At 53.9% G+C, this 139,884-nt stretch overlaps 4 protein-coding genes across 6 annotated transcripts; 1 reads left to right on the top strand and 3 right to left on the bottom strand.

Moving 5' to 3' along the window:
* Positions 1-22,846: 22,846 nt before the first annotated feature.
* Positions 22,847-52,030, bottom strand: Micall2 (MICAL like 2). Of its 2 annotated transcripts, none has more exons than XM_052754247.1 (17): positions 51,732-52,030; positions 39,370-39,418; positions 35,941-36,082; positions 34,932-35,125; positions 34,138-34,253; positions 32,125-33,420; positions 29,453-29,715; positions 28,587-28,680; positions 27,844-28,004; positions 26,837-26,986; positions 26,608-26,672; positions 26,410-26,533; positions 25,827-25,917; positions 25,654-25,727; positions 24,995-25,109; positions 23,173-23,219; positions 22,847-23,054 (listed from the first exon to the last, which is right to left on the bottom strand). In XM_052754247.1, the coding sequence occupies exons 1-17, from the start codon at positions 51,872-51,874 to the stop codon at positions 22,981-22,983; spliced, it is 3,198 nt and encodes a 1,065-aa protein (XP_052610207.1). In that variant the 5' UTR covers positions 51,875-52,030; the 3' UTR covers positions 22,847-22,980. The 2 variants fall into 2 exon arrangements, with proteins under 2 accessions (XP_052610207.1, XP_052610208.1); XM_052754248.1 differs by having other exon boundaries at positions 34,935-35,125.
* A 14,264-nt stretch (positions 52,031-66,294) lies between these two features.
* Positions 66,295-90,797, bottom strand: Ints1 (integrator complex subunit 1). The gene is made up of 47 exons (XM_052754246.1): positions 90,448-90,797; positions 89,643-89,933; positions 88,198-88,394; positions 87,959-88,096; positions 87,605-87,764; positions 87,407-87,512; positions 87,127-87,313; positions 86,886-87,031; positions 86,646-86,787; positions 85,642-85,818; positions 84,872-84,980; positions 84,442-84,562; positions 84,015-84,092; positions 83,153-83,310; positions 82,599-82,695; positions 82,090-82,181; positions 81,910-81,970; positions 80,707-80,904; positions 80,332-80,461; positions 79,892-80,071; positions 79,669-79,818; positions 78,388-78,567; positions 78,194-78,298; positions 77,892-78,059; positions 77,540-77,651; positions 76,448-76,609; positions 75,758-75,904; positions 75,178-75,276; positions 74,839-74,963; positions 74,233-74,487; positions 73,505-73,664; positions 73,222-73,362; positions 72,910-73,096; positions 72,707-72,830; positions 72,090-72,220; positions 71,509-71,596; positions 71,206-71,429; positions 70,975-71,098; positions 70,311-70,444; positions 70,027-70,219; positions 69,092-69,219; positions 68,542-68,654; positions 67,729-67,842; positions 67,257-67,327; positions 66,967-67,058; positions 66,706-66,815; positions 66,295-66,625 (listed from the first exon to the last, which is right to left on the bottom strand). The coding sequence occupies exons 1-47, from the start codon at positions 90,584-90,586 to the stop codon at positions 66,510-66,512; spliced, it is 6,660 nt and encodes a 2,219-aa protein (XP_052610206.1). The 5' UTR covers positions 90,587-90,797; the 3' UTR covers positions 66,295-66,509.
* Positions 90,798-108,711: 17,914 nt separating this feature from the next.
* Positions 108,712-121,126, top strand: Mafk (MAF bZIP transcription factor K). Of its 2 annotated transcripts, none has more exons than XM_052754244.1 (3): positions 108,712-108,902; positions 117,731-117,810; positions 118,682-121,126. In XM_052754244.1, exons 2-3 carry the CDS (start codon positions 117,775-117,777, stop codon positions 119,114-119,116), a joined length of 471 nt encoding a protein of 156 aa, XP_052610204.1. In that variant the 5' UTR covers positions 108,712-108,902; positions 117,731-117,774; the 3' UTR covers positions 119,117-121,126. The 2 variants fall into 2 exon arrangements, with proteins under 2 accessions (XP_052610204.1, XP_052610205.1); XM_052754245.1 differs by lacking the exon at positions 108,712-108,902 and adding an exon at positions 112,101-116,723.
* Positions 121,127-124,163: 3,037 nt separating this feature from the next.
* Positions 124,164-136,617, bottom strand: Tmem184a (transmembrane protein 184A). Its single transcript, XM_052754809.1, has 9 exons — positions 136,546-136,617; positions 135,507-135,734; positions 127,436-127,601; positions 127,079-127,169; positions 126,898-126,973; positions 126,726-126,817; positions 126,031-126,200; positions 125,328-125,522; positions 124,164-124,837 (listed from the first exon to the last, which is right to left on the bottom strand). The coding sequence occupies exons 1-9, from the start codon at positions 136,615-136,617 to the stop codon at positions 124,578-124,580; spliced, it is 1,350 nt and encodes a 449-aa protein (XP_052610769.1). The 3' UTR covers positions 124,164-124,577.
* Positions 136,618-139,884: the final 3,267 nt, after the last annotated feature.

Below are 139,884 nucleotides of genomic sequence, written 5' to 3'. Positions count from 1 at the left end.
CACCCCCTCCCCTGGACCTTTCCTTGTCTTTCCTTCCGCAGTTTCTGCTCACGTGAGCGTTCCCACATCTTCTGTTGAACTTACGACTCAGTGAACACGGACTGTCTGTTCCTTATTCCAAGCTAGAAGCAACATGAGGCCCCTCAAGATCCCACCAGCCAAAGTCTGCTGCTGGTGGACAGTCTGCTCCCACCCCTGGGCCCCAAAATGACTGGCTGCTTTTCCTGCCTTGCAGACAGGGCTCCTGGATGCTGGGAGAGCCCCGTGACACTGTACTGGTGGTGGGGGACCCGCAACACTCAAGCAATGTAAGAGACTCTGATGAGAGTCCGTGGGGAAGCAGCCTTGCCATGCCCAGCTAGGCAGGTGGAGGTGGGGTACGGGGACATCACGAGGTGGGAGGCCCGGGGATGACCAAGAAACTGTCATGGACTGGAGTGCTCTGAGTCTTCCCGCATTGCAGTCCAGGTCAGATACCCTTTACTCTTGTGAGTACTGGGGGGTTGGGTGAGGTCACAGGATCCTGTATGGAAGGGCTTGAGACTCAAGGCCCACCCTACCCTACCCCACATGCCAGGGCCAGCTGTGAGCTCCATGGGACCTCCAGGGTCATACCCACCAAATGGGGAAGTCATCAGCCCTCATGCCACCCAAGGCTATCCAGATCACTTGGACAGAGCCTCATGCAGCATCAATCATGAGTTAGCAGGGCCAGCCTCTCTCTGGGTCTGAATGACTCCATTTCACAGAGGCAAAGAGTGAGGCTGAGACTCCAGACTGGCATGACTCAGAATGCCCGGCCCAGTATAGGCCTTTCTCATGCTCTCTTGAATGCCAGGCTGGGGTGCCCTGAATGTGTCACATGGTTTTAGTCTCTGAGAATGGAAGGATTGTTTTGCTCAGAAAGCGCTCCGGGGAGCTGGGCCCTGGGGACAAGCCCCGGACTCCTAAGCTGGGAGTGGGCTCAGAGCCTTTGTCTGTCAGAACCGGACACAGGGTCCTTGGCTCATGGAAAGAGCCCAGGTCCATCACTTATGGGCAGGATGTGTGAAGCTCATGGGCAGGTCCATGTGTAGGGTCACGGGACCCAGAAAATGGAGGGCCATGCCACAGGGAGCCCTGTCAGGCTCACACCTGGAGATCCCCAGGCTCTCATGGCCCACGCCAATTACAAACTCACTTTACAGTACTTTAATTTGTCTCTGGGGCTTTGGAAGGAAAATCATACGATTATCATTATTATTATTATTTTGGCTGGAAACTCCGGCGGCTATTATATAAATTACATGTAATTGAATACGTCGGAGGCAGTTTTCTTTAAACAGTCATGTCTTCCCCCCCCCCCCCCCCCCGCCGCCAACATGGGGGCCAACCGCACCTAACAACTCCATCAGCGCTTCCTCTAAGAACATCCTGGCACTGAGAAGAAGAGAGAGGCATCGGGGCTGCCCAGTCCACTCCACCCAAGGGAGGAACCAAGAGGCTTTGAGAGCAATTCATCATGGGTGCCACTGTTGTGCTGTGTGACATTCAGTGGGCGGCATAACCTCTCTGAGTTTCAGTTTTTTTCATCTATTATAGCCCCTCTCTCAGATAACCTGATACGACCTCTCGGCCTTAAGGATTTCAAACTGTCCTGTGCCTGCTAGGGACCGTGTGCAAGGTGCTAGCTGCATCAGATCCCTCTCACATCAAAAAGACACTCCAAGGGAGTCCTCGGCTCCAGGATCCAGCCAGGCCAACTTTTAGTGTCAGCTGATGTGACTTGAACCCAGCGGGTACCAGCAACTGGCCCTGTGGGCAACGAGGCCTCTCAGGCAGTACCAAGATTGACACCCACCATCACCCCAAGATGAGCGTTCACACCTGGGAAGTGAGTGTAGAAGAGAAAACCTAGGTCCAGAGGGGGAGACAACATGCCTGAGGTCACACAGGAAACGGAACGGGAGGAGTAGGCAGCCCACCTACCACAGGACCTGGGTCAGAGGCTGCAAGTATCGGGGGACAAGGGCTAGTTGTGGAGGTGAACGCGGAGGACACCTGGGTTAAACAAGGTTGCATGTGGGGAGCACATCCCCCTACATGGTATCAGAAAGTGTCACATTCAGTGTGAGCTTGGACAAGCTCCGGGGCCTCTCCTGGCCTCAGTTTCCCTGTCTGTACTTGGAGAGGTGTCCTGGCAACTTTGTTTGGGGGTACTTTCCCCACCCATACCCTCAAGTTCATGTCCAAAGCCTTCTGCCAACACTAGGGGACAGCCAATGCCTAGAGACCTTCCCTAGTCTGGGGTGGTAGCTTGCAGTGCGGGTGTGGGGGTCCCCCTAAGGCTGGTCATAACAAGAGTCCTTCCATTGCAGGATGGCAGGCTAATGTCGCTGGGTGCTCTGCGGTCACTGTGGAGGGGTGCTGAGATGGGACTCCCCAGGCCTCCTGTCATATGCCCCACCCCCAGCAGCCGCATCCCCCAGACTGATGGATGCTGACATCCAATGGGAAGGAAACACACTTTTCAATTTAAGCCCCGCCCTCATTTGAGACAGGGTCTCACTATGTAGTCTTGACTGGGCTGGAACTGCCTATGTAGACCAGGCCAGTCTTGAACTCACAGAGATCCTCCTGCCTCTACCTCCAGGGCGCTGGGATTAAAGACATGTGCCATCACACCCCGCAATCAACCTCTTTTGTACTGTCTTAAAGTAACTTTTTTTTTTTTTTTTTTTGCTATGTACCTATATTGCTTTCTTTCTAAAAACTGAAGGCAGATGTAGTGCCACAGCCCTGTCATCCCAGCATTTAGGAGGCGGAGGCAGAGGGATCGGGAGTTCTGTGCCAGCCTGGACTACAGACCAAGACCCTGTCTCAAAAAGACAAAAATGAGGCTGTGTTTGTGGCTCAGATGGTAGAGTTCTTGCCTCATATACCTGGAGCCCTGGATTCCATGCCCAGCATGGTATAAACCAGGCATGGTGGTGCACACCACAACCTCAGCATTCAAGAGAAGGCAGGAGGATCAGGAGTTCAAGGTTGTCCTTGGCTTCATAGCCACTTTGAGGCCAGCCTAGGCTGTATGAGGTTTTATCTCAAAAAGAAAAAAAAAGAAAAACAAATAAATAAATTGAAAATAAGGTCACACTCACTGGTTATTAGGGTTCAGACTTTACTGCAGTTACTGTGAATTGCTTAGACTTACAACCCCTCCCCGAGTCGCACAGGCCTCTGTGGCAGCCAGGCCCTGCCTGTCACAGCCTTGCATGCCGCCCTCCTCCCCAGTCTCAGCTCCAGCCCTCGAATCCTTCTCAGAGTAGCTGCAGCCGGGCCTGCCACGCGTCCTCCACCCCCAACTTGTAAAGTAACAACCTGTCACGCTACAACCTCTTTGCGCCCAAACCACTCTCTGATCTGTGTAAACTGCGATTGATGCGGCGCCGCTTGATATTAATATCTTTTGTTTGTGTGTCTGGTTCCCAGAATCTAATTAAGGAGCGTCGCTGCGGAGCCGGGTGCTCCAACAGTCCCCTGCACACACCCAGCTGCTGTGCGCACACGCGGCTCTTTTTCCGGCCTGCGTCCCCTCTGTGCACTTGGGGTGCGCTCCGGGGTCACATTCTGCAAGTCTAGGTGGGCCTTGCAAGTCCAGGCGTCCTCAGAGTACTGGGCGGGGCTGTCCTGCGCGGTGGGCGGCTCCTCTCTTTGGTGGGGTTGTGTGGAGCCTGCCTGGGAGGTAAGGAGGTCTAGGTTAGGCTCAGTCCAGTCAGATAACAACACAGGGACAGAGCCTGCCATCTGTCCTCTGGGAAAGCCAAGGTAATCTGCCACTCCAGTGGACAGGTAAAGACAATGAGACCAGGGGACGGAATAGTTCTGGGCTCTTCCCTGGCTCTCCAGGCCCCACCCTACACCCCTTAGGAGGAAATCACTTATCCCCAGAGGGGCTAAGGAGGACCAAGATCCAGTCCTTCTGTCTGAGGCCACCAACAGTCCAGTACCTAGGTGAGCACCCACCCCTCTAACCTAGTTACTGGACATAATGTCACCGTGTACCTTCTAAAGTCACCGCTTGAGCCAGCCAGAGATCTCATTGCCCTGTTGGCCTCATCTGTGGACAAGCTAGCCAGTGCCCTCCTGCCAGGCCTCAGGGCAAGCATGCAGCTCTCTCCTGATGCCTTTGGTGCCCAGGACAGCAGCTCGCTAGCTTGCCCCGGGACGAGGCATGCCAAGCCTGGGGCACAACAGCCTGAAGCAGGTCCTCAGGATGGCTCAGCCAGGTGCCCCTGGACCGTCGTGCAGACATCCGCGGGTGTGTGGCTTAGGGGAGCGTGCATCTTGTACCGCCCCTGGGACACCGGCAGGGCCACCACCCCCGCAGAGGCCTGCGCTCTTAGAAACGCCGCAGCGCCACCTGCCGGCCGTGCTCGGCGGTGCTCAGCGGGCTGGACTTGGGGGCTGCTCAGTTAACCTTTCATTCTTTGGACTCCATTTTGCTGATGAAGAAACCGAGGCGAGAAAAAGGTAGCTTAAGATGACCTCAGTTGAAAGCAACCAAATTCGTTCACCCTGCCACCCAGCTGCAGAGTCTAACTTGCCACCCACCAGGTAATTAATACTTATTTGCAATGTTACACCCATGCCAACCTCATACCCTGGCAGGATCAGTATCCAGGAAGTGGCACAGACAGGTCTCAGTACCCAAGATCCGGAGCTGTACCAAGAACCTTCCAAGTCTGGGTATTTAGGGGAGGGTTGTAAGAACCTCAGCGTCAGGATACTGAAGGACTAAAGCAAGTGGACGGTCCCAGGCACCACATTATGGTAGCGACCTTGCTGAGTGGCATTCTAAAAGTTCTAAGCATGTGTGCCTCAGTTTCCCCACCTCCACTATGTATAGGATAGAGACTACCATGTCTATTTTCCCATATTCTTCCCACACCTTGGATGTGTTAGCAGGAACCTCTACAGTGCCATGCTGGGGCAGGGCTGGGTTCGAGGGGACCCTTTCCCTCACAGGGTCCCCCAGAGCTTACGGCTGTCACTGGAGGAAGTCTAGTGCGCCCATCTAATGCTGCCCACAGCCCTCCTATGCCCCTTTAGCCTCACTTGAGGGGGGGATCTCAGATGGAGGGTAAGGGACAGATGGTGCTGGTCCGGGTGCCAACCCAGCTGGATCCGGGCAGAGCCTGCTGTTGAGAGCAAGTGCCAAGGACTGTGGCAGGACTGAACTCTGGCTGCACCTGGTGGGGGGGGGTCGTGTGGGGACCTGGCTTGGTGCTGTGTCTGACAAGCATGACCTTGGACAGGCCTCCCTCTCCTCATCTGGCCCCCCAGATCTCGGCGGTCACAACCCTCCCATTTACCTTGCACCCCATCATCCCAGAGCCCTATTACACATGGCTCCCGTCACACCCAGACAATGCCACCAACAGACTCTGTGAGCTTAGGCAAGTTGCTGAACTTCTCTGAGCCTTGTGATCTAGGTTTTCGTCTGGAAAACCCAGGCCTGGGGCAGGGCAATGGAAGGGGTAGCCTCTGGACCTGTTCTAGCAAAGCCTCAGAGGTCCACAGTATGCTGACATTGTGTTTATCTTGTGCCATTCCCTCCTCACAGCCAGCCTTCACATACCCATTTTAAAGACAGGAAAATGGAGGCTTCTGTGAAGACAGTTGGGAAGTGGCTTCCAATCCATGAGTCAGCATAGGCAGGGATTTAAACATGGATCAGCCACACCTCATCCTCAGGTCCAGGACCTGGTCATACACTGGGGGGAGGGGGGCAGAGCACACACCCCACAGAGGCTTAACACTTGGCTGTGCTACCCCTGAGGGGAGTGGTTCGGCTGGACCCCTCAGTGCATTTGTAGGTCAGCAGTTGAGGCTGAAATAAATCTGGGAGAGCCCTGTGCACCCCAAAGAACCCAAGAGGCTGCACACATCATGGTAGATGAGCCACAACATATCAACACCAGCCACACCCCAATACGACGTAAGGGCACAGGTCATAGAAAGATCAGGGGTCGGGCCTGCTCTTCTCCAGCTCTAGGTGAGTGTGGTCAGCTCTGTTCACAACTGAGTGTGACGTCCCTGCAGGCTGTGACCATTTACCTGACACTGTCCATACACACACAGAGATGTGCAGGCTCACACTTGCCCACCTGGCCTGCTGGGTGCAGGTGTGTTTGCTGGCTGAGCTCAACTTGTGTGTTCAGATGCCAGATGACCTATACACAGCTGCTGATGAGTGGATAGGAAGATGGAGGAGGAAGGAGGGAGGGAGGATGGAAGACCAGTGGATAACTAGGTGGATGGATGAGTATTGATGGATAGACTGGTGGGCAGATGTGCAGGTAGATGGGTGATTGGATGGATAGTCGGAAGATGAGCAAGTAGGTGGATGGATGGGTGGATGAATGAATGATGGGTGGGCAGATGGAAGGAAGGATGGATGAATGGATAATGGATAGGTGATGGATGAGTGGATGGTTGGATAGGTGAATGGATAGATAATAGATGATGCATGAATGGATAATAGATAGATGGATGGGTAGTTGGATGGGTAGGTGGGTGGGAAGAGGAGCAAGTGGATGGGTTGATGGTTGGATGGACGGACGGGTGTATGTATGTATGTATGTATGTATGGATGGATGGATGGATGGATGGATGGATGGACGGGTGGTTGACATCTGGGTGAGAGGATAATGAAATAGAATCCTTGAAGGATGTTGTGTGGCTGCACTCGTGACCATTGCTTGCTAGTGAAAATGGGTTCCTCTTGTTCTTACGGAGCCCCACCATGTAAATGAGAAAATTGAGGCAGAAGGCAGGAAGAGACTGTCGCTGAGCTTCTGGAGGGTCCCAGGACTCTGTCCTCAGAGAGGCACCCGCCTGGACCAGGTCAATGGACTGCAGTCATACAGACCTTGGACTTCACACCTTCAAGAAGGCTGTTGGGGCCCTCCCTCTCCCAAGGTCCATCCAGGGAGCCTCCCCCCAATCTCTTGCTTCCCTCTTGCCCTCCATCACTGTCCTCCAGCACCTTAGCGAGCCAGGTGTTCTACCCAATTCCCTTCAATCCCTCCCGACTCTGCGGGGCCAGAGAGTGCGCACTGTGGATGGCGCTGTGAAGAACTCTTTTTTTCTTTTCTTTTTGTTAAAAAACATGTTTATTTTACAGTATGTACAATCATTCTTTTTTTTTTTTTTTTTTTAATGATCAAACAGGGGCCTCCTTAGACGTTCCAGCAGGGTCCTTCTGACTTCATGGCCAAGCCCTGGGTGATGGCACAGGGGGTGGAGCTAGAGATACCAGTCCCCAGGATTGGCCTGTTTCTGGTGATGTCACAGAGGGTGGAGCCACAGGAACCAGCTTTGCCGATTGGCCAGGCTCCTCGTGATGTCAGAACAGGATGGCCTGTGAACTGAAGAAGAACTGAGGCTGAAAGGTACCACACAGAAGTGAAACACACGGTCCCGGCCAGCTTGCTTCTGAACAGGTGGAAACTTTCAAACCCAGAGAAGCGAGGAGACGCTACAGCAGATGCTTGTGCACCGCTAAGATGAAAAGCAAGACCTGTGCCACACTTGACGATTGACGTTGAAATGACGTCTTCCTATGTAGCCCAGGCTAACCTGGAAATCCTGATCCTCTTGCCTCCGCCTCCCAAGTGCTGGGCTCACAGGTGTTTGTGGCATAGTGCTGGAAACCAAGACTTGGCAAGCTCTCTACCAATTCCGCCAGTCACAGCCTGCCTGTGGCTTTCCTTGTCATGAGTCACCTTGGCAGTCTTTGGAGGGGGGATTGACACCAGCGCGCACAGTGCGTGCACGCATGCGCGAGTGAGTGCGTGGGTATATAGGCCAGAGGTCAAACCTAGGTGTCATTCCCCAGGAGCTGTCCACCTTGTGTTTTGAGACAGGGACTCTCACTGGCCAAACAGTCTCGGCTAACTGGGCATCTTCCTGTACCTGCCTCTTGCAAAGCTGGGATTATAGAAGTACATCACCAGACGCTACTCTTCACACGCGTCCTGGGGATTCGAACTCAGGTTGCTTGTGCAGCAAGCACTTCAGCCGCTGAGCCACTTTGGGCAGGTCCAGTGTTTTATGAGATGCCCTGACTTGGTTCTTCTAAGGCAGTGGTTCTCAACCTGGAGGTCGCATATCAGATATCGTGTATATCAGATATTTACATTACAACTCCTAACAGTAGCAAACCCACAGTTAGGAAGTCACAATGAAAATAATGTTTGGGGGGTCACCACCACATGAGGAACTGTACTAAAGGGCCGCAGCATGAGGCAGGTTGAGAACCGGTCTAAGGACTTTTGTCATGGTTAGACTGAGGGTCTGGATGGAGGGGACCCAAGAGAAAAACTTACCTTGTGGCCTCACTGGGGCTCTGAGATGAACCTGGAGGAGCAGGGGGTGGGAGATGGGACAGGAGTGACGGGCACATTCCAGCATTTTAAGGGGGGGAGGGAGGAAGGACCGGCTGAGGTGGGAGGTGATTCAAGGGCTGGAGAGGAGCAGACGTGAGGGGCGAGTGTGAGGTGCAGGTAACCCGTCTTAGACCTCCTGGGTTGTACTCCGCAGTTGTCGGGGTGTAGGACAGATATGAAGAGGACAGGGGGACCTCCACTTCTGGTTTGGGTTGGCGGAGCTGACCAGGAGAAAGGAGCAGACCCGGCTACAGACAGAGGAGGCTGGGGCGCTGTATCTGTTCCTTCTCCTGGTGTGGCTCCCCGAATTGGAGCTAGGTGAAGACACAGACCTGAAGGTCACTCCTGCATCCTGAACACTGTCCCCACCCTGGGCCAGGGCCCAGAGGCCTCTGTAGAGAGCTGAGGCTCAGTCCATTACCCAGCAGGGTCTAGGCTGAAGTCCCCTCCCCATGTGCCCACTTACCCCCACCCCCACCCCTTCCTGTAATCCCTACATCTGCCTGTGCACCCAGCCTGAGTGGAATACATTCTCACAGCTGTTTACACTCTAATCCCATCACTGACTGCCGGACCCCACTGTAGTACTTACCTGGAGAAGCCTTGGCTGGTAGTGAGCTTCCCATCCCCAGGAGGAACCAAATGAAGGCTGTGCTGGGCCTAGTGGTGGGCATGTTGGGAGCAGAGCTTCCTCTAGCCAATGTAGGGATCAGGTTCTAGGTCAAAGTGACTAGGTGCCCACTCTCTGTCCTACATCCCAGAACTCATCGACTGCTGTCCTGCCAACTCCACCAGGCCACAGAAGCCCCCATCCCTCCTCATCCTGCTCCATGTGACCCTGGAGGCCCCACATAACCCAAGTGTCAGCTTCCTCCTCTCACAGTGCTGACATCTTATCCCCAGCCCAGGCTTATGGTGGGGACAGGCCCAGGGACACCGCCGCCCCTGCTTGACAGTCCAGGACAGACGGTGACCCTGAGGCAGGGAAACTGAGGCCCGGCAAGAACAATGGACCTTGCCCAGGGCCTCAGGGACAAAATAGCTCTCGGCATCTCTTGAAAGCGCACTCTCATCCTTAAAGCCCACATACAAGAATGTGTAGCCTGTGTGCACACATACATACTCACGGGTTTGCATACACAAGGACTGGAGAGTTCCAGGCTCCTTCTGGGTCTCTTTTGCTTGTGACACACGGGTACACGTGGTGTGGCAAATGTGTGACATGCCCCATGGATGCCCTGTGTCTGCCACAGAAAATGCACTTTAATACACGTAGGTGACGTGCCCTTTGCCGCATGGTGCACGATGGCAGGCCATGTACGTGTGTGGCTGCTGAGACATGCCTTGTTGAGCCCAGGGACCAGGGGCTGTGGCAGATCTACCAGTCTGGGACACGGAAAACATCACGTCAGTCCATGAGTTTGCCGAGACCTACTGGGTACCAGGCACCAGAACGGAGCAGCAGATAGAAGGGGTGGACCCACTGTGTGGCTGGGACTCATGTTCTGGGGAAGGCCAAGGACAAGTAATAGCCAAAGGTCCAGGTGACTGAGGCGAGGCAAACAAGAGGAGAGGGGACCGGACTCTAGGGTAGAGCCGAGCAGGACCACGGGAAAATGGACAGCCAGGGTGGCAGGAGAACTGAATGGCAGCCCCAGGCAACACAACCAGCCAGTGCGAAGGCCCAGGGGCAGGAGGCCGCTGGCCTATTTGAAATCTGTGCTGCTGGATCAGGGGAGGGAGAGGAGAGAGAGCCTTTGGGCCCTTGTGGTTTCATACACCTGACTCAACCCGGGCCTCCAGGTAGCAAGTAACCCAGTTAGACACTCAAGGTCCCAGGTCATGGGAAGCTGGGCTTCTGTCGTGGTTTGAAATAGGAATGGCCCCCATAGACTCAGATGTTTGAATGTTTGGTCACCAGGGAGTGGCACTATTAAGAGGTGTGGGCTTCTTGGAGGAAGTGTGTCACTGGGGTTGGGTTTTGAGGTTTCAGATGCTCAAGCCAGGCCCAGCGTCACTCTCTCTTCCTGCTGACCTGGATGTAAAACTCTCAGCTACCTCTCCAGCTCCATGTCTGCCTGCACGCCACCATGCTTCCCAGCATGATGATAACGACGAAACCTTTGAACTGTAAGCCAGCCCCCAATTGCATGTTTACCTTTCGAAGAGTTGCCATGGTCGTGGTGTCTCTTCACAGCAATAGAACACTGACTAAGACAAGGGGCATTAGCTAGGACTTGGGAACCCACTGCAGGAGTCTGGCCCACCAATTTTGGAGGGGCCTAGGATTGAGAATGTCCCCATAGGACTGGCTGGCACCATGGAGAGGTGGGGGACGGGGCAGCCAACAATCTGCAAAGTCCGAGCAACCCAAGCTCACTGCACTTGAGGGCAACTGAGGCTCGGATTGGAGAAGCTCCAGCTTAGGTCCTTCAGGAATGAAGCACTGAAACTATTTTGTTTTGTTTTGTTTTGGTTTTTTTCAAGACAGGGTTTCTTTGTTGCTAAAGTTTTCCTGGTCCTGCCTGACCCACGGTCATGACAAATCTCTCTCACCTGCCAGTCCTGCAGCCGCTCAGACCCAACCAAGTAAACACACAGAGACTTGTATTATTTATAAACTGTATGGGGCGTGGCAGACTTCTTGCTATCTGTTCTTATATTTTAAATTAACCCATTTCTATTAATCTATAAGTTGTCATGTGGCTCGTGGCTTACCGGTATCTTAACATCTCATGGCAGCGGCTGGCAGTGTCTCTCTGCCTCAGCCTTCCACTTCCCAGACCTCTCCTCTCTCTTTGTCCCGCCTATACTTCCTGTCTGGCTACTGCCAATCAGCGTTTTATTTATCAATCAATCATCCACAGCATTTCTCTGTGTTGTTTTGGTGCCTGTGCTGGATCTCGCTCTGTAGACCAGGCTGGCCTCGAACTCACAGAGATCCGCCTGTCTCTGCCTCCCGAGTGCTGGGATTAAAGGCATGCAACACCGCCGCCTGGCACTTACTCAAACTATTTATTGGGAACCCTGCTGCTCCAACCAGGTATTCCAGGTCACAACAGGAACATTCACAGGGAGGGGCTGACCAAAGCCAGACCACCCCCGACAAAGGCGCTTGCACCTTTTGCAGGGGTTGGATGAGAGGTAGGACTTACTGAGTCTACTAGAAGCCAGAGCAGACAGTCTTATAATCATCTTAAATAGCCAAGACGGTCAAAGCTAAATGCATAGGGAAGGCCAGCCAGCCTTCAAAACAGGGAAGTAAAGCACAGAGCGGAGACATTCCTGTGAATCTTGCCCCACTGAGGTCCCATCTCTTCCCTCCAGCAACTCCGTGACAGCGGGAAAACGCATGTCCCAGCCTGGGCCAGATCGCCACCTGGCCTCACCTGCCCTGTCCCCATAGGAGTCATTTACCTTCCAAAGCCGGTCCAAGATATTAATTAAGATAAATTTCCTTCCATTCTGAGATTCCTTTATCATGTAATTTATCAAAATTATGTTAATTATTTCTTTAAGGCACCAAAATTATTACCTCTTTTGTGTCTGATTTGTGTTAATATTCATAATTTAATAATTCAATATCCTGGCCATCTGGCCAAGGAGCAGGGTACTCTCCCTCCCTCTTGCCCGAGCCAAGACTTTGCCTCAGTCCCATGAGCTCTCAGGGACCTGGCTGCCCTGTTCCCAGTGCCTGAGCCCCTCACCCGGGCCCCCAGGACACTGGCAGGGCCCCTGCTCGGCAGTCCCCAGTTGCAGCACACAGGTACGAGGCACCCGCCACTGCGCTTGGCAGGTGAGGCTAGCTGAGTTGACGTTTTCCACACTTTGTGAGTTTTACGCTGTAATTTGACATAATTAATGCCTACATTACTGCTGATAATTTAGCTAGTTAATTAAACTCGGAGGAGATAATTAAGGAAAGGCTACTGCTTGAGTTGCTAATTGTTTCTGTCATTATTTCTAGGGGGCCGACAGCTGCCGGCTGAGTCATCCTATTCCATCAGCTGACGGGGTCATGTGATGCGGGGGGCCTCCCCTGGGACCCCCACACACACACACTTCCAGGGGAGGGAGCGCACAGCCAGCTACCTGGCTGTTACCTGGAGCCTTGCCAAGTCCAACAAGGCCTCAGGGCAAAGCTGGCACTGTCCCCTCCCCCTCAGAGTACAGGGTCCCTCCCTGACAGCTCACCCACTGGGGGAGGGGGTTACATAAAGGTTACCAGAGAAAGCTGAGAGGCAGAGAACACCCGCACCCCCACACCCCTACATCCCCACTCACCCTCCAACAGAGGCCAGCATTCAAGTCTAAAAGGGATGGAGTGGCCCCTAGCAGCAACACCTCAGTCTTCTGTACTGGTCAGATAAGAGGTAGAACTTACCAGGCCCTCCTGATCCTTCCAGAAGCCAGAATGGATGAGAATGACAGAGAGGATCGTAGGAGTGAGGCTAGCCACTCTGTCTTGGCGAGCATGAGGAAGGCCAGTGTGTTCCCAAAGTGCAGCCTCCCTGCTTCACGGGACTGTGACCTGGATGACCCCTAGACAGTGTGGAGGCTGGACAGCCCCAAGTAGCCATGGGATTTGGGGGCTAGAGTCAGGGCTCCATCTCTGGGGAGCTCACAGTCCGAGGACAGAGGACGGCACAACATGGACGGACCCAGCAGGAGCCCAAGCAGGCCATTAGAATTCTCCTGCCAAGTACCTCAAAGAATTCTGGGTTCTTTCCCCCTCCAAACCAGAAGTCTGCATGGCAGAAAGTTCCAGATGACCTCATCCATGCCTCATCCGGGAACACGAACAGGGTATCCACTAAGAAGAGCATTCCCTGTTTCTGCCCCACCAGTCTCTGCTTGGCGGCCCGCTTATCCCTCATGGTACCAATCTGGCTGCTGAGGCTCCTTGAGTCCCACATCCCACCCAAGCATTCTCCATCCCAGGGGGGAGAGGGGTGCCTCCCCCTAAGATAACAGGAGGTTTTTAGAACTAGAACATCCAGGCTTCTTCCTTTTAAGCCTTTGAGTTCTAACCTCCACTGGCATCAGCCTCCGAACCAACTCACCGAGCCTTGGGCCGGCACAGGTGTCGTTTTAAGACAGTGTCCTCATCTGCCAGAGCCCTAACTCCTCTAGTGCTCAGAGTGGCTGCCACTGACCAGCTCTCATTCCTCTCTCCCTCTCTCTGGGCCTTTCCTAAAGCCACAGGAGGCAGCCAACGCAGACCAGCATGGGAATATTCTCTACCATTTCCCCAGCCTTGATGAAACACCAATGGAGGTTTAGACAGGGGTTACTGCAATCCCACGTGAAGCACAAGGCGTTGTACCCCAAAGCTCTTCCTTGGAAATGGTTTTTTGCAGGTGTAATTAAGTAAGGGTGTTAGTAACTTCATGCTGCTGTATCCTCATGACCAAAACACCATAGAGGAATAACGTCAGGAGGGAAAGGATGGATCTGGACTCACGGTTTCTGAGGTTCCCATCTATCGCGCGATGGAGGGAGTGAGGAGCAGAGACTGTTCACATCCTATTGGACCAGGAAGCAGAGAGCAAGGCAGGAAGCAGAGGTGAGCCTAACTTTCCAAGTCCCGCCCCCAGTGATCTGCTTCCTGTAGCCAGCCTCCAACTCCTAAAAGCTCCAGGGCCTTCAAAATAGTGCCACCTGCGGGGGACCAGGCTCCCAACCAGGAGCCTCAGGGGGACACCTCACATTCCACCCCTAAAAGCAAGGCTGGCTGGCAGAGGCTGTCTTGGGTGTCATGGGCCCCAGGCCCATGGCTGGCACCCACCCGAGAGGGAAACTTGGGTACACCGGCGCAGGGAAGGATGCCCAGTGGGATAAGTGGAAAGAAAACTGGGGAGAGACGTCCACAGCCAAGAATTCTGCCAGCCACCCCACACTGGCCGAAGCAGAATCTCCCGCCGCGCCTTTCCATCCCAGAGCACCTCACCTGGACTCCTACAGCTCAGACCTCTGGCTTCTAGAACTCTCCATTCTGAAAAACAAGTTTTTGCTATTTTAAACCCCTAAAGAATACTTTCATTTCTTCAGCCGTGGGGCACACGTCTACACCACGTCTTCTTTCAGAACCAGGCTATCCCTGGCCCGCAGTGAGGGTCACAAGGGGGCCACCCTCACCAAGTAGAGTAATGCAGAGCCATGTGACTAAACTCTGGCCAATGAGAAGAGAGCAGGTCACATAGGCGGGTACTGGGGTCATTTGATTGACACCATCAGGTTTTCGTTTTCTATGAGGGTTCTGTTCTCTCCACAGGGCAGCCGGGACCAGTGTGAGATGAGATGATAACTCAGACACGATCCGGACTGGGTTGGGGCCCTCCTATAGCTGCTCCCATGACCCCTATCCCATCAGTATTAACAAGCCGGCCTCTATGTGTCCTGGGTAGCAGCATCCCACTCCTCCTCAGAGCTCCACAGCCCCCATGAGCTCCTCACAGAGCCCCTGAAGCCCCAGACTACATGCACTTGCCTTCGTACTCATCCATCCTTGATGGCTGGACCTGAGGGCGTCTGCTCTTGTTCGCCATTGGACTTGTACTAGCCAGCAGTTAGAGATAAATTCTTTGGAGTCGAGCATGGCACAGACCTATTATCCTAGCACCTGGGAGACTGAGGCAGGAGAATCATGGCTTTGGGGCCAGCCTGTGTTCCATAGTGAAGCTCTGCCTTAGAAACAAAAACACAAAATAAAAAGACCTGTTGGAGGGGCAGCCGATGGGGGGCAGAAGGAAGAGAAGGGGGTTTGGGGGAAGCCACTGACTTTCACTGACTGGCAGATACAGGACACACTCCCCCGGTGACAAGCTCCCAGGTGGCACAATGGCCTGGAGGGGACAAGCAGCTATGAAGGTCCATGTAATCCCCTTAACACAAGTGAGGGTCAGGGGACACGAGAAGCCCAGCCCAGGTCAGGGGAGGCAGGGGAGGCACAGGAACGTTCAGCAAGCTGATGCCCCAAGTAGGGGATTGAGCCTATACCCTAAGGGTGTGTGGGGGACATCAGGCAGACACCACCCCCAGAGAAGATCTCCAGTGACCCAGTGGAGTCGCATAACTCACAGATATACAACGGGAGCCCCAAGGGAAGGGCATGTGCAGTATCTGAAGTTCTCTGAAAGCCACATTTAAAAAAAAGCGAGTAGAGTGGTTGACCAGATGGTTTGGCCAGTAAAGGTGCTTGATACCACGCCTGCAGATGTGACTGTGACCCTGGAGACCAACAGGGTGGCAGGGGAGAACTGACTCCCCACGTCGTCCTCTGACCTCACACACATGCTGAGGCACTTAAAATATTACCATTTGAATAATTATGATGCAAGGGAGGGGCTAGTGATATGGTGTCTGGTTTTCTCGTCCTCTCTTTTTGGTTTCTTTGAGACAGGGTCTCACTGTATAGTCCTGGCTATCCTGGAATTCACTTTGTAGACCAGGCTGGCCTCGAACTCATAGCAATCTACCTGCCTCTGCTTCCTAGTGCTGGGATTGAAGGTGTGCACCACTATGCCCAGATGCTGCATGCTTTCTATTGAGTGCTCTCAAAAATCCCACAAATAGGGCTGGGGTGTGGCTCAGTGGTAGAGCACCTGCCTAGAATCCCCCAGTGAGGAGCTGGGATGTGGCTCAGTGGTAGAGCACCTGCCTAGAATCCCTCAATGAGGGGCTGGAGTGTGGCTCAGTGGTAGAGCACCTGCCTAGAATCCCCCAGTGAGGGGCTGGGGGATGTCACTCAGTATTAGAACAGCTGCCCAGTGTACCAGAGGCTTTGGGTACAATCCCCAGCATCACCGAAAAGAAGGCAGTTCCTCATATTTAAAGCTCTGGCACACCTTTATTCCTCTGGCCACGATTCAGGTCTCAACAGCCACCTGTGGCCAGTGGCCATTGTAGCATGCTGCTGGGCATTGAGGATTCTGTTTCCCCATCAGCAGTGGTTAACCTGCATGTCCCTTGTCATCTGTCGCATGTCAAAAGACAGCCAAATGCCCTCAGCTGCCAGGACTGAGGTTTGGGGAAACTAGAAGCTAGAGCAATTTTTACTTTATGATGCTGTAGTTGAAATACAGGGCAGCATCCATGATAGACAGACAGGTGCTCCATCACCAAGCCACACCCAGCCCCTCACTGGGGGATTCTAGCCAGGGGCTCTACCACTGAGCCACACCCAGCCCCTCACTGGGGGATTCTAGGAAGGGGCTCTACCACTGAGCCACACTTCAGCCCCTCACTGGGGAATTCTAGGCAGGAGCTCTACCACTGAGCCACACCCCAGCCCCTCACTGGGGGATTCTAGGCAGGGGCTCTACCACTGAGCCACACTCCAGCTCCTCACTGGGGGATTCTGGACAAGTGCTTTATCATTGAGCTATATATACTCCCACCTTGTTTTTTACATTTTTACATGTTAGAGTTAATAACATTGATATAATTGTTTGTGAGAGAGTTTGTGTGTGTCCGTGAGCCCGTGGTACATGTGTAGAAGTCAGAGGAAACCAACCTGTAGGAGTTGGTTCTCTCCTTCAGTCACGTGAACGGGGATTGAACTCAGGTCTTCTGGCTTGCTAGCAAGCACCTCTACTCACGGAGCCATCTTACCAGCCCTTCTTTTTATTCTGAGACAAGATTTTACTTACTTGCCCAAGGAGGCTTTAAACCAGTGGTTCTCAACCTTCCTAATTTTGCAACCCTTTAATATAGTTTCTCATGCTGTGGTGACCCTCAACCATAAAATTATTTCCAGTGCTACTTCACAACTAATTTTGCTACTGTTATGAATCATAATGTAAATATCTGTGTTTTCTGACGGTCTTTAGCAACCCCTGTAAAAGGATCATTTGACCCCAATGGGGTCGTGACCCACAGGTTGAGAACCACTGCTTTAAACTCATGGTGTTTCTTCAGCCTCCCTAGTAGCTGGGATGAAAAGCCTGTACCACAAGCCCCTACTCACAGGAAAATTCTTAAAACATCAACGCACCAATCCCAAAGTGGTCCCACCGTCCCTCAGCTACCTGACCTCTAGTGACACAGACACATCCATCTCACCGGGCACCAGCCCAGCATTTGACATCTCCATCTACAAACCCACCTGCTCCTTACTGGAAATTTCTTCCCCATAAATAACAAGGCTAGAAATGGTCCACATTGGGTATCTAATGTTTGAAAACCATTGATTAAGTTTTACACGACCGTGTGAAAGCGAACACAAAGATCCTTGCTTTTTAATTTAAGGAGAGAATATGATGTAATTTCAATTTGAGATAAGATAAAGGTGTCCTCCAGGCTGTGCCTTCAATTGGATTACATCGGTGTGTTTTATAAAGTGCCAGCGGCCTCAGATGAAGGTATGGGGATTTTCTTTATTGGAAGTTTAATGGGCCGCACTCGGGCTATCCGTCTCCATCAGCAGCTCCAATCACCTGGGAGACTAGTTAATACAGAACCCCCGAACTCCAACCTGGGAACGGAGGGATAACTGTGTTTTTTTTGGTGATGCCCAGCCCAAGGAGAGAGGACACCTCAGTAGACCAGCAACAGGCTCCTGGCACCTGCCACAGGTACCTGGTCAGAGATCTCTGGTGAAGCATGGTGTGGATGGTAGGAGAGGGATATCCCAATACAGACCAGGTCAGCTGGGCAAGTGTGTGAGGCAAGTGGGAGCCAAAGCAGGCCCTTCGGGGAGGAGCGACTGCCAGATGCAGAACACAGAAGGATCTGGTTGGCAGGTGTCAGGACTGGGCTCCCTTGGCTGCCCCAGTCCTGAAAGGGTGAAATCTCCAGGAGGATGGGAGTGACCATGGAATTCATGTCCGCCTCTCACTGCACATGGAACATCTCAGGGCTCTGAACTCCTAAGCACACCTCAGTGACCCTTGTGTATCTCCCATGAGCCTCCCACACTGGGGTACCCACACCCAGCTGTGGCCGAGCATCCATGCAGGCAGGACTGAGGAGAAAGGGATACAGTTGAGCAAGCCCACAGCACCCTCCAGCCCTGGGCTCCAGGTACGGTCCCCACCTCTGAGATGATCTCAGGGAGTCCTCAGGGTTCTCTAAGTCTCTTCATCGTCTCCATTTGGCTCTAGAGTGCAACTCCAGGGCCCCACAGCAAGACGGGGCACAACTGAGCTCAGCCAGAGTCTGCCTCTGTGCCGGTGGACACTGACTGCCTTGATGTCCTCTGAGGCTGGAAAAGCAGCTGATGGTTCAAGACACAGGTCTTCCTCTTCATCCATCCGTTCGTTCGTTCATTCATTCATTCATTCAGAAAATACCAGAGAAAATACCCACTGTATGTGAGGTACTCTACTGGCACATGGGGTCCACAGTGGGAGAGAAATGAACCCCCCTGACCTCAAGGTCATCCACCTCAGATATCAGGAAACAGAGAAACATCTGAATCTGGTGTTCAGGACTCTCTGAGAGAACAGAATGGCAGAGTTACCCAGAGACCTGGAAGTAAGGAGCCAGTTGTGAGGCAGAGAGCGTGTGCAAAGGCCCCAGGCACAGCGCAAAGGCCCCAGGCACAGCGCAGAGGCCCCGGGCACAGCGCAGGGGCCCCGGGCACAGCGCAGGGGCCCCGGGCACAGCGCAGGGGCCCCGGGCACAGCGCAGGGGCCCCGGACACAGCGCAGAGGCCCCGGGCACAGCGCAGAGGCCCCGGGCACAGCGCAGAGGCCCCGGGCACAGCAGCCCAGCATTAGAAGAGGAAGTGAGAAGTACTTCAGGGAGGTAATGCCCTGTAACAACAAGGACATAACCATGTGCCCAGACATAGTGTGTGTCTTGGGGTTTCTAGTGCTGCGACAAAACACCATGACCAAAAAGCAAGTTGGGGAGGAAAAGGCTTATCCGGCTTACACTTCAGCATTGCTGTTCATCACTGAAGGAAGAAGTCAGGGCAGGAACTCAAACAGGGCAGGGACCTGGAGGTAGGAGCTGATGCAGAGGCCACGGAGGGTGCTGCTGTTTACTGGCTTGTTCCAAATGGCTTGCTCAGCCTGCTTTCTTATAGAACCCAGGACCACCAGTCCAGGGATGGCACCGCCCACAGTGGGCTAGGCCCTCTCCCGTTAATCACTAATTGAGAAAAATGCCTTACAGCTGGATCTCGTGGAGGCATTTTCTCAACTGAGGCTCCTTCCTCTCTGATGACTCTAGCTTGTGTCAAGTTGACCCCCAAAACCAGTCAGTACAGTGTCTTACTCTTAACCTCAGCCTCACCTCCCCCACTTCTCCCCACTACAGCCACCGGAGCCAGAGCCAGGCCCTAGTCCCACCTGTTTCCCAAAGCCCAGAACATCTTTCAGCATCCTCTGATCCTCAGGGCTGAAGACCAATGTGAACATGAGTGTAGGGGACACAGGCCCTCCCCTAAAAACTCCCATACCCTACTCCATACTCACACAGGAATATTACTGCTCTGGGTTAAGTGTTAACAGAAATGGCATGCATATTAAGCACTAACTGTATACACAGGCAACAAAGAACATCCAGCCACGACACCTTGGTGTCCTCGGGGCTCCGACTCCCATGGGGCATATGTAGGACCCCTCTCATCCTTGTGAGCTATCCCAGTGACCTGTGGCAGGTGGAGTCTGCAACACTGGGGGTGTCAGGTGAAGACAGGCCATTTGTCCCCAAAGGATACCACACCTTGGTGTCCTCAGGGCTCCGACTCCCATGGGGCATATGTAGGACCCCTCTCATCCTTGTGAGCTATCCCAGTGGCCTGCAGCTGATTCGATTCCACACTGGGGGTATCAGGTGAAGACAGGCCATCTGTCCCCAAAGGCCACCCCAATGTTCCACAGGCCCTTCATACTCTGCCTCCTGACTGATGTGCTTGGCATTCAGCTCCTGTGCTCTAAGGATGACTTCCTGGCCCCCTCTGCCATTATGCCCTGTGGGACAGCAGGCACCAAGCCCCTGGAAAAGAGCAAGGATGCTACACACAGGCCGGGGTCAGATCCTGGGCCATGCTGTAAGTTACCAAGCACTGCTGGCAGTCCCAAGACATCTGAGGTCTATGGAGAGCAGCCTGGATAAGAGGTGAGGGCTCAGGGTCCTGGCCCCTCTTCCACATACATACCCTGCCAGGTAAACATCCCATGGGAATGAAGGATGCCACCAGGACACAGTCCAAGAGCTCAAAGAGCCATCCAACCTCTGGGTTCCAGTCTCCAAGGCTGAGTTGCCTTGTGATTTCCAGGACCTGCAGAGCCATTCCGAGCCTCAGGTGGTCACCCTATCTGTAAAGCTGAGTGGCTCCTGGCACCTCTTGGCGGCCCCAGCCAGCCCTCCTGTGTGCCAGCCTGCCTCCCCTGGTGGTCAAGTGGCTGAACTGCAGTGGGTCCCTGGATGGTTTAAGAGGGGATGGGGAGCTGGAGAGATGGCTCAATGGTTAAGAGAACTTTGCTGACTCCTCATGGGAGGCCTTTACCTTTTTGGAGGAGGGGGTGGGTTGGAGAGGAAGGCGGTGGGGGGATGGGGGCTGGGAGGAGAGATGAGATGGGGAATCTGTGGTTGGTATGTAAAATGAATAAAAAATTTCTTAATAAAGGGAAAAAAAAGAACTGACTGCTCTTCCAGAGGACCCAGGTTCAATTCCCAGCAGACACAGGGCAGCTCACAACTGTCCGTAACTCCAGTTTCTGGGGAATCTGACTCCCTCACACAGGCACATATGTAAAACACCAATGAACATTTAAAAAAAGGGGGGGGATGAGGGAGATGGGGGCATGGCTAACTCAAGGGCCAGGGCCAGGTAGGTCTGCCTAGGTCCCTCCAAGCCTTGTGCCCTTAATACACAAGAGGTCCTAGAGGTCCAAGCTGCCAGCGGAGCCCAAGACTCCAGGAACAAGGCCACACTGCTTAGGGTTTCTGTTGCTGTGGTGAAACACCATGACCAAAGCCACCTGGGGAGGAAAGGGTTTATTTGGTTTACACTTCCACATCACAGTCCAACACTGAAGGAAGTCAGGACAGGAACTCAAGCAGGGCAGGAACCTGGAGGCAGGAGCTGATGCAGACAGAGGCCATGGAGGGATGCTGCTTACTGGCTTGATGATTATGGCTTGCTCCTCATGTCTTGGTCAGCCTGCCAGGACCACCTGCCCAGGAATGGTACCACCCACAATGGGCTGGGCTCTCCCACTCTACTATCAATCACTAATTAAGAAAATATCCTACAGGCTTGCCTACAGCCCGATCTTATAGAGACATGGTCCCTGTGTAGCCCTGGCTGTCCTGGAACTCACTCTGTAGACCAGGCTGTCCTGGAACTCAGAGATCTGCCTGCCTCTGTCTCCCAAATGCTGGGATCAGAGGTGTGCATCGCCACACAAGGCATGGAGGCATCTTCTTAATTGAGGTTCCCTCCTCTCAGATGACTTCAGCTTGTGTCAAGTTGACATAAAACAAGCCAGCACACTGCCACACTTCACCACATTGCTCCTGAGCCAGTCCTGCCCATGTGCGGCCTGATTCCCCCAAGCCTCTTACCCCACTGGTCTTTCTCAAGCCTGTAACGTACACCCCAGCCTTGAGAAGACACACCCTTGCAGCTACTCAAGGACCCTATCATAAACCATAGGCATCTTCTGCCCCATGCCCACAGGTCACCTGTGTCCAGGGCACAGATCCCAGGCCCATGGGGGCATACTATTATAGTGTCCCACTCTGTCCTCCTGCACAGACAGGGAGCAACTGACATGTCCAGAGAAGATGATGCTTAGCTTCGATTTTCAACTGGACACAGACTAGAGTGACCTGGGAAGAGTCTCAATGAGGGGCCATCTAGATCAGGCCGGTCTGTAGGCACGTCTGCAGGGGACTGTCTTGATTGCCTCAATAGAAGTGGAAAGACGCAGCCGGAAAGTGGACAGTACCATGCCCTGGGGTTGGGACCAGAATGATCTAAAAGAAGAAAAGCAAACTGAGCCAGGTGGTGGTGGCGCATGCCTTTAATCCCAGCACTCAGGAGGCAGAGCCAGGGGGATCTCTGTGAGTTCAAGGCCAACCTGGGCTACCAAGTGAGCTCCAGGACAGCCAAGGCTACACAGAGAAACCCTGTCTCAGAAAAAGGAAAAGAAAAAAAAAAAAGAAAACTAAGCCCTAAGTGTGCACACATTCATTTCTCTCTGCTTTTGACTGCGGATGTCATGTGATCAGCTTCTCCAAGCCCTGCCCGCTGTGACTTCCCCACAGCGACAGATTGAAACCTGGAACTGGGAGCTAAAGCAAACTCTTTCTCCCCTTAGTTGCCTTGTCTGGATTTTATCACAGCCACAGAGAAGAATTGGGACAGAGAATGAGAGGCCACCCAAAGCACCTGGTACATGCCCAGGGCTGGGACACAGGTGCCGGGCCCCTGGCACAGAGACATGCAGAGGTACATGTGGGAGGGTCGATGTCTTTATTGAGGATACAAGGCCCCAGAGTGGGAGGCATGGACCCCCGAGCATCTCGTCTGGGGTCACAGCACCAGTCTCTTGCTGAGAAGGGCCAGGCCCTGTTGCCAGCAATGGGCAGCTCACGTCTGCCCGCCTTTGCTCTTCGAGGACCAGATCTTGGACAAGCTGAACCTGGACTTCTTCCTCTGGAGGCCTGAGGGAAGGACAGAGCCATGAAGCTCCCACTGAGGCTCCCACTCCCACAGGAAGTCCCGCCCCTCCCAACCTGGGAAGGCCATCCTCCCTGCCCCATGCTGTGCACCCATAATTACCCAGGTTCTGGATCATGTTCTCCAGCATTTGGTCCTCTTCTTGTTCCCTGGAGTGGAGACAGGGTGACTGTGAGGGACATGGGCCCTGGAGAGCTACAGGTAACACGTGCGCGCCCACAATCTCTCTCATGACCTCTCTCTCTCTCTCTCTCTCTCTCTCTCTCTCTCTCTCTCTCTCTCTCTCTCTCTCTCTCTGTGTGTGTGTGTCTCTCTCTCTCATGCTCTCTCTCACTCTTTCTCTGTCTCTCTCTGTCTGTCTGTCTGTCTCTCTCTCCCTCTCCCCGCTCCACCCTAACCCCAGAGTCAGCCCCACCTGGCCCTAGTTATCTCCCTGCAACATGAGAGTCTCCACATGTCCCTCCATCCCCAGGCAACTGGCCACCTCCCCAGCCTGGCCACTCAACAGTGAGTTGGGGATAGCCGATGACCTGTTCTGACACTGGGTAAGCCCCTGTTGGGGTCACACAGAGTTTGGCTTAAGTTCAGCTTTGGGCTGACCCTGTGTGCCCTGGACATGGGGCCTCATTTGACACAAGAGAGCTGAGCAAGCTGAGCACAAGCGTGTTCACACTCATCTCCCTCTGCTCTTGACTGGATATGACATCACTAGCTGCCTCAAGTTCCTGCCACATTCAGGACCATGGAGAAGCTTGGCAGCCACCAGAAAACACACAGCTACACATACTGGTTAAAATTAAGTGCTAACCTGGGTTTGATGGTATAGGCCTATTATCCCAGCTACTTCTGGGATAATATCCCAGCTAAGTATGCGATGGGAGGACTGAGTTTCAAGTCTACCTGGGCCAAAGAGTGAGTTCAAGGCTAGCCTGGGCAACTTAGTTAGACCATGTCTCAAAATAAAGTAACAACAGTGCTCGGGCTATAGCACAACACTAGAGTCTCCAGTGAGGGGCTGGGGTGTGGCTCAGTGGTAGAGCACCTGCCTAGAATCCCCCAGTGAGGGGCTGGGGTGTGGCTCAGTGGTAGAGCACCTGCCTAGAATCCCCCAGTGAAGGGCTGGGGTGTGGCTCAGTGGTAGAGCACCTGCCTAGAATCCCCCAGTGAGGGGCTGGGGTGTGGCTCAGAGGTAGAGCACCTGCCTAGAATCCCCCAGTGAGGGGCTGGGTGTGGCTCAGTGGTAGAGCACCTGCCTAGACTCCCCCAGTGAGGGGCTAGGGTGTGGCTCAGTGGTAGAGCACCTGCCTAGAATCCCCCAGTGAGGGGCTGGGGGTACAGTGGCAGAGCACCTGCCTAGTATTCATGAGGCTAAGTTTAATTCCCAGCACCACACATACAAGATAAAGGTAAAAGAAGTTTTAGGGGCTGGAGAGATGGCTTAGCAGTTAAGAGTGGAGGACCCAGGTTCAGTCCCCAGAACCCACAGAGCAGCCCACAACCACCTGTAGCTATAATTCCAGAGGATCTGATGCCCTGTTCTGGCCTTGTACACATGGGGTGCACATAAATTCTTGTAGGAACACAGGCACACATGTAAAAATATTAAATAAACAAACCATTTTTTAAAAGCCATTTTAGACTCAACTGTTCAGTTTCACAGGCCAAAGGTCGTGGTGTATTAGCTGTTCATGGCTGCCACGCAGGACAGCATGGATGACAGGCTGTTTCCTTCATTAGCCATACTGGGCAGTGCTGTCCTTAAAGGCTAGGGTCCTGAGTGACAAAGACCCCCAAGGGAGGACTAGCCTCCCCAAAGCTGAGTCCTCTTGTGAAATACAACCTGGGTCCCACTGAGTAAGAGTAGCCTGCCAGCCGGGAGCAACTCTGACTCCAGCCTGCCCTCCCCAGGTCCCCTGTCCCTCACCGGAGCCGATCCTCATCCAGGAAGTCAACGATGTCACTACGGTCATTCACGGTGTTCACATATTGACTCAGCAGCTCCTGTTCCCGCTCGCGGTCCCTGGGGGACTTCAGACCCTCTGTGGGGACAGCCTGCCATCAGTAGGAGCCCTATTCTGCTCAGGGACAGGACAGTCACACGTCTGTGTGTTGGACTCCTCCGATAGAGAGCAATGCATGGTGGAGGAGCTTACAGCGTGGGCTGGATCAGGAACCGGGCCACTCAGCCTGAGTGTGGAGCCTCTGGTATCTGTGTCTGTATTATGCAAGGCTGAGGCAGGGGTCCTACAGCCAGGATGTGGTGTGAAGGCTGTCCTCACTGCTCAAAGTGCCCCTCTCATGTCATCCTTGGAATCCCTCACTAGCTGGATGGGGGGGCGGAAGTAGAGCAGGGATCACACTATGAGGTCCTTACTTTGAAGAGCATCACACTTAGGCACAGAACAGCTAAGGCATTTGTCTGAGGTCACACAGCCAGAAGCATAGGAACAAAAGCCAGAAGCCTCGTGGCTTAACCACAACCATATCACCATTAGACTCTCATGGGTCAAGGCAGGGCAAACGGGGAAGTTGGCACCCGGGTCTGTGGCTCTCAGGCCAGGCTTCCTGGGGACAGACGAGTACCTGGCTTGTCCATTAGCCTCCGCAGCTCGTCCTGGAGGTCCAGCTGCCTCTCCTCCAGGCACTGGTCCTTGGACCTGCAGGACACACATGACTGAGGCCCAGCCTGACCAGGCTGTCCCCACCACATCCATGGGCTGGTCCCAGCAGGGCACCGCAAGGCTCAGGGGTCTCACTTGTACATGAGTTCCGATTCAAGCCTCAGCAGCAGCTGCTTCTCATGAATAAGCCGGAACCAGTCCACCATGAGGCTATCCTCTGAAGCATCTGTGGAGAGACACAGCTCGGGCAGAGAAGCCACAGAGTGCCTGGTACCCACCCTGGTGCAGAAGGGCAGACCTGGGACAGGGTGAAAGCTAGCCAGAGGTACTCAGGAGGGCCTGCAGTCAGCCTGGGCATGGCCAATCTGCAATTAGTGTGGGATGGAGCCAGCCTGCACCAGTAAGGGGCATGGTCAATCCGCAACCAGTAAGGGATGGCCAACCAGTGTGGCCATGGCCATCCAGTGTAGGTATGCCAAGCCTATAGGAATATGACCTGGGCAATAGGAGCAAGGCCAGCTCAAGGGCATGGCCAGCTGTAGCATGTGGTCAGCTCATGCAGATGTGGCCAGCCATTGGGAGTGTGGACCGCCAGTAAAGGTGTGGACAGTCATTTAGGAGCATGAAAAGCTGATAGAGTGTGGCCACCAGCCACCAGTGGGTACACGGTCAGCTTTGGGGCATGGCCACGGGTATGGGCAGGCCCCAAGCTGCTTACCTCCCTCAGCTGCCCGCAGCCGCTTCTCCAGCTCTACACCCCGGAGCTCCAGGATGTCCAGCTGATTCTCAATGTTCTGCAGCTGCCTCTGCAGCTCCTCCTGGGGGATGTAGTTGGGGTGCAGCTGGGGGACCAATGGAGAGTGAGCACAAGCCCAGGACCAAAGCCCAGCTGTCCCCTGATACCCAGATGACTCACCCTGACTGGGGAGGTCACGGTCTCACCATGTGGAGCAAGGGCACTGTCCAGGACTGCAGGCCTCTCTAGAAAACAGATGGACGACTGAGGCCCAGTCTCAGGGCACCAAGCCTAACAGAACCCGGATGCGGCCTGGACAGGACCCGACCCATCTATTTTAGGCCATGAGCCCCAGCAGGCATTGCCCCCTTTACCACCTCTCCAGCAGAATGGCATCTCTAGGACCAACCTCGTGTCCCCCATGTGGGTGTCTTCTCCTCCTTCCGGTTCCTGGTCTGAGCTTCCTGCTTCCTGAGCTCTGGCTGGAGCCAATCAGCAGAAACATCCAGACTGGGAGGGACAGCTAGTTTCTTACGGTGTGATGGAGCAGGAGAGGGGGCTGCCAGCACAAAAGTAGTGGGCAGAGGCATGTGAGGCCTGCTGGCCAGAGCCCCGACACTGAGAGGAGCCGGGCTCTAAGCCCCTACTCTGTCCCAGGACAGACAATGTAGGTGCCACACACCTACCATGGTAGGGCGCCTGTCCTGCCCTGACTGGCCACATCCACCAGGGAGGCAGCATCCAACAGACCCACAAAGCCAGTGCCACTGACATCACAGAGTGTGACCTGGGGAGTGACCCACTAAGGGCACAGCTGTGCTAAGAGCAAACCTGGCCCAACACATATTCATTCACAGGCACACCTAAACATGCATGTGCATACATGCATACATGCCTGACACACACATACACAGACTATGCCTGAACATGCCTCACACACACACATCCCATGCATGAATACACATGTATACACATATAGGTCATGCCTATATTCCATGTATATTCCATGCCTGAACACACATGGGCATGCAGACTATACCTGAACATGCCTAGTACACATATATACCATGCATGAACATGTGTGCGCACATTTATGAACACAAATATTCACACATATCTCTTATATCTAAGCATGCATGTACATGTTGATACCCAAATATGCGTGCATACATAAATCCTATATCTGAACATGCACATACACACATCCCCCATATACATGTATCATGCATGACCATATGTATGCACACACATATCTTGTGCCTGAATACATGAGTGCACATTAAGCCCATCCAGGAACACACATGTACACACATCCATACCATATGTAAGCACCCACTCTAGCTGAGCAGGGCCTCTGCCTGGCCCCAGTCAGAGTACATAACTCACACAAGGACACACCTGAGTTCCTCTCGTTACCTTTGAGGTTGGGCCCGGAACCAGGCGGGCATGGTGTCCTCTTGTGCTGAATGGAAGTCACGATGATGTGGATGTTGGGCTCAGAGCTGCTGGAGGCTTTTTTGGGAGAGTCCCCTGCCCTCGGCTTCACCAGGACTGGAACTTCTTTTTGCTCCAGAGTCCTAGGTGGAAGATAAGGTGAGGCCCAGCCCAGATGGGGACAGCCAGGAGTCTGTCTCAAAGCCATACGCCTATGTCCAAGGTCCGCATGGTCTGAAGGAAGCTACCTGGCCAGGCCTGCATCATCCTGGCCTCTAATTCCAGAACCTGTCTGCTTCCATCCCCAGGGCACAGGGCTGTGGGCCCCCACATGCTCCGTGTGGGGCGCGGGGTGCCTCAGGCTTGCAGGGACCAGACGCACTGACACCCACCCCAAGCCAGGCTCGTGCGAGCTGCCTGGCACGGCACACCTGCTCTGCGGTCACCACATCCCTTAAGCCATCCCACTGGGATGAGGTGTCCCCATCACCTGGCAGGTGAAGGGTCCCAGGACACTCAAGCTGGTGTGAACCAACTTTTTCTATGGATACTGAAAGGTCCGAGTGTATGCATGCCTTCTGGCCAGAGCTGTGTCAATTCCTGGATGTATACTGCCATGCTTCCACACATACTTAATTAGGCACCTGCTGTGTGCTAGGCCAACTCATACAGCAGACCCACAGGCACGGGTGTGGCCCTGCCAGCAAGCAGCCGCCCCTGCTCACCTCCTTGCAGAGTTTTTCTTATCCACCGGCTTCAGGCGGGCCCTCCACCCTTCTGGCCCCTCCTCCTGGCCTTCCTGAGAGGTGGAGCCTGGACCTGAGTGTAAGAAACAGACCAAGTAGGTGAGACAGGTGGGGATGTCTCTTCACAGCCAACTGCACCTTTCAACACCCCCAGAGCCAGCCCGGCACACAGGACAGAGGTGGGGCTTGCAGCCTGGCTGCTGTGTACCCCCGGGTCACTACTCCTTTCCAGGCCTCAATTTCCAATCTGTCAAATGGGTGTTGACATGGAAGGGAAACTCTGTGGACTGAGTCTCTGTGATGGGCGACATGATGAGCAACGGCTGGGCATGGCTACCTATCCATAGTCATCCTTGGCTCATGCCTAACAGTGGTCTAAACAGTGAGCTCGGTCAAAGGGCAAGTTACAGAAAGACACCTTTGTGGTGCATCCTGAACCCCACTTCCCCAGACATTTACAGACAGGGCAGGGGTATGCAGACCCGGGGTGTCTGGAAAGAGTTGCCGGGGGACAGCAGGAGCCCAGTTCTAGGCAGAGCCATTGTGAAGGTGGACAAGGCCTCTTTCTGCACCCTGGGAACACAGCTAAGGACAGAAGGCAACATGACCTGGGATTACATATGAATCTAGGGCAATGGTCATGGTGTGACCCTGAGGACACTGGCCACAGCCACACAGCCAGCAGATGAAGACCCATAGAGGACTATGGGTTCTGAGAGCTGGGCCACAGGACAGCAGACAGGACAGAGAAAGGCAGCTGGGGCATATAGTAACACTTGGGGAGTGGCCGACCCCAGGGCCCCGTACCCCTCCACCCCTCCCCACCCCATAGCAGGGACTCTCACCCTTCATTACTGCCGCCTCTGCTTGGGGTCTGGAGCCAGCACTGGTCTTGCCAACCCCTGGAGATGTACCCAAGCTCTTGTTGCCAATCTGGAGTGATACAGATGCCCATGGAGTATTGCCCACACTCAGGGGGACTGTAGGCTCCATCTTCGAAGCGGGGGGCTGGGGAGTAGTTGAATGTGATAGCTTGGCTGAGGGAACCTTTTGTGGCACTTCATTCTGGGGAAGGGTGATTGAGACTGAGGAAGTGGCAGGGGAAGACCTATGGGGAAGAGAGTGGGCATCAGGTATGGGTGAATCCAGGAGTCACCCCCTCAAGAAGATAGTTTTTGGAGTGACCCCAACAAACTGAGGACAATCTACCCCAGGCCAGATGGCCCATGGCATCTGCTTGTGGTACTTCCGTGCATTGGAAGCTGCTTTATGCTATTAAATCTGGAGTGCACTGGATTAAAATGTCCCCCAACCAGAGCTGAAGCACTAAGGAGGGAGGGCCCTGGCTGGAGCCACGGGCTGGTCGATACTTGCCCAGCTCAGTATTAAGTTACTCATAGGCTGGACAGTCCAGCCAGGCACCAGCCCCACCTGGGCTGCGTGGCTTTGGGTTACTATATTCCCTTAGGCAACTCACATGCAGGTACACAGAGCCCAGACGACATGTGGCACCACTCCAAGCTCTGCTAAGCCTATTCTGCTGGGCTAAGACAGAGGCGCCTATCACAGCCCAAGAGCAGCGGCGTGTTCTCTTCCTCACCCTAGGACCAGCCCAAAAGCCTCTGGGCACCAAACAGGGGTGGGTTCAGGCAGTTACAAACCAGGAGTTTCCCACCCTGAAATCAAAGACCAACCCAGGATAGAACCTCTTGACTCACTACATAGCGGTACCCGACTGAACGGGTACCCTAAAACTCAGATCTACTGGAGAACCACTGGGGAGCTTGAGATGTGATCTGATTTTAAAAAGGGGGGAAGGTGCTGGGCGGTGGTGGTGCTTTATCCCAGCACTCAGGAGGCAGAGGCAGGCAAATATCTGAGTTCAAGGCTAGCCTGGTCTACAGAGGGAGTTCCAGAACAGCCAGGGCTACACAGAGAAACCTTGTCTCAAAAAAAAGTGTGTGTGCGGGGGGGGGGGGGGTGCGGGGGGAGCGTTCAGTAGATGTGACCACACTATAATGCAGTCACACTAGAGTACAGGGGCCCTCATTCAAAAACCACTAACCTTATAGGAGACAGACGACACAGGTGTGGTGGTGCACACCTGGGATCCCAGTACTGGGGACGCTAAGGCAAGAGGACTTGGAGTCGAAGGCCAGCTTGTGAATCAGACAGCTGGGATACGTGAGACCTTGTCTCAAAAACACCAGGACTGGATTGGCAAGAAGGCTCAGAGGATGACAGTGCTTGCCATGAAAGACTGGCAGCCTGAATTCAACCCCCAGATCCCACATGAAGGTGGAGGAAAAACTGACTCCGTAAAATCGGTCTCTGACCTCCACACAGACATCGTGACATATGCACCCCTCCCACACACACATCATACATAATTTTAAAAAAAGACCTGGGGCATGGCTCAGTGGTAGAGCACCTGCCTAGAATCCCCCAGTGAGGGGCTGGGGTGTGGCTCAGTGGTAGAGCACCTGCCTAGAATCCCCCAGTGAGGGGCTGGAGTGTGACTCAGTGGTAGAGCTCCTGCCTAGAATCCCCCAGTGAGGGGCTGGGGTGTGGCTCAGTGTAGAGCACCTGCCTAGAATCCCCCAGTGAGGGGCTGGAGTGTGACTCAGTGGTAGAGCACCTGCCTAGAATCCCCCAGTGAGGGGCTGGGGTGTGGCTCAGTGTAGAGCACCTGCCTAGAATCCCCCAGTGAGGGGCTGGAGTGTGACTCAGTGGTAGAGCACCTGCCTAGAATCCCCCAGTGAGGGGCGGGGGTGTGGCTCAGTGGTAGATCACTGCCTAGAATCCCCCAGTGAGGGGCTGGGGTGTGGCTCAGTGGTAGAGCACCTGCCTAGCATCCACCAGTGAGGAGCTGGGAGTGTGGCTCAGTGGTAGAGCACCTGCCTAGCATGTGGGATACCCTCAACTCCATCTCCAGCACTCTACAAAAGAAAAAAGGCAGAAGAGACAGGGAAAGTGGAGCCCAACAACAGTGGAATCAGAGATGGGAGGCTGCCACCAACCAAGGAATGCCAGGACCCTCCATACGCTGGAGTGAAAGGAGCCTCCCCTGGAGCCCTGGTGGAGTGTGTGGCCTGCCACAGGATATGCTTCTGCCACGGAAGCTGTCCTGCAAGGAGTGACTGCCCCCTCTATCTGCACCGTACGGTCAGCGTCTAGTGGGAGACACTATTGGTGCCGGGCACCAAGAGAGGCTCAGAACCCAGCTCCACTCACACAAGTTATCCAAGGCACGGAGCCAGGCAGTGTTGCTCCCAGCTCAATACCTGTTTTCCTGTCCACAAGACAGGCATAAGGGTCCTGGAGAACCAATCTAGTGTGGGCCACCTGCAGCCACTAAATCCTGTAAGACCAGCATGCCCTGCGTCCCTGCATCTATCCTGTCCCCCACCTCCACTTTCCAGATAGGGAAGCTAAGGCCACACAGTCATGGAGGAACAGAACTTCCCCATGTCCTGGTGGGCAGGTCATAGCCACACCCCACATCCCTCCCACCTACCTGCTTGGAGCCTGGATACCAGCTCCCGCCAGCCCTGGTAAGGCCTTCCTAAGGACACTTAGCGCTTGCTCTCGACTGCTCTCCTGGGCAGGGGTATCCACAGCAGCGGAGACCTTGCTGGCAGAGGCATTCAGTGCGGCTGGGACCCTACCAGTGGGGGCATTCACCACAGTGGTGACCTTGCTGGTGGAGGTAGTCACCACAGGGGGGACCCTGCCATTGGGGGCATTCACCACAGGGGGGACCTTGCCATCAGTGGCACTCACTATAGTGGAGACCTTGCTGGTGGGGGCATTCCCCACAGTGGGGACCTTGCTAGTGGAAGTATTCACCACAGTGGACACCCTTCCATTGGGGGCATTCACCACAGTGGGGACCTTGCTGGTGGAGGTATTCACCACAGTGGGGACCTTGCTGGTGGAGGTATTCACCACAGTGGGGACCTTGCTGGTGGAGGTATTCACCACAGTGGGGACCTTGCTGGTGGAGGTATTCACCACAGGGGGGACCCTGCCATTGGGGGCATTCACCACAGTGGGGACCTTGCTGGTGGAGGTATTCACCACAGTGGGGACCTTGCTGGTGGAGGTATTCACCACAGTGGGGACCTTGCTGGCAGTACTGTTGCTGGCTGGGGTTGGGGCAGGATTCTGAAAAAATTTCTCTCGGGCTTGCTGGGTCCTAGAGGCTGCGGGGGTCCAGGCTGGGGTGGCCGTTGAGTTTGGAGATGCTGTGCTCAAGCTGAGCTGAGTCTTGACGCCTTTTGAGGCTGCCTGGCCTTGGGGCACAGACGGGTGAGAGTCCAGGGCACTTGGGTACACCACAGGATGAGAGCCGATGGTCGCCGTGCTGCTCTGGGCAGGTGACGACCATCCTGTCGGGGAGCTATTAGTCACGTGGCTGATGGCTTTGCTATTCACAGAAGTAGTGACCACTGGGCTCGTGGGCCGCCGGGGCCCAGCGGGGCTCCCCACGTGGACACGGGAGGTGGCTGGCTGGTTAAGTTCAGTCTGGACAAAGCCCCTGGCAGTCACGTTGCCTTCAGCGGGCTCCCAGGCTGCTGCCCTGGCCCTCAACGGTGTCACCTCTCCGAGTCCATTTGCTTCCTGAACCTTCCGGGAGGCATTGCTTGGCCTGGTGTCTGCAGCAACAGCCCCTGGCTGTCTGGAGGCCAGTTTCGACAACTTGGGGCTCACAGAGGTGACTTCTGAGCTGTGATGAGTACAGACAAAGACGCCCGGCTCTCCCGTGGCACGGTAGGCCCCTGAATGCAGCGTGCTGGAACACTGTTTACACCTGTGGAAGGAAGGCACAGGGACTCAGAGCCTGCGCCCTGGCTCACTCACTCATTATTTCACTCTCCCAAAAGCACACATTCACTTAGTCCTCTGTCTACTCATGCGGCCGTTGATTTATTCAACAAATGCTCGTTGATGATTTCAATGAGTTACAGCTTACACTGGCACACTTGTCAGGGCTGTGGACACCACAGAAAGTGCTCAAACACGTCACCAGATGCGTACATAAAGGCTACATAGTGTGTCCCATTTTCAGGAGTCCAACTACCCCAAGCTCGAAGAAGACTTGAGATTCACTCTTTGTCCCCCAAATCTAGAAGCTTCAGGGAGACAAGAAGAGTCACAGAGTCAAAAAACTCAACACTTGGCCGGGCGGTGGTGGCGCACGCCTTTAATCCCAGCACTCGGGAGGCAGAGCCAGGCGGATCTCTGTGAGTTCGAGGCCAGCCTGGTCTATAGAGTGAGTTCCAAGACAGCCTGGGCTACACAGAGAAACCCTGCTTCAAGGCAAAACAAAACAAAACAAAAAACACAAAGGGCTGAGATAACAAGGGAAACTGAGTCAGTGTGTCCAGGACACCCTGAGGGGACATTAGAGGAGGACATTAGGGTTCAGCAGTGCTGTCCCCTATGGAGGACAGACGGAAGGACTGTGGGAGCCATGGAAGGTGTGTGAACAGGAAGTGTGCACCCAGACATGCAGCGGGGACCATACCTGAAGCAGCTTCGGTGGTAGAGCCGCCCATCAGCCAGGTGCCGCTGCACAAGGTGAACGTGTTTGCCACAGATCCCACAGATGCTGCTGACGGAGCTGCCCGCAGTTCCCAGAGCCTGCAGGGAAGTGTCGGGAGCTGCTGAGGGGCAGCTGACAGTTCCAGATTCCCACCTCAGCCCAGGGGTGGCCAACAGATCCCATTTTATAGGCTGGAGAACTGAGACCCTGGGGAGCCACTAGCCAGGGCATGGGCATGGCTACACACTCAGGACCTCCAGACCGGCCCTGTCGGGGAGCAGGAGACTGATTTCGGAGATCCTGGGGACCCAGTGTGGGGCTAGAGACAAAACCTAGTGCCTTCTGCTACCCTGCCAGGCTCTGGGATCAGGCCAGTTCCCCCAGCATCCAGGTCGGCCTTGCTCTGGCTTCATGGAACCTAGAGTAACCACTACAGAACAGCAGAGGGCACTCAAGCTCAGCACTGCAGGGCTGGCCAGGGATGGAAGGTCCTACCCAGTGTCCCTTCCCATCTAGGAAAGATGACAATCTAAACCAGCCCAGAAAGGTCTGCGGTTTCAGCTCCATCCCATCTGGATGACCTCAGTTTACCCATCTGTATTACGGGATTCACAATGCTTGCCACATTGAACTGGAGCCCAGCAGAGCCACCTCAGTGGGTGCGCTGGATACAAAGCATGGGGAAGGGTACTGTACCCTAAGAGAATACCCCACACAGCTCTGTGTTTGGGTATACAGCTGGCCCTACAATGCCCACTCAACCAAGGTATGCTTACGGCCTTTGGGGATGGCCTCTCTGAGCCTCCCTCACTCCTCTGAACCACGGGGTTTGTCCTAGCTGGAGACAGTGGTGACCTCTGGGCTGGAGCAGGTGAGGGCAACTTGGCGGCAGGCTGGGACACGACCTTCTTTCCAGAATGTTCTTCAGTCGAGTCTGATGAGGATCTCTTCACACCAGCCATGCCTCCAACTGGCATGAGACACAGGAAACGGGTGAGGAGGGTCTCACCCAGAGCTCGTACCCTCTAAGAGGTCCCTGAGCCCACAGTGAAAGGCATGGGCCTCTTAGGACAGCTGGCGGGGTGCAGAGCTGGGTAAGGACAGCCCCGGGGCACATTCTTTCCAGCAAACCCTGGCCTGGCCCTCACCCCGTCTCCCAGCCGACAACCCCATCTGGGGTCACGGAAAGGGACTTTTCTGTTTCCAAACCACCATTCCAGGCTGGCCCTCGGCCCAGGGGGATTCCGGAGATTTCTAAAGCTAAAAGAGGAATGTGGTGCAGGAAGCCAAACAGCTCCCCACTCATGGGCTGGGTGAAGACCCGGTCTGTCCGCACTGCCTGGGCCACACAGCTTCCATCGCCACAGTTAACCATGAGTCACCCAGGGTCTGCCGAATGATTCTGACAGCTGTCTAAGACCTTGGGGGTTGAGGATAGAAAGACCAGGACAACAGTGCATCTAGGAGCACACAGTAGGCACTTCCTTAGTGTTCCCCGGCAGGCCAGGTGGGGAATAAGGGAGCCCAGGGGCCTCACTCTATACTCGCACAAAGGCCTCTGGTCGCCTTGGTAACAGACACAGCTATGAGGACCCACATGAGTAGTCTCCAAAAGGTACACTCCCTGCATCACTGCCCACCCTAGGGCTCAGTGCTGTGGCATGGGGACTGAGGGTGGGCATGGAGCCCAAGAGGAAGAACTGCAGCATGGGCTGGTGGTCCTGATGCGTCGGCAGTCTTGACCATGCACCCGGCATGGGAGGGCCCTCCTGGACAGGGACTCACTTGGGGACCGGCCGTGGAAGTAGTTGTAATACTGTGACACGTAGGTGAGGATGCTCAGCCGGTCTGGAACCTTCAAGGCCACCATGTCCTCGGCGTCTAGCAGGGCTGGGATGCCCAACTGCTCCTCTGCCACTTGGAAGGCCTGGAGAGGGGTTTAAAACAGCAGGACAGACAATGGAAAGAACTATTGCTGGGCCACCAGCCCAGCTGAAAGAGAAAATACAAAGAAGCCTGGGCTAAAAGTCCAAGGACTCCTGCCCGAGTGACCTCCCAGGCTCATCGTGTCCACTTGTATAAAGGTTCAATGTCCCAACAGATATTCCTCAGGAGACCAGACCCAGAGGGCTAGCTTTATGTTGAGGGCAGGTGCTGTGAACCCAGGGCCTCCAACTTGCTAGGCAGATGCTCTACCACTGAGCCACACCCCAGCCCCTCACTGGGAGATTCTAGGCAGGTGCTCTACCACTGAGCCACACTCCAGCCCCTCACTGGGGGATTCTAGGCAGGTGCTCTACCACTGAGCCATGCCCCCAGCCCCTCACTGGTGGACTCTAGGCAGGTGCTCTACCACTGAGTCACACCCCAGCCCCTCACTGGGGGATTCTAGGCAGGTGCTCTCCCACTGAGCCACACCCCCAGTGCTAGCACTGGCCCTGGACTCATGATCCTTCTGCCTCAGCCTCCCAAGTAGCTAGGACTAGGTGGTACAGGCTTGTCCTACCCAGCCTGACTCTAGGAGACTCTTAGGGTATGTGCTCACCCCACCCCTGGGGCTTACCACTCTAGAAAACAGCTCTGAGCCTCCACAGCCCTGCTGGGCCAAACATCAACCACTTGTCCATGATGTGGCTGATCCCTGTGATGGAGACAGGATGCACTGGGCTGGGGAGGCCAGGAACCCGCACATACAGAGCACTTACTGCATACCAGCCGGGTAGATTGACAGCTCAGCGCTCTCCCACCTTCACTGGATGCCGCACGCCTCCAGCACCAAAGCCCCAGGGAGGCTTCAATTACTGACCTATGTCTGTCCTGGAACTCACTCTGTAGCCCAGGCTGGCCTCAAACTCACAGAGATCCGCCTGCCTCTGCCCCCCCCCCCCCCCCCCCAGTGCTGGGATTAAAAGCGTGCGCCGCCACCGCCCGGCCCTGACTTATGTCTTTGCTTGGCCCTCCCCACTTGCTTTCCTCACTAAGTAACCCCTCAGGCTCCCTCTGTGTTCCCTGTCCCCATCTGACTCTTGGTCTCACTGAGAGACCCGCCTCAGGCTGCTGATGGCCTCCACCAACTCAAGCCCTTCTCAAATTGCCAACCGTGGCTGCAGGCCTATCTCAGCTACTCAGGAGGCTGAGGCAGGATGATTATGAGCTCAAGAGTATGCTGGGCTACAGAGTGAGTTCAAGGCCAGCCAGGCCTAGTTACGAATACTATCTCAAAATAAAAAGTAAAAAGGGGGCTGAGAATATGGGTCAGGATTAGAGCCCCTGCCTAGAATCCCCCAGTGAGGGGCTGGGGTGTGGCTCAGTGGTAGAGCACCTGCCTAGAATCTCCCAGTGAGGGGCTGGGGTGTGGCTCAGTGGTAGAGCACCTGCCTAGTGTGTATGCCCTGGGTTTAAGTCTCAATACTGAAAAACAAAATACATAAAAATCTAAAAGTTGTAAAACTCCACCAGCTCCATTTAGCTCAGGGCAGAGGTCACTGGCGTCCTGGCCCTGGTCCCCGGTGACTCACAGGGCTCTCTTGTAGCTTCCTTCACTGAGGCTCTTCTTCCAGATGCCTGTGTGGCCTCCACGTGGATGCCAAGTTGGGGTCCCTACACTGTTCCCACGTGGGCAGCCCCTTAGGGTCTCCATGCCACACTCTCCATGCCACACTCATACCAAGCCTCAGGTCTCCTCTGACCCACAGAACAGGCTCAGGATCAGGCCATTCCCACTGAAGGCCATGTGTACCCTCTGTGTGACCTCCTCCCCGGACATTCCTTTCTCCTGCAGTCTGGAGAAGGAGAGCCTCCAGTCCACGCTTCCCAGGGGTCCAGTTTCACTGGCTCGGAGGGAAAGCCCAAAGTCCTTTCTCCACCAGGCCCTGCACCTGCCTCAGGACCCCACCCCTCCCTGGCTCCTCAACTGCGTGTCCTGCCCAGCACTCTGTCGTCCACACAGTCACTCCACCCAAGATGGCTTCCTGAGAGCATCCACAGATCTGCCGAGGCATCCGTGCATCCCAGCCTCATCTCCCACCTCTCACCCAGTGCTATTAGAGCAGTGTACTGCAATGCAGCCAACACCCGATGAACTGACTCTAGTGTGTGTGTGTGTGACTGGGTATGTTCATGTGTGCATGCGTACATGCATATGGCACCCAGAGGTCAAGGTCAGACGCTCCCTGAAAGTGTTCTCTATCTTATGTTTATTTTTTATATGCATGGTGGGGGGAGTATGTGCACAAATGTTCAAATGTGTGTGGGTGTACATGTCATGCAGTGTGTGTGTACTATGTGCCTGTGTATTAGAGGCTGGAGGTTGACACTGATGTCTTCCTGGATCACTCTCCACCTTATGTATTGATTCAGGGTCTCTCGCTTGAATCCCAAGTTAGCCAACTGGGCGTGTCTGGCTAGACAGCTTGCTCTTGGGGTCCCCGGTCTCCACCTCCCATGCACCGGCATTCCAGGCCAGCTGCCACATTCATCTGGCAGTTCTGGAGATCTGGACTTAGGTCTTCCACATTTGCCCCACAAGCAGTTTTACTCAGTGAGCCATATCCCAGCCCCCAGGGCTGGGACTAAAGGCATGTGCTACCAGACTCGGCCCAGAACTGAGTCTTTAACTGTATTTCATGCTAATTAAGTTACAGAGGCTGCCCTACCTGGGCAGGTAAAGCATCTCATGTCTTCTGTCTCAGTCCTCCCTAGAGATGCCAGTATCAGGGGCCCATGCGGACCCTGCTTGGCTCAGAGTAAGAACAGATTGCGTTAGTCCAAGGGACCATGCGTGGGGCATATTTTGTAGCGGGGTGACTTAGGCTGGCACATGGAAGTACAGAGTAGGTCTTGAATCAAGGGGCCAGGGAAGGTGATCCTGCCTACCCCCAGGATCCCCAGGACCCACCCTCTCACAGCTTCCAGGGGCCTTGCTCTGAAAGAAAGGAGGTTGGCTGCTACTCCCTGGGACCTCACTGTCCCAGTGAGGAAGAGAGGAGTCCATGGGGCCTAGGATCCAAGATCAAACGTTGATCTCAGAACACAGATTGCCCAGCTTGGGACTAGCTGAGGAGCTGTGTGGAGGCCAAATCCCCAGAATGGGGTCCCTGGATAGCCCAGCAGAAGGCTCACTCCACTGAGGTGCAGTGGCCCTTCAGATAAGAGTTGGGAGTTTGAGGCAGAGGGCTTAAAGGACAGACAGCGGGCATCAGCTAGCCAACTCACCAGCTTGTTGTTCTCGTAAATGTTTTCCTTCCGGAGGGCATTGAAGTTTCTAGAAAATAAAAACACTTATGTCAAGCTGGGGATGATGGCGCACGCCTTTCATCCCAGCACTCAGAAGGCAGAGGCACATGGGTCTCTGTGAGTTCAAGGCTGGCCTGGTCTACATAGCAAGTTCCAGGACAGGCAGGTCTCAAAGCATTTATGTCCAAAGCCACTCAACTCTAAGAAAGAAGCAGGGCCTCGGGGGCCATCTTGGGGAAACTGAGGCCAGGAGTGTCACCGCGAATTCAACAGGTCTTGAGCAAAGGCACAATGGCCAGGCTGGTGCCAGGTCTGGCTTGTGACCTCCTCTGACCACAAAGATGCCACTACCTCCTATCCTGGGCAGTGGTGACTCACAGTGGGCCCCCAGATCGACCCCCACCTCCAGCCCTGGAGGAGACTGGGTCCTTGCTTTCCACTCCTGACCCCATCAGAAGCAGCAGGAAACAAATCCAGAGAGGCATAGCCACCAGCCCAGGGCAGTCCAGCTAAGACACAGCTCAGGGTAGGCCAACGGAGAAAGGACAACATGGGGCGAACACGAGAGGCCCTAAGGCGGGGAACAAAGCTGATCTGCAGAGAGCGGAATGTCACAGGGCTAGCCGGAGACTCTGCCCATATGTCAATCTGGTCACCACTTACAATTCTGCGGCACCTCCTGCAGGGGGCGCTGTTCTGACCAGCTCATAAATAATTCCTCACTGCTCACAGGTCCTGTGTGCTGAAACACTGTGAACACAGAGAGGCCTGGGGCACACGCAAACCTCTCAGCAGGAGGAAGGGTCAACCATTCCATCTTTCATTCATGGGAAGGTGTGACTTGGTGTTCCCCAGATGCCCCACCTGGTCCCTGGGAGGGCTTCAGAAATGAGTCCATGGGTGACCACGGGGTCCTAGGAAGTACCCCAGGTAGTGCCCCAAGCAGCCTGGATAGTAGAGTTTCCCTGGAGAAGCCAAGGGTGCCACCCACCCAGCTACCCAGTGGGCCCCAGACTCCATGCACATGCCACAACATGCCCTGACACACCCAACGTGACACACCCCGGCCCACCTGAAAGCTGCCATACCCGGCCCCATGTTGCCAAGACAGGTCAGCCAGAGCCTGCTTGGATCTCTGGGGAAGCTGGTGAAAAAGCAATTGTCCATCCATCCGCTTGCGGTCTGTGGGTCCCAGGAGGCAGCCGCTGCCACCTGAGTGACCTAAATTGTTCTAGAAGCTTCCTGGCACAGAGGAAGGGTCTCTGACCAAACACTGAGTCCTGTTTCTTAGTGTCTGCCTCTGGCAAGCCACTTCCCTTGGGACCCCAGTGTCCCTGCCTTTGAGAACAACACAGCTTCAGAGACTGGATTCTCCTTCTTTTCCTTAGACTTATTTTTCTGTTTAAATTATTGATTACATTTTATCTATTTAGTCAGTGTGCTTGTGCGTGGGCGTGGGTGTGCCGTGCGCGTGTGTGGAGGATAGAGTTGGTTCCCTTCTTCACCATGCGAATTCTAATTGAACTCAAGTCCTCAGGCTCGGCAGCAGGCTCCTTTACCCACTGACTCATTTTTGCCAGCCCAAGCCTCAAACTTTTCTTTTCTTTTCTTTCTGGTGCTGGGAATTGAACTTAGGGCCTCACACACGCTTGGTAAACATGATAGTACTGTGCTGTATTCTCGGTCCTCTGTGTATGTGTGTGTGTACGTTTATGTGTGAGCAGATGCTCGTAGAGGCCAGAGGTCAGTACCACCTGTCTTCCTCGATCACTCTCCACCTTAATTTTTGAGAGTTTCCCAGTGAACCCGGAGCTCAGTGATTCAGCTAGGAGGGCCGGAGACTCCAGGGATCCTCCTGTCTCCAACCACCATAGCCCCAGCCCTGAGATTATAGATGTGTGCCACCACACCTGCCTTTTTCCATGGGTTCTGAGCCTCGAACTCAGGGCCTCAGGCATGCACAGCAAATGCTTTACCAACTCAGCTATCTCCTCAGTCCATCCTCTCCCCTTCCCTCCCCTTTCCCTTCCCCCCTCCCTTCCTCCCTCCCTTCCCTTGAAGTTTTGGGGACAGAGTAGGGCCTCACCCATGCTAAAAACACTTCTTACTACCGGGCTCCATCCCAGCCCCAAATTTGAGTCCTGTTCAGGACACTGCTTGATCAGATGTGACAGTCATGTCCCCAGTACACAGGCAGGTCTCAACAATGAAGCAGGAAGGTTCTGGGTGCCTATAGCCACCTGACCTGGGTCGGCCTAGCTCTGAAGCCAGTCTGGCAGCAGAAGTCAGGCCTTGCCCAGTTCTACACTATGAGGTGGCCCCTCAGAAGCCGAGGCTTCGAGCCCATTTTATAGACCAAGTAAAAGGAGACTGTTCAGACCTGCCACACGGTGGGGTGGGGGGCTGCAGTGGGCCCCCCTCCCTCTTTACAAAACTTCCCCCTTCAGCTTTCAGCCCAGCCAGCCAGCTGCCAGCTGCCCGGCCCTTCAGGAAACTCTCAGCACTTCCGGCCAGGACCACCTCCGCCCGATAACGCGTCCCAGATGCCAAGACCACCCGCACAGTGAGAGGTAAGCCAACAAACGACAAGAGCTGGGAAGGGCGGGTGTCAGGCCCCAGAAGTCTGGGTGGCCTCCATGCACCTGTGTGGGCACCATCCACCTGAGCCTGTCCCCAGATGTCCCTGGTGTTCCTAGACCATCCAAGGACGGGCATGTGAGTGTCCAGCCTGCACCCGACAATCCAGAGTCCTCCAGCCACACGGGTCTCTCCCATCCCCCACCCCTTGGAAAGCACAAGCCCTTCTCCAGAGCCCAGGGTCACTGACCTAAATGGCTACTGCTAGGAGGCTGGACAACAAGCTGTGTTTTGTTTCCAAACAGAGCAGGAAGAGGCCGGCTACCAGCCTCCTACTTTCGCCTCTGAACACCCAGGGGGCCCAGCGCCTCCCTGCAGCTCCATTTTGTCATCTAGCCCACAGTTCCAGGTACTCCAGAGTCTTCCAGGCCCCATCAGTGCAGCCACACTTTGAGAAGGGGCATGGTACATAGATTGAGGTGGCACATTCATTTACCGCTAACTCCTGGGAGCAAGTGTGAACTGCTTTCCTGGGCCCAAACGGTCTCCATGACCAAATGGAAGCACCCTGGCCAGTCCCTCAGTCACCACAGCCTCCTGACACCAGGCCCAGCCTCTGTACCTCAAACCAAGTTGTTCCCTGGCTCTGCCTGACACACTGGCCAGGGTCCCCTGAGGACACTCAGGTCCCCAAGTGGACATGTATATATCTTTGCTTTCCCATTCCCTGAGCTCATGTCCCCCTTGGCACGGGGTACAGGAGGTAGCACGTCCGCCCCTCAATTTCTGAGGCCTGAGCTAGCCAACAGCGCAGTCCATCAGAACTACCTTAGAATTCTTTTTCATCATTAGTACTGTGTGTAAACATGATGTGGAGGGCGGAATGTCTGCCTTCTATGCGTAGACATCAGAGGACAGCTTTTTGGAATTGATCATCTCCTTCATTTGGACGTGGGTTCTGGGAATCAAACTCAGATCACCAGGTCTGTGTAGAAAGCACCTTTACCCACTAAGCCATCTCCCTGGCCCTGGAGTTTCTGGGTAGCTTTATTTATGCTTTAAAGATTTGTTTATCTATTGGTTTTGTGGTTTTTGTGTTTTTTGTTTTCTCTAGGTAGCAGCCCTGGGTGTTCTGGAACTCACTATATAGACCAGGCTGGCCTCCAGCTCACAGAGATCCACCTGCCTCTGCCTCCTGAGTGCTGGGATTAAAGGCGTGAGCCACCACCACCCAGCCTTATTTTTATTTAATATGTATGTCTCTCATGTCATGGGTGCTTTGCCCCTACATGTCTGTGTACGTGTGTGCAGTGTCCTCGGAGGCCAGAAGGCGGCCTTGGATCCTCTGGAACTGGAGTTCCAGACAGTTGTTAGCCGCCATGTGGGTGCTGGGAGTTGAACCTCTGGTTGAGCAGACGATGCTTTTTTAACTGATGAGCCAGCTCCTACTCAACTCATTTTTTTTTTTTTTTTTTTTTGTTGTTTTTTGTTTTTCGAGACAGGGTTTCTCTGTATACCTTTGCGCCTTTTCCTGGAACTCACTTGGTAGCCCAGGCTGGCCTCGAACTCACAGAGATCCGCCTGGCTCTGCGTCCCGAGTGCTGGGATTAAAGGCGTGCGCCACCACCGCCCGGCTTCAACTCATTTTTGAGATAGGATCTCACACAGCCCAGGAGAGTCTCAGATTCACTTTGTGGCCCAGGATAACCCTGAACTCCTGAACCTGCTACCTCTTCCTCCCAAGTGCTGGGATTACAGGTGTGAGCCACGCCTGGCGTTCTGACTGAGCCCATCAAGTAGGGCTGACCATCCTTGCAGGAAGCAAGCCCTTTATGGCCAGCTTCCCAGAAAGCATCAAGCACCCAGCATGGATCCAGCATCATATTCCAAACTGGTTCTTACAGCGGGTACATCAAAGCTATTGTTTGAGACAGGGTCGGATAGCCCAGGCTGGGCGGGCTCCCTCGGTCGCTGCGCTAGTTAGTTTTGATGTCAGCTTGACACAGGTGAGGGTCATCTGGGAAGAGGGAACTAAACTGAGAAAATGCCTCCATCAGATTACCCGGAGGCAAGCCTGTGGGACATCTTCCTGATTAATTATTGATGTGGTAGGGCATATCCCATGTGGGCTGTGCACAAACACCTTGAGCAGGTGGTCCTGGGTGCTATAAGAAAGTGGGCTGAGCCGGGCGGTGGTGGCACATGCCTTTAATCCCAGCACTCGGGACTCAGAGCCAGGCGGATCTCTGTGAGTTCGAGGCCAGCCTGGGCTACCAAGTGAGTTCCAGGAAAGGCGCAAAGCTACACAGAGAAACCCTGTCTTGAAAAACCAAAAAAAAAAAAAATGAAAGAAAGGAAGGAAGGAAGGAAGGAAGGAGAGAGAGAGAGAGAGAGAGAGAGAGAGAGAGAGAGAGAGAGAGAGAAAGAAAGAAAGAAAGAAAGAAAGAAAGAAAGAAAGAAAGAAAGAAAGAAAGAAAGAAAGAAAGAAAGAAAGAAAGAAAGAAAAAGAAAGTAGGCTGAGGAAGCCATGGGAGCAAGTCATGGCTGCATTCCTCCATGGTGTCTGCTTCAGTTCCTGCCTCTGGGTCCCCGCATTGACTTCCCTCAATAACACAGGGAAAGTACTGAAAGTATAAGCCAAATAAACTTTTGGTGGTTTGAATAGGAATGGCCCCCATAGGCTCATATCTCTGAATGCTTGGTGTGGCCTTGTTGGAGGAGGTGTGTTGGGGGGGAGGCAGGCAGCTTTGGGGTTTCAAATGCTCAAACCAGGTCCAATGTCTCTGCTGCCTGTGGATCTAGATGTAGAACTCTCAGCTCATCGAGTACCATATCTGCCTGTGTGCCTCCATGAGGACCTGAGTTCAATCCCCAGCACCCATGTAGAAAGGCAAGTGTGGTGGTGTGCACTCCAGTGCAGGGCAGGTGGAGACAGGAAGATTTCTGGGGCTTTCTGGTCCACCCTCCTAGCTTATTTAGTGAGCTCCAGGCCAGTGAGAGACTCTGTCTCCAAAAACAAGGTGGGGGCCGCAGAGCCGGCTCAGTGGTTGAAAACACTTATTGCTCTTGCAGAGGACCAGTTCAGTTCTCAACACCCACATGGTGGCTCACGATGATCTGTAGCTCCAGTCCCAGGGGATCCCAAGCCCTCTCCTGACCTCCACAGGCACCAGGTATACACATGGTACACAGACATACATGCATTCAGAATATTCCTGCACATAAAATAAAATTTAAAAACCTTTTTTAAAAGATGTGTGCTGGAGAGCTGGCTCAGTGGTTAGGAGCACTGGCTGTTCTGTCAGAGGACCCCAGTTCCATTCCCAGCACCCACATGGAGGCTCATAACTGTGGGTGCACAGACATACATGCAGGCAAACACCCACACACATAGAATAAAATAATGCATTTATTGCTGGGTGGTGGTGGTGGTGGTGGTGGTGGCGGCGGCGGCGGCGGCGGCGGCGGCGGCGGCGGCGGCGGCGGCGGCACACGCCTTTAATTCCAGCACTCAGGCGGATCTCTGTGAGTTCAAGGCCAGCCTAGGCTACAGAAGTGAGTTCCAGGAAAGGCTCCAAAGCTACACAGAGAAACCCTGTCTCAAAAAACCAAAATCAATTAATCAGTCAATCAATCAATCAATAAAAACAAGGTGGTTAGCGTCCAAGAACAATGCCCTGTACATGCACTCATGCACACACATATGATACACACACATGCATGCATGTGCAGGGGCACTCGTGGAGGCACACATGCATTCATAGTACCCTAGGACCTCCCAGTATGACTAAACTTAGAGACAGGGTCATCACAGAGGTGATCTAGTGAACAAGGGGTCACTGGGGCAGCCTGACCCCAGGTGCCTGTGTCCCTGTGCTGAGGGGAAACTTTGGACAGAGACACACAGGGAGGGTGGGAGGACATGAGGGACTGCAGCAGGCTGTACATGAGCCAACAGAGAGATAAGCGAAGCTTCCCTCCACAGCCTCCGGAGAACGGGCCCTGCCCATACGCCCATCTCAAACCTCCAATTTCCCTTATCTTTCCAGTACTGAGGATCAAACCTGGGGCCTCACACACACTGCCGGTCTCTACCACAAAGCTCCACCCCCGCTGTCAGCCTCGAGTTCACTGAGACTGAGTCTCCCTGAGCATGCAACAGCAGCTCAGGCTGGCTTGGAACTTACTTACTCCACCACCCAAACCAACCTGGAACTTGAGATCCTCCTGCCTCAGCGTCTTGGTGCTGGGACCAGCAGCGCACAGCACCGTATTTGTTAGATTCCTTCGTTGGAGACATCTTAAGGAAGATTTTGGCATTCTCTTACCCTTCCTTTTGGTTCCCTTCTTTCCTTTATTTCGTGTTTCTGTACGTGGGGGTGAAGGGTTCATGTGGGTGCACGAATGTGTGAACACATATGGAGGCCGGACATCAACCTTGGGTGTCATTCCTCAGGATCTGTCCATCCCATTTTTGAGACAGGACCTCTCACTGGGGCCTGGAGCTTGCCAGTTAGAACCGGCTGGCTAACCAGCAAGTCCTGGCAGTCTCCTGTCTCCACCTCCCCAGCACTGGGATTACAAGTGCACACCACTATCCCCGATTTCTGTACATGGGTGCTGGGGACTGAACTGGGCCCACACCTCCCCAGTCCCTAACGTATTTCATTTCATCACAAACTGAACAAATAAATTAAACTAGGGGGTAAAGAGCTACCCACCAGTGTGTGGATGGTCGAATAGCCTGAGGCATGAACAACCAGGCCACCATCTATTGAACACAATGACACAACTGGGTTCCCGGCCCCCCGGCCCCCCCCACCCTGTGAGCTTTAGCTGTGGAGGAAGCCAGCCTCCAGCCTTCCAGCACCTGGGGGGGGGGGGTCCTTAGGAATAGTCACCCCCCTTTCTAGTTCCCACATGGTTGACTTCTCTTTCTTGTATTTCCTGGAAGAACACTCAGATATGCAGGGGTGGGCACCAGGCTGGGAGGGGAATTCCCAGCTCAACGTTATCTCTAGGCAAATCCAGCACATCTGGAGTTAATCCCGCTGGCAAGAAGGCAAAGAGAAGAGACAGCTAGAGAGAGGCCCCCAGCTCCAAAGTGGAGAGGGGCTGAGGGTGAGTGTGAAACCAAGAGGAGTGAGCAGGATGAGGAGGAGACCAGCCTCCCTCCGAGGAGCCTGGGAACCAGGCATAGGGAACAAGGCCTCTGGAAGGCCAGCACCCGGCTGGGTTGTCCCCTGGGAGGGCAGCAGCCCCCTCCCACAGTCCTGGACAGTTTTACCCGGAAGGCAGTGGCAGGGGTCTGGGCAGCCAGCCTCGGGCTGGAGAACAGAAGGCCTCTATGCCCAAGCAGTTTCCTGCTGGCCGAAGTCTTTGTGGGAGGGAAGGAAGCTGGCCTTGCCTGGTCCACTCTTAGCTCTGGCCAGGGAAGCTTTGGGATAGGGCACACACCCTGTGAAAGCCCTGACCTTCAGCAGGGGAGTCTGTAGTCTAGACAGAGTCAAAGGCACCCCCCCAAGGGACCCCTGCCAAGGCTGCCTCAGCCACCTGCTGCTTCTAGCGGTGGCCTCAACACTAGTTTCCAGAGCTGTAGGGGCCTTGGGGCCTTGAGGACCTTCAGGTCACCCCACCCATGACCAAGAGCTGGAAATTTCCACAGAACTCTGGTTTTATAGCATGCATGGCAGTGAGTACCTATAATCCCAGCATTCACTGGCTAAGGCAGGAGGATTGGCCCAAGTTTGAGCTAGCCTGGGCTATGCAGTAGGCTCTAGACCAGCCTGGACTATTTATCAAGACCCTGTCTCCAAGACCCAGTCTCCAAATAAACAATAGAACGCTATCATTGGGGCTGGGGTGTGGCTAAGTTGGCAGGATACCTGCTTAGAATGCATGAAGCTCTGGGTTCCACTCCTCCCCAGCACTGCATACATTGTGCACAGCGGTGTACATCTGTAATCCCACCACTCAAGAGATGGAGGCAGGAGGATCAGGAGTTCAAGGTTAGCCTTAGCAACATATTGAGTTTAAGGCCAGCCTGGATTACATGAGACCCCCCATTTCGGCAAAAGAAAAAGATGGTCTCCTCATCATGGTAACACGCACCTTAATCCCAGCACTTGGGAGACAAAAGCAGGTGGATCTCTGCAAGTTTAAAACCAGCCTGGTCTACATAGTGAGTTCCCAGTCTTCAGGGCTATATAATAAGACTCTGTCTCAAAATAAAATAAAATAAAACAAAATAAAGAGAGAGAAAGACAGGTTGGCAAGACTACTCATCAGGTAAAGGCTCTTCCATACATGTCTGACAACCTGAGTTCAATTTCAGGCTCCCACAGGGCTCTCCCGCCAGAGGGGAGCTTCCCTGAAGCAACTTCCCCCACCTCTTGGCTCAGACCCACAGGATACTATGCCTCTGGCCCCATGGCCTAACTAGAGCACTGTGGCAGCTCCCGGTGAGGTTCAAAGGGAAGCCGGCCCCGCTGCGGCTCCCTACTTGGGGGCAGGGCAGCTGACCAGAGGTGGGCTGGGCTGCTGTGCAGGGTGGCTTCCCAGCCCTCACCTGGCAGCTGCAGGTTGGCTTCATTGCGGAAATGTCCTTGTGGGCAGGCTCCCTTAAATTCTGTGGAAAACCCAGGCTCTGGGGCGGAGCAGGGACACGTGGCATGAGGCAGGGAGCTGGCCCAGGTGGCCTCACTGGAAAGTCTATTTCCTCAGTCCCCTGGGCCTAGCGATGTGGGAGGGTCAGGGACGTCAGGGACACAACACACGTGAACTCCCTGCCTGCAGCCTGGCCCCACCTGGCTGGCTCCATGCCCAGGCTTGCTCCCTCACAGCTGCGCTCCACCAAGGGCCACAGGAAGCACACTCAGCAGGCAGGAGGAACCTCTGAGGTCAGACAAAGGGAAGGACTTCCTGGTGGCAACGCTGGAGACAAGGAGACAGGATATCCACCTTCCTGCTGCCAGAGGGTCTTCAGGGGAAGAAGTGAACTAGAGTGCTGGGGTGCTGGGACCTGCCCCCCACCCCTGCCAAGCCTGACCTCAGGGCTCCTCAGAGAGGACAGCCCCTCCGTACCTGGGGTCCATCACACTTTTCCTGCTCTCCTGGTAGTTACCCAGCTTTACAGTGAGACATCCCCCACCCCCACCCACCACCTGGGCCCGAGCATGGCAGGACACAGGCTGGGGGCCTTTTACATTTATTTATTTGGAGGAGGAGACACATAAAACACTTGTGCACACAATGACCGTCTTTGGTGAGTCCTGTAGCTCCAAGGCCCGTCATCAGGTTGGCGGCAAGCCCCTTACCCATCGAGTTGTCTCGCCAGCCCACGCTGGAGGATTTTAAGGCTTAGGTTCAGATGGCAGCCCCCCCTCCTGTACTCAGCCACACTTTAGAAGAGTGGTCCTCAACCTCCCTAGTGTTGCGACCCTTTAATACAGTTCCTCGTGTTGTGGTGACCCCCCCCCAACAATAAAATTATTTTTGATGCTACTTCATAACTGTAATTTTGCCACTGTTATGAATCGTAATGTAAGTATCTGATACGCAGGCTATCTGATATGTATGACCTGTGAAAGGGTCGTTTGACCCACAAAGGGGTCGAGACCCACAGGTTGAGAACCACATCAACCACTGTGGTTTCTGCCAGAGTCCCCATTCCTTTCCCAGCACTGCTATTACAGATGTCCACACCAAGGAATATGTGTCCTCCGATTCCCAAAGGCCAGGTATCCACTGTCAAGGTGGAACAGGGTCATACTTACTCCAGGGAAGGGGCCTTCTTATCTCTCCCAGCTTCTGGAAGATTCAGGGTGTCCCTTAGCTCATGTCTCCATCTCTGGACTCCCTGGTCCTGTCACTTCCAAACTCTTTCCATATTCACAGAGGTTCCTCCCAAGCTTCTACTACATCTACTGAGCTCCAGCAGCATGCCCTTAACTGTGGAGCTCTAGCCACCTCCAGCTTCCACACAGCATTAACTAAGAGCCCGTGTCCATCATCTGGAGCTCTGAGTCCAGCCGGGACAGCCAACAAGGAAGTCAGCCATGTGTGAGACAACCCACCCAGAGAGGAGCTCAGCAGGCGCCTCTTCCTCCAGCCTCCTTCCTGTCACAGACCCTTGGCTCCCTGTCATCACCTTGAACTTCTGTCTCTGAGACCAGGAAGTTGCTCCCTGCACACTGGGTACCAAGGTGATCTTACACAGTATACAGCAGGCACTCAGTAACTGTCAGTTAAACAAGCAAATATTTGACACTTGCTGGTGCCGGCACATGCACGCACACACAAGTACACAGAAAAGCACCTCTGCGTGTACACCTCTCCTCTTCTGTGGGCACTACTGTATCTGCAAAGGTCCTGCCCCTGTCGCGTTACCAACTGAGGCTGCTAGGCCAGCCAACACCAACACCATCACTCCTCCATCTGAAAATCTGTCATCTAGGCTCCCTGCTCTGGATCAGCATCCAGCCTCCCCCTGCACCACCCGGAGAGACCTGGCTAAGTCCATCTTCCAAGGTCCGCATCCCTGGTCCAACATTCATCAAAGCTTTCCACTTGCCATATAGCTGATGGCCCACTGAACTCACACCATCCACCTCCCTGAGAGTGACTGAATTGCCACGCCTCCCTGAGAGTGACTGAGGCCCCTGCCACAGGGCCTACCCAAGCAGCTCAGGGCAGAGGCAGGGGGGGCGATGTATTTCACAACCATAGGGCAGAATACTGCTTCTTGCTCAAGATTCTCACTTTCCGAGCAGAGCAAAGTTTGGCACAAGGGAGCCAGGGGGTACCTGGCCTGGCTCTGGTTGTCATGCTGTGTAACCTGAATGAGAGTTTTTGTTTTTTTCTTTTTCTGAGCCTCAGTTTCCCTGTCTGCACAGCAAGAAGCCTGAATAAGGCCAGCTCCACAAGTGCTGCCTAGAGCCTCACTTGGCCTCAAGCCCTCCCTGAGAAACATTCCCAGCCACTCTGACTCTAGCTACCATATCTCAGGACAAAGCTTTTCTCAGAGGAGCATGGGCTACAGGTGATCTTGTCCCATTCCAGGACTCTGGTCACCAGCCTAAGTCCCTGTAACAGAGTCTGCCAAAGTGTTTGCTAAGTGAATCACTCACAGACCAGATTCAGCTGTGGGCCAAGGTCCCTCAACAAGACTGAGCCCGCTTGCTTCCCAACTTCCTATGCCAAGGCTGTTCTCTGGTAGAAGGCTTTAGACCCCATCCCTGCCCACTCCTGCCACTTGCAGGGATGGTGGCCCAGGCTCCATGGTCCCCCGTAACCCTAAGGTGCTAAAAGGCTTGGACTTCCCTCTTTGACTGCCTTCTTAAAGATGCCCGGACAAGCAGGGGGAGAAGCAGTATTCCCGCTAGACACCTCAAGTGACCCTGACCTTGGGGCCAAACCTCGGGACAGTACAGGGTCTCAGAAGGCCCCCAGAAGCTGCTCCTTTGCCCTTTCTCAGGGAGCCAGGGAAAGGCGGACGCTACCCTGAGTCACCACTGACTAAGCCGGCTGGACAGCCCACGTCCTGGCCCCTGGCCCAGCTGCACTTGGTGGCCTGCACAGAGGCCACTTGACTTGGGGACTACCGAGTGGACTACGCCTGCAGTACCCAGTCCTGCCCCGGGTGGCCCATCTGAGAGGGGTGTGTCTGCAAACTCTGACCCGGATCCGAGGGCAGGCGTGGCCTCAGTTTCCCGTTTGCAGCGGCACCTCAGAGGTGCCGGACTGAGGGGTCAAAGAACACTCACATAAGGTCAGGCCGGTGTCGGTGCAAGATCGCGCAGAAGGCCAGGCCATCGCGGAACGAAGTGGTCATGTTGGTGATGCTCACATCCCGGTAGCCCTCGCACTGCTGCCGGCACCACTCTTGTAGGGCCTTGATGGCCGCCATGCGTGCGGCGGGCCGGGCTGGCGACTCGAGGAGCTGGCCACAGGCCCCGCTCGGGCCCGAGAAGCGGACGAGGCCCAGACCCGCCGACCACTAGCCCGGTTGGAAGAAGAGAGCACGACCGGCGCCCCACACTAAAGGCGCCTGCGAGGCCGCCGGCCCCCGCCCCCTAGAGGCCCCGCCCATTCGGGTCCGCCCCCGTATAGCCACGCCCCCTGGAGGCCGAGGCTCGCAAGCCCGAAGCTCCACTTGGGCTCCTCTGTTCCCGTAGCCCCGCCCCAGTTTGCTCAGGCCACACCCGCGCCCTAGGAAAAGCCACGCCCACAGAAGACCACGCCCCCTCCTTCCTGGGACTCAGGAGAATAGGGGCCGGGTGCTTTGGGCGGCGGCTCCCGCCTTGGCCTTCAGCCATGACTCCCAGCAGAGGCGTCGGGGTTTTCTTTTTTGTTTTCCTTGAGACGGGGACCTCTGTAGCTCAGGCTGGCCTCTAACTTATTATATAAGCAAGGCTGACCTTGCGCTTGTAATTCCCCTGCCTCCACCTCCTTCAGTGCTGAGATTACAGGCATGTGCACCACACCATGCCTGGTGTATGCAGTGTTGGGGATGGAACCCAGGGCTTCCTGCATGCCACCAGCCGAGCAGCATCCCCAGCCACAGTTTTCTTTCTTTTTCTTTTTGACTTTTAATTCTGTTTTATGTGTATGGACTTTCGTCTGCACGTGCATCCGTGCTGCTTGTGTGCCTTGTACCCCAAGAGGCCTGAAGAGGTCCCCTTCCCTGGAACTGGAGTTAGAGCTAGTCATGCTGCAGTGTGGGTGCTGAAAATTAAACCCCAGGTTCTCTGGAAGAGCAGCAAATGCTCTTGACCACTGACTGATCTCTCCAGCCCAAACCCACCACAGTTCTTTTATTTAAAAAAAAAAAAAAAAGATTAAGATAGAGTCCAAGCTGCCCAGGCTGGTCTCGAATTAACTGTTGAACTTGCCATCCTCCTGATTTTGCCTCTGGAGTTGCCGGGATGACAGGCCTGTACCACCAGGCACCACCCGGTGCAGAAGTGGAAGAAGGGGCCTCTTAACAAATGGGAAAGCAGAGGCTAGGGTACATGCAACCTCAGAGAAGGAGGCTCCCTATTTCGGGGTGTACAAAGCTGTCAGGTTTGAGGCTGGGGTGTAGCGTGGTGGGTAGAGTGCTTGCCTGTCATACATGGTCCTTGTCCCATGCTCAGCACTGCATAAACTGTGTGTGATGGCACACATCTGGAATCCCAGCACTCAGCGAGTAGGGGCTGGAAGATCAGAAAGTCAAGCTTGTCCTCGGATACATATGGAGTTCGAGGTTGACTTGGGCTACCTGAGACCCTGTCTGAAACATTAAAATGCTGCCTGGTTTCCCTTCACCCCCAGGGGTGCCAAGCCGGCCAGAATAACTTCTCTACATTCACAGAGGAGGAAACAGAGGCTGTGGGGGCCTCTCCAGAGGTCTCTGTGGAGCCAGGAGAGTCTTGGCCTCCTGCTTTCTTATTGGGTCTGTTTTCTGCTTCAAGCCTCTGTGGATGATAGCGTGATTAAGGAAAGCATCTCTTTCGGATCTCAATTAGCCAGGTGGCTGCCCTCTATGGTTTTTGGGTTTTGTTTTGTTTTAATTTTTGTTTGTTTGGTTGGCTGGTTGCTTTTTTGAGACAGGATTTCTCTGTGTAGCTCTGGCTGTCCTAGAACTCGCTCTGTAGACCATGCTGGCCTGGAACTTACAGATATCCACCTGCCTCTGCATCTAGAGTGCTGGGATTAAAGGCATGCGCCACCACCGCTATGTTTTTCCCCCTCAGGAATCTGTATGTCGTCAGATGGACCAGACCATCCAACAATGAGGTGACCCCTCCCAGCTGGGCCCCAAGGCTTGTCTAGGCAGGACCTTTAGGAAGGTAGGTGGTTTCCCAAAGTGGCATCTGATCTGCAGCCAGGTGGCTTCTGTACACCCTTAACAAGGGGTGAAAACAGGTTTTCCATGCCCAAGCCATGGCCTGGCATCATGGAGGCACCCGGGTACAGGCAGCAGATGTAGGACCTGTGAGTGGGCAGTGAGGTCCTCGTCCCAAAGAGTGCACAAGCCTGTGGCTTGGGATTATAGCCCCAACCCTTGCCCAGTCGAAGCAGCTGATCCGCCTGAGCATTCTCATCCAGGGAACAAAGTGCAGCTTGACGCCCGCCCGTTCAGCCAGAGCCTGGTCCCCGGAGCTGGGTTTTCCCAGCCCGCGGGGCAGCAGTTACGAGAACTGGAAAAGCTACTAAGAAAGGCAACTGCTAAGAAGTGGGAAGGAAGGGTGAGCAAAGGCAGAGAGGGCCATGCCAGGGTCTGAGCTCTAAACTCATCTCGAGGGGCATGCGTCCCACCCCCAGCTCCTGCTGCCACAATAGCTTGCAGATGGCATTCGTGACAGTCCCCTGGGGCCACCAATGAAGTCACCACCAGCACCTCACAGAACCTGCCTTTCCAGAGTCCCCCAAGCCAGAACACCCTAATCTGCCCACCATTGCCAGCCTTCCCACATCTCGCCCCAACATGACACCAGCACCTTCGTCCACCTTGCAGACCCCCTTGAATGTTCCAGAAGCCCCTACTGCTAGCTCTCTTCTGAGTAAAGTCCAGAAACCTTATCAGGTACTGGATAGAGCCTGCCAGTCCTGCTTACCATGCCTCTGCTGGCCACACCCTGCCGTGTTCCCTTTGGGCCTTGGTTCACCGGCTGACCACACAGAGCATTCTCCAAAGAACCCACTGTACAGCCCCAGAGAGCCACTGAAGTCTTTCGGGTGCCCCTCTCTGCTCCTTCATGCCTTCCCTTCAGCCCACATTCTCCTGTTTATAGCTAATGCTTGCCCATCCTACTGGAAACCTCTACCACCAGTGAGAACTCTGGCCCCAGTGGCTGTCCGAGAAAACTCCCCCCCCCCGCCCCCCGCAACCCTGTCACCTCTGCCCTAGTGGCACCTAGCCCCAGCTCTCACCAAGACAACTTTCATGGGTGATGACCATTGTCTGGGGTAACAGACCTACAGACCTATCCTGGGAGGCCAGGAAGGTGGGTGTCAAACCCACTGCCTTCCCAACCACCTTCAGCCTCAGTTTCTCCTACTGTAAAGGAAAGCATAGCTTTTTCCCCCATAAGGGAGCATGCACACGGTAGGCACTCAATAAATGCAGGGTCAGTAGAGATTTTCTGGCTCACATTGGTCCCCTGGGTGGTGGTGGGCTGTCTGGACCCTGTAAGGCATTTTGCTAATTTCAGTCTGCGAGTGACAGAGACACAGGGGCACACAGAGACAGAGGCAGAAACACACACAGAGAAAGAGAAAAAGGCCTCGCCGGGCGGTGGTGGCTCACGCCTTTAATCCCAACACTCAGGAGGCAGAGCCAAGTGGATCTCTGTGAGTTCGAGGCCAGCCTGGTCTCCAGAGCGAGTTCCAGGACAGGCACCAAAACTACACTGAGAAATCCTGTCTTGAAAAGAGAGAGAGAGAAAGAGAGAGAGAGAGAGAGAGAGAGAGAGAGAGAGAGAGAGAGAGAGAGAGAGAGAAACACATGGAGAGACTGAGAGACAGAGACACTAAGAGAGAGATGTTGAGAGAGAATCAGTACAGAGAGAAAGGCAAACTTGAGAGACAGCGCAGAAGACTGACCGATTCCCAGGAAAATGTTAGTAAGAACTTCTATGACTCAGCAGTTAGAGCTTAAAGCGCTTGCTCTTCCTGCAGAGGACCCAGATTATGTCTGCAGCATTCACATGGTGATTCACAGCCTTCTGTAACTCCAGTTCCAGGGGATTTGACTTTCTTTTTTTTTTTTTCCGAGACAGGGTTTCTCTGTGTAGTTTTGGTGCCAGTCCTGGATCTCGCTCTGTAGACCAGGCTGGCCTCGAACTCTCAGAGATCCACCTGGCTCTGCCTCCCCGAGTGCTGGGATTAAAGGCATGCGCCACTGCTGCCTGGCTGGATTTGACTTTTTTTTAAGTATGTAAAATAATAGGAGCTCAGTCGGGCAATGGTGGTGCATGCCTTTAATCTCAGCTCAGGAGGTAGAGGCAGGTGGATCTCTGTGAGTTCGAGGCCAGCTTGGTCTACAGAGTGAGTTCCAGGACAGCCAGGGCTACACACAGAGAAACCCTGTCAAAAAGAGAGAGAGAGAGAGAGAGAGAGAGAGAGAGAGAGAGAGAGAGAGAGAGAGAGAGAGAGAAGAGAGAGAGGAAGAGAGGGGGAGGGAACTGGAGAGATGGCTCAGTGATTAAGAGTACTGGCTACTCTTCCAAAGGACTTGGATTCGATTTCCAGCACCCACATGGTGGCTCACAATTATCTCTAACTCTAGTCGCAGGGGAGCTTGTTATGGGCACTTGTGTGGCATCAGTGGGCACTTGTTGTGTGGCAAGACTTCCTGGGGAGACACTACACACACATCTGCTCACCTTAGGGAGTCCACAACAAACAGACCAAAGTATGGATACCACCAAAGTCCAATTTGGTGAGCCAGTGAGCTTTATTGGGGTTAGTTACAGGAATGTGAGTGAGTAGTTACAGGAGCAGAAATGAATCAAAGGCAGGTGCATCAGCAAAACACACCTCAGTATGGGAAGATGGGACACCAAAGCTGAGGACCCGGAGCACACGGCACACACAGCCGGCAGGCAGCGCAACAGGCTGAAGAGAGTCCTTTTCAAGTGACTCAGTTGGTCTGCACCTCTTCTGGGCAGCTAGCTGGTATGAGAGTTTCCTTTGCAGCTTGGCTTTGCTCTCAGAGCAGTGGGAGGGAGGGGCCTAGTGAATCTACTCAGTTTCAGGGACTTCCGGAAACTACTTAGAGTTGTTTACCTTCTGTCTTAATGTACTTCCCTGTAGGATGGGATGTTTCAGTCTTGGAAGAAACCCTACAGAACAGCACTGAATGCACAAGGTGCACATACATACATGTAGGAAAGACACACAGACACATTTAAAAAGGAGACTTCTGTGGGATGTCCTGTATGCTGTGAATATATGTTGCTTTGATTGATTGATTGATTGATTGATTGATAAATAAAATGCTGATTGGCCAGTAGCTAGGCAGGAAGGATAGTATAGGTGGGACAAGGAGAGAGGAGAATGCTGGGCGGAAGAAGGCTGAGTCAGGAGTCGCCAGCCGCCAACATGTAAGATACCAGTAAGCCACAAGCCACCTGACAAGGTATAGATTTATAGAAATGGGTTAATTTAAGATATAAGAACTAGCCGGGCGGTGGTGGCGCACGCCTTTAATCCCAGCACTCGGGAGGCAGAGCCAGGCGGATCTCTGTGAGTTCGAGGCCAGCCTGGACTACCAAGTGAGTTCCAGGAAAGGCGCAAAGCTACACAGAGAAACCCTGTCTCGAAAAACCAAAAAAAAAAAAAAAAAAAAAAGATATAAGAACTAGATAGCAAGAAGCCTGCCACAGCCATACAGTTTATAAGTAATATAAGTCTCTGTGTGTTTGCTTGGGTCTGAGCGGCTGCGGGAATGACAGATGAGAGAGATTTGTCCTGACCGTGGGCCAGGCAGGACCAGGAGGACTTCAGCTACAGGAGACAGAAGTGTCATCACTGCAGCTGCAGCAATGTCCGAGGTGAGCCCCCCCCCACACCACCCCATCACACCCTCAGGGATTCTTGGCCCCTGCCCTCCCTGTACTATTTTTACAGGATTTACGTCTTGGGCAGCCTATTTCCAAGGGCTGGGAGAACAGAAAGGCACACCTGTGAATGAGGCAGGCTGATCCTGGACAGCCTTGGGGAGGCAGTCGGAGATGAGTCACAGGGACATGTGCTGAGGAGCACGAGATCAAACACATGGCTGCCCCTGGAGATGCGCAGTGTGCAACCTGTACCACTGTCTACTGCGCTACAGCAGCCAGACAAGAATCATGGGGGGGGGGGGGGAGCTGAACACAGGTTTTCATCCTACTACACTGTAGGTGTCACGGCACTCAGAAATTAGGAGTCTCTGGAGGAACCCTCAGGAGACTCCTACCTCGTCCCCCTTGTCCCAGCATGGCTCCATGGGCTCCGCTCATCTCCTGTGACCACCCTGGGCTGTGATGACTCCCCTGTAACCAGACCCTTCCAAGCAGCTCACTCCTTCCAGCCTCCCAGATCTGTGGCTTCTCCCATCTCCACACAGCAGATAAATTCCCTCTCCTCCCTCTCCCTCCATAGCGAGACAAAGCAGTGGACCACACTGTCCCTGTCCCATCTCCGTGCTGCCCGAAGTCCCGAATCACACCACTCCACAGTCACTCAGGTAAGGCCATCCTACTTCACTGCAGGCCACGGCCAGATCCCGAGGCCAGTGGTGCCTCTCTTGCGTCCTTCCTATCTCAACCTTGATTGCCTTCCCTGCCCTTAGTGTATTCATGACAGGTTCTTGTGCTGGTTTTTGTATGCTTGAGTCAAGGCCTTGCTGTGTAGCCCTGCTAGTCTTGAACTCCTTCTTGGCTCAGCCTTCTGAGTACTGGGATGACAGCTTTAGTTGAACATTCTGATTTTGTTGGTGGTTTTTAAGCTTTATTTATTTTTTTTTTTTTTGGTTTTCGAGACAGGGTTTCTCTGTGTAGCTTTGCGCCTGTCCTGGAACTCACTTGGTAGCCCAGGCTGGCCTCGAACTCACAGAGATCCGCCTGGCTCTGCCTCCCGAGTGCTGGGATTAAAGGCGTGCGCCACCACCGCCCGGCTAAGCTTTATTTTTAAAGCTGGGCATAGTAGCACACACCTCCAATCCCAGCACTCTAGAGGCAGAGGCAGGTGGATCTCTGTGAGTTCAAGGCCAGCCTGATCTACAGAGGGAGTTTCAGAACAGTCAGAGCTACATAGTTAGACCTTGTCTTGAAAAACAAACAAATGTATTTTTATTTGTTTTCTGTTTGTTTGTTTTTGAGACATAGTTTCTGTGTACACCTAGCTGTCCTGGAACTCCCTCTGTAGACAAGGCTAGCCTCTGACTCCTGAGTGCTGGGATTGAAGGCATACGCTGCCACCACATGACTATTTATTTTTAAATTACATGTATGTCTGAGAGTGAGTTAGTGTGTGTGCTGCAGGACCCACAGATGCTAGAGGCATTGGAACTACTGGAACGGGAGTCATGACGGTGGCTGTGAGCCACCTGACTTGGTGTTGGGGACCAAACTCCAGTTCTCTGTGAGAGTAGCAAGTGCTCTTAACTACCAAGTGATCTCCCCAGCTCCTAAACTCACATTCTTGCTGATGAATCCCAGGCATCTGCCTCTGGCCTGAGCTCAGCATCCTGGATGGCTTCAGTAGCCTCAAGTTCAGTGTTGCTCAAACTGAAGGCCTGACTCTCTGGCCCAGATCCACACATCCCAGCCCTACATAGCTGCGGCCATTTCTCCTGTCAGCTGCTCAGATGACAGACAGGATGACTCCTGGATATTTTTGAGTTTTGCCTTCAGCACCGATCTCTAATCTACCTGCTGTAGATCATCTCAATGGCTCCTTCTCACCTGGGATTCTATGGAACCTGCTAAGTGGGGCAGGGTGCCTGTCTGTTTGGACACACCATCCTGTTCCTAAGTCCCCACCACCTCACTCACAGCAGAGCACGGTGCTCTGGTCCAGGCCCTTCATCATCCCCACACCCCCTCTGCAGCTGTGCCTGGGATGCGGTTAGACATTCCTGCCTCAGGACCTTTGCCCCATGTCTGCCTGGTTTCCCCCTCAACTCCTGTTGGCTGTTTGCTCAATATCACCTACTTGCCAAGAGCCTACCACCACCCCTGCTTGACACTGAACCCCAAGTTCCTCTCACTGTTTTCCGTTCCACCTGTTGTAACGGCAGCCCCTTGTGGGCAGGACAGCTATCTGTGGGTTCCCTGTCGGATCTCCAAGTACCAGGCATGCTGGAGCTTTTCAGTCAGTGCTCGCTAGTGACTGAATCCTCACCACGAACAGGTGGGCATGGGCTTTGGTGAAACTATCCTTTTGTTTGGCTCCCTTAGGGCAAGTTAAGCCCTCACTACTAGCCAGTGGCACCTAGGAGGTGTGTGTGTGTGTGTGTGTGTGTGTGTGTGTGTGTGTGTGTGTGTGTGTGTGTGGTTGTGTGGTGTGTGTGTATGTGGTGAGTGATTCCACAGGGCCAGACAGCAAAATCCTTTGGGGACAAAGTGGCCGGGACTGAAGCTGGATCTGTGTCACAACAGGCACACTTGCACATGTGGAAGCCGGACAAGGATCCGGAAGACTGGAAGACTTCTCCAGGGAGAGGATGTCAGAACTGAGCCCTGAAGGATGTGTGCCTCAGCCTCACTTTGGGAGGAGGAAGGGCCAGAGGGCCAGGCTTACAAAGTCCCTGGGGCAGGAATGGGCAGAGGTGCAGCTGGTGGGGACCAGAGGGTGATTTGGGAGAGAGCTAGGGAGCACAGCCACCCTGCCCTGGCCTCTTCAGCCATCCTCACACCCAATTTTCTCACTTTGGCTGAAGAAAACAAGGTTCCAAGACCAGCCCTGCCCATCCCAATGTGGGGAGGGGTTTGGAGATCCAGCCAGTCCAGTGGTGTCTTTCTCTGCGTGGCCTCCCTGGTCTGGGGCAGAACTTCCTGGACAGCCTCAGTTTCCCTGCTTCCTGTTTCCGCCTGTGTTGCATCTTCTTAAGGCAGCAGAGGCAGAGCTAGGGACCCGGAAGGGATGGAGAAGGAAGTATCATTCACATCAATTCAAAAGCTAGCATGGAGGCTGGAGAGATGGCTCAACTGTAAAGTGCATGCTACTCTCACAGAGGACCCAGGTCTCATTCCCCAAACCCATGTGTAGTGACTTACAACCGCCTGTAACTTCAGCTCCAGGGGATCTGGCACGCGCACACACACACTCAGTCCTGTGGTCCCCTTCTCCCCTATAGCCTGTAGAGGCTTTTTTGCTTCACTCTGGGTGGGGTACCTCACATAGTAGAGCCTGTGGACCTGCAACTGGTGGATGTGCCCCTAAGGTGGTGGCTGGCTCAGGGCTGATGAGGGAGATGACAGTAGGGTAGGAGATGAGCAGGCACAGAAGAAACGGCGCAGCAAGGCCCAGAGCGAACGTTTCCTGCAGGACTTGTCAGAACCTTTACATCCTGATGTTGCCTAGAGGTCTCTCTCCAACGTGACTTTGCTCATGGAATTGTGTGGATGGCTGGGGAGGGAAGTATCACTTTGGATCTCACACATAGCAGAATGGCCACAGGAAGTCTCCTCCCCCAATCTCCAAGGCCACTGTCCCTGTGGCTCCAGGCAGGAGAGGGAGAACAGGGTGTGAATCCTGCTTTTAGGCTCACTAGCTAATTAATTAGGCCCCATGGAAGAGTACTGGTCACTTGAATACATTAATAGCTTTGAATGGCCTTATGGACATTCTCTCTTAGCTCTTTTTGGCCTCCAGGAGATGGGAGACACTGGCCACAGCTGGAGCTTGGGCCATGGTCTGTTTCCAACAGCCAAATTTTACATTTCATTACAAATGGCTTTGCCGGGCATGCCTGTAACTTTTACATTTCCATCCACTTTATTATTAATGGCTTTCCTGGACTGTTGCAGGCCAGCGTTGTGCACAATGCGTTATAAATATTTGATCCTGCATCTAGAGTCAGCCATTTATCATTTATAACGGGTTACAAAAACATTATAAAACATTTACCGCACATTTATAGATCATTCTCAGCTACCACAACGATGTGCTATAAATACATTATTAATCCTCTTCATATCATTGATAGGAACCCCTTGTAATAGGGCCCGACCCTCTACACTCACAGCAAACAGGACTTGGTACTGAGGGCAGCAGGACACACGGATGGAAGAAACTGGCCTGTACTGTTGGCTGTGTGGCCCTGTCAAATCACATCCCCTCTCTGTTTGTTCATATGGCACCAGAAGCTGTTCTGCACGCCATGCATATCACACTCTTTCCCACAGCCTCCCTGGGCTCAAAAATGTGCCTGAAGGCCCAGCCAGGGAGAAGAGAGCAGGCCCGAATCCTGGCCAACAACCTCCAAGGTGACCTAGACAACCTCTCAGCTCCCAGAGGGACATACTTTATCCAGCACATCCAGAGGTCTCCACAGGAGCCCTGCTATACTGCCACCATGGATGAGGAGATCAGGGATCCAACACAGTCCCCAGAACCTCCCAGGACCTATAGCCCCAACAGGAGCCAAGTCACCTGACTTTGGGTGAGGCCAAGCCTTGCTGAGTGACATCTTCCTATCTCAAGGAGGACATAGCTTCTAGCTGACCTTTCTCTCCTCAGGGTCCTTGTCTCCCTCCCTGAAGCTATAGGAACCAGACTGCTCCTTGGGCAAGTGAGACTCCCGAGTCCTCAGCAGAAATCAATGTGTTGATGAACTTTCCTGGAAAACACTTCTGCACCCCCTTTTTCCTTTTTGTTTTTTGTTTGTTTGCTTGTTTTTTGAGACAGGGTTTCTCTGAGCAACAGCCCTGGGGCTGTCCTGGAACTTTCTTTGTAGACTAGGCTGGCCTCGAACTCAGAGATCCACCTGCCTCTACCTCCCGAGTGCTGGGATCAAAGGTGTGCGCCACCACGCCCGGCTCCTCTTCCACCTCTTAAGATCCCTTCAACATGCTACTTTCTCATGCTTCCAAGCATGAGCCCAAGGGGCCCTAGAGCTGAAAAGCTGTCCTTTTGGATCTACAGCTGTACAGGGGTGAGGGGAGAAATCCAGGCCTCCTGAGCCCTCCTGTCCTGTGTGTCTAGCAGATCACCTTCCAGGAGGGAAGGGGCCACCGTCCCAGGAGGCTTCCAGGCATAGCCTCACTTGTAGATAATGGGCATGACCCCAGCTTACCTGGCCAGGCTAACTGGGTCGGAGTTCCTGGCTGCCCTCAGGAAGAAATGGGAAGGGGTATGAGTCCCGAGTCTCCCAGTTCTCAGGCGCCTACCCACAAACACAACCTTGAGTCCCCATGCATCTCCCTACTCTTGTCTACCTGGCAGAAGAGATGATTAAGTACCCTGGGCCTCCCGGGGTACGTGTGGGGTGACCTGAACTCTATTCCCATGTGAAGGTCAGAGCTGCCCAGAGCTGCAAATGAAACCGAAAGGCTTTTTTATGGCAAGGAGGAAACAGGTATGCTCATCACCATGACAACACCACACCCAAGTCTAGGCACCAGCCAGCAACCACAGGGAAACAGGTGGGCTTGGGACACTGTCCTTCCTCAGAATGAAAGGCTGAGGGGCTGGCAAGACCTTGGGCCTAGATTGGGGTTTCCTGGGGGGACTTTCTGATGGCCCACTGCAGGGTGCTGGCCCCAGACTCCCCACCCCAGAAAATGGCTGTCCTGTGGTCCATCAGGTGCCCAATAGCAGACCTCTGGGGTTTTGTCGGTGGGGAGGAAGCAAAGCCAGGAGCGGGACTTGGGCTGAGCTGGCGTCTCTGGCCCTGTGCTCTTCTGCATCCATGTGTGTTGGTCTTTGGCTGGCCTGATACTGTACAGACCCTAATTCCACCAGAGAGCCTCTCACTGACAGGGGCCCTGCAGCTACCTCACCACAGACCTGCCCATGCACATCTGCCTTTCCATCTCAGCTAGGCTACACTGTGCCCCACCCCCCCTGAACTGGGGACACACTAGGCTTTCTGTCCCCCAGGAACTATGGAAGCCATCAGCCTGGTGCAGGTAGAGCCAGGAGCCCTCCCCAGATCCTGCCCTCAACAGCCTGGCTATCTGGGGCACAGTTGGGTATTCTTATTCAGGCACCCTTCACATGGCTCCACCCTCCCCCAGAATATCATGGGTGCAGCTGCTCTGCTCAACCCCGTAACCTTGTGAGAAAGTGTGAACACTACCCTTCACAGTAAGAGGGAAAACTGAGGCCAGAGTGGCCTAGAAATGATCTCAGCTCCTGCCAATTTTCTCTGTATACCAGGAATACTGGACATGGAGCTGGGCACCAGCGGTCCCGCTCAACTCAGGTTCAAGGCCATGAGTGACTCTTATACCCCTTCCAGCAGCCAGGCTCACAACCCCAAGCTGGATCTCATTCCCTCTCTTTGGGTTGGGCCTTGCTTAAGGTACAGCTTCTGCCACACAGTTGGACACTGGCCATCTCCCAGCCCTGGGTAGAGCATGTGAGAATACAGGACCCAAGGCTGCCTGAGGAGGAGGTGGCATTGGAGTGTGGAATACAGATGACTTCCTTGGATTTTGAGGCTGGCGTGTGGTCTACTACAGGTTCCAGGCTGACATCAGGACCAACCTTCAGGCTTGAGATTAAACAAACCTGGAGACACCAGCCCCTCTACCACCCATATAGCCTTTATGAGTGACACTGCACACCTTGCACACCCACATCCAGGACCGGAAGTTGCCCACAACCCTGCCTTGTCTCATGAGCCCCAGCACTGGGTGTGGACAGACCCTTGCCCTCTGCACAAGCTACTAGGCTGGGAGCCCTGCTGCCTCTAGGCTCCATCTCCCTACGCCAGGGGCACCCTGCCCTCGCCACCTAGCCTCTTGTGTATGACAGATGGTAGATGGTAGTAGCTGAGAATGGGCACCCAGCTGTTGTTTGCTGCAGCAGAAAACACTTCCCAAGTACCTACTTCTGGCCCTTGGTGTTCATAAGCCCTGGGCCTCTGCTGAATTAAGAGTGTGCCATGTAGCCAGGTGGTCTGGTCTACAGAGTGAGTTCCAGGGCAGCCAGGGCTACACAGAGAAAGCCAGTCTTGGGGTGGGGGTGGGGGTGGCCCCAGGCTTTGACTGGATGCCCATGTGGGAAGTGCCCCGGACTCCTGCACCTGCCCTCAGAGCCAGCCGCTTGCTGTTCAGTACCCATTACCCCACACAACGTGGTACAATGAGGGGCAGATGTAGTCACAATCTCCAGTCTCAACTCTCCCATCATGGGGTTCCCAAGCCTTGGGGGCAAGAAGGTACCAACGGCCCTGCCAGGTAACTCAGGTCCAAACGAGGAGGCAGCACTTGGATTGGAAACAAGCACACGTGCCAAGGGCAGCGACCCAAGGCCAGGTTCAGGCACTAAGCAAGGAGATGGGATGGAAGTGGTGCTGCGGGCTGACTCCTGGACACCAGGCTTGGCCCCGCCTTGGCAGGGGAGGAAGTACACCGTACAGTGGCCTTCACTGGGGGCCAGTGGCCTCCATGCTGTGGACACCCTTCCATTCATTCTCTGGTCTCTCATGCATGGGTGGGACTGGCCCACCCCGAGGAGCAGTCACCCAGCTCCAGGGGTCCTTATTTGAGGGCCCCCAAGGGCAGAGCACAGGTGCCATGGACGGGCCTAGAGCTTCTCAGGAGATGTGTGTGGGACCGGGTTTGGGTGGGGCTGGCCTGGAAGAGAAGCCAGAAGGCTACAGAACAGTGATATAGGGGTTGGGGTGGGGGCAAGGCAAACAGGAACCTCCATGTGTCCAAGTGCCCTTAGCCAACCAGGAGGGCCATCACTGCCACCCCCACCTGTACATGGAGACCAGCTCCTACACATGGGCCTGCTGCTCTGAATGGGTGTATGAAGGCCTAGTGAGGACCAGACTACCTGAAGCTGGCTCCTATTCCTCATTCCTTGCCCAACCCGATCTTCCAAATCACCCCAGGAATCCTCCTGAGGACAAAGCCTGCCTTGGCCCAGTGGGGCCCCATCATCAAGGCCACATTCTGTGGAAGACTCAAGAGTGAGAGGCAGGCACAGTAGCAGCCAGCAAGTGCATTTGGGAAGGTGTGTGGGTAGGCAGACCTGGCTCAGCAGCTACCTTGGGACCAGGGATTGTGGGTCTGAGCCTGTGTAGCCCAGGTCATCAGCAGAAGCAGCTGGAGCCTGATTCCTAGGAAACAGTGCCCCCTGGTGGCCAAAGATAGACGAGCCAACCACAGGAGCCAACCCTGCTGGGGCAGTCTGGGGAGATGGCCTGCACCAGTAGGAAGGGCCCCTGGCCACCCTGAGAACGGCTCTGACCCTAACCTGGGGGGCAGGAGCCGTCATAGACAAATGCCACTGCAGAATGGTTTGCCCCACACCAGCTGCAATTTCCACTAGGGTACCTTGCTGTCCCCTGGTGGATGGGAACCGGTGGGTCATCTGGGGGCCACCCATAGAGACTGCCCAGAATCATAGGCTACTAGGGCCACTCCTGCCTGCACCACAGGGCTCGATCATCTGTTTGGGGTGAGACCACTCTGCATGGCTGATCTTGGGGTAAAAGACCCAGGGTCAAGCAGGCTGTACCACTGGAGACAGCCGGCCAGTGTGGATAGCCTGCAGGGTGGTCTATCAGGGATGCCTCAGGCTCTGCCTCCCAGGCCTCTGCTCAACCCCTGGGAATCTTACCCCAAGTACAGGAACCAGGCCACACTGGCCAGGGACAACACAGGACACCAGACAGCACACGAGGACTTGATGTTTCATTTAAAGTGGCCCTCAGCGTGCTTTGCTGGATCAACAGCCTCTCGGGGTATCTCTCTGGAAAGATGGTGACTACCAGAACTAGCTGATGGCTGGAGAGAGCTGTTCTCAGCCCTGCCCAGCCTCAAGGGCTCAGGGATGAGAAGAGCACAGAGCAGGCTTGCTGGTATAGCTTGGAATCACGACGACCACAGTGTTCACATGACAGCCTCCATGTGCAGGATCTTCAGGGCCTCCGAGATCTGGGTGCTGGTGTCAATCTGGCCGTACATGCCCACCAGGAAGGCTCGGTGCAGCAGCACAGCCGCATGCTCTACGGAAGAGTCCAAGTCAGACGGCTCTGGGCCAGCAGCGCCTCCCCGGGCAGCAGGTGGGCGCTGGGGGGTGGCTCACCTTGGCAGAGCAGGGTGTACTCAGGCAAGTTCCTGAGGGCCGTCTGTACCACCTCGAAGTCCCGGCTGCCCAGGCAGTACATGAAGGTGGGCAGGAAGTCAGCAGCAATGCTGCAAGAGATGTGCTCAAGTGGGTACTGCCCCACGGCCCAGGTGCCCAGGAGTCCAGGCCAGACCCCGGTCTCCCCAGTCTGCACTGGCCTCCCATGGTCTGGCTCAGCTAGCTGGGGGTGACAGAGCCCTAGATTGGGGCTTTACTCACCTGGGGTTGTTCTGGATGGAGCGCAGCGCGAGGCTGAAGGCCAGGTTGCGGCAAGACTCCTCCGCTGAGCTCATCAGCCGCTGCAAGTTGGTCTGTTCGGTGGGAGAGGGGTGTCACCAGGCAGCCAGGGAGACTCAGCCTAACGGCAACCGCAGGGCCCGTTCCCAAGGTGCCACCGGGGCCGTGGGACAGCCTGCTTGGCTTCCTGCTTCAGTCTGGGGCAGTGCAAACTGCCTGATTCGCACAGCAGCAGGATGAGTGCCACCCTCTAGATCCCGACTTGAGCTCACCGAGAAGAAGCCCAGGACCTCAGGCCTCCGCCGTGACATCTCATCTATGTCGCTCAGAGTCTCAAGCACATCTGAGGGCAAAGGACCAGGATGGGGAGTCTAGGAGGATCTAGGGGAACCTCCTTTCTACCCCAAGCAAACCAGAGACAGAGACAGTCCCCAGGCATCCCAGTCCTCCAGAGGCTCCCCAAGATCCACCAAGCACCATGCGCCATGCTCGTGGTTGTCCTGACCCTACACCCTCCTCCTCTGGTCTTCAGGGAGGACTTGGCAAGTGGTTCACCAGTGTGGCCAGGATATTTGGAGCAGCCCCTTCTATAAAACGCCTGGTTCTCCTCTGAAGACTGACAGTCCTACCAGCCACCCTGCTGGGTCTTCCTTAAGCAGTTCAATGCTTTCAGGGGTCCACTGTGCCATCTGAACAAACAGCACAGTGCACCCAGGGTGGTCGAGGAGCAGCTGGCTCACTCACCCTCAACAGCCTGGCCCCGGGAGAGCCTCTTCATGTGCGGAGCCACGTCAGCTACAGTCAGTGGGGTGGAGAGGGAGATGCTGACTAAGGGTAGGGAGCCGGCTGAACGCTCATCTGTGAAAGGTTAGTCCGGGTTAGGCAATGGCTGAACACCAATGGCTCAGCCAGACCCACAGTCTCCATGGAAAGACTACCCATCCCAGAGGTCCACTGGCCACTACCCAGGATGCAACAGTGCTTGGTACATGTGGTGGTCACAGGGTTGAGGGCTGTCATGTGGAAGGTGGCATTCAGGATGCTGGGCCACCCTGGGAGACACAGCAATGCTTTCCTTATACCTACAGCCAGCCTAGGAGAGCATTCTCTTGCTTCTGCCCTCAAGGTGCCACTGCGCTTGGGAGACTGGTGTGTGGACAGTGTGTTCTCTATGAAACACCTTCTGTGTGCTTTCAGACAGCCTGGCCAGTCCACGTGGCAGCACAGGCAGCAGAGCGTGGCCACGATCACCGATCCCCGAGCCTCCAGGCACCCTCAGCTGAGTCATTACTCATGTGCGAGTGACCATGTCAGCAGAGGGGAGAGCCCTCCCTGCCTGTGGGGCCTGTGCTACCACCAAGCAAGCAAGGAGAAAGACCTAAGGTCCAGCCTGCTCAGGAAGCACACAAGAAGCATCCAGAAGGTTAATGTCTGACACGGAAGCAGAATCTAACGTTCCCACAGGGCGGTTCTGTTCAGTCAGCTTGGTCACGGCACCAGGGCTCAGCTAGACCTACCAGAACCCTTCCTGCACTCCACCCCAGAGTGTCCCCTCACCTTCGCCTTCCTCATCCAGGCCTTGGTCTGTTCTCCCGTCCCGGCTGGGCAGGCTGAGCCCTGCCAGTAAAGACTTCAACATCACCAGGTCACTGTTGTCAAAGGACAGATCACTGCGGAGAGAGCATGGGTTCAGAGCAGTGGTTCTCAACCTGTGGGTCGCGACCCCTTTAGCAAACCTCTATCTCCAAAAATATTTACGATTCATAACAGTAGCAAAATCACAGCTGTGAAGTAGCAATGAAAATGATTGTGTGGTTGGGGTCACCACAGCATGAGGTATTAAAGGGTCACAGCGTAAGGAAGGTTGAGAACCACTGCTCTAGAGCGCAGGCCGGGAAGAATGGCAGGTAAGGAAAAGCAGCAGGGCAGGAAGGATTGCCTGGGGTGAGGTCTGTGGAAAATGGAGAGGTAGGGAGGAGGGGTGAGTGAGGAGGAGCAAGTGAGGATGAGGATGAGGGCTGCAGTTCACCAGGACACTCATGTCTGGACTCTCCCTCCTGGCTCAAATGTGGAGCCACCAGACAGCCAGGGCAAGTGTGGGACTCACTGGAGGGGCTCTGCATGCTTCTGCAGGAAGGCCACGGCTGCTGGTGCACTGCAGGACACATACTTGTGGATGAACTGCACGAACTTGCTGATGAAGGGGGCCAGGTGGCGGGAGGACTTCCGGTAGTTCTGTAGAGAAGCAGAGCCACCAGAGGCTCCTTAGACCCTCTACATGACATGTGACCCCCATGACAGCCTCAGCCCAAGCCAGGCTGACTGGGGCCTGGAGCTCTGGCTTATAGATTTTGTTGTATGAGTGTTTTGCCTGAATGTATGTCTGTGCACATGGGTGTCTGGTACCCAGAGTTCAGAAGAGGTGACAGATCCCCTGGAACTGGAGTTTCAAATGGTTGTGAGCCACCATGTGGGTGCTGGGGACCAAACCCAGGTCCTCTTCAAGAGCAGACAGTGCTCTCTAATCACTGAGCCCTAGCTCCAGCTCCTGGGCTTTTTTCCCTTTTTCTTTTCTTTTCTTTTTTCTTTTTCTTTTTTTTTTTGGAGATGGTCTAACCTATATATAGCCTCACAACATTATAGCTAAGGCTAGTCTAGAACTTGCAACCCTCCTGCCTCAGCCACCCAAATGCTATTTGCAGTTATGTGCTGCTGCTACACCTGGCTGGCTTGGCTTCTGTCTTTGTAATATCACAGCAAAGATGTATGCCTAGGGCATGTCATGCCAACCAACAGCACACAACAGGGCTTAGCACCAAGGGTCTAGAATAGGAGTTCCCCAAGCAGGGGATGCTAGGACTTAGGAGCCTCATTATAGAGCTGGTCTCCAGACAGTGGAGGCAGAAGCAAATACAGGGTGGCTTAGATTTGGCCCTCGCTCCAGGTTCTCCTATAGGAAAAGAGGGAAGTTAAGCAAAGACAAGAGGGGCATGGGAGGATGTCTGGGCTGAGGAATGTGAGGATGACCTGCCTGGCACCCACCAGGAGCAGACGGATAAAGGAGCGCAGGCAGTCCCACAGCGCCCCCTGGTGCTCGCTCTGGAAGACACGCGGCTGCAGCAGCTCCAAGATACCCAGCACATGCAGGAAGAAGGCCAGGTGGTTCTGCTGCCGGAACTCCTGGAAGTTCAGGTGTGTGCGGCCATGCAGGAGGGCTGCAATCATGGGCAGGTGCCTGGGGACCAAGAGAAGGGTACTCTTGGTCATGTCTTCCCACCAGATACCCCCCAACCCCACGGTGTGCCCACTGCTGTGGGAGTAAGCACCTCAGCAGCAGGATGGGGTGAGCCACAGCCAGCTTCCGACAGGCCATGTTGGCATCGGCCACTCTGCTCTCAGAAGACCGGGAGTCACTGGTGTCTGCCAGGAGCGTGATGAAGCGATGGATGAGCCCGTCCAGCTAGGGGGAGGGAAGACATGAGGGAGAATACTTGTCCATGCACTGTTTGAATTCTCCCATCCCACTCACAGCCCTGGACACCACGCAGCAGTAGCATGCTCAGCATGGACTTTTGGAGATCACACCACACAGGCAGGACCTCATGTGGCCTCTCACGCAGCAAAACTTCAGAGGATGCAAACTGATCACCCTGCTGAGGTACAGTGGAGCTGGCCAGGATGTGTAGGAGGCAGGCGGGTTCAGGGACACTCTGGAGGTGACAGGGCACTAGGGCACTCCCCTCCTGATGGAGGCCATGGTGTCCATATTACACAACATGTATGTGCCACCTCCTGTCTGTCCACCGTCTGAGCTCAAAGCGGGGAGGGGCAGTGGAAAGCATCCCTTTGTATCCAGGTGGCTCTTCAGGGAAGAGCCTACCTCAGCACACACAAGGCTCCAGTGAGGTCAGGTGAGGCTGATGGCCCAGCCCTCGCTCCTCCTGCTCAGGGTCTGTGGGCTACGCGACCACAGCAGGCTGTGTCCCTCACCTTGCAGATGCTGCTGCTGGCGGCACCTTCACTTTGCAGAAGGACCTCGGGCACTGGCACCCGGACCTCCGGCCGCTGCAAGTACAGCTGCAGTAGCAGGTCTCGGCAGCGCTGGCCTAGCACGCTGAAAGCAGAGGGCAGAGGGCCTGGGTGACTGGGGTGATGCGGCCAGGGGAGGGCCATGTGAGAGCACTCATCTACAGCAAGGGGACACAGCGGGGACTCAGGTACCTGTCCCCCCATTGCTGAATGCAGCTGGTCAGGTGCTCCGTCACTTTTCCGACGCTCTCATTGCCACGGAAGCAGCTAAGCAGCAGGGGCAGCCGGGTCTGGATGAGGGTGCGTGCAGCACTGTCCCCATCCTGGCTCCTGGTCTCTGCCTCGGAGAGGATCAGCTCCACCAGGCTGAGCAGCTCTGGGCCCTGGACATGAAGCACCAGCTCCCCCCGCCGCTTCTGTAATCAGGTGGCCACAGGTCAACCCCAGGACATGCAGCCACCACCCACAGGTTTGGACTAACTCCCTGAGACCTGCCTGGGGAGTGCGCTGGTCCCGGCCCTGCCAGATCCGGGGAACGTGGATGCAGGCCCAGAGGAAGTCCAGGGAGGCTGAGGGGTCGAGCCTGGAGGAAGCAAGCACAGCCAAGGCAAACTTCTTGAAAAGGGCCTCTGTAGCGGGCCACCGCTGTCCTTCTGAGGAGTCCCTGGTGCACAATGGCCAGACAACAGGGGTCTCCCTGACCCACACACTCCCAGGTCCTGTGTTTGTGATGGTTCCCACGAGAAAACTCAAGCACAGGTTGTGCCCACATTATGGGCCTGTCACAGCCAAGGGGCCACAAGGCTGGATGGGTAGCTTCTCACAGCCCCTCTGCCTCCCATATCACGGCATGGACTTAAACCAAATTCTCCACAGGTAAAAATGTGGTAAGAAGGTAGGAGAGGCTGGACTGTCTACCCCCTGGGGAGGGGCTGGGCACCAAAAGCAGGCTCTTGGCCCAGCAGTTGAGGGCATGCAGGTGTCCTAAGGCACTCAGCACCCAGGAGATGCTGACTGCCCTGAAGCAAGGTGCAGGGACATAATTCACGGCTCCCAGGGATTAGGGTTGGCCTCACCTCTGCTCTCGGCTCTTGCCTAGCAGGACACGGATGCAGCGGTGTAGTGTGGCCCAGCTGGCCTGGTGTGTGAGGAGGGCTAGTAGGTAGGGGCGGAAAGACAGCACCTGGGCACTTATGTGGCCTTTACCCTGGGAAGAAAGAGGTTGGGATGGTCTCAATGGGGTCCAGGGACAACCAGTTCTGATGAGTCATGTCAACTCACCATGTTCTGGTGGGGTCGCCCCAGAAACAGCAGCAAAGGGCCAGGCCTGGCACCATCTCATCTCCGCCATGCAGGGCAGGCCCCGGGTTCTGCCCATCTTGTCCGTCTTCCCCTGGGCAAGGGCCGGGCTTAAGTGACACTGTGCAGCCAATACCCTTCTACCTTCTCATCTTCCCCACACCTCTGACCGGCCTGGGCTCCTCAGATTTTAGGGTGTGGTGAAACTGTCCTACCCTCACCCCTACTCCAGCCCCAGTCCCAGACATGGCTGCCAACGTCAATCCAAAGAGACACACACCACCGGGGTCAGGAAGCCCAGAGGTAGCTAACCCCGCCCCTCCTCTGGGGGCTAAAAGACCCGAAGTCTGGAGTGGCAGCACTGTTGGAGGGCGCTGGGCCATGTCCCGGTCACCTTTCTTCGTGAGAAGAGCAGTTTCCTCTGAAGGTCAGGACAACTACTGACCACTTCCGGGTCCAGTGTCTCCAGCCAGTCCACAAGCAGCCCCGACGCTGGCCCCAGGCGCACAGTCTCTGTGCTGTAGGACAGAGAGATCAGAAGAGAGAGCAGGCTGCAGAGCCACCACCGTCCCACCCCCTGGCCACACCCCTACCTACCCGGTGCCCTCCGCGTCCTGCTTGCCAGGGCCGAGGAGCTCGTCTTTCTCCTGCAGCAGCAGGGAGCTCACCAGCACGATGGGCGTGGGGGCCGAGCTCGGGCAGGAGGCCTCTGCGGTGGCCGAGAAAAGGGCCGCCAGCAGCTCTTCCAAGTGAGGGGAGCGCACCGCGATGAGGCCACGGAGGACTGTGGGGCAGGAGGCTGGCTGAGCCGAGTAGGCCAACAACTGGGGTTCCCCAAGGCAGACACACACCTCAAGAGGTTCCACGTGGGGAACAGCGGGGAGGGGACAGGACTGGGCTTGGTGGTACCTTTGCTGATGAGCTCAGGCTCCACAGTGCACTTCTCCCCGGACCTTAAGGTAGCAATGACGGCCTGCACGGTGGAGTTGGCCATCTCCAGGTCATGTCGGAAGCTCAGGGCCTCAGCCAGGTGCTGCAGCCCACTGCCCACTGTGAGCAAAGGGGCAATCCATGTGACCAATACCATGGCTCTGGTTTGCCCACACACTCGCAGCCTGCCTCTCTGAAGGCTTGGCTCCACCACATTAACACCAGCCTGCCCCCGCCCGTCCGCTTCCCTCAGCATGCTCACCGTCACTGATTCTGCGTCTTGCTGAGTATCTGGTAGCAAACAACTTGAGCTGGGCCTGCAAGGGCCCATCCTCCACAGCGGGACTGTCCAGCCACTGCAGGATCTGCATAAGCACTTTAAGGAAGAGCGAGGAGAAGCCAGTGTCCTGAGGGACAGCACGCTGTGGGAACAGCCAGCCGTATGTTAGCACGTGGGCACAGGGCTGCAACAGCCCTGACTTGGGAGCAGCCTGTGACCTAGTACTGGAAGCCCAGTGCCAGAGCCAGGACCCAACATCATCCCACTTGCCACTCAATGCCAGGGCGACCTTGAAGGAGTTTAAAGACCTGTCCCTTGGAGAGGTGCCTCCACTAACAACTCATACAGTGGAGAAGAAACACAGGTGTGCACACATACACAACACACACACAGATGCACTCACATGCACATGCACACAGGGCACACCCAGATCAGTCTGTGGACAGGATGAGAGACCTCACTCATTCACCCTCCGCTACAGGACCCCCACCCCTGCCCCCGCCCCTGCCCCCAGGTAGCTGGCCTTTTTGTATTTAAGGACAGGGACTCTAGGCCTGCTGAGGAAAGCCTCAGGCCTGCTGGGGACAGCATCGGGCCCAAGTTTGGGTTGGGGAGATGCCCAAGGCTGTCTGCAGTAGGCAGAGTCCATACGTTTTGGGCCACCAGTCTCCTGCTGCCCTTCCCTCCCACCAGCTCATGTGCCAGAGTACCTGGTACTGATAGAGCTGGCGCATCAGTGGACAGGAAAGGAAGTGGCTGTGGTGCATAGCCAGAGCTAGAGTGCCACCATGTGGGGAGCTCAGCAGGGTGGCCATGGCCTGCAGGAGACGCACTGTGATGCCTGGCACCTCGGGGTTCCCCTGGCGAACACGAGCCAACTCTTGGCCCAGGGCTTGCTGCAGGGCCAGGGCGAGGGGGCGTGGGCTGGAGCTCTGCCATCGTGGGTCGGGGCTCAGTGGGAAGATCTGAAAGCAGAAGGTGTGGAGAGTGCAGAAGCCCTGTACCCCTGGGCTCCCATGTATACCACTTCTCAAGTCCAGCCGATTTGGGCTCATCTGCATGACTAAGGGACCTGGGGTCTGTGCTGGAAGAGTGGCAAGGGACCCTAACACCCCAGGAGTTGCTGTGAAGGTCAGAGGTATTTAGAGCCCACGGGGCCTAGGTGGGAACCCAGAGCCAGACTTACACTGAGAGCATGGTGAGTGAGCACAAGGTAAGTATGCAGCAGTGGTCAGACACACATGCCACGAGAGATGGGAAGGGCACACATGTGCAGGGGGTGCTGCTGGGGGACCCCCATATCACAGCCCTTTTACCTGTAGGAAGATGCCTGCCAAGTCGTCCTCAGGGCCGAGCACTGGGACCTGTGTGCCTGCCCGAGTCCTGCCCTGGCCTGGTGGGGGCTCAGGGCTGCTTTCTGGCTTAGGAGCCTCTGTGCTGTCTGCAGAGAAACAGGAAGCATGTGGCCTCAAAACTTTCTGACCAGCTCCTGGCCCCAGTCCTGCTGGGGCCCACGTGGAAGGTAGATCCAAAAGAAGAGCCCCACTAGCTGGAGGCTGGCACTAGCCAGGGAACAGCATGCTGGCCAAAAGAAGTTCAGCCAGGACAATAACATGGTGGTGGTGGGGCTGGGGGGCGGGGGAGGGAGGAGTTACCTCGGCGGGGTGGCAGGGAGGCGGTGAGTAGTGAGTGGAAGGTCTGGCCTCCGGAAGCACCTCTCTCATGCTGTACCTCAACCAGGTGGGCCATGTAATCTGCAAAACAGCAGCCAATGGACCACTGGGGGTGGGTGAAGCCGGCCTGCCTTCCCACAGAACACAGGACCAGGGGCTGCCACACCACATCCAGCAAGCTCTCCTAAAGCTGCAGGAGCTGGGTGGGTGGTGGTGGTACACACCTTTAATCCCAGCACTGGGAGGGAGAGGCAGGTGGATCTCTGTGAGTTCGAGGCCAGCCTGGTCTACAGAGTGAGCTCCAGGACAGCCAGGGCTACACAGAGAAACCCTGTCTTGGAAAAAAAAAAAACCAAAAAACCAAGACTGCAGGAACGGAGCTATGATTCCCAGCAAAGGACCTAGGCTGGTTCCCTCCAGCCTCAAAGTCAGTCATGATGGGGGCAGTAAAGTCTCAGAGTTCCAGTACCTGCCACAAGTGTAGATGCCCACCCGACCTGACAACCACACAGTCCAGCCCCACAGGGATGCTGCCAGCCTCATGGCCCCCAGGGCTTCTCACTCTTGTCCATGATGTTCTGCTCCAGGGTCTGGGGGTCCTGGGCCACTGCCTGGTCCAGGTACTGCAGCAGCTTGCTCATGCTGGACACGGGGATGCCAAAGGACTGGACAAAGAGCAGCAGCTGCTGGGGCTCCAGGTCCTGCAGGGCTGTGGGCAAGGCATGCTCAGCTGCCCACTGGGGCATCCAGATCCGTCCCCAGCCCCAGGCCAGCAAGGGTAGCCCTCAGACACCCCATCACAGGGCCCAGCACTGCCGATTTCTACCACATGCGGTCCACTGAGGCATCTATTAGGTAGGAGACACGATGTCGCCGAAGTCCCTATGGCTCACTGGAGTCCTGACTCTTTGATACATCTTTCACTGGGCTTTCCAAGTTCACCCGGTCACTTAAGGTTTCCCTCCGTGCATGGGGTCCGACTGGAAGACCCAAGCTGGGCCCATGTGCAGACCCTGCTGGGATTCTCCTCCGCCCACTGCAGCTTGCCCATAGCCCACATGCCCTCTAAGGACTAACCCAAGAGCCCTGACCCCATCTCGTGTGCCTCTAGAGGCCAGGTCTTTTATAGCCATTTCTTCCCCAGGCCTGGTCTCGGAGCCCTCAGAGTTCCCGGAAGGTGTGACAGGAGACGGTTCAGGCTCCCAGGCAGCAGGTGAGAGGCCACCTCTTCCCAAGCCCAGCCTTGCTATACCAGCATCCACTAGCCGGGGAACCTCAGAACGGATCATCCGCAGCTTCAGCCAGTCGGGCAGCAGCAGGGCCTCCTCAGAGGTGTCCACCAGGAAGGCTGTGGGCAGGGGCTTCTTCTCAGGAAACCAGATGTCCAGCAACTCATGGAACTCGCCATCACCAGCTTCAGAGAAGATACAGGGAACATCGGTATCACCTGAGAAGCCATGAACCCACGAAGGGCTGTACTTTTTACAGTGGGGAGCTGAGGTTTTAGGGAAACAGAGAAGGCTCAAACGCAGATGAGGACTGACGGCACACTGGGCACATGACTTCACGTCACCTGTCTGCTGTACAGTGGCCTACAGTATCCTGGGTTTGCGGGTGAAACGTGACTTCTTGCCTGAGGTCAACATACTTGCACTCATGTGACCACAGGACCTCAGCACAAGCTGCCTGTCCTCATAGTACCTTTAGCCTTGGGCTCTGTAGAGCCCCGGGGACCCAACAAGATCAGACATCATGGTCAGCCTTCCCTGCTATCCTTCCTCAGGGCAACATGATGGACACACCAGAGATGACCACCTCTCTTCCAGTATGGCAGTGGAGCCCACCCACATGTCCTGTAATTCCACCTGTGTGGAAGCTGCCACAGTGAGCAGAATAAGAGGGAAGGCCACTGGCCAGAGGTGTTTCAGCCAGCCTGGGTTTAGCAGGCTCTGGACTTGGCTACTGAGTTCCTAGGCCACTCTACAGGCCCCCGGGGATGATGGGAGCTCAACTGTACATGAGACACTCAGATGAGCAGGGAGGGCACACTCATACCACACTCAGCAGCTGCGGTGTAGTGGGCAAGGGCACACCCAAGCTAGTCCAGAGGGCTCTTCCCAGGCCATCCAAACTACAAGCTGAGTTAGAGAAGCCCAGGACAGCTGTGCAATGGTATCACACGCCTTTACTCCCAGAATTCAGGAGGCAGAGGCAGGTAGATTTCAAGAGGCAGGTAGAGTTCAAGGCCAGCTTGGTCTACAGAGCAAGTTCCAGGACAGCCAAGGCTACACAGAGAAACCTTGTCTTGAAAGACAAACAGAGAAGCCCAGGATAGATTGCTTACCACAGGGTGGGCCCAATGTTAGCAGGATGACCATGGCATGGACCACAAGGATGTGCATGGTGGCTGTCTCCCCACTGGTCCAGCGTAGGAACACTTGGTCCTGAGACTCTGACTATGAGAAGTGGCAGAGGGATGGGCATCAGGTGGCTTAGAGGGTAGGACTGACCATGGTGTGACAGTGTACCCACCCTGTGCCCGGCTGCAGCGCCATCCCCTACAGAGCTTATCCCTAAGTATAGACTGCCTCAGTCCACCTCATCCCCTCCGCACTCCCTGAAGACCACCCCCTCCCCTCACCCGGCTCTGAATGCCCTGTCCCACTGGCTGGGTTGCTGACCCACGTGGCCCTCACCCAACTGTAGACCTCCTCGCCCTCCTTGCTCTTGCGCATGCGCCGCACATAGCGGGAGAACACGGACAGCAGGGCACTGAGGACAGCATCGGAGGCAGTGCTGCAGGAGGGCTTCGAGAAGAGGTGTGCCATGATGGTGGAGCGCTCCACCACCAACCGGGCCACATCCTGAGTGGGGATAAGGGCTGTCAGAAACTCCAGAGATTCTGGTCATGAGTGGCCCAACCTTCTGTTCGTGAGCCCAACAGCCAGCCACAATGTTGGGGACACTGAGCCATCTGGCCCTGCCCGAGTTCCCTCACCAGAGCCAGGTCACTGTGTGGGCCCTGCTCCTCCACTGGTGTATGCTGGGACAGGTAGATCAGGTAGGCGCTGATGGTCTGGGGGTCAGTCTCCATGTGGATGGCCTGGGGAGGGTGGGCAGATGTCTGAGATGGATCCTGGGGTAGCGTGCAACCGCCTCTTCCTCCCAGGACTGGCCTTGCCCACTCCGCACCTGTTGTAGAGCCAGGGCAGTGGTGGTCCTCACGCTGTCAAACAGGGGCAGCCTGGGCAGGTCCCGCAGCAGCCACTGGTAGCCCTGCAGCGCGTCTGCCTCTCCTACATCTTCCTCCATGGGGGGCTCTTTCTCCTCCTTGTCACGAAGGCCACCCTCTGAGAGCACCAGTGACAAGCCCTGCAGGTACACACACATGCAGAGCTAAGAATGCCTACCCTGGTATGCAGCACACCCACCCTGCTCTTAGAAACATGCCTGTCTCCTCACGCCCCACATGGTGAGTAGATTCGCCAGCTCCCTGTTGTCACCATATTCGAGGAGAGTAGGAACATGAGCTGAGTTCTTCAAACTCCTTAATTGCTCTTGGAGACAGGCCTGACTCCTAGCCCAGGCTGGTCTCAAACTCACTATGTAGCCGACTGGCCTGGGAATCCCTGCCTCAGCGTCCTGAATGCTGAGATGACTGGGTTGTCCATCACACCCAGCGTAAAACATTTGCTCAAAGCTTTTTTCTGTGGTGCTAGTGATGGACTAGAGAGCCTGACCCTCAGCTCAGCGCCCCGCACAACTTTATTCTAGATATGACAAGCTTTGTTCAACCACTGTCATAGTATGTCACCATCCAGGGAAGGAGCCACAGACAAGAGACAAGGGCTTCAGCTCTTGCAGACTAGTGGCACTGTACCTTCTGCCCATGCAAATTAAGAAAGAAGTCCAGGAGAGCCAAGTGGCTATCCAATACAGACACAGAGAGCCAGGCTGTGGCTCAGTGGTAGGGCACCTGCCTAGAATCCCCCAGTGAGGGGCTGGAGTGTGGCTCAGTGGTAGAGCACCTGCCTAGAATCCCCCAGTGAGGGGCTGGAGTGTGGCTCAGTGGTAGAGCACCTGCCTAGAATCCCCCAGTGAGGGGCTGGGGTATGACTCAGTGGTAGGGCACCTGCCTAGAATCCCCCAGTGAGGGGCTGGAGTGTGGCTCAGTGGTAGAGCACCTGCCTAGAATCCCCCAGTGAGGGGTTGGGGTGTGGCTCAGTGGTAGAGCACCTGCCTAGAATCCCCCAGTGAGGGGCTGGGGTGTGACTCAGTGGTAGGGCACCTGCCTAGAATCCCCCAGTGAGGGGCTGGGGTGTGACTCAGTGGTAGGGCACCTGCCTAGAATCCCCCAGTGAGGGGCTGGGGTGTGGCTCAGTGGTAGAGCACTTAACCAGCACATGTGAGACTGTTAATCCCCAGAAGCCACCCCTGCCACAGCAAGTCTCTCACACACCCAGCCACACTCACCTTCATGGCCAACACCCTGGAGGCCACCTGTGAGGAGCCCAGACGCCGGAGGAAGTAGTCAAGCACCTCACATGTGGTCTGCTCATCTGCTTTAGGGCCCAGTAGCAGATCCTGCAGGCGGCCCAGCAGCTGCCGCTGTTTCTGCTGCCTCTGTGGACCGAGAAGAACTGTCAGGGCCACTGCTTGGGTAAGTCTGGTGGGGTAGAGAGCTGCTCACCCATACCTGTCGCTTCTTGGCCTTCTGCTCCCGGCTTTCGCCCTCCTCCTCCTCCTCCCCCGAGGCAGTGGCATCAGCGGCATCATGCAGCAGGAACTCGCATAGGCACTGCACAGGCAGCACGTCCAGCGAGCCTTCGCTGGACTGCACCAGATCCGCGAGCCATGGCATGGACTGCGAGGAGGCCTGTGTGGGCAGCAGGGAAACAGCTCATCAACAGAGGCCAGGCACTGTCCCCTGAGTCCTCTGGGATGCAGATGCTCACGTGTGCCCTCTGCAGGGCAAGTGGCAACCTGCAGCAGTCTGTGTGCATCTGAACCACCCTGGTGCCTGTGCACCAGCAGCATGCACGGACAAAGTGCATCCTGACACACTCTGCCCTTGGGAAGACCTCTGGAACCTTCTTGGCCTGTGGCCCCCTCCACCAGTCTCAAGGCAGGACTTACCTGGCGCTGGATGATGTGCAGGAGGAAGTCAGGGTTACGGCTGCGGCACAACAGGTGTCCAAGGCGCAGTGACTGGTTGAGGGCCTTCACCTGGTCCAGGATGTGAGGGGGTGGCCTCCGGGGAGGGCCTCTGTGTGTTATGGGGGACACAAGAGTCAGAAGGCCACACATAAAACACTGAGTGCAAGTGCAGGATAGCCACGCCTGTCCAGCTCTGCTTCCAAGGGGTGGACACCTCAGCTAACCCCAGCACCCTAAGGCCTAATCCCAGAGATCCACACCACGTGGGGCAGAGTGGACAACTCAAGGTCAGCTCTGCCTGCTCCTCATCTGCCTTCCCCCACACCTGGGACCAGGATAAGGAGGGTGGCATACTGGGGGTCCAGGCTGGTTAGCTGGGACAGGAGGAGGCTACTGCTCTCGGTGATGGTCTGCTTGGTGGAGGCGGCAGCCAGGTGGCCCTCGAAGGCCAGGATCTCCTGCTTCTCCCGCTGAGAGATCTGCAGCTCACGGTTGATCATCTCCGTCCGCGTCTCCTCGTCCGTCAGCGTGCACGGTGGGTACGAGTAGTTACTGCAGACCAAACATGCAGGCCTAGTACCCACCCCTTGCACATGGCACCCAGCATGCAATGCTCAGGGTCAGGCACACAAGGCTGCTGTTGCAGGAGCACAACCCAAGCACCATGCCCACAAGAACGCTGTCAGTTAAGCCCGTTAACTGCAGGCTCTGGGAACCCAGTACAGCCACTTCACACAGCACGACAGCCACCTTCAGCATGGAAGCTAGCTGGTGTCAGACTTCAGTGTCGAGGACACTTGCTCTGCCACACTATGTGACACCATACCACACCTCATGGGACCCTTGTTCATTATGGAAGCCCCACAGAGACACACAGGTTTCTGTGAGGCACAAACACTCCCCTTTCTTTTACTTGCTCAAAAATTTGTCTCCTTGAGGAGTCCCTTCCACAAGGTCCCATGCCCCATGTCTCCCATAAACCACACACCCAGTATCCTACACCATAGCCACACATTTTTTCCTCAGTGACACGGCTGTACACATACCGGTCCCCAATGTCACAGTCACACACCTGGTCCTCAATATCATGGCCACACACAAGCCTGACCCTACAATGTCACGTCCTTAGGCTGCGACCTAAGGCCACTGCTGTGTGTGGTGCCCACCTGGCTGGGCTGGACCTGTTACAGCAGCAGTCCTCACCTGACCCATACGGGCTTCAACTCAAGAACGAAGGGGCTCCATGGACTGTGCTAACCACTGTGCAGGTCACCATGGCTGCGGATCTGCTGCACTCCCCAAGCCCACATCCGCTCTACTCCCGTCTGCCTGGTCTGTCCCTTTCCCCATCTTGTGTGTGCAGGTCCTACCACCCTGCCATGGGCCCATGGTGATGGCTAGAACCACACTGCCAAGCCTCAGGAAAGGAGCTGAGACCAATGAACCACAGACTTGGCTTCAGAAACTGCACACAAGGAGGCAGACACCAGGGAGGCGACATAAATAATATTCCTCTGTGCAGCCCCGCCCTGGGATGAAGGATGCTCACCCACTTACTTGGTCATCACCATCTCCATGAGCATCTTCAGGGTGGGATACTCCTCCCACGCAGCCAGGCCTAGGGAAGGAAACAGGAGGTTGCCACCCACGGCATTTTCACCAGCCTCACCTGTACCCCAGCTGGCACCTTGCTAGGCTCTGGCCCATGCCCTCTCTCCCACAGCCAGGACAACTCACCGATGTTCTCTGGGTTGAAGGCAGCAACAACCAGTAGTAGGGGCCAGGCCTTCCAGTAGAGGGTGGAGATGGCAAGGTTCGGGGGCTGATACCTGGAAGGTAGGGACATTGACAGTGTGAGCTCAGCTCCCTGAGCTCAGGCCAGGCCAGTTCTGTGCCCTAGAACCCAAGCAAAAAGTCAGACATGCTGCGCGGTGGTGGCGCACACCTTTAATCCCAGCACTTGGGAGGCAGAGGCAGGTGGATCTCTGAGTTCGAAGCCAGCCTGGTCTACAGAATGAGTTCCAGGACAGCCAGGGCTACACAGAGAAACCCTGTTTTGAAAAATCAAAAAGAAAAAAAAAAAAAAAAAGACGAAAAAAGAAAGGAAAAGATAAAGCAAAAAGAAAGAAAAGGCCCCAAAGTCAGGAGACGGGACAGTGGTTAGCACCTGTGGGCCCTGGAAGCCTGCTCTGACTCAGCCTTGCTGACACAAGGCCAACCTGCGGGGAGCAGGGCTGCAGCCTTACCCCGGTGGTAGCTGGATATTCTCAGGGTGGTGGTAGGTGCACAGGTTCAGAACCGCATCTATCAGCTGAATCCGCTCCACCTTCAGAACTTCCACATCTGAAACCCAAAGGGCCTGGGTTCCAGAGTCTGGCCCAGTCCTCAGTGCGCAGTGGGGAGTAAGTGGGAAGAGAGACCGGGACTTTGCTCCAGGCGAGGCATGTGTGTGACTGGTACCACAGCAAGGTGGGCCAAACCAGGGAAACCCGACAGCAGTCACTCGCCCTCCCTGGGGGTTTGAGGAGCGGTGCTGTGAGAACCCAGAATCGGAAGCACCATGCTCAGGATCATTCCACTTCCCCCAGAGAGGAGAGGACAGCCAAGTCCCTGCCTGGTCCACCTTGTGGGAACGTGGGTGGACTGAGAGCCTGCCAGGGCACAGGGGGACCACTAGGTCCTCAATCCGGGTCCCCAACCTCCCAGACAGCAGGCACAGCTGCACAGGGGGTGTGGAATCCAGCTGGGATGCAGCACCTCAGGGCTTTGTGGCGTGACGGGCAAAGCACCAGGGTGTTACCGTCAGCTTGCACAGCCGCAGCTCGCTTCACAAGGTGGTCGGCCAGCTCCATGGCGTCTGCAGGGCCAAGAGGCAGCTCTCGGGACAGTCCGATGACCAGGATCCTCATCAGCGTGTCCTCCAGAATGGGAACCTCTGAGCAGAGGCGCAGGAAAAAACTGCAGGTGATGTTGGGAGACGGGTGGTGAGGGGCCACGAGGGCCTCCTATGGTCGGTGGCCAGACTCCAGGCCATCTTCCACAGATGTCATCTTCGTTAGTCTAGTGGCCCGTGCAGGGAATGCACCCTAGATCCTGGCCTTTAATGGCTAGGGAGAGAGTGGGAGACCACTGCCTCCTCCACCAGTGGTCACTCACTCATGAGTGCATGGACAGGCTGCATACAACCCCTGGAAAGCAGCTTGGAAATGTAGCAGTGAGGGTAGGAAGAGTGCTTGGGGTACGACCGGACAGCAGCATCTACTAGCTGGACTGGGTGGCAGGAGGGGAGAGGCAGAAAGGCAGGTGACCAGCGGGTCAGAGGGGACAGCAAATCAGCCAAGGAAGGGCAGACTGGGAGTGGGAGGGGCTGCCTGGGGGTGTGGCCAGGGAATGGAGAAGAGGCAGGAATTTGGGGCAGACTCCTCTGCAGGTGAAGAACAAGACAGGGTTTGCAGGGTGGACCTACCCGCCTAGCATCTGCTCAGCAGGTGCCCCAGGCTGCCCTGCCCACCCCAGGCTGCCCTCCCTGCCCACCCAGGCTGCCCTGCCCGCCCCAGGCTGCCCTCCCTGCCCGCCCCAGGCTGCCCTCCCTGCCTGCCCCAGGCTGCCCTCCCTGCCCACCCCAGGCTGCCCTCCCTGCCCGCCCCGGGCTGCGCTCTCACTTGCGGTCGCTCTCAGGTGGCCAGTTGTCCCACTTGTAGTAGGTCTCAGGCTGCTCGGTGAAGAGCACCTTGTGGAGGCTGCAGGGACAGGGCCGGGGTCAGTCAGGATACAGCTGGGAAGGGCATCTCCACCCCAACAGTGCCCACAGGGACAACACTGGCAAAAGCTGCTGATGGAAAAGTGCTCGGGGCTTCCTAACTCTGAGCCACCTGCCCACAGTGGCCACTAGTGACCAAGCGAGGCTGAAAGGGACTCTGTGAGGAGTGGAGACCCACACGTGGCTCTCATGCTCAGGATCCTTCTGTTGTCAAGTGTCGGGGCTCTAAGGGTCTGCAGTCAGTGGCTGCAGCAGAGGTCACAAGCTCCTACCCGAAGAGGAGCCTAAGTAGTTGGCACTGTGAAGCTGAAAGATGGCCTGATTCTTACCAATGCACATAGTCCTTGGGAGCAAGTTTGCTGATGGAGGGGACGACAGTGTGAAGCCACCATACTGCGTCACGCTGGATGGCTGCAATCTGGTTCTGGAACGTACGTAGCACCTCGAGGTCTAGGGAGGTGAGCAGGTTCATGGGTGCCCTGCAGCCATGGCCTCAAGCAGGCCAAGCCACTATGGAGACCACCCCTGCTCCCTGTTATGGAAATCCCACCCCGCTCTGGGGCTCAAAAATCAACAGGATGTCTGCAGTGAGCAGGTTCCAAGCACAGACCCAGCCAGATTTCCTCTAGAAATCATGCTGACTAACCGCCCGCCCCTCCGCTTCAGTCTCAGGAGTCATCTCAGCTTCAGGAATGCACAATTACTCAAGGCTTGGCTCTATGTCCTCGTCTGAAGAGCCCCAGCCCAGCAGGGTCTTACTTCTCTTCTCTCCTTTGTCCCAGGCGACGCCAGCCTCTTTCACCTGGGCTGTAATGCCCAGCATCATGGACACGGCCAGCACATCCGTGATGTGAACCACAAACCGCTCCTACAAGCATACAGAGCAGCAAGGCTGGCAAGACCAACAACAGCCCTCCCACAGGTCCCACACGGCACAGGGACACGTGTGTGCATGTGCACAGCAGACACGGACACACAGGCGACACAGCGAGGAAGCCAGCATGTCCCCACATCTAGAGACCACCGCGTTGGGAAAGAGCTAGCAGAAGCAGGTCCTGGGGTCCCGGAGTTGGCCAGGCTAAGCCAGGTCCTGATCAAGATACTAGGAAAGGACTCAACCCACAGAGCTAGACAAAATCCTCTCCCCAATGGCAGACTGCCACCACGGTGGACTGCCGTCCTGCCCAGGGCCTTGGAGATCCCCCAGACTCCCTGCTTTGTTCTGCTCAGGGCACCTCCTCCCATCTCTTGCTCTGCACCCCCAATCAAGCAGACCTCTTACTAGGGTGCCCTGTCTATCCTCCAGGTCACTCCACAGTCCTGCCAGCTGCAGCTCCCCAGCTTGGTCAGGCCCTCCCCATCCTTATGAGGGATGGAGCAACACTGCTGACCTCACACTTGATGTGTGGACCACTGAGCCCATGTCTGCACACAAGCCTGGCACGTGGCCATCCCTATATATCAAGGTAATCCTGCCAGGGCCAGGAAACTTGCAAAGTGGGAGGTGGTAAGCAGGGGCCCCATGGCACCTTAAATTCCATTTCCAGGTACTGGGGCTCCTTGCGCTCTTGCATGAGCCCCAGGCAGAAAGCTTGGAAGTTGATCTCATGCTTGGTCTGCTTGATGATCTCTCGCAGCAGAGCCCTTGAGGCACGGAGGTAATCATCCTTATTGGTCAGCAGATCCTGGAACACCATGGCTAGGAACTGGGGCAGAGAGAAGCCACAAGGAGCTGGGGTCAATGGCCATCCATCCAGGTACATGCCTCTGCCATACCCCCATCAACCTGGCAGAATCTCACTGGGACCAGTAGAAAGCCTTTGCCAGGAGAACAGAACCCCCCCCCAAAAAACTAAGCAGGTAATGTGGTAGGATTGTGTAAGGTCCCACAGCACATCTTGGGCTGCCTGTCCTGAGAGGAGGGGCCAGTCTTCCCTTTGTGGATGTGAACTACTCTCCTGGTAGCTGGCAAGAGGGGGGCCAGTCCTTTCTGACCAGGGAAAAGGTTAACTGGCAGATGGGGATGAGGATGCTGCACAGACCAGATACCTCAGCCCATCCCACCTGACCCACCTGGGCTCAAAGAATACCAAACACCTTCCCTGGTCCACAACTACCCAATTATCTTAAAAAACACTGAGCTAAGGAGGCAAGCATCAGGCATGGCCAGATGCTAGCACAGTACCTAACAGCTTGGCTCCTGCTAAGTGTAACAGTGCTTCTTGGGTCTAGTGAGACGCCAGACCTGACAACCACGAGCTAGGACTCCAGGCCAGGGCTGGAGATCTGTGGAGATACCTGCTTGGTTTGGAGAGACCCCCAACCAAGGAGGCTGCACCAGGCTGGAGCTGGGGCAGCTGGGAGGCTCACTCAACAGCCAATCTCCCTCCTCCACAGCGTTAGCTCACAGGATGGTTTAGAAACTAGGGGCCAATGGGTCTTCCCACCGGAAGCCAGGAGTTCATCCCTGTGCAGCTCTACGAGGCCCCAGCCTCATCTAGACAGAAGTCCAGGGCCTGGTAAGTGTCCCCACCTTGGGCGCCAGCTCAGAGCTGTGCTGCAGCACAGTGTACAGAATCTGCATGTTGTTGGGGTTGCGAGCATTGGAAAGCTCGTTGAAGATCACAAACTTGATGGTGGTACCCAGGTTGTCCTTGTGTGCATTCAGCAGCTCCCTGGACACAAGAGCCAAGCAGGTGAGAGGGCACAGGCCAGGCTGCCCCTGCTGTCTACTGGCATGTCTCACCACCCACTGCCCCAGCCGGCCACGTACCTAATGCAGAGCATATAGTGGTTGAGGAGCACCTTGGGCTTGAGGCGGATCTTGATCAGGTGAGAGATGGCATCCATGTCTTCTGGGCCATGGGAGTTGCAGTTCATGCACACAGACATCAACAGGTCCTGTGCTGGCCTGGTTAACTGCAGGGAGGCCAGGAAGGCCATTGAGCATGCAACCACAACTGCCTAGACCCCCAATAAGACCCCTCATGAACGGTTTTACCGACACAGCACACCTTGGGGTTCTGCAGCCACATCTCTAGCCGCTGCACGGCCAGCAGCCGCACCTCCTTGTAGCCACAGGTGGCTGTGAGCAGCCGCAGGAGGTTCCTGGACACGTTATCGATGGGCTGGCGCCGGTTCAGCTGGTCACGAAGCATGTCCAGAACATACTCTTCTACGCTCTCTGTGAGTTCATCGTACCTAGGCCAGAGGGGGGAAAGGGAGGCCAGGAAGGATGCCAGCTCCGGTGCCCCCACTTTCGTCTCCTGAGACTGGGGCTGTCAGCACACCTACCTTGGCATGAGCTGCCCCTCCTGCTCAGGACTCAGTTTCTCCTCAGCAATCAGCAGTTCCGTCTGACTGTCCTCCTCTTCTGTCAGTGAGGGATGGGGGCTGCTGCCTGCAAGCACCGTGGGAGCCAATAGGTGCCTTCTTCCGAGGATGTGGAGGGTGGTATCCTCAGCCCCCACCCAACACCCTGACATCTCTTACCTGCACCAAGGTCACCTCCACTACGCGCCCCCTCCCCCTGCAGCAGCACACTCTTTGGGGGCATCTTGGTGTTGAAAGCTGTCTGGATGTTATCCACGAAGGTGCGGCAGTGAGGGCTGTCCACCCAGATGCGCTCACCCAGCGAGTCCTCAATGTACACCTACAGTGAGTCATGTGTGGACCCTGCCTGATGCTGGCCCGGTACCCAGAGCAGGGGCATCCAAGAGGCCCTGGTCAACACCATGGAGGAGGGATAGCATATTGGGGACCTCCATTCACTTCCTCTTGTATTGGTCTCCAGCACCCTCCCTTCCACAGGGCTCTGCTCAATGAGTGCCTGGAGGGATGACTCACCTTCACGAAGATCTCAGGCCAGTTCTCATCCTCCTCATACGCAGCCATGAGAAGGTTGCAAGCCAGTACCGACACTAGGCTGTTCCCTTTGGCCTTGAAGTTGACAGAGGCATCCCTCCGCAAGAGGCTGCACAGGGCCTGCAAGGAAGGTAAAGTTACAGCTGTCATGAGACGCCTCACACCACACAGAGACAGCGGCAGGTCCAGGGAGGGTGGGGAGGGCAGGCTGCCAGTCTCACCTCAATGACACCCTCCGTGGCGAAGATGTTGGGCTTGATCTTGGCCAGGTACATGAGGCTCAGGTAGAGCGTGCTATCAGGTTTGGCCCGGGTCACCTTCAGCTGCTTCACTGCCCCACACAGCACTCCCTCTATCCTGTCATCATTGCCCTCCAGCTCAGCAGCTTCGATCTCATCCAGCAGCACGGTGGGAAGAACTGACCACACAGGAGGTTCACGTTAGAGCAGGGCTGGGAGCAGAGGTCACACCCAGAGCCACAGGGGTGAGCAGACAACTAGAGGCAACGCAGATGGACCTCACCAGCACATGGAGGCTCTGAGCTCCCAGGAACCACACACCTGGGGTTAGGGTTAGTGCCTTTCTTTCCAACCCACGGCCTCACAAATGCTAGGCAGGGGCTCTACCACTGAGCCATGTCCCAGCCCCTCACTGGGGGATCCTAGGCAGGTGTTCTACCACTTAGCTATACTCATAATCTTCAATTTACTTTTTACTGTGAGACAAGGTCTTGCTAAATGGCTGAGGCTTACCAGCTTCAGTCTCTCAAGCAGTTGAAGTGATGAACCTACACCACCACACCTGGCTACCCTCTGAGCCTTTCAAATGACGGCTCAATAGCAAGGGGTAATGTAGCTTTCTGAGCTACAGCTTCATTAAAGTCTGCAGGACAGGATGCTTGTCCTTCTGGCTCTCACACAGAAGCCTCCTAGAAAATGCTCTGAGCAGGCATGCAGACAGTGGTGTTTGCTATTGGAGTGCTAGGTGCTCAGAGGCTGACACAGAGCTAAGGTGACAGGTCTATGCTACAGGCATCATGGAGCTGTTATGAGTCACCGAGCGGGGCTGGGCTATAGTTCAGTGGTAACACACTTGCCTTGTGTGCATCAGGACCTCGGCTCAATCCTGGCACTGTCAAAGAAGTCACTGATGAGTGACAAAAAATAGGGGAAGGTTAAACAGCTACACAACCATGAGTACTAGTAGGAGCGACAGGCCAGTGGGCGTAGTTATCTCCCCACTAAGGTCTCTTCGGTGCTTTCGGGACCTGTTTTCCACCTGGAAAATGGCACCAAAATGCTCCCCATCCCTGAGGGAGAAACAGTGTGCAAAAGATCTCCTCCCACTGAGGACCAGGCTAGGACCACCTGGGTGCCACCACACCTGGTGCACCTCCCCCAGCAGGACAGGGCTGTTACAGAGGAGCATGCCACAGACATGCCAGAACAGTGATGGAAGGATGAGCCCTGAGCAGTGCGGGGCTGGGAGGTGCATCTGTGGGCAATGTCAGGAAGCAAACCCACAGGGAGCCAAGAGCTCATCACATCCATTCCTGCAGAAGACCCTGCTGTGCTAACAGAACCAGGCTGGAAGTGGCCCCAGTGGGCACTGGGGTGATGGACAGGACGAGAGAAGCTCTCTGGGGAAGTCATCAGTCTGACCTTACCTTCAATGGGTACCACAGACGGCTCTTTAATCGAGGGAGAAATGGCTCGTTTTTCTGCAACTGCAGCCTCTGCCAGACGTCCCAGGGCACTCAACGGGGGAGTGGAGGACAGCTTGGGGCGTTTAGTAAGGCCAGTCAGCGCGGAGGCACCAGTCAGAGAAGCTGAGGCATCTCTCTTGCGCTCTGAAGGCAGCCCAGAAGGGGCTGGCTTCAGCAGCGTGGAGGCTGTCTTTGATTCGTTGGCCTGACCCTTGGACCCCAGAGCGATGAAGTCCCCAGGGGGAGGATGTCCTGCAGAAGAAAGAACACCCACCTCTGTGATACCCACCCTCAGAGCAGATAAACGAGACCCAGAGGAGACAAAAGTTGAGCCTGAGATTGCTCTGCAAGACCCTGGCAGAGCCAGGGGTGGCTGACAGTGATCCAGTGCCGACTAGAAACTTAGTCATCTCGAACTCACAAGTACTGGTCTACTTAATTCTCAGTGGGTTTCTTCAAAAGGAGTGTGAACCTCACTTTACAAATAGACACGGAGGTTAGGTCATGTGTCCAGTGTCACAGCGTGACCAAGGAGAAACTCCAGGACCCCAGCCGACATCATCCGGCCTCAGAGTCTGTGATTCTGGCCCATGTCCCCGGGGCTTCAGCAGAGCATGAATGGCTATGTCCCTCAGGAGCCCCCAGGGTAGCTACGTCTGCAGGAACCCTGGATTGGGTGACCATGTCCTGCAGGGATGCTGTGTTGGATGACCATGCCCTACAGTACCCCTAGGTTAACTGTGTCCCGCCGCGCTCGGGGACGCACCTGAGGGCTTGGCGGCCGCGCTGGGCCTCCGTACGGTGGTGGGTTTGGCTCGGTTCATCCTGCCCGCGGCCCTGGCGCCCCTCGACGAAGCGCCGTCACCTGGGAGGAGGCGACGGGAGTCACTCGCTCGCTCAGTCATTCATCCCTCGCGCCGTGGCCACTGGGCCGAGTGCCCAGGGCCGCCCGCCGGGGTCACAGAACGGGGCCAAGTGCAGTGCACACGCGGCCGGGCGCGGAGACGGATGTCACCGCAGGGAGCGGAGCTCACTTGGGTCCCCTGACTTCTCCCCTCCGGTACACACAGCAGGACCGTAACACGGCCGCCCCGGAAGTGGAAACTGACCAGCGCTCGCTCCCAGCGCTTATTTTCCACATAACCGGAAGTAAAACAGACCCAAAAGAGAGGAAGAGAGAAGAGAGGACTGCAGAGCGTGCACAGTGTGTGCACCGCCCCCTAGTGGCAGGAGGCTGAATAGACAGTCCCCGCGGAAATCTCCGCTAGAGGGGCATAAACTATTTGCCGCCTCTTTTTGGAGAGGAGGCTGTCCTAGCTCAAGAAGTCAGAATCCTGCTTTCCTATTGGTGCATCAATGACACGCTCTGAAGTCAGGGATGCTGAAGGCCTCCTGCACTGGCCTCTAGATTTGACCTGCTTTGGGCACCTCTCTCTGCATAGAGACCAGAGCCCAAAGTCTCTTGCAGATAGTTGCCGTCAGCTTCCTACCTCCGTGGAAGTCCCAAGATCTGACCATGTTTTCTTCTCAGTGCTGAGTGCCTGGGCAGGCTGCCCAGATACTGGGACAAGGACATAATTCCAGATCTTTCTTTGGGACCAACACAGCCCTGAGACCATGTTTGTGTGTGTGTGTGTGTGTGTGTGTGTGTGTGTGTGTGCGTGTGTGTGTGTGTCTACATGTATATGTATGTATACACACACATTAGATAGATGGATGATGGATGGATGGATGGATGGATGAATGGATGGGTGGGTGGGTGGATGGATATTCCAAGGCAGTAGAATTAGAATTGGGAGCCCAAGACCAGGCACCCTTACTAAGCTGTCCCTGTGATGGCCAGCCTCCTTGATGCCAACAGGCTCAGAGATGTATAGTAAACGTTTGTGGGCAATGTGAAGGATGTGTGTGAACACCCTGGCACTGAGGGAGTTCCAGGCAGAGAGCAGGGCTTCGGCCCTAGGAACATGCCTCCTGACACCTGCCAATGGCCACAGTTTGGGGTCTTTCTTACTGTCACCCCAGGGCTGCAATAATAACCAAAGATCAGGACCAGCAAGATGGTTGAGTGGGTGAAGGAGCTCGCACAGCAAGCCTGGTGACCTGAGTTTCATCCCCAGACACACATAAAATGGAAGGAAAGAACTCTACAAAGTTACCCTCTGACCTCCACATGTGTGCCATGGCATGCATGCCCACACAAACACACCATGCACACACATACCCACAACAACAATAAATAAAGTTTAGATTAAAAAAAGATGAGCCAGTGCGCGCGCCTTTAATCCTAGCACTCAGGAAGCAGAGGCAGGTGAGTTCAAGGCCAGCCTGGTCTACACATTGAGTTCCAGGACAGCTGGGGCCACAGAGAGAGACCCTGACTCAAAACAAAAACAAACAAACAAACCACAAAAAAAGAAAAGTTTGTTTACTCTACTAGACTCTAGTAACAGCGTGGCCCAGCTCAGTCTCTGAGTCCTACTGAGGACTTGCTTGGGGAAGGTTGGACTTAGAGGCCCCAGAGCCTAGGTAAGGGCGCTGGGAACAACACGGAGAAGACCTGCAGCTGCTGCGGTCTAACTGTCCCAGTGGCAGGAAGCAGCTGTCCCCATCTGCCAGCCTGGGCCCCATACTGCTGGGTCTGGCAGTGGACAGTGTCCCCGGGGCTCCGGGGCTCAAAGCATAGGCCTAGTGTCTCCAGCTCAGCTCAGCCTGCTTTACTCACAATTACTTTCCCTCTTTGTGGTCCCAGCTCAACGCCTGCAAAGCCTTCCTTCCCTCCCATCCCTGCTGGAACTTCATACCATGTGCGGTTCCTTATGGCATGCCAAGATAGGCCCTGCCAGATGTCCTCCTAACAGGGCCACCTAGGAAGCTCTGGAATGTAAAGCACAGATGTCAGGCCTTCCCTAGCATCCATTCAGGGACATGGGAAGTGGGAACACCTGAGGATGAGGAAGGAATTCAGGAAGTTCAGACTTACCTTCTCAGCATCTCGCTGGGGGCCTGGGCTTCATCCTTTCCATTAAAAGGGAAGCTAACCTCCTCCATCAGGACCGCTGATGATCCCTAACCACTTCCTTGCTGGACAGCCAGCTTCCTCTCAAAAACCTTAGGCAAGTTGGCACATCTCTGCCAATGCAAACCCACCCCTTCCCCTGTGACCTGTAACCATCATCCAATCAGGGATGAAGGGTTTTTTTTGGAGGGGTGCTGTTGAGACTGGATTTCTCTGTGTAGTCCTGGCTGTCCTGAAACTCACTCTGTAGACTAGGCTGGCCTCAAACTCACAGAGATCTGCCTGCCCCTGCCTCTTGAGTGCTGGGATTAAAGGTGTGCGCCATTATGCCCAGCTAAAAGAAGACATTTTAAAGAGACTTGTGGCCCTCTTTTTAACTGAGTCCCAAGAAGTTGGATTTCTCCCAGGAATTTCATGCTAGGAGAAGGAAAAATCTGGGACCTAGTACCAGCCAGAGGAGGATCTTGTCTCCCAAGAAGTAGATTTCACACAGTTCTGACAATTTATCTGGCCACCTTGCAGAAGACACTGAACCTGAGAAAATGTTGGATCAGTGATGGGCAGTAACCATGCCTTGATTTGGACTGCTTAGCTACACATACCCCGGTCCTCTGTTTAAAGGTAAGCTTCGGGACTGAGGAGATGGCTCAGCCACTAAAATACCTACAGGGCAAGCCTAAGGGCCTGAATTCAGATCCCCAGCACCTGAGTAAAGGCTAGCCCAAGAGCTTTTATGGTGGAGCTGGGTATGGTGGAGCATGTCTTTAACCCCAGGTTTCAGAAGACAGAGACAGAGGCAGGCTGATCTCTGAGTCTGAAGCCAGCCTGGTTTACACAGAGAGTTCCAGGCAACCAATGAGACAAGATGGAGGGGCTAGAGAGATGACTCTGTGGATAAAGGTGCTGGTCACTAAGAGTTCAATCCCAGGACCCACCTAGTAGGACTGTCTTCTGGGGCTGGAGAGATGGCTCAGTGGTTAAGAGCACTGGCTACTATTGCAGAGGACCTGGGTTCAATTCCCAGCACTCACATGGCAGCTTACAATCACATGTAAAGCCAGCTCTAAGGGATCTGATGCCCTCTTCTGACTTCCGCAGGCACCAGGCACACATGTGACGCACATGCACACATCCAGGCAAACATTCATGCACATAACATAAAATAAATATGTCTCTCAAAAAAAGTAGGAAAGCAACTGGAGAAGGCATGGATCTCTGCCTGCCACCAACATGCATGTGTACCCACACCTATGTGCACCCGTGTTTTTAACCTCTGGGCCATTCCTATAGGCACTATGTATTTGTTTTTGAGATAGAATCTCACACCATAGCCTCAAACTTAGAGTTCTTCTGCCTCAGGTTCCAGTGGCTGGTGGGACACCAGCATGCCACCACAACCAGCTTGAAACAATCATTTTATTACTGTCCCCAAGCCACTGGGTCAGTGTGATGGCTATTCCTGGTTGTCAACTTGACTACATCTGAATAAACTAAAACCCAAGTGGCTTGGGTACACCAGTGAGGGATTTTTTTTTCTTAGATAAATCATTCAAAGTGGGAAGAGCCACTTTTAATCCAGATCTTTTTTCGAGACAGGGTTTCTAGAACTCACTCTGTAGACCATGCTAGAATGCAGAGATCTGCCTGCCTCTGCCTCCCAAGTGCTGGGATTAAAGGTGTGTGCCACCACCGCCTGGCTTATGAGATGGGAAACTCCACCTGTAATCTGGACCACAGCATCTGCTGGCAGCCTATATAAAGGAAGCAGAAGAAAGAATATTTTGCTCTTTGCCTGTTTGCTCTCTTGCTAGCAAGTCCATTCCTTTACTGGCATTAGAGCTGACTTCTCCTGGATTCCAGTATATACTGAAAACCAGCTGAGATACCCAGCCTTATGGACTGAACAACTACTGGATTCTTGGACCTTCCGTTGGTAGATAGTTATTGTTGGATGAGCTGGACTACGGCCTGTAAGCCACTCTAATAAATCACTTTATATCTATAAATACATATAGATATATAGATACATAGACTCATTTCTTTTTTTTTTTTTTTTTTTTCGAGACAGGGTTTCTCTGTGTAGTTTTGGTGCCTGTCCTGGATCTCCCTCTGTAGACCAGGCTGGCCTCGAACTCATAGAGATCCGCCTGGCTCTGCCTCCCAAGCGCTGGGGTTAAAGGCGTGCGCCACCACCACCTGGTGACTCATTCTCTCACTTGTTCCTCCACAGAACCCTGTGTCATTCAGTCAGGCATGCAGTCACTGGCAGCAAGTGACATCTGGGGCCAGGGTGGCAGTGGGAATAACCTGGAGGCTGCCTGGAGCTGCCTCCCCTCTGGTAGCTCCACATGGCTGTGCCCAATGCCATTAACCTATGCAGGAGAGGGCCGTCTAGTGCTGAGGTGGGGCTCATCAGTTACTGGCTGTGGAGTAGTATGTCATGTCTTAGTTAGGGCTGTTAGTGCTGCGACAAAACACCATGACCAAAAAGCAAGCTGGGGAGGAAAGGGTTTATTCAGTTCACACCTCTGCATTGCTGTTCATCGCCAAAGGAAGTCAGGACAAGAACTCAAGCAACCTACAGGCAGGAGCTGATACAGAGACCAGGGAGGGGGGCTGATACTGACTTTTTTTTTCTTTCTTTCTTTCTTTTTTTTTTTTTTTTTTTTGGTTTTTTGAGACAGGTTTTTTCTGTGTGGTTTTGGTGCCTGTCCTGGAGCTTGCTCTGTAGACCAGGCTGGCCTCAAATTCGCAGAGATCCGCCTGGCTCTGCCTCCCAAGCGCTGGGATTAAAGGCAAGCGCCACCACTGCCCGACTCAGCCTGCTTTCTTATAGAACCCAGGACCACCAGGTGCCCAGGGATGGCACCACCCACAGTGGACTGGGCCCTCCCCCATGGATCACTAGTTGAGAAAAATGCCTTACAGCTGGATCTCATGGAGGCATTTCCTCAACCGAGGCTCCTTCCTCTCTGATGATTCTAGCTTGTGTCAAGTTGACACACAAAACCAGTCAAAAACATAAAGTTTCATCTCTGGCCTGTTTACTGACCTGTCAAATGGCTACTCGGGGGTGTTGCTGAGAAGCCCTCAGAGAAGCCTTCATAGTGGTGAGGCCTGGAATAGTGAGGCCCAGGATGCCCTGGATGTGCTGTTCCCTTTCCAACCCCTCTGCCCACTACGTTTAGAATCGGCTTCTCTGTCTGGGAAGCCTCATGCTGACTGCGTCTCAGAGCCATAAACCAGCAACACGTCTGTGTTCCCGGGAGAGCAGTGTGGTGCCCATCTACAGTCCAGAGAAGTGTCCAGGGTTTCCTCTGCAGAAGAATGGTTTTAACAGAAGGAACAAGGTAGGCTAATTAAATTCCCTGCTGCAATGTTCCAGCAGCAGCAACCGTAGCAGCAGCAGCAGCAGCTTCAGGAAGCCCATGAGCCTGAGCCAGACGTGGTGGGGCATGCCTGTAATCTCAGCACTGAAGGGGCCAAGGAAGGAATATTTTGAGTTCTGAGCCAGCCTGGGCTACATAGCAGGACTTTGTCTCAAAAATCTAGGGCTGGGATAGGAGGTACTCAGTCAGTAAAGTGTTTGTCATGGCCTTAGGGTTCGTTCACATTCTTTCAATGTATTTATTTTGTTTTTGTTTTTCGATTTCTTTTTATAACAGCCCTGGCTATTCTGGAACTTGCTTTGTAGACCAGGCTGGCCTTGAACTTGCAGAGATCCACCTGCCTCTGCCTCCTGAGTGCTGGAATCAAAGGCATGTGCAACCACTGCCCAGCTCAACGTTATTTCTTTTCTTTTCTTTTCTTTTTTTTTCTTTTCTTTTTTTAAGATTTATTTATTTATTATGTATACAGTGTTCTGCCTGCATTCGTGCCAGAAGAGGGCACCAGATCTCATTATAGGTGGTTGTGAGCCATCATGTGGTTGCTGGGAATTGAACTCATGACCTCTGGAAGAACAGATGATGCTCTTAACCTCTGAGCCATCTCTCCAGCCCTCAACGTTATTTCTTAAATGATGAATATGTTCCCAATTCTTCATGACTTTAAAAGTAGAGGAGGCTAGGGGGTATGTCACAGTGGTAAAGCTCCTGCCTAGAATCCTCCAGTGAGGGGCTGGAGTGTATCTAAGTGGTGGAGCACCTGCCTAGAATCCCCCAGTGAGGGGCTGGGGTGTGGCTCAGTGGTAGAGCCCCTGCCTAGAATCCCCCAGTGAGGGGCTGGGGTGTGGCTTAGCAGTAGAGCACTTTCCTAGAATATGCAAAATCCTAGGTTCCATCCCTAGGACCAGAAATGGGGCCAGGCAGTCAGGGCCCAGCAGCCTCTGCACTTGACACCTGAGACCTGTTGGGCAGCTAGCCTCCAGCACTGGGCAAACCCTGGCTGGCAAGCGGAAGCCCAGAGAGGCAGCTCTGGCCAGGGACTGAAACCTGCTTTTCAACAATTGTCTGAAAATAGCACCGGCAGCTCACACGGAAATGAATCCTCCCTCGTCATGATCACGGGGAGGCAGGGGGGACAGGAAGAGTTATTGACGCCGGTAGCATGCAGGGGAGGTACCTCCTGACCTCAAAAGACTCCTGGGCACTGATTTGTCAACCCTGGGTCCCAAATGCCTGGGGGTGGTGATGGCCAGTGGTCTCCTGGGGAGCCTCCAGGAAAGTCAGACAATGGGAGGCAGGAACTTTCTGTCCAGGATGGAGGGAAGGACTGGCCAGATCTGGGAGACATTTGGTCCTACCTGCCAATGTATCTACCTTTTTTTAAATTTTTTAATTTTTATTTTGGGTTTTCAAGATGGGATTTCTCTGTAGTTCTGGCTGTCCTGGAACTCAGTTTGTAGATCAGGTTGGCCTGGAAATCACAGAGATCCGCCTGCCTCTGCCTCCCCAGTACTGGGATTAAAGGCGTGTGCCACCATCACCCGGCTCAATGTGTCTATCTTAACTCACCCCCTTTAGGCCTCAGGCTCCCTTTCTGTTCTTTTTTTTTAAGACCTATTATTATTTTCTGTATGAGTGTTTGATTGGTCTGTGCACCACATGTATGCCTGGTGTCCTCAAAGGCCAGAAGAAGGCATCAGACCTTCTGGAACTGGAGTACAGACAGTTGTACGGCCCCATGTAGGTGCTGAGCACCAAACCTGAGTCCTTTGCAAGAGCAGAAAGTGCTCTTAACTGCTGGGCCATTTCTTTACATCTCTCTTTGATTGTCATGTGTTTATGTGTGTACATGTTGGTGTGTGGAGGTGCATGCATGTGCATATGAATATAGAGGCCAGATTTCAGTGTTATTACTCAGGCTTCATCTACCTTTTCTTCTTTTTTTTTTTTTTTAAAGATTTATTTATTTATTTATTATGTATACAGTGTTCTGTCTGCACATATTCCTGCAAGCCAGAAGAGGGCACCAGATCTCATTACAGATGGTTGTGAGCTACCATGTGGTTCCTGGGAATTGAACTCAGGACCTTTGTAAGAACAAGCAGTGCTCTTAACCTCTGAGCCATCTCTCCAGCCCCCCCATCTACCTTTTCTTAAAAAAGATTTATTTATTCATGTATTATTTTATGTGTATGAGTGCTCTGTCTTCATGCACACCAGAAGAAGGAATCCGATCCCATTACAGATGGTTGTAAGCCACGATGTGGTTGCTAGGAATTGAACTCAGGACCTCTGGAAGAGCAGTCAAGTGTTCTTAACCATTGAGCCATCTCTCCAGCCCCACCTGCTCTTTAAAAAAAAGGCTTGTTTTGCCGTGTGGTGATGGTGCATACCTTTAATCCCAGCACTTGGGAGGCAGAGGTAGGTGGATCTCTGTGAGTTCGAGACCAGCCTGGTCTAGAGTGAGATCCAAGACAGTCAGGGCTACACAGAGAAACCCTGTCTTGAAAAATTAAAAAAAAAAAAAAAGGGTTATTTTTTATTATTATTATTATTTTTGTTTTTTGGGTTTTTTTTTGTTTTTTTGTTTTTCTGGAGCTGAGGACTGAACCCAGGGCCTTGCGCTTGCTAGGCAAGCACTCTACCACTGAGCTAAATCCCCAACCCTGAGTTTTTATTATTATTGTTATTATTTTTTTTAGTTATGTGTGTGTGTATGTGTGTGCAGGTGCCCTCAGAGGCCAGAGGCATCAGAATCTACTAGAGCTGTTAGAAAACAAAACTCAGGTCCTCTGCAAGTCCGTCCTTAACTGCTGAGCCGTCTCTCCAGCTCCCATCTTTTTTGTTGAACACAGGGTCTTTCACTGGCCAGGAACTCACTGATTGGGCTAGGTGGGCTGGCCAGTGAACCACAGCGGTCTGCCCGTCTCTGCCTCCCCAGCACTGGGATTACAAGCACAAGCCACCGTGCCTAGGTTTAAAACATGGAATTCAGGACCAATAGAATTATCTCTCCAGCCCTTTTTTTTTTCTTCTTAAAAAATTATTAGCGTGTGTGTGTGTGTGTGTGTGTGTGTGTGTGTGTGTGTGTGTGTGTGTGTGTATGCACATACAGGAATGCATGTGCCATGGGACATGTGTGGAGGTCAGAGGACAGCTCTCTGAAAGTCCGTTTCCATCCTGTTCAGTCCCGTTGTTTCTGTAGCGTTGCATACTCCAGGCTGTTCTGTCTGCAGCATTGCATACTCCAGGCTGTTGTCTGCAGCATTGCATACTCCAGGCCGTTGCTGTCTGCAGCATTGCATACTCCAGGCTGTTCTGTCTGCAGCATTGCATACTCCAGGCTGTTGTCTGCAGCATTGCATACTCCAGGCTGTTGTCTGCAGCATTGCATACTCCAGGCTGTTGTGTCTGCAGCGTTGCATGCTCCAGGCTACCTGGCCTGGAGCTTTTGGATAACCCTCCTGTCTACTGCTTCCCATTTTTCCATAGGGATGCTGAAACTAAAGATATGCACTACCACCTCCAACTGTTTACGTGGATTCCAGGGTTGTCGGGCTTGTGTGGTGAGTACTTTAACTGGCACAGCCATCTTGCCAGCCACCTTGTTTCTGTTGTTTTGAGACAGGGTCTCCTCGTGTAGCCCAGGCTATCTTCAAATTCAGGTCCTGTGATGACTATTCTTGGTTGTCAACTTGACTACATCTGGAGTCACCTAAAACCCAAATGAATGAGCACACCTGTAAGATTTTTTTTCTTAATTAAATCATTTGAAATGGGAAGACCCACTTTTTTTCCCCCTGGGGAGGGTTTCGAGGCAGGTTTTCTCTCTGCAGTCTTGGCTGTCCTGGAACTCACTCTGTACCAGGCTGGTCTTGAACTCAGAGATCTGCCTGCCTCTGCTTCCAGAGTGCTGGGATTAAAGGCATGTGCCACTACTGCCTGGCCTGAGAAGACCCACATCTAGTGGAGATCTTTGGGGTGGGAAGATCCACCTTTAATCTGGACTACACTTTCTGCTGGCAGCCTATATAAAGGACACATAAACATCCCTCCCCATCTCTTCCATATTGTATAAGCTCTGTTCCTCTAGGGAACCCTAACTAATTCAGGTCCCCTTGCTGGAGTGACAGGCCTGGCCCATCACACTGAGCACAGCCTCTTTCAATTCCTAATAACTCCAAGGCCACGCCACAAGGACAAACAGAAGTTCAGGTCTCGACATGTGGGCTCTGGAAGCTGGAAGGCACCAGCATTTAGACCGTAGAAGGCTGTGGGAGGGATTCCTGCCAAACTGGACCGTGCAGAGACCAGCGCAGCATGGCAGAAGTCAGAGCCAAACTGGAGAGTTCAGAGAGCTTGACTAGAGTCTGGTTAGGAATGGTGGGCATTGGAGGAACATGTCTGTCATCCCAGCATACAGGAAACCGAGGCAGAACTCTGTCTCAAGGAAAAGGACTGTGGCTGGGGACATAGCCCGTCAATAGAGTTCTTGCCCGGCATGCACAGGTCTCTGACTTCCATTCCCAGCACTGTGCAAACCTAGCGTGACACACACCTATAATCCCAGAGCTTGGGAGGTGGAGGCAAGGGGATCAGAAGCTCATGGCTATCCTAGGCTACATAGTATGTATGAGGCTAGTTATTTGATCTTCTGTGTGTGGAGAGAAGATCTGACGGGGAAAAAAATCACCCGCCCACAGGGGCCCAAATCACCCCTAGATGAAATCTACTACACTAGAACTCTCTAGATCTTTGACCCTTTGTGGAGTAATGAGCAGTGGTGGCTTCCTGTGTCACCTAGGTAATGGGAACTTACCTCACTGACAGGTACCCACTCCAGATACGCAGCTGCTGAGCTGCCCAGGGGGAGGGGTGTGGTCTCATAATTGAGACCACCTCCAGCCCACCTCCTCTGTGACTCACAGGGGTTGGGCCACAGGTCCTGGTAGGAGTGAATTTGGGCACTTTGACCTCAGCCACTGAGAAGGAGGTGGCCCTGAACAAGCGACTTACTTTGCCGCTAAGATCCGGGAACAGGGCTGGGAACGTAGCTCCATCAGTCAAGCGCTTGCTGAGCAAGCAGGAAGCTCTGGGATCCATCCCAGCAACACATAAGCCAAACATGATGGATGGCTCACACTCATACTTCCAGCTCTCAGAGGTAGAGGCAGGAGGATCAGGAGTTCAAGGTCATCCTTAGCTACACAGAAGTTCCAGGCTAGCCCTACCACAGACCAAAGTCCAACTTGCTAAGCTAATCAGTTTTTAGTGGCATTACTAACGGGAGTATGGGTGTGGGGGGGGGGCGTTACTCATGGAGCGGGGGTGGCTCAAAAGTGGCTGCATCATGGAAAAGTCCACCTCAACCAACAAAGGAGACAACTCAGTAAAGCTGCAACCCCGGAGCTCTCTGCAAGACGTGCGGGCAGCTCCACAGCCTGCAAATCTCAGTTGGTCACATTACCTCACCCAGCAATTAATTAATTGTTCCTTGTATAAAACTGGGGAGGGGTCTGCAAGAGTCTTCCAAGTTTTCACTTTCCTGGACGTGGTGGCCATTTGTTTATCTCCATGAGTCTCCTGGAGGGGTGTTTTAATGCCCAGGAAGCTGCCATACAATAGGTGCAGTGGTTGGCTCCCACACAGGAGGCTGAGACAGAAGGATTACCTGAAATCACAGTAAAATCCAAGTGATTGTCATCTTAAAGCAGAGGACATGGCACAGAGATGGTGACTATGTGCCCAAGGCCACACAGCTGGACAAAGGCCAAGGTGCTTTTTTTTTTTTTCAGAGCTGAGGACCGAACCCATGGCCTTGCACTTGCTAGGCAAGCGCTCTACCACTGAACTAAATCCCCAAGCCCCCAAGGTGCTTTTGAAAACTAAACTATGCCCGCCCTCTTCAGGCCTGCTGTGTTCCCTTCTCTCGCCTATACAGGACTAAGACCCCCCTCTTCTGGCAGCCATAGCCAGGCTACCCTTCTTAACCCAGAAGCCACCATGGATACCTGTAGCTCTCCTCCTAGCCCTCAGGGAATGCTGGAGATGGGAGCTCACTCCCCCTACCCTCCTGGGAGGGACCTGGACTCAGAGAAATATCCCTGAGGGCATAGCTGTGGCTGGACAAGAGAGCCAGATCTGCTCACAGTCTCCATTTGTCCGTTCATTGATTTCCCCCCTCATGAAAATGAAGGGGCCGGCAGTTCTGGCTAAATACTACATCCGTCATTAGAGCAGGAGGCAGCCATTGCACTGGCATGAACTTCCATCTGCCGTGACATCCGTCTCAAAGGCCTAGGCAGCAGACACTGACCTAGCAGCACTGGAGGGCCATGCTCCAATGTCTAAGGGGACACTGGAGTCTGGCCTCTCCAAGGATCTAGTTTTTCTTTTCAGGGGTCTGAGCTCCCGGGAAAGGGATGTTTAGGGGACCAATAAGGGTAGAACTGCCACCCTTTCCCATCAGGCTGGTGCTAGCCCACTCTTATTGCTTAATGATTGCTGTTGCTAGCCTCAGTTTACCTCCCTTTTTCCAGCTTTGCCAGGGCCATCTGAGTTCTTCCCATCTCCTGCCTCTCTGGAGGAGGGCATTTAGTCCTCCTAGGATGCCCAGCCTCCCTATGAGTGTGGATTTCTCTCCCCAGGATGCCCAGGCTCCCTATGAGTGTGGATTTCTCTCCCCAGGATGCCCAGCCTCCCTATGAGTGTGGATTTCTCTCCCCAGGATGCCCAGCCTCCCTATGAGTGTGGATTTCCCTCCCACAAGGACCAACCCAGGACAGCTGGGATGAAGGGCGTGTCCTGCTTTAGCTTCAGGCACTGGTGGTTACAAGACCCTTCCCAGGGCAACAAGGGACAGATTACTAGGGTGTAACCCACATCACCTCTGCCATAAAAGCCATCATAAAAGGGAGCATTTATCTGGGCAAGCCAAGCCATGGCCACAGGTCTCCACAGCCACTCAGCAACTGAACCCATGTGAAATGGGTCGGGTGGGGCATCCGATCATAATCCCAGCACTCAGGAGCTGGAGATGGGAATCCCGAGTTCCAAAGTCTTGATACATAGCTCAGGTTGTTAAACTCACGACCCTCCTGCCTCAGCCTCCCAGGTGCTGGTATTACAGGTGTGTACCACCGCAGCCAGCTGTGACTGTGTGTATGTGTGTGTGTGAGTGTGTACATCCATGCTTGAGCATGTTGAGGCCAGAGGGAAAGCTCAGGTATTGTGTCTTAGGTGCTACCTACCTTGTTTCTTCTGACAGGCTCTCACTGGCTTGTCAAGTGAGCCCCAGGGACTCGCCGATCTCACTTCTCCAGTACAGGAATAACATACAACTTGTTGTTTTCCTCCAATATTTATTTTTTAAATGTGTACAGTGTTTTGCCTTCATATCTATCTGTGTACCACATGTGTGCCTGGTGCCCTCGAAGGCCAGAAAAGGGTGTGTGGTTCCCTGGAACTGGAGTTACAGGCAGTTAAGAGCTGCCATGGTAAGTCCTGGAAACTGAAGTCAAGTCCTTTGCAAAAATAGCAAATGCCTTAACCATTGAGCCATCTCTCTAGCACCCCACCTTTTTATTCAAGTTTTGGGGTCAAGCTCAAGTCCTCATGTTTGCCCTGCCCGTTTTTTATTTTTTTATTTATTTTTATTTATTTATTTTTTTTTTGGTTTTTCGAGACAGGGTTTCTCTGTGTAGCTTTGCGCCTTTTCCTGGAACTCACTTGGTAGCCCAGGCTGGCCTCGAACTCACAGAGATCCGCCTGGCTCTGCCTCCCGAGTGCTGGGATTAAAGGCGTGCGCCACCACCGCCCGGCCCGTTTTTTATTTTTGAAACAGGGTCTCTATATGTTGCCCTGGCTGTCCTGGAGCTCGCTATATAGACCAGGTTTAGTCTTGAACCCACAGAGACTCACCTCTGCCTCTGCCTTCCCAGTGCTGGGATTAAAGATTCGAGTCACCACGCCTGGCTTTTCTGAATCTTTTGCTTTGAAAGAACTAAGGAGAATAAGGTATCCTAACAAAATCTCCATGACCTCTGGGAGAGAGTCCCACACAAACCATTTGACTTCTGGGAGAGAGTCCCTCAGAGAGGACCACCTGGGACAGGTCCAGCTGTGCATGGGGTCGCGGGAGCACTGGTGAGGATGAAGGGAACCATCCTCCAGATCTTGGGGGATGGCTCTGAAAATACCTTGGCGATATGGGTGTTGCTGTCACTGCTGTTGTAGGCAGGTCATAGCTGACACAGGCAGACCTGGATGGCTCCCCCTAGTGGTCAGTGCCGGAAGAACATTTAGGAGCTAGCATAGGCCATTGTAACAGGTCATGGTGTCTGCAAACATTCTGGGCTACAGTGTGGAACGGACTGCACAGAAAGCCAAGGGCTTCAGGATACTCGCTCCAGTTGTCCCCAACATGTGTCCAGAGTGCCTCATGACTCACTCCAAAAAGTTCTAGGAAGGCCTGGTGTGGGGGGTTGAGAGCCTTGGTCACTGTTGCTAGGGCTGGGGTGTGCCTCCTGTTCACTTGGTTCTTAGCCCTGGGCATCACTTAGGTCTGAATGGAGGACGTTGAAATGCATTCTGGGACTGGAGAGACACCTCAGAGGTTAAGAGCACTGACTGTTCTTCCAGAGACCCTGAGTTCAATTCCCAGTAACCATATGGTGGCTCACAACCATCTGTAATGAGATATGGCACCATTTCTGGCTTGCAGACATACATGCAGGCAGAATACTGTATACATAATAAATCTAAAAAAAAAATGCATTCTGGGCATTGCCTCCCATCCAAGGGTCGCAGGACCATCACCCTCCAACTGTGTCCTTCCTCTGGGACAAGATGGCTCCCATCCAAGGACATCTTGGTACTCCTAGGCAAGCGTCTAGGACTCAGACCACTGCATTGGGCTGGAGTAAAGGAGGCTCTGAGTTGAACTGTGCTCTTGTCTCCCACCAAGGCGTATTGAGGAGAGCCATACATCAGCACATTCCCACATTGGAGAGAAATGGCTTTCTATCCATTGCTTACTAAAAAAATGAGAAACCCATGCTCATGGATAGGCAGGACTAACATAGTAAAAATGGCAATCTTACCAAAAGCAATCTACAGATTCAATGCAATCCCCATCAAAATACCAACACAATTCTTCACAGACCTGGAAAGAATAATACTCAACTTCATATGGAAAAACAAAAAACCCAGGATAGCCAAAGGAATCCTGTACAATAACACAACCTCTGGAGGCATCACGATCCCTGACTTCAAGCTCTACTATAGAGCTACAGTAATAAAAACAGCTTGGTACTGGCATAAAAACCGACATGTGGACCAATGGAATCGAATTGAAGACCCTGACATTAATCCGCACACCTATGAACATATAATTTTTGACAAAGAAGCCAAAAGTGCACAATGGAAAAAAGAAAGCATCTTCAACAAATGGTGCTGGCAAAACTGGATATCAACATGTAGAAGGTTGCAAATAGATCCATATCTATCACCGTGCACAAAACTTAAGTCCAAGTGGATCAAGGACCTCAACATAAATCCAGCTACTCTGAACCTGCTAGAAGAGAAAGTAGGAAGTAGTCTTGAACGCATTGGCATAGGAGACCACTTCCTAAATAGAACACCAGTAGCACAGACTCTGAGAGAAACAATCAATCAATGGGACCTCTTGAAACTGAGAAGCTTTTGTAGAGCAAAGGATACCGTCAACAAGGCAAAGCGACAGCCTACAGAATGGGAAAAGATCTTCACCAACCCCACATCTGACAGAGGACTGATATCCAGAATATATAAGGAACTCAAGAAATTAGACATCAAAATGCCCAACAGTCCAATTAAGAAATGGGCTATAAAGCCGGGCGGTGGTGGCGCACGCCTTTAATCCCAGCACTCGGGAGGCAGAGCCAGGTGGATCTCTGTGAGTTCGAGGCCAGCCTGGTCTCCAAAGCGAGTTCCAGGAAAGGCGCAAAGCTACACAGAGAAACCCTGTCTCGAAAAACAAAACAAAAACAAAAACAAAAACAAAAAAAAAAAAAAAAAGAAATGGGCTATAGAACTAAACAGAGAATTCTCAACAGAGGAAACTTAAATGGCCGAAAAACATTTAAGGAATTGCTCAACATCCCTAATCATCAGGGAAATGCAAATCAAAACAACTCTGAGCCGGGCGGTGGTGGCGCACGCCTTTAATCCCAGCACTCGGGAGGCAGAGCCAGGCGGATCTCTGTGAGTTCGAGGCCAGCCTGGTCTCCAAAGCAAGTTCCAGGAAAGGCGCAAAGCTACACAGAGAAACCCTGTCTCGAAAAACCAAAAAAAAAAAAAAAAAAAAAAAAAAAAAACAACAACTCTGAGATACCACCTTACGCCTGTCAGAATGGCTAAGATCAAAAACACTGAAGAGACCTTATGCTGGAGAGGATGTGGAGCTAGGGGAACTCTCCTCCACTGCTGGTGGGAATGCAAGCTTGTACAACCACTTTGGAAATCAATATGGCGCTTTCTTAGAAAATTGGGAATCCATCTCCCCCAAGACCCAGCTATACCACTCTTGGGCATATACCCAAGGAATGCTCAACCACACCATAAGAGCACTTGTTCAGCTATGTTCATATCAGCATTGTTTGTAATAGCCAGAACATGGAAACAACCTAGATGCCCTTCAACTGAAGAATGGATAAACAAAATGTGGTACATATACACAATGGAATACTACTCAGCAGAGAAAAACAATGACATCATGAGGTTTGCAGACAAATGGATGGATCTAGAAAAAATCATCCTGAGTGAGGTAACCCAGACTCAGAAAGACAAACATGGTATGTACTCACTCATAGCAGGATACTAGATGTGGAACAAGGATGACTTGTCTGCTACTCACATCACCAGGGAGGCTCCCTGGAAAACAGGACCCCAAGAAAGACACGGGGATCGCCCAATGACAGAGAAATGGAATGAGATCTACATGAACAATCTGGACATGAGTGGGGGTAGTGAAAGGCGAGGGTCGAGGGAAAGAGAGCTTGGGGGAGCGGGAGATCCCAGCTGGATCAAGAACAGAGAGGGAGAACAAGGAATAGGAGACCATGGTAAATAAAGACCACATGAGAATAGGAAGAAGCAAAGTGCTAGAGAGGCCCACAGAAATCCACAAAGATACCCACACAACAGACTGCTGGCAATGGTCGAGAGACAGCCCGAACTGACCTACTCTGGTGATGGGATGGCCAAACACCCTAATTGTCATGCTAGAAACCTCACCCAACTACTGAGGGATCTGGATGCAGAGATCCATGACTAGGCCCCGGGTGGATCTCTGGGAGTCCAATTAGCGAGAATGAGGAGGGTTTATATGAGGGAGAATTGTTGAGACCAAGGTCGGATAAAGCACAGGGACAAATAGCCAAATGAATGGAAACACATGAACTATGAACCAATGGCTGAGGGGTCCCCAACTGGATCAGGCCCGCCCTCTGAATGGGTGAGACAGTTGATTAGCTTGATCTGTTTGGGAGGCATCCAGGCAGTGGGACCGGGTCCTGTGCTCATTGCATGAGTTGGCTGTTTGAAACCTGGGGCCTATGCAGGATTGCTTGGCTCGGCCTGGGAGGAGGGGACTGGACCTACCTGGACTGAGTCTACCAGGTTGATCTCAGTCTGTGGGGAAGGCTTTGCCCTGGAGGAGATGGGAATGGGGGCGGGGGCGAGAGTTGGGGGGAAGGTGAGGGGGACGGGAGGGGGGAGAACAAGGGAATCCGTGGCTGATATGTAGAACTGAATTGTATTGCAAAATAAAAATAAAAAAAAAATAAAAAATAAAATTAAAAAAAAATGAGAGATGAAGGCGGGCATGGTGATGCATGCTTGGGATCCCAGCACTCAGGAGGTGGAGGCAGGAGGATCAGGAGCTCCAAGCCAATGCCAGTGAGATAGCTCAGCGGGTAAGGGTACCTGCTGCCATGCCTGACGACCTGAGTTCGATCCCTAGAACCCATATGGGACAAATAAAGAACCGACTCCCTAAAGTTGCCTCTGACTTCCACAGATGCGAGGTAGCATGTGCACACCAGTCTACATACATACATACACACATATGTGGTGTAACTGACCCACTTCCCAGCGCCCAGCTCACTTCGCCTCCGTGACCTGGACTTGGTGTTATGTCCAGAACATGGTCAACACCCAGTTGGCTTCCATTCCCTCTGCCAAGGGCCTGGGAGGATCCAGCAGCTGCGGCCTCAGGATCACAGTGTGTAGCACATGGCATAGAGACACAGTGCCCAGACTGAAAGGCCCGGGAAACGTGGGGCACAGACACCCCGGGTGTGCCTCACGCTCGCCTATTATCCCCCACCTTGGGAAGGGCGCACTGACCCCGCCCCGGGTGTGCTGGAGATGGACAAGGCCACGGGTTCAGAATGGAGACAACAGCACGTGGAAGGATCTAGGTGGAGTCGGTGACTAGGCAAGCAAGGGGCGTGGTCAACAGGGGGCGTGGCACCGACGCTCGGCCTGAGGGGGCGTGGCTTTGGTGTGCGAAGAGGCGTGATCGGATAGGGGCGTGGCCATCGCGGGGGCGGGGCGGTGACGCGCTTCGACGCGCGATCCCGGAAGCGGTGTCAGTACTGGGGAGCCGGCGGCGGGCGGCGGGCGGCGGGGACTTGTTGTTCTTCGCCGAGTCGGAGCGTGGAGTCCGGAGCGCGCAGGCGGAGGCGGCGACTACGGGGAGAGCGAGAGCAGAGGCGCGCGTGGAGAGTGCGTGTCCACGAGGAGCCGCCGCGCCCGGCCCCGCGCGCGACCCGGGTGAGTGAGAGGCTTCGGGGACTGGGTAGGGGGGCCCCGAGTTCGCGCACCTGAAGGCGGCGCGCCCCGAAGGCCGCGGGGCCCAGCCTGGGCCTCGAGCACGTGCCAAGCGGGACCTGGCTTAGGGCCCATGCGGGACCCGCCACGTGCGGGAGAGCGGCTCCCGGGAGCCGTGCGCACCTGGCCACTTCCGTCGGCGTAAGACCACTCCCCCGGCCCCCCCCCCCCCCGCCCCCGCCACAGCCGCGACCCCGCAAGGGCCTGGATAAGTGGTGTCCCTTTTTAATCAGCTGACCGGCCAGCGGTGCCGGATGTGGAAGCTGTGGGTGGGGAGCGAGGCAGGTGACCCGTCTTGGCCAGCCTATCGCTTCCGCCACTTTTCTTCAGGTGTGGTCAGGGGCCAAGGTCTCTTCCAACTCTAAAGTGTGAGGTCCCCTTGTACGGTGAGCGGATAGGTGTGTGAAGAGTGTTGCGAGGAGAAATGGGAAGCAAAATCTAGCAGACCTCAGGTGGAGAAAGTCTTAGGGTCCTAGGTGCCTGGATTAGGTCCCTTTACGGGAGAGACTCTCCTGGCATTCTTACAGCCGGAGATGGCAGCCACTCCAGCCTACCAGAGCTTGCCCTGTTCACAGGCAGTCGATATTTGGGAGGCCAGGCAGCTTGGTGCTCTTGTTTCTCTTGTGAAGTTAGGCTGAGTCTTGCGTATCATACAGCTCTTAGAGCCAACACAGATGCATTTTAATAATTTACCCGCCAGCTGACCGACAGGCACTCACCTTTCTCTTGCCCGGTGCCCCCAGTTCCAAAAAGCCAGCTTATGCCACAGCTGGTAGTTAAGAGTTCAGAGCATCCGTTTCTGTGGAATCAACCAGAAACAGCTCTGGGACCCCGGGATTGGCGCTGCTGAGGTCTTACTATAACAACCACGATTCGGAAGGCATCTGGTGGCTTGCACGTGGGTACTGTGATGCCTCAAGCTGACATTTTCAAGCCTGATGTTTTTAGGGTCAGGGAGCTTTAAAAAAGGGGGGGCGTTGATATAAAGCTGTTATGTGGGACATACATAATCCCTGCACTCGAGAGTTTAAGGCAGGAAGTCAGCCCCGGACTACATAACATAGCTAGTTCAGTACCAGCCTTGGTTACATGGTGAGACTGTCACCAAAAAACAAACCAAAACAAAAAGGTATGGATTTAAGCATGTGGATGGATTTAGTAAAGCTGTAGATAGGCAGGGCATGCCTATAGGCTGTGTCACTGTGGACAGCCCCTCCTGACGACAAAACCTTCCTTGCTCCTTAGATAAATCAACAGGAGAAATGTTATGAGTTTGACCTTGGTAAAGGAAATAAGTCTAATGGTATAACTTAAAACTAAACTTCTTGAGATTCCAAAATAAAACATTTATTAGAGCAAAAAAGAAAAGCCACCACGCCAGGCTTCTCTGGAGTACATTCCCCTCTTGTTCTTGAACTGAGCTGGGCTTGTAGGGCCAGGTTCCAAGTTCAGGGCTGTGTACTTTCCAGGTAGTTGCTAAAAATGGTAGTTGGACAGAGGGTCCGGGAGGCCATGTTTCCCCGAGAGTCGGCTCTTTCTGTGTCCCAGCCCTTTCTCTAGCACCCTCAAGGCTTCTGGTGAGACTTTCCTGGTCACTGTCTCTCAGGGACCCTCAGTTTTCAGTCCCGGGCTCTGCCGGCCCCAGGGTTTGTTTACAGTCCCTGGCAACTCTTGATCCCAGTCTAGACCAAGAAGTTATGTCTGTTTCTGCCCTGGCTGTTCCGAGTCTAAAGGTTTCTTGGAGTGGACTTTCTGGATCTCGGGTCTAGTCCACACGGGAAATGGAAATCAGGCCAGCTGGGAGAATTCTCTGTGTGGCCGATCTCGGGAGCTATAAACAGTGACTCATTCTCCCGCCCCACCCTCCCTGTCCCCCGCTCCGGGAAGATGCCTGGTCGCTTGTATTTACTTTTGCTTTTTATAAGTCACACATGCCTTATATTTCCTCTTAACTGAAGTTTCAGGAAATTGAAAGTGTTATCTGAAAATTTGTAGAATTTCACAGAGGTAGACCTGAGCTGGGTGACCATGTGCTGCCTGGTGTAGGAGAGGGTCCTGCAGCCTACATCACTTGCTTGATGATGGCCTGACCTGAGGTCAGAGTCAGGGTTAGAGGTTAGGGGCTGTCATGTCTGGTGGCACACCTGCCTGCTCTTCCATAGGGTTATCTGGTGTAGTAGGGGGAAGGCTCACACCCTCTCCTAGGCTTCCTTCCCTGTCTGAATCCCTGCCTCTACCTATAAAACAGACCTTTTTTAGTGCCTTGATACCCTGAGGGAGTTGGTATCAGTCATATAAGTTCTCTGCTTGACAGGGGCTCATTGTGCAGCAAAAATTTCTAGAACCAGGTCTAGGTCCGACTCCCCAAAGAGAGCAGGGCTTTCTGGAAGAAGTGGAAGTTGAGGGTGGCATGGAGACCTTCGGTCCACCACAGCCAGGATCACTCACTCATCAGCCAGAGAAGGAAGCCCAGAGCAGGAAGCTCAGAAGGGAACCCCAAGTCCTATGTTCTCTGTAGGACTAGGACTAAGTTTGAGGCACCAAGATCAGAGCTGGGAATCTGTTGTGCCAAGGAGTGAAGCTGAACCATGCTTGGGGTTAGGCAGGAGACCTTGGGGCTGAAGTTAAGAGCTGGTTCTGTAATTCCAGTCCTTGGGAGGTGGAGGCAGGAGAAGGTCAGTTCCAGGCTAGCCTGGGCTATGTGGACCCTGTCTTAAACAAACAGGTCTGGAGTGATTACTCAGTCAATGAAGTGCTTGCTTGAGCCCACGTAAAGATGTTAGGTGTGGTCACACGCTCTGTTATCCCAGTGTTGGGGAAGTAGAGACTGGAGGATCACTGAGCCTCTCTGGCTGGTCAGCTAGTCTATCCTTAGTGGTTAGTTCCAGGTCACTGAGAGACCCTGTTTCAAAACAGTGAGGTGTGGCCAGTGAGATGGCTCAGGGGGTAAAGGTGCTTGCCATGAAGCCTGATGGTGTGAGTTCAGTTCCCCAAGACCTGCACCATGGAAGAACTGACTCCCACAAATTATCCTCTGACCTTCACACACACTTTGGCAAGGATATATAGAGAGACAGATATATATCTGTCTCTCTATATATCTATACACACACACTCTCCTTATATAAACCAGGCTAGCCTCAAACTCCTGGAGATCCACCTGCCTCTGGTATCCAAATGCTAGGATTAAAGATGTGCATCACCACGCCCAGCAAATAAATGTAATTTTTAAAGGTTTAAAAAGAGCCAGCTGGTGATGGTGTGTACCTTTAGTCCCAGCACTTTGGAGGCAGAGGCAGGCAGATCTGTTTCAAGGCCAGCCTGGTTACAGAGTAAGTTCCAGACAGGCTCCAAGGATACACAGAGAAACCCTGTCTCAAACAAACAAACAAGCAAACAACAAACAAAAAGCTTAAAAAGGAAAACACAAGGTAAACAATCTGAAGAACGACAGCACACACATACACACATACACAAATCTGGGTTTAGCTGTTCTCAGGGGACATCCCCAGCGAAACATGAAGGTTAGAAGGAGGCTGAGGCCCCAGGACCACCAGGGACAAGGCAGAACCCCAACAAGGACCTGGTGGCAGAGAGGACCAGTCAGTCAGGTTTGAGGCAGAGGGAGGGCAGCCACAGCTGAGGGGGCTGTGCCGTGCAGCCTGCTGTCAGCCTGCAAGCTGCGTTAGTCACCTCTGGATGTAGCTGGGATGACACAGCTTCCTGAGATTGCAAATGCAAGGTGACCAGACGTCCTCTAGGCCAGGCAGACAGTTGTGGCTTATGGGAGGGCGGCCAGCCAGAGCTGGGCACAGTAAGATCTGAGTGGTCTGTAGTAGGAGGAGGCTCATTCGACCGGCTGCGGTGCCATTCATCAGAATGTGCCCACTACGTGCATGTGCCCACTGCGTGCATGTCCCCACTGCGTGCCGGTGATGTGTCAGACCCATGTCCCCTTAGGGTCCTGGAAAGGGGACTTGGCTCTGGATATTTGTCAAAGGCTCCCCAACAGAGGTGTCCACATCCTTAGTGGCTTTAGGTTGTGGCTCGTAACTGTTGAGAGTGCCCTTGCTGTCTGGGGTTTGAACCTGTTTCCTTGGACAGAATGTGTCACCCATCTTTATCCTCATCCCCCCTGCTCCCTGCTTCCTTCCCTATTTTGGGAGACCGGGAACCTGAAGAGCACACATCTTTGTCAGCTGGAGTGGGTTATAGGAGCCAGGGTCCGGGAGCTGCAGTTGCTATCCCCCTGTGGAACAGGGGGCATTATCCAGAACCCTCAGGTTGGTGTTACAGTTGCAGCAGAGTGAGATGGGCGGTCCAGGCTCATTACCTTGAAGAACATGGAGACCCTTGAGACTGTGGGGCCTTCTTTTCTGATCCACCAGAGGCCTGGTAGCAAGGTCCCCATGGCTCCCTGTCTATTTCTTCTTTGGACCTGGACATGGTCCTTCTTGCTGTGTGCTAGGACTGCCAGGATGGCATGCAGGGAGGGAGGTCCAAGGCTGTACATGCCCCGAGTAGTGTAGTCAGGGCAGCACAGGGCTGAGGGACAGCCAAGGGGGGTGAAAAGTAAGATAGGAGAGGTTATGCCTGGCTCGCTCATATCTGAGAAGGACAGTCTACTGGACTACAGGCTGTCTGAACTGCCTGCTGTCCCTGGGTGTACAGGCTGGATTCTCACGCTCTGCAGTATGCCTCCTGTTCTTTATGCATAGGGCCTTCTGCCTCAGTCCATCTTGAAATAGAAGGGCTGGCCACCCTGTCTCCTGCTGGCTGGCTGCGTTTATCAGAGGATCTGGGCAGATCTTCCTGGCCAGATGTGCCCTGCTTGGACTGGTGACTTAGAACTGCTGCCCAGGACCCCTGTCTTGACTCCCACTGTTAAATCTCTTGATGGCCTTTTCAAATTGCAAAAGGCAACAGGAATGACGGGAGCAGGTAAGCTGCTTCTCTGGGGGTTCCTATGGCTCAGCCTGGTGTCCTGTGTAGTTTGACTATGGCCGATGAACCTCTAACCCCAGGCTCAGCAAGGCGACCTTGAGGCCCCCTTAGAGTTACAGAAGCCATTAAGAGTGGTTTGTTTTTTGCTGGGTGGTGGTAGCACGTCTTTAATCCCGGCTCAGGAGGCAGAGGCAGGCGGATTTCTGAGTTCAAAGCCAACCTGGTCTACAGAGCAAATCCCAATACAGCCAGGGCTACACAAGAAACCCTGTCTCGGAAAAACAAGCTGATTTGTTTTTGTTTAGAGAAGGGGTCTCCAGTTGCCTCTACCTCCCCAGTGCTGTGATGACAGTGTGGCCCCTTTATTTATTTGTTATTGAAACAGGATCTCCCCATGTAGTTCAGGCTGGCTTTGAAATTGCGACCAGCCTCTTGCCTCTGAGCTCCAAGTGCTGTGATGACCTGAGTGAGCCACCACCATGTGGCTCAGTGTTTTGATATCACATTTGTCTTACAAATGTCTGTCACAAATACAGGGCTCTTTGGTGCTGGGGCAAGGCTCTCAGTGGCACTCCAAGTCCTGGGGTTTATCCCCAGCACCACAGGAGACCTCCAAACAACACATTCTTCTCAGGACCCCTTTACATTCCTTTTATTTTAAGACAGGGTCTCACTAAGTTGTCTCGCGAGGCCTTGAACACACACTGTAGCTCAGGCCAGCCTTCAACTTGTGACCCTCTTACTCAGCCTCCCAGGTGCTGGGATGACAGACCTGGCTTGACCTTTGATGGATAGGTTGGGACTGTACCCATGTGCTTGGTGTGTTTGAGGCAAGGGCACCGTCCTAGCCACACACTAAGTTGCTGAAGATCTCTGTCCCCTAGTCTGTTCCCCATGATTGGCAGCAGGCAGAAGGGCACACCTCTGACCCAGGGCCAACGTGGGCCTCACCTTTCACCTGGACAGACTTTTATATTGATGGCCATACAGGATGAAGTCTGAATTATCTTGATGAGTGTCCAAGTGTCCCTGCTGAACAGGGTTCCAGAGGCAGAAGCCTAGCTGGGGCAGGGTAAGCCGGGGTAAATGTAGTAGCTCAGTGTGTGCCCCCAGGACTCCTGAATGGGGGCTTCTCAGCCAGGACCACCTGCCGCCTCTGGTGCCTTTTCTCCCATCCTCTTTTTCTGAGGAAGTGACCCGAGCATCGGCAGGGCTTGGCATTTGTCCGTGGCTTCTTGGCTTCATGTGTCCTCTTTAAGCCAGCTGAGGACTGAAGAGGGTCCCTTAACCCAGACCCCAGCAGGAGCCCATGAGGTGGGTGTACATGGAGAGATCCAGGGAGGGGCCCTTTCTGCTGACCAGGTGGCCTCCATCCAGTGGTCAGGCCCCTGCCCTGTGCACATCCTGGCCACCTGGTGTCACAGCACCATCATCACGGGAGTGGAAAGATTCCTGCCCCAAGCTGAGCCCTGGCCTGCGTATTTCAGCACCCGTGGATCTGTGTGGAGTCCCCTTTCTTCCCCAGCACCTTCCTTTTCCGCTGGCAGTGGCCCCTGGGGCCCGTGAGCATGCGGGTGGGAGGGGTGTCCTTGTGTGGGAATGTGAGCCGGCTCTGTAAACAGCCTGTGACTCACCACATAGCTATGTCACTGACGCTGGGGTTGCAAGTTGGAAGAGATGCCCAACCCCTCCTCCCTCTTTACGGAAAACTTTCTCAGGGCTCCCGGGGCTCCTAGGCGCCTGGCTCCTGAGAGTTCCTAATGGAGTGGCAGAAGCCTGTGACTCCCCCAGTGCTACTGTAACCCAGCTGGAGCTGGAGGGGGTCTGGATAAAGACTTTGCCCGCATCCCCATGTGGCCTCTTATCTCCATTAGATCACCCCACTAGCTCTAGTCCCACCTCAGGTCTCAGATGGGCAGTGTCAGGATGCATGCTGGTCTACCTGAACCTCTTCTAGACTGGCTCTGCCCCTGTCCTGCTCTGCCTGTTGCCATTGCCTCTGAGAGTGACCAGTGATGTCACCAGGGTGCTGGGTGTCTATTGACAGAGTCAATACCTTGTCTCTCACTGATGGCTTTTTGGCAGTGAGGGTGGTGGGCAATGGAGACAAGACCCCATCAGAGGTGGAGTCACAGGGTAGAGAGATCGGGACTCAGGGCCCCAGGTTTGTGGGGGAGGGGACAGTGGAGGTCACCCACTGTCTTGCTCATGCCTATCCTCTACACTCTCCTTTGTGTGATTTCCCTGACATCCCTTGTTCTGTGACTATCTTTGTCAGGGTTTGAAATACAAGAAGAGGTGGAGGTGCATCCCACCAAAGGCCGCCCCGTCCCTCTTACCCCTTCCCCAGTTGTCAGGGAATGAATGGGTTTGTTTACTGCCTGAGAGCCTCGTGTTGTCTTTCTGCACAGGCTTGACCCACAAGTCCTGAGTGCTTTTGGGCTTCTCCGTTGCCATGGAGACCATGGGGGGTTGGCTACATCCCAAGGTCGCCATGGCAACTATCAGAGGGGAATCATGCTTGGGATGCTTTGGCTGGCTTTTTCATGAATGATGAGGGTGTGTGACACAATGCAGACTGGAGAATGAGAAGGGCGGGCAAGGGGGCTGGCGGGCTGGCCACAGGCACAGGTTCTGCCAGACAGCTCAGTGGGTCTGCCAGGTGGCTGCAGTCTTCTGTCTGTGTCTCTGGCTGGATCCTCTGAACAGCTATCCACCAGTAGCCCCCACCCCACCCATAGGGGCCTTGGGGGTCACTCTGAGGGGCTGGGGTGGCCTGGGAGGAATGGTGATGTCACAGCTGCAGTGTCCTTCACAGCGGTAGGTGTCCCATGGATTGCGGGAGGGCGGGGCTGGGGAGGAGTGGCAGGTGTTCTGTACCCATCTGTCTTTGGGGGTGAATGAGGTTTCAGGAGAGGGCCATCCTTCTCCCTGGTGATCCATCAGGAGCTCTTGCTAAGGGACACTGTCCCAAGACCCTCTTCCAGAGCTGAGTACTGCCGCTTACAGAGCTGGCTCTGTTGCTGGCGGGTCCCTCTGGTCTTGAGGATGCAGCACCTGGTATCCCACAGCTGTAAATACCTTGTCTGAATTTGGGGGGAGGGGGAGACCCAGAGCAGGAAGCAACAATTTTTCTTTACGCGCAGTTACTCCACAGTGCTGGGATGAGCTGGCATGAGCTGGGATGGGGAACTGGACGGCAGGCCCCATTGACCTAGGGGACCTGTCTGCCCTGGAGGCTGATGCTGGAGCATGAAGTGTGGTTGGGTTTCACTTCTGCCTGCTGGGCAGATACAGCTTGGCCAGGATGCCCATGCCAGAGTGCTTAAGACAGTGGTTCTCAATCTGTAGGTCATGACCCCTCTGGGGTTGAATGTCCTTTCACAGGGGTTGCCTAAGGCAATCAGAAAACACAAATATTTACATTATGATTCACAACAGTAGCAAAATTAGTTATGAAGTAACAATGAAAATAATTTTATGGTTGGGGGTAACCACAACATGAGGAACTGCATTAAAGGGTCGCAGCATTAGAAAGATTTAGGAAGGTTGAGAACCATTGTCATAAGCTCTTGTGAACTGGGTGGGGGACATGTTACTTTGTAACTGAATTGGACATGTTCTGAAACATGTTGTAGAGTTGCTGGCCAGACATACTGGGACAAGAACACATCAATTTACATGTGCATTCACTTTGTTTTGGAACTAAGGTTTTATTGTTACTGTCTTGGGTTGTTGAGAGCAGAACTGTTTCCAAGTATTGTTATTCAGAGGCAATGTCCTTAGCTTGCTAGGTCCTAACCCAAGCTGTTTCTGTGTCTTTCCAGCGACAATTTCCTGGTGGTTCCGTCCTGGTGACAGGGCCCGGGTTATGACGACTAATCCCAAGCCGAATAAGGCATTGAAGGTGAGGCGGGCTGGGCCAGCATGGGCTGTGACTGGTACTGTCCTGGCATGGCACAGGAAAGACAGCCCCGCTTTCACAGCACTGCCCCTTGAAAATGAGGTCAGCTTTGTCCTCAGGAAGTGGGTAAGGATCCCAGGAGAGGTGGGACAGTGGCCCAGAAGAACTTGGCCTTGATGACCAGGGAGGTAGCTCACAGGCGGAGGGGTGGTAAGGCAGGTGCTGAGTAGCGCTTGGAGCTGCATGCATAGGCCCTTCCTCTGCCCAAGCTCTTCCCCTAGTGCCAGGTGGGCAGAGCGGTATCCTCAGGTAAGCTGGTGTCCCTTTTGCCGGCCCAGGCCTTTCCTACCTTCTGGGCCTTCTCAGCCTCTATCACCAAAGGTGCTTCTGAGTCAGCTTCCTTGCCTCACAGGCTCCTACGTGCTGTGTGCTGGGCTCCCTTGAGTGAGCCTTGACCGGCCAGATTCAGGCTTTGCACCAGTGGGTAGATGTGAGGGAAGGGCAAGGCTACTGTATCATCCTGTCCCTTGCCTCGAAATGCTTGGCCAGAGCATCTGAGGGGAAATATGCCTGTTCCTTGTGCGTCTAGAAAGCTTAAGAAGTTGACCAAGACCTTACTTCTCGAGGGAATGGCTGTCGGGTCCTCCCTGTTCAAAGAAGGTTCATAGCAACAGCAGTGGGGTAGTTTGTGGTACCAGGCCATGGGCATAATCTTGGAGTCCCATGCTGCCACCTTGCTGTAGGATGGGAACACAGGGCAGGTGAGATGCCCTGCTGGGTCTTTGTTGTACCGGATCCCAGCCTTCGGTGACTGTGCCAGTCCCGTGACCCTGGGTCCCCTGTGCTAACGCTTGCTTGCTCATCTGGCTCTTAGGTTAAGAAGGAGGCGGGCGAGAACGCCCCTGTGCTTAGTGACGATGAGCTGGTGTCCATGTCGGTGCGGGAGCTGAACCAGCACCTGCGGGGGCTCACCAAGGAGGAGGTGACTCGGCTGAAGCAGCGGCGGCGCACACTCAAGAACCGAGGCTACGCGGCGAGCTGTCGCATCAAGCGTGTGACGCAGAAGGAGGAGCTGGAGCGGCAGCGTGTCGAGTTGCAGCAGGAAGTAGAGAAGCTGGCCCGGGAGAACAGCAGCATGCGGCTGGAGCTGGATGCCCTGCGCTCCAAGTACGAGGCTCTGCAGACCTTCGCACGCACCGTGGCCCGAGGGCCTGTCACACCCACCAAGGTGGCCACCACCAGTGTCATCACCATCGTCAAATCTGCCGAGCTCTCCTCCACCTCTGTGCCCTTCTCAGCCGCTTCCTAGTGCCTGCTGGGGCCGGGCAGGGCGCGGGCAGTGGCACAGCCCTCACGCCTATCCCGGGCTCCCTGGCACAGATTCCTCATGGCCACTTGCCCACTGTGGACCCTGTGGGGCTGAGGGCAAGGATAACGGGGACAGGCAGATGCAGGAAAAAAGGGAGGCTCTCTCTCGTGAGCCAGTGCCGCCAGCAACCCCCTCACATCTTTCCTTCCCCGGGTGTTTGTAGCTGCTGACAGGAACTGCATGGGCCAGCAGGATGAACAATCAGGCCCCTGTGGCAGGGAGTGAGGACTGGTCTTCCACTTCTCCGGTGCCTGTCTGTCAGTACCATCAGTGCCATCCCCTGAGGGCCTCCAGCTGGGGTGGACACCATACTATCGCTTTCTGGGCGCTGGTCTTCTTGTCCTTATCAAAGGGCGCTACAACCTGCTTTAACCCTTAGAGCCAGGTCAGTGTCCTGGGAAACAGTTCCCAGTATTGTCACCTACAGGGGCTAGTACGTTGTTCCTGTGTGTACACAGGCTGCCTGTGACGGCAGGAAGCTGCTGGGCCAGGTGGCCACACAGAGCCTGTCCAGTATGTGTGCTGAGGGTTGCATGGATGTCCTGGAATGTCCCTGGGGGTCTGTTAGCTAAGGAGGCTGCCCGTCATGGTGCAGGCCACCTGTCCACAGAGCCAGCCGACCGCGGGGCTTGGGTTCTCTGGGGCTTAGCAGAGGAGAAGCTGGAGGGGAGCCTGTGAAGCCTGAGAGAGGTTGAGGAATATGGGAATGGCAGTTAATATGTGTCTTGTTGCTAGGAAGAAATAGGAAGGAGGTGAAGTCCTGGCGGCCCAGGGGATGTGGAAGAGGCCTAAGAGATATAGTATGGAGGGACAAAGGGTGCATCTGGAGGGCCTGTGGACACACCCCCTGTGGGTGTCAGCAGAGGCCCAGGGCAGACTGTAGGTGCAGATACTCTGCAGCTTTGGTGCCCAGTTGTTACCCGCCTATTCCTCCTTCATAGAGTTCTGGGTCATTGGCCATCTTGTGCTTTCTTACTGAAGGGATTAAGGCCTCCAGGCCCTGAGGAGTATGGTAGACAGGGAGTGGGGGACAGGCTGAGCCAAAGCCAGGCACTTAGAAAGCACTGTTGGAACCATAGCCTTGGTAGGTAATCCATATTGGATATCAATAAGGACCATGGGATATTTAAAGAGAGAGAAGATATATATATATATATATATATATAATTATATACACATTTTATCGTACAGATTTTTCATAACAATTTTCTTTCCCAGTTTGATACTGTAGATCTTTATTAATGCAGAGTAGGTTGGACAGTGGGGTGGGGAACTGGCCATGGATGGAGGCCCAGGGTGCCAACAGCTTTCCTCAGTCTTTCTGTGGCGGCGCTGGGCATGCTGGGTTACTGGTGAAACTTGCTCCAGCAGGTGTCACACTGGATGAGTGGTCTCCAGGGTGGTCTCCAGTGCTAGGCACATGGCCACTGACTGTGGGTTGCGGCCCACTCTTAGCCTGTGGTGCCCTCCTGAGCCTTGGAGGCTCCATACTGTTGGCCTTCAGGGTGGATGGGACTTTCATTGCTACCTGGAGCACCCACGCAGCGTACCTGCCTGGAGGGGACTGGGAAGGGTGTGAGCATGCCCCGTGGCTCTATGTCACTGAAACGTCATCGTCACAATTTAATATATGGATGTTTTTATTTAAGATAAAAGTGAGTTTTCTGTCTTGTTCCCCCAACTTCTCAAAGCAAGCTTTACTTTTTCAAAAGGTGACAGGGACACATGTTGACTACGCAGAGGCCTGGTGTCCCCAGCCACCTGCTACTTGGCAGTTTCATTTCAATATTTATTTTTTGTGCTTCCTCCCCCATGTTATAAATTATTGAGAAGAGATCACAGACGGTTGACCCCTGTCTGTGCCCCGCCTCGTGGCCACCACCTAATTTATTGCTGTACATGTCGCTGTGACTGCTTTTGTATCTTTGCAATAAAGAATTTCCTGTTTGAGATGCTTCCGGTGTGTGGATGGTGATGTGGGTGGGAACCCCGCATCCTGCCCTACAGCCTGGGCTGGCCCTTCCCTGATGAGGCTTAGCTTTCTTTTTTTTTTTTCTTTTTTTTTTTAAAGATTTATTTATTATGTATACAGTGTTCTGTCTGCATGTATGCCTGCAGGCCAGAAGAGGGCACCAGGTCTCATTACAGATGGTTGTGAACCACCATGTGGTTGCCGGGAATTGAACTCAGGACCTCTAGAAGAGCAGTCAGTGCTCTTAACCTCTGAGCCATCTCTCCAGCCCCTGAGGCTTAACTTTCTATTCTGTACCTGATCCTCCCTGGGAGTCTCCTGAGATGTAGGGACTACCACAAGGTGACACCTTCCACCTGCACTCGTGATTACTCACCTGCAGATATGTCTGAACGTCCAGGCTACCCTAGCAAGAGGCCTCTGATGGCCAATGCAACCTGTGCTTTATAGTTGGGAACCTCAGGGACCTGAGCCACCCCTTTCTCAGGGTGACCCATATCACCTGCTTGGCCCCTGAACACTGTTGAATGGGGTCTAGGATGAACATGCAGGACATTGCAAGAAGGGCAGGGTGTAAGGGCACAGGGCAATGCAATGTTCATTGAAGCTAACACAGAATTTTAGACTTCTGAGTCTGACTAGAGCTGAGGACAGTGATTTGGTAAAGTGCTTGCCTTGCAAGTGCGAGGACCTGGGTTCAGTCCCCAGAAACCACACACAATAGCCAGGTGCACTTTTGTGATCTCAGTGTTCGGGAGGCAGAGACAAGTAGACCTCGGGGGCTCACAGGCCAGCTGGCCCTAGGCTACTTGGTGAGTTTCAAGACAAAGTCTCGGGCTAGGCCAGATTTCTCTCCAGCTGACCCCAGAATCTGGCCCCAGCCTATCTAGCCTACTCCTGTCCCTGAGTGGCAACCAGCCTCTGTGGGCAGACGGACTATAGAAGGACCACTTGTGGCACACCCACACCAGGTCCACTCTGGGGCCCTCAGCACAGTGTAGACCACTTCAGGTTTACTTGGGTCACCTCACACATGGGGACCAGAGGTCAGGACAGGTTCAAAACGGCAGGAGCCCTTCATCGTGGCTCATGCCTGTAAATCCCAGTAGTTGAGGAGGAGGAGGTGGTGGGATCACTCCATGTCCGAGGGTAGCCTTGGCTACATAGTTCCAGGCCAGCCTAGGCTACAAAGTAAGACCCTGTCTCAAGGAGTGGGGGCTAGTGTGATGGATTAATAAAGTACCTGCCATGGAAATGTGAGGACCCGAGTTCAGATCCCCAATACCAACACAGAAAACTGTCAACTTGTGTAATCCCAGCAATTGTAGGGGTGAAGACAGGCAGATCTTTGGGGCTCACTGGCTAGCAAGCCTAGCCAAAATGATGAAGCTCTACGTTCAGTGAGAGACCCTGTCCCAAAAATTAATGTGGAAAATTACTAAGGAAGACATCCAGAATTGACCTCTGACCTACTTACAAATGTATACACACATGCATATATGCCTGCACACGAAATAGCAGAAGTTTGTGCCAGGGCGAGCCCAGTGACTGCATGGCAAGTGGCCCTGTCTTGGGCCCCGTGGGCTGGACTGGCAATTGGTCCTTAAGCCAGTGGCGATGAGACCGAAGCCTTCCTCTTCCCCTGGTACTCCAATTACTCCCCATCATTCTTTGAGCACTTCGGCCTGGCCAGATCCTTCTGACTCAGTCTGTAGCCGCATTCCACCAGAGCCCTGGGTGCCATGTTATCCCTGGCCCGGCTTTGCTTTGTGTCAGAATGTAGGTGGTGGGAAGAGGGAAGCAAACCTTAGTGACCCCTACTGGCATCATCCCCTACTGGCTCAGTAACCTTGGGCAACTTCTTTAATTTCTTTGGCACACCTTCCCCCAGTACCAGGGTACAGAGGTTCCCGGTGCATGTGTCGGGGTTTAGCGATGTTAATTTTTGCCTTCTCTCTAAAGCACAGACCCCAGCTACTGCCCAAGGCCCAGGAACTTCCTTCGTACCTGGGCTGGTGGGAGGGAGGGGACCCTTCCTAACCTGTCACTGCACATGGCCTCTCCAGGGCAGAGGAAGGCAGCCCCCTGCTGGCCGAGCCCTAAGCCGCCTCCTCTCATATTTGAAGGCCAGCACTGAGCCTGTCACAGCCTCTAGAGTGTGGGTCTCTTGGGAGTACAGAGCCCCTCCCGCTCCTGCTGACTGTGTGGGCTGCAGGGCCACCCTGCGGGCCTGCCAGTCCCAGAAGGCAGATAAGTAGGCGTGGGTGGCTTTTTACAGCCAGGTGCAGGGAGGAAGAGCGTCTATCTTATCAGCCCAGAAGGGTTAGCGAGAAGCCACTGGCCTTGGCTCCTCCTGTCTCTGGGCCCAGAGAACAAGAAGGCAGGGAAGTGCACCCCTCTGGTCTGATACTGTGGGCTGTGGGAGCCGGCAACCGGGCAAGTGATGCTTGTTGGGTGGTTCCCACAGGGCATTGGTCTGGGTGCCCGCCTGGGCAGCTGATCACTGACTCCCTACCCCTGCTACCTTTGCCCTCCCTGTTTGCAAGGCCAGTCTAGCCTATCTCAGACACCCTGAGCACTGGACCAGGTACACAGGAAGAGGAAAGAGAGAAGGGGGGCTCCCAGGCCTGAGTCCCTGTACCAGGGCATGCGAGGCTGCGCCACGAGCCTCATAAACCGCTTCAGGGTGTGGCCAACCTGTGGTTCAGGGGGAGGTGACTGCGCCTATTGTGGTACAGAGCTGGTCGGTCATCTAGGGGCAAAGTCCACAGTCTTTGCCCTCTACTGCTTGAGCCACATCATGACGTCTGCCTTGGCTGTTTCTGACACCTAGCCTCCCTCTGTGGGCCCCAGCGAACCCACTACTTAGTGATGCATTGCTCAGGGGACAAGCCCCGCAAGAAAAGAAAGCCCAACAGACTCTAGAAAATGCAAGGCGTTTATCTATAAATAAGCAGTTAGTAGCTGGCAGGCTGGCGCACTGGCAACCCTGTTGTGCTAGATAGACTTGGCTGCCCCTGGGAGGGCCTTGCCAAGGATCTGTGCTAGAATGCGGGGCAAGGGGCCTTTTTCTTGCACCCAAGATAGCCACAGCCAGGCCCAGGCTGTGGCTCCCCAGCCCTGAGTGACTGGGCCCATTCTCCCTGGCCATCTCTCTCTGCAGCGACACAGCCTGGAATCTAACCATCCGTTTCTTCTGCCCCGGGAAGGAAGGGCCAACTCACAGTTCCACCTGCAGGCTGTCACTAAGGCATCTCACTGGGTCCTTGGGTTTGTCCAGTTCGCCCAGGTAACTTCACTCTGGGCTATACATGGAATAGAGAGGCCCCCATGCGGCCCGCAGTGAGCTCTCAGGAGAGGCTGGGCCTCCGTCAAGAGATTGCTGATGGGTAGGTCCTCAGCTAGGTTCCGCACACCCCACACCCACCCCTACAGGTCCTCTGAGGGAATCAGCATGCGTTTCTCTATGTTGCGACTCTTCTTACCCCCTCCGGAGCCACTGGCCGGGCCAGGGTGGGTGCTGGGCGATGGGTGCCCACCCTGGCCAGGCCCAGGGGCTTCGTGGGTGGCCTGCTGTGTATACTGCTGGTATGCCGGTGAGAAGTTATGAATGGCATCCTGGACGATGTCCTGTGGGCTGATGGTCTCCTTCAAGCCGCTGGATATGCTTTGCATAGGTGCTGGTGGGACTGGAAGGTAGAACACGTGGGCCTGAGTCGCAGGTCCTCTGGTCCGCGGCACCCCACTCCATCTACCCGGTCCCTCAGCCCTGCCTCTCACAGGCCACCTTGGGCTATCTGGGTTTGGGGGGATCCTGCATGTCTAGGCCTTGCCATTGGCTAGCAGGTGACCTCAGACCCAAGACCCAGCTTAGTTCCTGCATCTCAGCATTGGTCTATGCCCAGGGGAGGAGGCCTTTCACCTTGAGCAGGTAGGAGCCAGGCAGCCACCAGCCATATAGCTAATACACTCACTAGAGTAGTCAACTCAGCCCCTCTTGACACCCTCCCCAAGCACCAAGGAGACCTAAGAGAGTGGCTCCCTCTATGCACATCTTTCAGAGCTCATAATCCCCCTTGCCTGCCTGGCCCACACACCTACAGGGATGTCCTTCTGATCAGTACTGGACATCGTGGCTGAGCCTTTGCAGGTAGCCCCGGTTGGTGGGGCCCAGCTCACCTGGTGAGTTCTTCTTCTCTGAGTACACCTGGCTGGGGAAGGCATAGCGCAGCGCAAGTGAGGCAAAGAGCATCTCGATACAGATGAGGAAATTCTGGTAGCCAGCGGCAAGGGTACCAGCCCCCACCCTGGTGCCGTCCACGGCCTGGACCTCAGGGATGACCCCACACCTCTCCAAGATGGCCAGCAGCATTCCTAGAGACAGAGACAACCATCCAGACCCCATCCTTGGATGGAAGCTGAGCACTGCCAAAGTTCTTACTGAAGCCCAGGGTATGCAGGGAAAAGGGTTAGCCTCATCCCAGGGTTTCTTTAATACTGACCACATTGGTGGAGAGATTATGGTTGAGAAGGGCTGGTTACCTCAAAGTCAGGGTTCCTGTTGCTCTCAGACATATCTAGCTTGGGCCTGGGGACCCCTGCTCTTACGCTAATGGCCATGGGGACTGAGTTCTCATGGCCTGCTGGGGGCTTGGTGGGGACCAGGGCTCAGGAAGCCAAGGCATAGCTTCCTTCTGCCGACAGATCTCATTGGGTCCCCAACTCCAGGCTCTGCCAGCTCCAAACTGAGCCGCTGAGGTATTGACTTTTGGTAAGGTTAGGGAAGCTGAGGCGTACAGGGCTGGGAGGGAAGGGATATTTGAACCCAGGTTCCAGGGATGCCGGTCCTGGCCCCACACCCTCGCCCACTCAGCTCACGTACCCTGCCAGAAGGAGAGGAAGATGATGGCTTTGATGGTGAGGAACTTGAGCACTGGCTCGAAGGGCCTCAGGAGGTCCCTGGTCGCGAAGTAGAAAAGGAACAGAGCGTAGAGAGCCAGGCTAACCGAGGCGTTGTACACGAGGGTCACGTACAGGTAGCCACTGTGGATGCTGGGCCAGGGGAGGTGCTGGTTAGAATAGTCCCTGTCCCTCACAATGTTCTTTTAGCCTGTCCCCTGGCTGGGCACCACAACCCTAGAGAGCGCTACCTAGATCCTCCCTCAGACAGGGCCAAAGGGAGCAGCGGTTGGGGGCCGACAGTTCCCCATCAGGTCCCTCCCTGAGTTGTTGCCTGTCCTCCTGGGCACTCCCACAACCTTAGCAATGTCTTATTTTTTTTTTAGGCAGGATCTCATGTAGCCCAGGCTGGCCTCAAACTCATTATATAGCCAAGGATGACCTCCAGCTTTTTAATACTTCTACATCAACCTCCCAAGTGTTGGGATGACATCTGTGTACCGCTACATCTAGTTTATATGAAGTTGGGGATGGAACCCAGACATCCATGCTAGGTAAACACTTTGCCAAATGAGCGACAGCCCACAGAGAGGGGGATAAGGCCGCGTGAGGAAGGACCTGTGGGGAGCCCCGCCTCCCATGGCCCTAGTGAGGCACCTGCTCATAGCCCCCTCTTACTTGAAGTCCCCATCATGGTATCTGTCGAAAGCCTGGAGGATGATGGTGATCAAAGCCATGACCGGTTTCACGATGCAGAACTGTAGCGTGGCCTGGGAGGGGTGGAGGAAGGGAGTTGGGCTGGGCTGGGCTGGGGCAAGGGCATCCAGGTGGGGAGGGCAGGCCCCCTCACCTGTTTGCAGAAACGTAAGAAAGTGATGGAGTAGGACATGCCGCGGAGGCAGCAGGTCCCATAGAAGCAGCTGGACCTGCATATGAGGAAGAGGTCATTAAGGCCACTAGGAAGACAACTGGGGGTTCTTCAGTGTGGCCTGGCCAGGTCCCAGCCAGGGCAGGGCCTGGGCTGGACTCACCTGATAGGTTTGCCACGGATCTCAGCCATGATGGCGCTCTCTCCCCCCAGATATTGGAAGCACAAGGTCAGGAAACTGTAGATGACAAATGCTGCCAGGGGACAAGGGGTGACAGTGAGGGTCGGCCATGGAACCCCTCTGCATGCAGGCACCACCAGATCCACTCAGCATACCCGGGGCAAGCTTACTCGGACTGTGAATCCCAGGGATTGAGGTTGCAAACTGTGCAACCTCAAAGCAGGTCCCAGATGAGACAGTCACCTTTGGGGACGGTGAGGGAAGTGTGTGTAGGTAGGTGCATGTGTGTGAGGCTGAGGGTCCCCGCTGAGCTCCCCCAGGCCCAGCCTGGAATGTCACCTTCGTAGCAGTCTCTCACAGAGTCGAAGTATACGTAGTATGGATGGCCCCCGAGGAGGAGGAGGCTGAGCCATGAGTCGAAGGCGTAGATGGGCACAATGAAGAGGAGGCGGATGACGAAGCGCTGCTCTTGCGGGAGGGTGTAGGAACGCAGGTGGGAGTAGATCTGTGGCAGAGGAGATTCAGTGTCACCTCTGTCCCCGCTCCTGGCCCTGCTGTCCACGACGTGGGTGCCAGCCCGAATGCAAGAGGAGCTATAGCCAGACAGAGCTCCAGGCTGCCCTCCCTCTCCCACACTGCCTAACGTTCTACTGAGCACAGGACGAGCACAGAGAGTGGAAGCAATCAGAGGTTTGTTGTAGCACCTATTTTAGATGAAGAGTCAGCCCTGCTTAGGACAGGAGCATCCTGGGTGGGTGCAAGACCACCTTAGCATCCCTGTCTCCAACTAGAAAGTAGGGCTGGGGAGGTGGCCCGGTTGGTAAAATGCTTGCTTTGTAAGCATAAGGACCTGACTTCAAACCCCTAGCACTCACTGACAAAAAAAACTAGGTATAATGATGCATGCCTGGAATCCCAGTTCTGGGGAGGCAGAGACAGGTGGCTGTCTAGAACTCACTGGCCAGCCCATACAGCCGTATCAGGGAACTCCAGGTCTCATGGAGAGACTGTCCCTTAAAAGCAAGGTAGATGATGGGCGGCAGCGGTGGCGCACGCCTTTAATCCCAGCACTCGGGACGCAGAGCCAGGTGGATCTCTGTGAGTTCGAGGCCAGCCTGGTCTACAGAGCGAGATCCAGGAAAGGCATCAAAACTACATGGAGGAACTCTGTCTCGAAAAAGCAAAACAAAAACAAAAACAAAAACCAAGGTAGATGGTGCCTGAGGAATGACATTGGAGGTTGACCTCTGTCTTACACACACACATATACGCACACACCACACAAAGCAGATTGAAGTATGTCTCAGAGTTAGAGCACCTAACTAGTGAAGGGCAGGGCCATGGCTAAGGTAGAGAGAGTCCTTGCCTAACAAGAACAAGTCTCTGAATTCAATCTCTGGGACATGCCCCCTCTAAACTGAATACATGCTTATTATATATAAATATCTATTTAAATTTTTTTTTTCTTTTGAGACAGGGGTAGCCTGACTCACTATGTACCCTTGGCTGACTAGGAATTCACTATGTAGACCAGGCTATCCTTGAACTAATTGAGATTTGCCTGCCTCTGCTTCCCGAGTGCTAGGATTAAAGGTGTGAGAAGACACCACAGTCGGTTTTACTCTTTTTGGAGGGGAATCCGCCACCCAGCTCCCAAATAAATCACATATGGAGGCTTAGTCTTACTTATGAATGCCCAGCCTTAGCTTGGCTTAGTTTCTAGCCAGCTTTCCTTATCTTAGATTATCCTGTCTACCTCTTCCTCTGGGCTTTTCCTTTTCTATTCCTGTATACATTTCTTTGTTTCTTATTCCATGGCTGGCTGTGTAGCTGAGTGGCTGGCCCCTGGAGTCCCCTCCTCCGGCTGCTAGATTTCTCCTTGTCTTCCAGATTTCTCCTTCTATATAGCCCTGCCTATCCTTTCTCCTGCCTTGCTATTGGCCAGTTCTTTATTAGACCATCAGGTGTTTTACACAGGCACAGTAACTAACACAGCTTCACAGAATTAAACAAATGCAACATAAACAAAAGTAAACACCTTAAAATAATATTCTATTACATTTCCCCCTTTTTGTCTAAATAAAAATGAAACGGTTTTAACTTAAACATAGTAAGACTATATACAATTACAATTATCAAGTAAAGATTATATTCACAATATTCTGTCCATTTGTAGTTAACATATTCAGAGAAAATAATGCATTATTGATCCTATCTTAGTGAATCCAAAATTTTACACCTAATTTACTTTCTATCATAACTAAGGAAAACTGAAACTATAACTATCTAGACTTCAATTCCATCATAGGCCAAGCAGGATGTAATATTATCTAACAACAGAGACATTTGGCTGTCTGGACAATTACCCAAAGTTCCTCTGCAATGTTGGGGCATCCATCTTCAGCCTACAGGCCTAGAGTATCTGGCAGACTTTTCTATGAAGCAGGAATTTTGAAGGACTGTCCTGCCTTGTTTTGGCAAAGTTCATCAGCCACGTTCCTCTGTGTCCTGCACAATGTCTGGCAGACTCTTCTGTGAAGCAGGAATTTTGAAGGACTGTCCTGCCTTGTTGTGGCAAAGTTCAACAGTCACTTTCCTCTGTGTCCTGCATGTCCAGTCTGCACAGCACATTGTCAGCAGTCAAAGACAAGAACAGTTTCTTTGCCCAGTGGCTAACCTTGCCACAATGAAAGCAAACTCCATAAGGAGTTTCTTCAATGCCCACCATCTTCTCTGAAGTACATTGGTGCTGCCAGGAGCAGATGTGTCTCATTGTCATGAAAAACTTTCAGTTAACAAAACATTTTAAATGCCATATTCTATAGGTATTTGAAGTATTTGAAGACCATCTATCTAAAATATAAATATGTTTTAACCTAGAAAATATACCTAACATATCTACAAATCTGATTGTTATAAATGACTAACTACTGACCTATGTATGTTTCCTGATTATCCTATATGGTTTTTAATAATAGTTTTCAAAAACTAGAACTTCAACTAGAACTTTACCTTACAGTCCAAATGAACTGCATAGATTACAATACCTCAAACAAAAATAGAAACATACATACAATATGTTGTAACAAAAATAATCTTAAATTTGAATCAATACACAAAAATCCTTTAAACAAGAGTATAAACATACATACAGTGTAATAAAAACAACTTTAAATTTGCATTAATGTTCTATATTCCCCTAAGTGATAACAAACATCCATAATTCAGCAAATAACCAAAAGCCACCCACACCCCACCCAACTCTTGGGAATGTGGGCGTAGTCTTCTCCATACTTCTTCCTGCTGTCTGTCAAGGAAGTATCTTTAGGGTCCTAGAGAGAAAATTTTAAGACCAGCAGTAACCTTTGCTGATAGATATCATCTGTCAAGTCTCAGGAGGTCTCTCCTGATCAAACCTGACCCATATTAACCCTGAGGGAATCCACAGCCTCTCACCTCCTGTGGGAACAAAACTCCAAAGCATTTTTTTTTTATTTCCATTTGACAAATATATTTTTTGACTTATTTTTTAAGGTTAAGGCTTTTCTAAAATATCTAGACTGGTTCAGTTTAGCAGTCCCTTCACCTCCCATGTGTCCCAGTAGCTGTCTTTTGCTTCTCAACAGTCAAACAATTCAAAATTAACACAATAACAAACAGGAGCCAAACTGTGTATTTCCCATCTTCAGGGCTTTTTTCTTTTACCCTCTCTTTATAAACTATTCTTTTTTTTTTCTATGACTATACCCTTTTCCTTTCCTTGAGCCTACGCACATTGTTACACGCACTATAACCTGCGTATAGAGGTTTTTCCATCTGGACCTCTTTTACTTTTAGAGTGACCTCCAGCCTTCTTTGACCGCATGAGCAAACTTTTACACCTGAATTCTCCACACTTGGCTCTCACCTGGCTCTGCCCGCTTCTCGGGTTGGGAAAGCCGAGCCTAAAGCTCACAGCCTGGTCAGAGGTTTGTGACTGAAAATTGCATTCAACCTTCCTAGCTGTGGAAGCCAGAACCTGTGATGCCACTGGCGGTTTATACTTAGCACTGCCGGCTGAACAACAGCACCGTTTTTTTGTTTTTTTGTTTGTTTTTCGAGACAGAGTTTCTCTGTAGCTTTGGAGCCTGTCCTGGAACTCGCTTTGTAGACCAGGCTGGCCTTGAACTCACAAAGATCCGCCTGGCTCTGCCTCCCGAGTGCTGGGATTAAAGGCGTGCGCCACCACCGCCCGGCTAGCAGCACCTCTTAAAGTAGCTGTATCTTCTTTTTTTTTTTTTTCAACTTTCTCAGGCCCTATGGAAATACGAGCCCCAGGTTGAACAACAAATTGTTGTTTTTATTCTTTTTTTTGGGGGGGGGGGCGCCACCCAGCTCCCAAATAAATCACACACGGAGGCTTAGTCTTACTTATGAATACCCGGCCTTAGCTTGACTTAGTTTCTAGCCAGCTTTCCTTGTCTTAGATTATCCCGTCTACTTTTTGTCTCTGGGCTTTTATCTTTCTATTCCTGTATACTTTTGTTTCTTCTTTTTGTTTGTTTGTTAGTTTTTTTGAGACAGGGTTTCTCTGTGTAGTTTTGGTGCCTGTCCTGGATCTCACTTTTTAGACCAGGTTAGCCTTGAACTCACAGAGATCCGCCTGGCTCTGTGTTGCTCTTGTGTGGCTGGGTGGCTGGCCCCTGGAGTCCTTCTTCTTCTCTGGCTGCTAGATTTCTCCTTTTCTTCCAGATTTCTCCTTCTATATATACTCTCTGCCTGCCAGCCCCGCCTGTCCTTTCTCCTGCCTTGCTATTGGCCAGTTCTTTATTAGACCATCGGGTGTTTTACACAGGCACAGTAACATAGTTTCACGGAGTTAAACAAGTGCAACATAAACAAAAGTAACATCCCTTAAAATAATATTCTACTACAAGCCAAGGTGTTATTGAATTTAGCCCAAAGTCTCACACAGGCTAAGCAAGTGGTTTCCCACTGAACTATATCTTCAGCTCTTTAAAATGGTATCAGTGGGCAGAGAGTGTGGCTTAGTGGGAAAGCACTTATCTAGCATGTCTGAAGCCCCAGGTTCAATCCCCAGTACCACAAAGGAAAAAAGTATTTGCGACTGACAAATTGCAGAGGCCGCACTGAGTACATGCCATACGTGTGGGTGCCTGTGGAGGCCAGGAGAGGGCGACAGATCCCCTGCAGCTGGGTTAGAGACCGCTGAGAGCCACCCAAACTGGGCGCAGGGTCCTCTGCAAGATCAAGTGCTCTTAACTGCTGAGCCATCTCTCCAGCCCCTCCTTGGGGAATTGGCAAACACATGTTCCACCACTGAGCCACACCCCTGGTCCTCTTTTTACTCTTGGGAGGAGGGGCAGAGGTCCGCGTCCAGCATCATCCCTCAGACACCACTCTCATATGATGGGATGAGATCTCTCACTGAACCTGGAGCTCATTGATTTGGCTAAACTTACAGCTGGCTAGTGAGTTTCAGGGATCTGATTGGTCACCCCTCCTTGGGGTTATAGATGTGTCCCGCTGTGCCTGGCACTTTTTGGTGGGTCCTAGAGATAGAACTCTGGTGCCCATGCTTGCACGGCAGGTGCATTTACCAGCTGAGCCACCTCTTTGTTCTGACAGACACATAAAAGGCTGAGATCAGCCAACCTCACGCCTTACTTGCTTCTGTGACGTGGTGTAAGATCTTAAAAAGAAAAAAAAAAAGCCAGGTGGTGATGGCACATGCCTGTAATCCCAGCACTCGGGAGGCAGAGGCAGGTGGATCTCTGTGAGTTCGAGGCCAGCCTGGTCTACAGAGCTAGTCCAGGACAGGCTCCAAAGCTACAGAGAAACCCTGTCTCGAAAAAAAACAAAAAACAAAAAACAAAAACAAAAAAAAAAATCACTATTGTTGCTTTTGAGAGAGTCTCACTATGTAGCCCAAGTTGACCTTGATCTTTCCACCTCAGCCCCCCCTAGTGGTGAGGTGACAAGCTTGTCCATCATACCAAGCCTAAAATTCATTCCTTAGGCATTTTCAAGCCTGTAACGTATTTTGATACCCTGTGGGGTCATCTTGAAGAACATTCCAGAAGTCAGGACACTCATTCACTTATCCAACAAGAGGTTCTTGGGTCCTGTTAAGTGTTAGAACTCAGTAAAGAGACTTAAATGTCCCCTGTAGCACAGGTAGGCTCTCAACTTAGGGACCATGGAAGGCCTCTTGCTCTTTGACCCCTTCTAGGAATCTGTCCCTATGCAGAAATAAAGAGGAAAGAAACTGTGTGCAAAGAGGTTCATCACAGTAAAATACAGGAACAAATGCTGGAGCTATGCTCAGCATGCGAGGCCAGGATCACACCATAGAGCCTGTGTGCAAAGGAATACTATACAGTCAGTAAAAATGATGCTCAGATGCACAGCTCTATGGGAAGTCCTCTGATAGGATGAGGCACCTGAGAGCAGAATAGGAAACCAAGCAGGGTTTCAAGTATCATCCATGTCTAACAAAAATGGAAGGAAAGGGCTGGGGATGTGATTCAGTTGGTAGAGTGCCTGCCGAACATGAAAGAAGCCCTGGGCTTCATCCTCAGCTCCATATAAGCAGGGAGGTGTGATGAACACCTGTCATCTCAGAATTGGAAAATGGAAGAAGGAAGATCTGGAGTTCAAGGTTATCCTCTGCTATGTAGAGAGTTTGAGGCCATCCTGGGCTACAAGATGCTGTCACAAACAAAACAAAACAAAACAAAAAACCAAAGACCAATCCAGGAAGGTGATTATACTGTTCATCTTCAAGTTTTCTGAATTTTCTGTATTTTTCTACAGAAACAGAACAGGAACATACCCCACCCCCACCCAGTTGTAGGAATAGAACCCAGGACCTCCTGAGTGCTCAGTCAGCATTCTACTACTGAGACATTTGTTTTATTTTTTCGGGAGGGGGGTGTCTCACTAGCTTGTTCAGGCTGGTCTTGAACACACTGTGGACCCCAGGGAGGCCTTCACTTAAGACACTCTTGAATCAGCCTGTGCCCTAAGCCCCTCTGCACAGAGTCTTTTTACTTTTTACTTTTTTTTTTTTTTTTTTTTTTTTTGGTTTTTCGAGACAGGGTCTCTCTGTTTAACAGCCCTAGCTGTCCTGAAACTAGCTCTGTAGACCGGGCTGGCCTCAGTGGGCTGGGAGCTGGCTGCCTCCTCCCCTTCCTGGCTACTGTGGAGAAGGCTCTTTTGGAGAGATGCCCTGTGCGGCATGGAGGTCATGTTGTTAGAAGGAGCTGTGTGTGTGCAGGGGCTGCTGATGCCAGAGACCAGCTCCTTATCAGTCCTGTCCTCCCTCCCCAGCCTCTGAGGGAGGACACACTGTGACCAGCCAGCAGGAGACCTTTCCCAGGCTAGCACTGCCTGGCTGGTGACCTTGGCGAGGTGCTGCCCTCTCTTGCCTCAGTTTCTCCATTTGAAAATAGAGATGTTGATCCCCTCTCTGTCTAGCCCCTACCCCTCCCAGAGGTCACTCCACTGACCCTAGCATGTGGCTGACACCTGCCTGGCCTGCCCTTAGGCACGGGTCTATCTCCCTCGTATCCTGGTTACTGAGGCACACCTGGCCAGGTACCAGCCAGCAAGCAGGTGGCTGTCACAGGCAGAAGTGTTTGTTCTTACTTCCTGCCCCTGGCTCAGGCCCTCCCCTGAGTGCCAGATGGGTGTTCCAGAGGTCCTGGGGCTTTCAGCTCCTTGTACCAAGCTCCAATTCCTCAGCTTTCTGGTTCTATCTCCCCAATTACCCCCCTATTCCAGCTGTCCACCTTCCTTCCCCAGTTTTCCACTCTGCCTGACCACCCCCCACCCTCAGCTCCTTCCTCCCGCCACTCTCCTAGCTCCCCACCTCTCAGCTCACTGCCCCCAGCAACCCTCCAGGTCCCCATAGTCCTGGTTCCCATTCCTCTCAGTCTCCATTCCCCTCGCTCCTTCCTCCATCTTCCTGCCCTTCCTCCCTGAATTCCCTGGGTCTGGCTGGAGGTTCTCTGTAAAGCAAAGTCCAAGCCTTGGAGGGAAAAGGCCCTTTCTCTTCCAGCTGTGTGAGCCTGGGGATGCCCTTAGTCATGTCTGAGCCTTCGTGTTCTTGTCTGTGACCTGGGATCAATCACTGACCTCAGGGAGCAGAGTGAGAGGCCTCAGACATGAGTAGGGGTGCCCACCCAGCAAACTGCCCTCTGCCTGGCAGAGACCTCTCACCTTAGGTTTCGCCCCTGCATGTAAGCCCTGGAGAAGGGCCCTAGACGGATATACCACACCTAGGGTGTCCAGTACTGGGGCTGTCCCTGGAGGTCCCATGATCCCAGCATCTGTCCATGGGGGCCATCGGAGCTGTGCCAGGTCCCGTAAAGACCTTGAGGCCCAGCAGGGTTTTGGGGGTGCTTACCTGGTGGCAGGTTAGCAGCAGAGCAGTCCATACAAATACGCCTGAAACGCCTCGGGCCAATGCGCTGGTGAGGAAGAGCTGGGGGGGTCCCTGCGAGCCATTGTCCACGCGCTCCATCTGCGGCCCGGCTGCCACTGTGGGCATTGCCGGAGGGGGGCTGGGCGGAAGCCAGGTCGCTGACACCAGGGGAGCTCCGGCTGTTTTCAGAAACCCTGATGCATTGCTCATCTGCAGAAGCCAGCAGAGGAGTGAGGACCCGGGGCAGGCTCCCGTGGGAGTGTGAGGGGCAGGAGGTGGGCAAGGCCATGTGGGTGTCACCCAGGGGCCAGCTCTGCCCACTGCAGTTTCTGCTTGCCTGGCCACTATCCCTAGCACCCCACCCATCATCCACAGACGGTTCCCTGGGGCCCACCGTGGCCACCTGTTCCCTTTGTGGGAGTCTGCCCTGACTTTCTCACCCCCTCCCCTGACTCTGGGCTGCTGCGGGCTAACACTTGAGGGACAGGGACCTGGCTGCTTTCCGCCTGGGGCTCAGATCCTAGATGGAGGCCCTGGGAAGCCCCTTCAGGTTCCTTTGTGCCCTGGGTTCTCCAACAGCTACTTCCTAGGAGTCTAACCAGGTGGCGATGGCACTGAGGCAGGAGGACTGCGGATCTGTAAATATAAAGCCAGCCTAGGCTACCTAGTTAATTTGTTTCAAAAAAAAAAAAAAGGAAAAATATCTCCAAACAAACTCAAACCCGGAAACTTGTTTCTATCATGGTCTGTGAAGGAGGGATCCACCTGCCTGGGTCGTTTGGGAGGGAAGACCAGTAATTATACCTCCCAGCAGGGGAAGGTGCTCCACCCCCAACCCCGGTGCCAGTCCACCCCCACCCCCCACCCAACCCCTGCCTGCCTTTGACCCTGACCGAATACTCTTTAGTGTCTCCATAAGCTGCAGCAGCAACCAGCAGAGCATGTGCCTGCCTCCCTGGGAGGCAGCGACTTTGGGCCTCCTTCCTACCCTTTGCTGTCTGCCACGGGGGCGGGAGCCTACCTCTGTGAGCAGGAAGCTCTTTGGCCCAGGCCTGGGAGGCCTAGCCTCCTCTGGGGAAGCCTGGCTGGTCATTCACGCGGCCACATGGCCCCCACTGAAGGCCAGGCTGCGGGTTGGGGCAAGGCTGGTCTCTGGAGGGTTGCGCTAGGCCAGGAAAGGTACACAGGGCCTCACCTGGCCAATGGCCCACCTGGGCTTGGGGCTGAGGGAGGGGCAAAGGGAGGAGAAGCTAGGCTTGTCCCCGCCCCTGTCGACCGACACTCTATCCCTCCGGGGCTGTTTGCTCCGCAGCAGCAGCAGCAGGAGCCGCAGCAGCAGGCGGCTTCCAGGAACTGCCTGGCTGGCAGGTGCCTTCACCTGCGGGCACCAGGCTGTCTGTCAGGCAGCGGAGCAGTCAAGGACAGGAGGGAAGGGTGCGCCCGAGCTGTGCCAGCTCGAGGGAGAAGGCCATGGGTATTCACGGACGCAGGGCTTCTTTTTTGGATGGTGAGAAAGTTCGAGAACTAGACAAAGTGGTGGTTGCCTATTGTGGGCATCCCTACTGCTCCAGAATTGTGCACTTCCAACTGGGCAGGGCCGAGGATGTGGCTCAGTTGATGGAGCGGTGGCCCAGCACCAGTGAGGCTCCAGGGATCCATTCCCTGTGTGACATAAACCAGGCATGGTGGTGGTATATGCCTGTTTTCCCAGCACTTCCAAGGTGAAGGCAGGAGGATCAGAAGTTCAAGGTTGTCCTCGCTACATTCTGCTTTAGGCCAAAGTGGGTTATATGAGAGCCTGTCTTACTGAGTGAATTAATACACATATTCATGAATGCATATACAAATGAGTAAAACAATACATATAAACATGGGTAAATTTAACCAAACCTCATTGGCACAGGCCTGTCATCCCAGCTACTTGGCAATCTGAGGCAGGACAGGTAATTCAAGACCAGCCTAGGATACAGAGCAAGTTTAAGACCAGCTTGGGCCACTTAGTGAGACCCTATCTAAAAACAAAATGTAAAACGTGTGCTGGGAATGCAATTTATCTTTAAACTGTCTGCCTAGAATCCCCCAGTGAGGGGCTGGGGTGTGACTCAGTGGTAGAGCACCTGCCTGAATCCCCCAGTGAGGGGCTGGGGTGTGACTCAGTGGTAGAGCACCTGCCTAGAATCCCCCAGTGAGGGGCTGGGGTGTGGCTCAGTGGTAGAGTGTTGCCTGGCATTCAGGCTCTGGGTTCCATCTCTAGCACTTCAGAAAGTGTCTGGAAGGGCCTAGCACGTGACAGTCCTATGGAAAGAGGCCCACCTGCCCTGGCTCCTGGGTTGGGGGCTCTAGGACCTATCTCAGGCCTCTTCTGGGTCTGTATGGGCTATCCCACTGTGGTTACTGTTAAGATGTCACGCATCCTCTTCTAGTCCTGTGTGCCATCTGACCCTCCTGATGACTTAGCAGACATGGCTTCAGGCTACTTTCTTTTTGGAGTTGAGACATGGACACTGGGGGCTGATCATATGTCTGGGATACTCCAGAAGTACACAATTGTCTGAGGCTGAGATCTGTGAACCTCATGCTCCCCTACTGCCCTATCCATGTTTTCCCACCCGGGACTTCCCAAGGCTGCACATGCCATGGAGGCCGTTCCTGACTGCTTAGGAATGACATACAGGCCGGGGATCATGGCTGCTGCACCCTCGCCTCTCAGATACTGATGCCACTGTCATTTCAAGCAATGTTTCCACATCCCATTTCTGGAAACTTTCACCTGGACCTGTTTGTGTGTTTATCTGTCATCCTTGGTAGGAGTTTCTGGAACCTGGCACTGTGCCTGGGTTCTTAGTAACTCTGCCAGAGTTGTGGATGGCCTTGAGTTGTGCATCTCCTCTAGGCTGGAATGGCTACTCCAAGGGGAGTTGCTACTGTGCCAGAGGCGCCCACCTGAGCCCTGTCCTGTCCCCCAGAGTGCTGTAGTCCACTAGGTTTCCTAGTGGCTGTACCCAGCAGGAGTGCATAAGAGGTTGATTGGACCACGGACCTGGGTATCAGGTGTTTGTAAGGGTCTACACTTGACTGTAACTAGCAAGGGGGAGGGCTTTTGCTCCACCCTTTGGCATTGTTATAACTAGCCCTTTGGAATAAAGTTCTGGGCCAGTGGATAAGGATCCAGGCCCATCCGAGTCTATCTTGTGTTTTTTCTGTTTCTCTCCCCTCTATTTCTAATTAAATCTCTTATTCCTCATTCCTCCAGAGTCCTGGGGTAAATAAATGTGGGGGCTGGTCCCCCACACCAGAGACACTATTCAGTGTATGAGGACAGACTGTTATCCTTGGTCACAATGCTGAAGGCCAGAGACAGCTCTGTCCATGCATCAAGGGCTTGCGGGCTTTGCAGGGACTGGGATTCACCTTACTTTACCCACTTCTGCTGCAGGAGCGGAAAGTGGGGCCTCTGGCTCTTGACTGTTTTTTGGTCTCTGGAACCCAGCACAAGAGATGAACCCCAGGTTCTTCCTCAGGCCAAGTGGAGGAAATGACTGAGCAGACAGCAGGAAGTACTATGTCTTGACATCAGGAAGACTTCCCTGCGTGGCATCAAAGGGCTAGCCTTCTAGGAAGAGGGTACTAGGCAGGAGGCCTGGTAGGCAGGGAGGTCGGCTTGCTGGGAGCAGGGCCAGTGGCATCTTTGACCCTTGGGAAGCTCCTTCAGTCACAGCGGCCCTCTGCTCTGAGAATGGAGGCCAGGCCTAGTCGTACGTATGCCTGCTGTCTTCACGGCAGTCCTGCCCCTGTGTGGTCATGCTTAGCTCCCATCTCAGAAAGGCTGTGGAAGGTTCATCTCAGTGTATCCCAGGCCTTGAAGGCTCCTCAGAAACCCAGGAAGAGTTGTGAGGCCCCCTACCATCTCTACTCTACTTCATGAAGTCATTTCCAGAAGTGGCCTCAGCCCTCAGCCCTTTATCTTGCCTGTGACCATGGACCCTTTTGCCTCTCTAGGCCTCAGTTTGCCCACATGTAAAATGGGTTTAGTCAGGAACTGGGCTATCCTGTTAGCACAGGCTTCTTTCTTGTCTTCTCCATCCAGCCAGGGCAATGTGGGGACATTTCTGATTATCAGGCCTGGCAAACATTCTGGAATTCTGAGTGTGCCCCACCATGACCGTCTGGGTGTGTCTGAGCCTCAGTGTTTCCACCTGCAAGGTGGGGCAGCAGTGACTGCCTCTGGGCTGCTAGGAAGTAAAGGTGAGATACAATCTGACCCACCCATTCCTGAGCCTCCAGATCACGCCCCCATCTCGGCAGGCTCTGCCCCTTGCTGGACATCTATGGTCACTGCAGCATCTTTCCCGTGGGATCC

The sequence above is a fragment of the Peromyscus californicus genome, unplaced genomic scaffold (genome assembly GCF_007827085.1).
Source record: "Peromyscus californicus insignis strain IS unplaced genomic scaffold, ASM782708v3 Scaffold_2__1_contigs__length_46816999, whole genome shotgun sequence".
NCBI classification, from domain to species: domain Eukaryota; kingdom Metazoa; phylum Chordata; class Mammalia; order Rodentia; family Cricetidae; genus Peromyscus; species Peromyscus californicus.
The sequence above is the reverse complement of the archived record's forward strand: the minus strand, read 5'-3'. Positions and strand labels throughout refer to the sequence as shown.

Bases quoted from the DNA above. Each gene is read 5' to 3' on its own strand.
- Mafk (XM_052754244.1), top strand. From the start codon at position 117,775: ATGACGACTAATCCCAAGCCGAATAAGGCATTGAAG. The intron at 117,811-118,681 runs GTGAGGCGGGCT...TCTGGCTCTTAG, and splicing joins AGCCGAATAAGGCATTGAAG to GTTAAGAAGGAGGCGGGCGA.
- Ints1 (XM_052754246.1), bottom strand. From the start codon at position 90,586: ATGACTGAGCGAGCGAGTGACTCCCGTCGCCTCCTCCCAGGTGACGGC. The intron at 87,765-87,958 runs GTGAGTCATCCC...GACTCACTGTAG, and splicing joins GGCCTGAGATCTTCGTGAAG to GTGTACATTGAGGACTCGCT. The intron at 67,059-67,256 runs GTGAGCTCAAGT...CCCACCGAACAG, and splicing joins AGGTCCTGGGCTTCTTCTCG to ACCAACTTGCAGCGGCTGAT.
- Tmem184a (XM_052754809.1), bottom strand. From the start codon at position 136,617: ATGACCAGCCAGGCTTCCCCAGAGGAGGCTAGGCCTCCCAGGCCTGGG. The intron at 127,602-135,506 runs GTAAGCACCCCC...CCTCTGCCACAG, and splicing joins TGCTGCTAACCTGCCACCAG to ATCTACTCCCACCTGCGTTC. The intron at 126,818-126,897 runs GTGAGGGGGCCT...CACCCCTCCCAG, and splicing joins TCTTACGTTTCTGCAAACAG to GCCACGCTACAGTTCTGCAT.
- Micall2 (XM_052754247.1), bottom strand. From the start codon at position 51,874: ATGGCGGCCATCAAGGCCCTACAAGAGTGGTGCCGGCAGCAGTGCGAG. The intron at 35,126-35,940 runs GTGAGTCCCTGT...GTCTCATGCCAG, and splicing joins CTTCCACGGCCGGTCCCCAA to TTGGAGGCATGGCTGGTGTG. The intron at 26,987-27,843 runs GTAACGAGAGGA...TTGTGCTGGCAG, and splicing joins TTCCGGGCCCAACCTCAAAG to CCCCCTCTCCTGCTCCATCA.